A 144,179-nucleotide genomic window follows, 5' to 3' on the forward strand; every position below is an offset into this window, starting at 1 on the left:
GCAGGGACAGCTCATCTCTCCCCCAGCTTCCTCCAGCTGCCGCTGGAAACCAGCTGGCTCCAGGCTGGAGAGAAGTTTGAGACATTCTGGCGTTAGGCTGAAGTCTTTTCTGGAGGTCTGCACTTTAACAAAGTTAAGAGAATTGTGTAAGGGGCTGAGAGGAATATTGACTGAGACTCTTGGGACAAAAGGATTGTTTAAAGGGTGGGAAGCACTAAAAATTAGTGATAAAGAGTGAACAAAAGACCTGATTCTTCTACTGCACCTTGAAAAATAAGGACAGAGCCTGCTGAAATACAGAGGCTCCTCCTGGCAGGAAGGATGGACCCTGTGCTGGGGGGATTCCCTCTTGCCCTGGGCTGGACTCCTGGTTTGGCTCCAGGCTTGCCCATAGGGATTACACCACTAGAAGGCATGCTGTGAGGATGGCTGTAGTGGTGAGGGCTTTATAAGAAAACCAAGAAGATATATTTTTTTTCCTTGGCAATTCCTCCTAGCAACAGGGAAACAAACGTCCAGGCTGGTGTTGTGCTGCAGCTGCCCTGGGGTGTATAAGCTGATGCTGAGTGCCTTGGCTGTCCTGGAAGGCAGGAGATAATCTGTGTGTGAGGGAAGTGCACAGAAATTGCTCTTTTAAGAGTTTCCCATAAGTAAAAGTAAACACTGAACAAAGAAGGGGCCTCTTCTCTTCCCCCTTTTCAAGGATATTTGCTGTTTGTTAGATGGGATGTGATCCTGACCTTGTCCACCTTGCACTGCTGCAGCTGATGGATGCTCAGCTCTTTGACCAGAGCCTTTACTGGGAGATCACAAATTTAGGATTTACCACAGAAGTTCTGGAGTGACCCTTTTCAGCCAAATGATTTTGTGTTGCTCCCAGGAAGCCAATTTCCTTGATGAAGCTTTTGGCAGGGCAGAGGGGCTGCAGCTTTTGAAGGACTAATCTTGAGGTATTTATTCCTGGTGTCTTCGTTGCAGCTCAATCATTTATTTTTTCTTCTCCTCGAGCTGGGTTTTAGGTCATCCTCTGAGAGCCCTGGGGTCATAGAAACAGCCCCAAATCCGCCTGCAGGTGTCCCTGTGAGCTCCCAGGGAGGTTTGTTGGAGGTGGCAGCAGCGGGCACTGCCCTGTGCTGCACCCAGAGCTGCCTCGGGTGCCTTTCTCGCTGCTGGTGTCGTTGTGACAACTGTTGCTGTCGGGGGGGAAGTGCAGTGCAGAGAGATGGAGACGCTGATCTGATTAGAGTGACATGCTATGAAAATAAACTTTTCACTAAGAGCAGGGCTTTGACACTTCTTTAGTGCGTTCTCAGAGCGTGGATATTGTGCTTTATTTTCTTACTCTTCAAAACAAAGGGTTACGTGCATCAGGCACACATAGATATGCAAAGTTAAGTGCATTAATAAAACAATAAATAATTCTGAGCCAGATGTATAAAAAGAAAGGAACAATTACTAATTGCTTATGCAATCAGTTCTGCTGCTGAGGCACTGATGAGCTTTCTACAGAACCGTCCATGGAGATCTCTTTGTCTTTTTTAGGAAACAGAAAACACTTGGAGAATACTTTTGGGGGGGAAAAAGGTCATGATGTTTTTGAGAGGCAAAAAAGTAAAGCACCGTACAGTGATTTTTATGTTTAGCTTTTCCCCACCCCGTCCTGCCAGGAAACACACAGAGCCATCGGCTTGGACAGCCACAAAACTCTACTGAGGTGTCAGGTGTGCTAAACTGCACCTTGATTTATGGAGATTATCTCTGGAGGTAACAGAAAATAAAGAACATTGATTTGTATTCATATTTCATAATGAACCATAAACTGCATCAAATCAAACATGAGTTCCCTGTCGAACAGTGTAAAATCCGTGGTGACTTATAAATATTTTATTTCTTTCTTTGTGTGCTGCTTGAGATGGAGAGCAAAGGAAATTTGTGTGTTACTGCACCACGTGGCTAAATAGCATTTGCACTAACGAGCAGCCAATGGATGCTTTAAAAACTGTGCATGTTTATTCAAATGTGGGCATAAAATAGGTCTGTTTGCCTCAGTCCTTCCTGTTAGCATGGATGGTTTAAATGCCAGACACACTTTTGTCAGTCAGAATTGTATTTTTATAGTGATGGTGCCATGGGGGGATTGGTTGGATTATCCCAAGGTGTTACTTGCACCCCCTACTTTGAAGTATCCAGGATGTGCTGAAGGAATGGGATTTTCCTACAGGTTTCTGTGGCTTTGGGTCATCCTCTGGCCCTGTTCTCTCATGATTTGTTCTGCCCTGACTTTTGCTGCCTTCAGCAAGCTTCTGGGATTTGGGAAAAGAGGCTGTCTCAAAGCAATGTATTTGCAGGCTCAGACCTGCACTGCCAGTGGATTTGGGGCTGAGAGGAGTGAAAATGGGCTCTGCCAATTTGGGGGCTGGGAGGTGGTGCTTGTTTGCACAAGGTGTGTGGCTTTGAAGGGATGGTCCCCTCCCAGCCACCCACTCTTTTAAGGGACTTGGTGGAGCTCAGGAGCCACGACATTTCCGAGGCTGATTGCTCTGTTTGACCTGGAGCGCTCCCAGGCGAGGCAAAACCTGAGGGATGGGATTTACAGTCAGGAAGGGAAGTATTAGAGCTTATATTAAGCCGTAGAGAGTTAAGGTATAATATACTTTATCATATTTTAAGCCTGTAACATCAACAGTGATGGGTTGTTCTTATCTGAGTGCCTCCAAACAAGATTTTGATCACACCTACCAGGCTGCTGTTCCAGCTGAGGGCGTAGGAAATCAAAGATTAAGTGCTGAGATGAAATGACCTTCCCCCCCCCTAGATGATTTACATTTAAGCCCAGATGCAAACCTAGATTTCACAGCTGGCTTTTTAGTGTAGACTAAACCAAAATCTTGGATCCAAAGCTTGGCACTGTTCAAAGCACATTAAATTATATCATAGTTTATTCTCCTTTCTGGCATAAATGAGGTAGAGGGAAGTTTTCAGGCAGAGATCAGTTTACAGGGAAGAAATCTCCATAGAAATACTGCTGTTCACTGGAATATATATTTATTTATTCAATTTCTAGCTGAAAGACAGAGAAGACAGGATGATTGTCCTAATGAAATTGGCAACCACAATTGTGATTAAAACAAAACCGTTTAGGTCTGAAGCAAAATCATTTAGAGTTTGACCACAGCTTGGTGTTGTTAGTTCTCATCCCTTTTTACACTGCAGATGTATTTCTGCAAACACATGATGTGTTTAGCATTGACTGGCATTAAAAAGACATTAAGGCTGTAGGAAGATAAGAAATTACATTAATGAGCTCCCTGCAGCTCTTGTGGAAGTGCTGGTGTGGAATGTCCTCAAACCAGATCCGTGCCATCTCCAGTGGTAGAAGAGCTGTTCTTGCAAAACTCAGGAGAAGTCAGAAATGCTGCCTGGCCCAAGGCAGAAATGTGGATATTTTCCATGGAAAACCTTTGGCTGTAGATTTTATTTCCTCTGCTGTTGTTGAGGGTGCCCAATAAATCTTCCCCAGTTATTTTCCCTGGAGGCAATGATGCACCAGAGCGATGTGTTACAGCTTACCCTGGTGCAACAAATATCTTCAATTCACTTCTTTACAAGCCTACTAATTTTTATGGATTTGCAGAACTGTTTATGAACTGAGGAGCAGCTGTATGATGGAAAGGGATATAAAACCCCCCGAGCACAGTAGCTGAAAAATATCTGCAGTGAACAAGCAAACAGAACAATGCATTTATGCCTCAGAAGTGAGGGACATGCTTCCCAGCTGATCCTTCATTGGCTGCCACTGGGTCAGCTCCAGGAGCAAAGCTGTACCTCACACATTCCCAAAATTCTCTAGACACTGTAGGTGACCAAGAGTTCCCTGGGTGGCACTTCTTGTCCTCTAGTCCAGATCTGAGATTTTTGCTCCAAGACCTTTGAGCAAAAAGGAGATGAAATATAGTTTCTTTTTGCTGAAAGAGGCTCAAAGGTCTTGGAGGAAAATCAATTTACTTGACAGATTTGGCAAGGAGAGCTCTCAGCTGGTGGCTGGCCTCGCTCCAAGCCCTCTCCCAAGCAGGGACAGGCAGGATAATTGAGCAGATATTGTTACAGGAGAGAGGGATAACATATTCGTGGATGTCCAAGTGACTGAAGGGCTTAATGCGTAAGCACTTGGGAGCCAAAACCTGTTTGGTGCTTGCTTTTCCCTCCTGGTGGGAAAAGGAGTGTGTTTGACCCTGTTCTGAGACAGGGATCAGTTCAAAGTCACCTTGAAAAGGGGCAAGCATCAGAATGGTCCACAAATGTTCAGACACGATGATTTCCCCCAGAAGTGCCCAGGAGTTCCCCTCCGTCCCTGGATATGCCCTGACTGATTTGTTTAATCAACAGCCAGTTGGATTTTCCATTTTTCCTCAGCTTTTTTTCTTGCCGCTGTAACTTTTTAACCTTCTTATCACCTCTGGCTGAGCGTGTTTTGGGTGATCTTAAGTGAAATTTCAACACCACTCTTTCTCAAGAAAAAGCAGTGCTGTTCCTTTGGCAGCCTTGAAGACATACAGTTATTACTGCTGTGACACAGCAGTGGAAAAATATGACTTTACTTGAACCCTTCTCTCTGTTTGCTTTTACTATCACTGTAAGTCTTGTAGGATCCTGAAGCATTTGTAGGATGGAGGCTGGTTTAAGTTCCTTAACCTTTCATTAAGTGCATTCCATGGGGTTTTCATTCACTGCTGCCTTTAATCTGCGAGGGACCGAAATAAATGAGAACCCTGGAATATCAAAAGAAGGTTAACACAAGGATTAAGCCTTTTCCTTCTGAAGCAGAGATGTGATAAAGTCACTCTGAGAATATGGAAAGAAAATTACAGAAAGCAAATTGTCAGCCCTAAATGTTCATCCCAGTTTCCAATCTGCCTTTAGAGGAACCTTGTGGTTGCTTTGAAGTCTCAGACACCTGAAAATTACTGCAGTGAGGGGATTCCCTGCTGTCCAGCCCAGCTCTGCACAGTGTGGGACAGTTATCCGTGGGGATCAGGCCCTGGAATCACCCACTTCAGCTCTGCTGTTTGGCTTTTCAGAACACTTGAGGCCAACAAAGTCAGGGTGGGTTTAGCAGAGCTGATTCTGCCTTGAGGAAGAGAAGGGGTAGCTGACCTGGTAGGATCTCTTCCTGCTCTCTTTTCTGTGATACTGTTCCTGTTCTGATCCTCTGGGACCCAGAACTGTGCAGTGTTTTGCATCTCAAAGTCAGCCTGAGAGGAGGTCACTGAATGCAAAGCAGGTTCAGCCCAGAGGATGAGAGATGGGTTTGCACAAGTTGGTGAAGTATTTTATTTGGCATCATAAAACTTGTGCTTTTAATTGTAAGAAATGTACCTAAAAAATTCGTCGTGTCCTTCTCTTCCCTGGTACAAAATGGCATCAGGACATAAGAAAAGTAACTGAAACCCTTTGCTCCCCATCTCTCTGTAAGAGATTAACAACATGACATGTTTTTAGAGCCCCCCTTCCCTTCACACTGGCAGCCACGTGTCCCCCTGTCCCTGTATTACATGGAGGGGGCAGCCCTGAGCTGCCACCTCTCCACTTCCAGCACAGCCATGCCAATTAAATAGGCTGCTCTGTATTTATTGGGGAAGGTACTTCCACCAGTGACACTTGTGCTGACCGTGGGGAAAATCCTCCCTGCTTTAGAGTCAGCAGCTTCACCTCAGAGTGACAAACAAAGCTGGAACGGGAGAAAATGGCTCCTGAAGTGTCGAATGGGAAATTGGTTAGTGGTAAATAATGGGATCTGCACAGTTACACTGGGAAAAGGGGCTAAAAGGAGAAATCAGATTTAAGGTACTCTGAGTTTTTGCAGGTAGAGGAATTGATAAGGCAGAGTTAGTGAGAAGGTAAGAAAACTCAAGGGAGACAAATACCAGCACATATATTTCAGGAACAAAAAAGGCAAAAGGGTTCAGAAAACTGTTTTTTCTTTTACTTTGCAGTTGTTCTGCTTATTGTTTGTTGTTGTTTTGGGGTTTGTTATTTTTACGAAACAATGCATTTCCTTTATCTGCTCTTCTTTCTTCCTTTTCATCTTCTTTCTTAAATGTCTCATTAGTTCCTGCTATGGAATTGTGCAGGATCAAATGCTGTCAGCCTGTTCTGATGAATAACCACCTTACATAATCCATCCCAGCCCCAAATCAGGTTAGGAAGAGGAGCAGAAATAGAGCTTTACACCTTTGAAATGCCAGTTATGCAGCAAAAAAGCAGCCTCTGGCATCATGTACCGTGCCAGGGCTTGGCCACACAGTCAGGGGGTCAGTGCACCAAGGTTGGGGGCACAGACGGGGCAAAACTTGTGCCTAAATGTGTCATTGCAGCCGCCTTATCCTGTAGCATTTGAAAGTCCTACACCAGCTTATTAGCTCTGAATTGGGGGCACTTTTTTCAGGGTGACAAAGGTGGAAAATGTTGGGGGGGGCTTAGGCCTGGGTTTTTTGGGGCTTTTTCTCCAGCTGAAATTCCTTAGAATAAAGCAGTGAGTAAGCTTTGCAAGGAGAGTGTGGTGTTTGTGGGCAGGCTCCTGCCCCTGCTCCAGCCACGCTCTTGGAAAAAGGGACTGGCTCTGTCGTGGCCTTTGTAGTGGAATATATAATATGTAATAATATGCCTTATAATGGAGTGTGAACTGGGCAGTTTAATTTTGGAGTTTCAAAGACCGTACCCAAGGATGAGTGTAATTTTTCTAGCTCTCCACTCAATCTGTTGTTTTTCCATGGGACACAGCAGGGAGACTGGTCACAGGTGTGGAATTCCGTGGTTGCAGGGGGCTGGATTGGCAGCTGCAGCCAGCAGGTACAGTGGGGTTGGGGCACACAGAATCACAGAATATCCTGAGCTGGGAGGAACCCACAGGGATCATCGGATTCCAGCTCCTAGGATGGACAGGTTGCATTTCCAACAGTTTAGGGTGCAGTTTAGGCTGACTCCAAGAGATGCTGATCCTGTATGCTCCATGCTAGGGTGTATCCAAAGCAGCCCAGTGAATGGGGACTCACCACCATTCAGCTCTTTAAATAATTCATGTTCTACTGATAATTGCTATTTGGGGATTTCTGTCTCCTGTATTTTACAGGAAGGGCTGACAGAGCTGCAGCTTGATTTTTCCTGGTTAGTCAGGGAAACATTTTCTGGTTGTACAGCCTTCTTAGGGAATCCCTCAAAACCAGACAGGGGTGCTCATTATTTTCCACTGGCCACAACCACTGCTCTGTGTTAGCACAATTTATTATTGCCATGTTTGCTGCCAGAGAAGAGTTTGTTTTGTCTTATTTTAAACCTCCTTGAAGCCTGTGCATAAACATTCACCTGTTGCTCCGTGGTAGGTAAACAGGAATTGAGCCTTTTGTATGCTGTGGGAATAAGATGGAAATGCTGCACTGAGGATGCAAGCAAAGAAAAATAGGATTACTGATTGATCTCTTGAAAAATGTATGTGCATATCTGCTGGACCTGCTGTGAAATGAGGAAACCTGAGCAAATGCACATACCTGCCTCTCTCTCCCCCTTGCTAATTTGATAATTTGGCTCCTGGTGGCAGGGCAGCAGCAGCAAAATGGATCTGAAAGCAGAAGTGCAAGTGAGGGCTGCAGTGAATGAAAGGCTCTTGGAGGTGATGGAATCTGCAGAGAGGAATGTGCCAGAGTCAATGGGCATCTCTCAAAGTGGGAGTCCAGCTGCAGTTAGAGGGGAAAATAAGACAAGTGTTTCACACAGGAGTGATCCAGGGAAATCACAGCTACAAATTTCCTGCAGACCAAGCACTAATTTAGTCACAGGAGATGGAATTGGTGCTCTTTCACTGCAGGACGTGGAAAGATGGCTCATTTATTTCGGGGTGTATGTGTGTGGGTCACACTGGATTTTCCAGGTGCTTCCTACAAGCAGGATGTTTGGACCTGCTGCATGGTGGAGGCCTGAGGTGGTTCAGGAAAAGGGCCATTCCCAGTTTGGAACCGAGGGAGGCTTTGGGGGCTGCTTTGGGGAAGGCCCAGATTTCCAAATATTTCAGTTCTCCTTTCTGTGCTACAAAGCAAAGGGACCTGCTTTTCTCTTTGCCATTTCCATGTATTTGAGACCTTTGCCTCTCACGGGAGTCACTGGGAATTGTTAGGTAACAAATACATATAAATATATGTGAACACACATAGAGAGATATATTCTCATTAAATGAAGGAGGACTAAGTAATTGCACTCTTTTGAGTGTGGGTGATTCCTCAGTGCTGGTCTTCCTTAGGAGGTGTAAATGAGTTAAATTCAGCCACTTTAAAAGGAAGTTTCAAACAGAAGGATTCCTAATGGCTGAGGAAAGGAAGGGAGAACTGGCAGAGCAACCCCCCAGTCCACGCTCCAAGTCAAGGGGATTATCAGTTCCACACCACACATGGTGTGGCACCCGCTGGAATAAGCAGGGAACTCTTTCCCTCCTTCCATCTTGTTACTGAGAGCTTGGGTTGGTTTGTCACAGGTGTCAGCAAACACTGGGTTTGAGGTGGGTAAGGGACAGACTGCCACGAACACTGGGGTGAGGAGGGCACACAGCAGGAAACACCTGTGAGAAAAATGGGCATGGGAGTCTGAAATATCCACCGGGGATTTAGCAGAGGAGGTGGGAGGAGCAAACTTGAAGGCAGCGCTGCTGCTGCCCTGGGCATCCACCCCTGGGGGCCAGGAGAACCTTTCCAGGGGTGGAAGGAGCCGAGGTGGCTCCAGGGCTCCTGGTCTCTTCCTTGAGGGTTCGTCTCTCTCAGCACTGCACTGCTGTAGTTGACTTCTCAACACAGTAACTACCAGTTTTGTGAATTTTGATATCTCTCCTTATGACTCAAATGCCTGTCTCCCAAAGACTGTGTCAAAATCTAATTAAGAATAATTACCCTCTCAGATGTCTGCTTCATTCACTCCTGTAATTGGGTTTGCAGGGCTCAAAGATTTCTGCTGGAAAAAGTGTAAAATGATGTAGGTTTTTGAAATTTGCCTTCAGAATGTCGGCTGGGATGTTTAGAGGACGGGATGTCTGCAGTCACTCGCTGTCCTGGCCTCTGAGCAGTGGTACCTCAGTACCGCTGCCAGCGTTACAGAACATTACATGCCTTGCCTGTGGGGCCTTTGGTGGGGGGGCACATAAATGAACCTGGACAGGAGCTGGATGGAGCCCGTGGCACCGGCAGCTCACACGGGGCAGAGCTTCCAGGTCTGGGCAAGACAGGCAGGGAGTGCAAAGCCCCCGGCAAAGTGGAGCCTCCTTTGCTCCTTATCCCCATTTTTGTTTGAATTCCAGCCGAGCCCCCGGGTCTTCTTGCTTGAGCGCCTCCGGGTCAGGCTCTGCCCTCGGCTGGATGCCGGTTCAGGTTTTGCTCCAGGCGGGTTTTCCTGAGAACAGCTGAGGAAAGGCAGTGGCCCCGGGAAGCTGCTGGAAGTAGGAACATTTACAGAGCTGTGGGTCGTGGAAGCGCGGGGGGCAGGAAGGACGGTCAGCTCGAGAGCAACTCTTCCCTGCCTGGCCGAAACAAACATCTCTGCTAGCTGTTCTTCGAGGACAAAGCCATTACTTTTTATATGGCAAATGGGACCGGTTTGTTGTTTTAATGGGTTTACAAATGGAGTTTGTTATTAGCAGTGACTCCGGCGTTGTGATGTTAAATGGCAGGGCACCTCTTTTTTTTAACAAGTACCTTTCCCCTCCTCTTCTAAGAGGCCGGGTTTTGAAAAGCCCTGAACAAGGGCATCGTAGAGAATCTTGATTCAGTTCCGTTTAAAAGCTAAATTGGAGCAATTGATCATTTCATTCTGCTGCTCAGGGACTCCCAGCGGAAAATTCTGAAACATCTGTAAGAACCAGACCTGCAGAATAACGAGAAGTGATTCAGAGCTGTTTGGAAACTGATTTTTCAGCTCACTGGCAGTTCTGAATGCCATAATAATAATTGCAAACCTTTTCAGCAATACCTGCAAGTCAAACTAAAATGGGAGGTCTCGCTTTGATTGCGAGAACATTCCTTTAAAAAACAAAAGAAAGGAGGTATTTTCTGAAAGCTGGAGAGGGCATGGAATGATAGGAAAGGGGGAATGGCTTTAAGGAAACAGTTTCATTTGTGAAGGGAGGGATGCTCTGCACAGGCTGGAACAGACTGTGGAGAAATCAGGGCAAACTTCAGCGAAACATCAGCAGGACAGCTGGAAAACAACAACAGAAATAGTTATGAAATCTTCCAGAATGGATTCCTCTGGAATTGTGACTAATACATCGTCCTGGTGCTCTGTGTTGAGTTTTCCTTTGCACATGTGGTTTTCATAGGTGCTGGAATGAAAACATGGAGACAAGCCGATAAACCCCTCTGTATTTCAAGTTAATCACATGGAAATCTCAGTAGGGCCGGTTTGCCAAGGAAACACCTAATCTCATTCTGCTCATCTTTACTTTTTGTCCTCTTTTTTGGTGTTGCTTTTGCTTTTTTGAGCAGTTATTGTCTTAAGGCAGTTCCCAGTAAATAACCCCAGAAGTGCCCGTGATTTGAGCTGGCACTGCCATCGACAGTCTGGGGCTCCACAGCAGGAGGACAGGAATAAAGTCTTGACTCTGAGCTGGCATTTTTCACAGGGAGAGAAATAACAAGTCTTCCTGTTGAAAACAAATGGATAACATGGCCCGAACAACTGAACCCGGAGGACAAAGGAGCCGTGGTGTGTATTTATCTTAGTCACCTCTCCTCTAAACAAAACTGTTTTACCTCTCTCGTGCTCCTCGTGGGTTTAAAATGTTCAAACTTGGACAAATCCAAGCAAAGTTTACAAGGAGGAAGAGCAGAAGTCTCACAAATGACTGTGTTGATAGAAATTTGCTGGAACCAAGCAGATGGAAGTGAGTAATCCACTCAAAGTCCAACCCAAACAAATACAAGACTCCAGCAAAGATTTTTACTAGACACCAAAAAAATTCGGTTTTTTGGCAAATTTCTTCAAGGTAACCTGGGGAAAAGACTGCACCGATATCTCTGTCAGTCTACCACAAGATACAAAGCCATTTGAAACAAAATTTTATTGGTTCTTGGGAAAGTCTGATCCTAAAAAAGTGTATTGCTGTTTTGCAAGTCTTGGGGTTTTTTTCTTTTACTTTTTTTTTTTTTTTTTTTTTTTTTTTTAAGTAGATCACTGTTTAATCTCTGAGAATTGTGAATGTTTAGGTTGGAATGTTTTCTGATTAAAACCCCCAGATCATTTCAATCTACCAAGGTTTCCATCCAACTACTGCTGCAATTAGGATGAATTTCCCAGCTGAAATGGCCTCTGTGTCAGGCAGGGCTTTCACACCATGGGACATCCATCTCAGTTTGGAGTGAAAAATATTTACTGAGGAGAAGGGAAATTACAACTCTTTGCTGAGGCAGAGGAACTGTATGTAAATAAAGATCCCCTCTGCTTCCAGAGCCCAATTATAACATTGGTAGGCCTGATCTGAAAATGATATGCTCTGACAATAGTCCACAGATACAGACACTCATCTGACTGGCTCTCCTGGATTCCAGGCACGTGCAGGATAATTGTGTGCTCCAACATGGATCTTAATTTGAATTATTCCAGGAGAAAGCCTTTATTCCTGTAAAGCAGTTTCCATCCCAGGGCACTAAATGAACAAAGCCTGGGAGGGACAGAGAGCAGCAGCTCCAGGGGGTGAAAATAGACCTGCAGGAAGACCAGGACCTGTTTTGGTACCTCAAATCACAACCCAAAAGTGCTGGACTGTTTCCTCATCAGGTGGGGGGCAGGTCTTTGCACTGCAGAAACCACTTGCTGTGAATAAGATTTGGGGGCAAATGGTCTCTATTTTTAAATTGCCACTCTGTGTTTGGGGTAAGGTTTTGTTTCTGGAAATATGCACCAAATACCACTTATTTGTTAATTTTTTTTTAATTGGAAAGCAGAAACTGTTGCAAACATCCCCAAACAAACTGTCCTAGCAAACATTCATATAAATAACAACATTTCTGGCCTCCAGTGCATTTCTGACAGTCAGAGCACTCCTCACACACAGGGTACCCCCCGGCCTCTCCTTCCTTGCTTGTCTCTGCTGCTCTCATTGGTGTGACACCCCCACCTTGCTGAGGCTGCAGAGTTTTCTTTAAATGAAAGAATAAGAAAAGCAGGTTGTGCTCCTGCTGTCAGACACCACAGCAAAGCTGAGAAAGTGTCTCCTGTGGGATTATTTTGTTGTTGTGGTAGCTCTGCAGGCAGTTGATAGGAGCATAAGGGTGGCCGGGACCATCCATTTCCTGACTGTGGCAAAGAAAACCTGGAGAATTAAATGGGTGTTGCCAAACGGCACCTTGTGGTGAACAGGCTGAAAGTTCAGTGCATGTCCTGAGTCTTCCTAAAGCTCTGTTAGAGCATCTCCTTGTTCCCCAGCAGGGCCTGGCTGTGAAGGTGCTGTAGGACAAATCTGGGAATGACTCATGGGCCGTTTGCTGTCCTGCATACATTGGATATTCATTACCCTCTCCAGACAAGCCCTGTCCCCATCCAGGTGGGAGTCAAGCTGGTGTTTGGAAAGGAGGGAGTTTTGTAGGGAGAATGAGTGTGGTGGTGGAACCACGTCCTGACAAAAGGCTGGTTCTTCCCCCGGCTCAGGGAAGAAGGTGCTGCAGAATAAGTTGCCACTGTTTGAACTCAGGAGGAAAAAAGCAAGGCAAGAACTAATAAGAATATTCAGTTCCCTGCTTTTAAGACAGCCCTGACTCAGTGTGGATGTTCAAGCCTTGAAAGTGCAGGTGGAGCTCAGCTATTTGGAGGATCAATTGTGATTCAAATGAGAAGAATAATTTGAATAAATAACTCTGAAGTTGATCAGGCACTAGGGCAGCACTTACAACTGCCTGAATCTGTGTGGGATGTGTCTTCCCATCTCCTCTGGGCATTGTGCTGCCTTGCCATGAGAAAAACCATTTCACACAAACGTCACCGTGGCAGAGAGCATCGGTTTGCTCTGTGCTAAAGCAAGGCCAGGTGGGACCTTATGGAAGGAGGGAGAAGCTCCTTCCCTTGAGACCCGTGGGACTTGCTCAGGAAGGAGCAAGGAACTGGGAGATTTCTGAGAGGTGCAGGGCTGGGTTTGTAAGGGGTGGGTGACATTTCTGAGAGGTGCAGGGCTGGGTTTGTCAGGGATGGGTGACATTTCTGAGAGGTGCAGGGCTGGGTTTGTCAGGGATGGGTGACATTTCTGAGAGGTGCAGGGCTGGGTTTGTAAGGGATGGGTGACATTTCTGAGAGGTGCAGGGTTGGGTTTGTCAGGGATGGGTGACATTTCCCCCCATGGGTGGGAATTGTGCATTGTTCAGGCTGGGGGGGTGGCTGGGAAGGACAAGCTGCCTGCACAGGGAAGGAGCTCAAAGTTACTGGGCCTGTGCCCTTTACTGTGTCACCTTGTCTTGGAACAGGACTGATAATTCCCCACTTAGTGTTTCCCAGGAATAGTGTACTGTGATCAAGGTTGGGCTCAAACATTGTTTGAACTCCATCCTCTCTGAGCTCTGTGACCTCTAATGAAAGCTGGGGAAGTTTAGAGAGGAAAAGAGCTTATCTTTTCCTTCTCCTTGCTGGATGGATGCCCTTATTTTGTCTCAGATCATTCAGCTTTATTTTTTTGCCAGGGAAGGGTTATTTATTCAGCTTTCAAATGTTTGGTCAGCTTATTAATTTCTCTTTGAAATGCCATAACTAACCTCCTTTTTTTTTTTTTTCACTGGGCAATGTACTTGGCTCTCCAGTTGTGACCTTGCCCCTGAAGTGCCCTGCTGGTTTTGTTTCCCACTGTTGCTTTATCCTCTGCTGTAGCTTTACCAGACACAGGCATTTTGCTCTTGGAGTTCATTTCAGCATCACCCAAGGTGGAGTTTTGGGTTTGCTTCTTGTATATAATATTTTTTCTTGCTCTACTTCAGGCTTGCTTCTGTTGTTTTTTTTTTTTTTCCTGTATGAATAATGTAGAAAAAGCACCAGCATGGTCTTGCTGTCCTTGCTTTCCACCAGATTGCATCATGTCCCTTCCTTACAAACCTTTTTGGCTGATTGACCCTTTCCAGCTTCTCTCACCTTCATTTAATGTTACTGTTAGAGAAAGACTAATTAAGGATTAATATTATTTCACAACACCCTCCACCACACTGCTCTTTTCTGAGTTCCATGCCCTCCTTGTGGAGCTCAGACCTGGCTGCAGCTCCAGCTGCCTCCTGCAGTGACTGAATGAAGGTTCTCTCTCCTGATGCGCTCCCAATCCCCGTTTCCTTCCCTCCCACCCCCTGCTCCCCCAGGCAATTCATTCCACACGTCTCCCTGAGTGGCAGCTGGAGCTGCCCTGGGGATCAGCTCTTATTTATTGACTCCTGGCCTGTTCCCCTTTGGACAGACGTGTCTGGGTGTTGGTCACACCCACCCCAGGGATTGTCTGTTCCCTCTGCGTGGTGTGTTCTACCTCATCCCTCTCTGGCTGCTGGGGGGCTGCAGGTGTGTGGGAAGCTCTCATGGAAGGAGCTGGGATACTGGTGGCTCCTGTTAAGGCAGCAGAATATCAAGGGCATCTCTGCTCAAGAACAAGATGACTAATAAGCTTTTGAAAAGTGCCGTGTGACTTCGTGTACCAGCTCCTGTCTGTGCTCTGAAGTGTTTGGAGGCAAGGCCCCTGACTTGGAGCTGTTTATATCATTCATGTGCTTTTGTTGCTTGTACTTGGTTATTCTTAAAAACTAGACAAGACTAGAGGCTCGTGATCCACGTTCGGAGGAGCCTGGAAACGGTCCCTGATTTCACCAGTAGCACTTGTTCACATTTTCAGCACAGAAACTGAGGAATTGGAGGCAAAGCTGCAGCTCCAAACACCTGAGCAGATGGAGCAGAGGGACTCCCAGCTGGGCAGCTTTATTGTGACACGTTGCAACAGCCCTAAAAAGAAACCCCTTGATGCTTTGGGGTATTTTGTCCGGGTTTTTTCAGTGCAGGTTCCTGAACTCTGTGGAGCAGGGGGTGTCTCCCTGTGCATGGTGCAGGGTGTGCAAACACCCTCCTCACCCTGCAGAAACGTGCCTTTGTCTCTGAGTCAGAATTTCTGCTTAATACCTCTAAACTCTGGCAATCTCCCAGTGAATTTAATACCATCCCACCCCAGCAGAAATTGTGTATGCAGACACAGCCTTTGCAGGCAGATAATTGGTACCTGCTGCTCCACTTTCCAAACACTGCAGTCAAACACATCCTCCTGGAAACAGAAACGGGTGAAGCTTTAGTAGGAGAGGCTGAGACCATCAACAGACTTTTAATGAGCATCAGGCTGCATTTCTTCTCTTGTAGGGCTGCTGAAACATGGGCTTGCCCAGGGGGAGCTCGGGATCCAACACCTCCAGTCAGGAAAATGGGTTTGTGGTACCAGGGACTGGAGCAAAGTAGGGAGGAAAGGAAAAACTGGTGCCTAAAGCCCCTGCTGCTGTGACAGAAGGGCTCCATTATTCCCACATGGCATTTAACTGTGCATGGACGAAGATGTGGACAGCAATATTCGATCTGTATTGATTCAAAGTATTTAGCCTGTTTTTAAGGTCTTGGGTGCTATGGCAGCATAGGCCAATCCAGTCCAACAGCAGCCTGACAACACTTGTGGCCCAGCTCAGTATTTACAACACTTCCCTAGTGAAATGTTTCATCTCCTAGAAGAGTGGCCTTTAAAATGTGGAAAGTCATGGATGACATGAACTTGACCCCGTGGCTTTAAGGCCCTATCTTTAATTTTAGTTTTTCTAATAATTTGAAGTAGCTCTGGCGTGATATTTAATCTCACTGTTCTGTGCTGTTTTGTGGGGCTTTCTGGTGGTGTTCAATCCTTAGGTATGTTCAGAACAAAGGGAAGCAAAAATTCCCCAGCACAGCAGTGTTTTGGCTGCATTTTGAGGTTCTCTCTCTCTCCTGACCACTGTACACACTTGACCTTCAGGTGAAGCCAACATGCCTTGGATCTCAGGAAATTACACCATCAATCAAAGGAAAGAATCCTGAATATTTTTGCTGCTCTTTTATGAATTCAAATGTCATTCCTATTTCAGTTCCCATATTCCCAGCCAACGTTTAATTAAGGCAGGTATTCTGGGGATGCTGGTTTTAATTTTCCTCTCACTGTGCTTCCATTTCTGCAGTTGCCTCACTACTGGTTTTACCTTCCCAATTGATTGGAAAGGTTTATTTCCCTTTAACGTTGGTCTTTAAATACTTGCTCCCAACAGGGGCTCTCAAACGTGTATTATACTATAATATTATAATTAGATTCAGGGTAACATTGTTCACTTCTCATAATGTGGCAGATTTTCCATTTTATCCTCCTCAGGATCACATGTACCTTAATGTGTAGTCAATACCCCAAACAAAGGTGAAGGAGCAGCTGAAACTCATTAAGATATTTTTATTTTTCTATCAGATCACTTGGTTTAATAACATATATTTAACAGTTTAGAGCCAAGATTGCCCCAATCCTTAAAAAACATGTTCCCAAACCTGCCCTGCAGCAGAATCCTGGCTCGTGGCCTCTTGCTGTTTGATGGTGATGTCTGTAAAGCTGCTGGGCTGTCTGGACAGGGACCCAGGAAGATGGTTTTGGAGCTGGACTGACCAGGGCCATGCAGGGTGGGAGATGTGGGACTGAGGAATATTTGTGAATACTTGGGAGAGTGCTCCTCTGAGTCTGGGTCACCTCAGGGCTGAGGCTTTGCTTAACACCAGAGAGACTCAGGGATTTAACCACTACCAGGAATGAACCAAGTGGGTGCAAAATTCCTGTCCCAGTTCCCCGATTTGTTGACAAAACCCATGGAACCATCCAGTGCCAGCAGACCTTGGGGTGTCCCCAGGCCCCAGGGAGGTTTGGTACTTGTGCCACACTGACAGACATCTGTCTGACCTGTTAAAGACACCCAAAGGCCTTACAGCTCTGCCTCTGACTCACTGTTCCTACAATTAGAAAGGGTTATTCCTCCCTGTATCCCTCTGGCAGGATGGAGGAGCTGCCTCTTCCCATTCTGGAAGTGTTTCCTTTGTCTAAAGCCTGTGATAAAGGCAGTGAGCACTCTGAGTCACAGTGAAACGCTTTAAAAGTGGATGAGGCACCCAGGGAAAGGGAACTGATTAAAGCAAGATAAGCTGTTGTTCAAACGATCCCAGGAAAATCCTTGGTTTCCCTAAAGAGGAAAGGAAGGTCCAGCCCAGTTAACTAAAGGGCTGGTGAGCACTGGGGGGGAGCAGCACTGCTGTCAGTGTTACAGCTCCTAGCATCATGAGCTGGGCTGTGCCTTTCATCCCTGCACGGCCACTCCAGCTTATCACACATTACACGGTCACATTTGCTCCTCTGTTGGTCATTAGGTAGATCCTGCAGTTCTGTAAATGCAGAGCCTCAATAATTCATCAGAGCACAGACAGACTCCAGCTGGGGGTGCCACAGCCAGGTAAGGACCTGATTCCGGAGCCTTCTCTTCCTTGAGGAACACAAGGGATGTGCCACAAGTGCCCCAGTCTGTGGCACCTTGCTGGAGGCTACTGGGAATTCCAGGGTCAGTCTGGCAGTGAGGCAACAATGAAATGGGCACAGACAAAATCAAAGGGAATTTTCCCCTTGGCATCACCTGGAAAGCGCACTTTGAGGTGCTTAATTAGCATCAAACCAGGCAGAAATTGTATGGGAAAAATTACTGGCACTATATCTAAGAATAGGAAGGGTTTGCCTCTCCAGGAGCAAGTTTGCAAACAGATTTGACAGTGTAATTGTTTACTGACAGAAAGCACATGGAAAGAGAAAGAGGAGAGGAAATGCAGAGACAATCTCACAATCTGCTGCTGCGTTGCAACCAAAATATGAAATCTACCATTTTGCAGCAGGAGGTGATTATTTTTGTTCCGGCCTTTAGAAGCCACATTTATTCTCTCCTTTAATGTAGACCCAGAGTAGAGTGAGTGAGTGAAGGTCAGATCACCTGTAATTCAGCATTCAACAGTGTGCTTGGCATCAGGGAAAATAGTCTGCCACAGCCTTTCCCACAGCACAGGCTGACCCCCTGTGCATTAGTCTGAGTCTGAAACCCGGGCAGGGCTTTGAGTTTGGAATGGGAGCCCAGCTCTGGAGTGCTGGAAGTGATGCCCATTTTTATTCTGACTGCAGTGGAATCAGGACTCACAGCAACCATGCATATGCTTGGAAAATTCCCTCTCCTTGTCTGCCCTACTTTTCTGTTTCATCATCATTTAAAAGCCTCAGCATCAGGCTGATTTTGGAGGCACTGAGCAGCCAAGGAGTGGTGTTTGATAGGAAAAAAAGCTGGGGAGAGACAAAACTGACTCTTGCTCTTGAAATTCCATCCTGAGTTGTGGTTTCTGTTAGAATTAGTCTGAAATGAAGTGAAAAAAATGGTTCCAAATCATCTTTTGCCCCATAACGGGGCAAAGGGGCCAGTGTGGGTCAGCAGAATCTCTTTAAGCAGACAGAGGACTGGAAATGGTTTGGTTTTTTGTGGTTCCCATTCATTTGAAGTGTCACTCCCATCACCCCAGAGATGTCAAATGAATGACAGGCAGAAGATGAAAAGGAAAAAAATAAAGGCAGACTAGGAGTAGGTGTTAATTAAAACAGGATTTGGAATAATCAGCAAGTTCCCTTTTCATATCTGCTGCACATAAACCTTCCTGTAAGACCCCTTTGGATTTGATTAACGTGGCTCTTTGCAATGGTTTGTGGTGGCTGTTCCGCTGTGATGAAGTGTCTGAAACGTGTTCTGTGCAGGATCAGACTTGGTGCTGCTGCCCCTCTGAACTCACACACTTGGCATTGACATCTGTGTGCTGAAAATGAGGGCTTCTGTGCCTTGGAAACCCGTGTGTCCTACAGCACCTGTCTGCTGCAATCCTGGCAGTGGAGCTGCAGTTCTTTCCCTTTGAATTAGCCAGCAGGTTCCAGGAGTGGGTGACAGCCTTAACTTCCCTAAAAGGGAAAAGAAACCACATTCATATTTACAGTATTGCTCAGGGGAAAAATATCTAATTGGCTGTCGAGTGGAATTTGATCCCAAATTGATGAACCTTTGAGGTTTGTGTGTGTACAAACCCAAATACACAGGTTTGTGTGCCTTCACAGGTATGTAGGGATAGATCTACAGAGATTCTGGAGTGATGGGAATATATAGATACCTACATGTGTGTGTTTGTGTGCACCACACCTCCAAGATAAATCCTGTTTGTCATCTAAATCTGTAACAGAAAAGCTTGTGCAGTTCCACGTCAGTCTGGGAGCCTCCTTTGATCTGAGAGGGTTGTTGGGAGTTATTCTGGAAGCTCTGTGAGCTTTGCATATCAAGTGCTGAGAACTCAGGCTTGTTTTTCTATCATTAAAATGTTTGAGCCCTCGAGTTCTGTGAGGCTGGTGGTTTTGGTTTGGGTTCCCCAAATTAAATCCCCCTTGGAATAGCTAATTTAGCCACTGAGGTGGATCCTGGTTCAGAGCAGTAGGACCAGAAGTGGTAGGAGCAAACAATAATGTTCCAATTCAGTCACCAGTTTCCTTTAGGATTTATTTTACAGCATCTGCAGGAGCTCAGCTCACTCCACACAAGGACCAGACTTCATTCCATGCTGGCACCTGCCTGGGGAAGACAAGGAATATCCTCATCCCCAGCGACTCTGCAGTTCAAGGGACTGGCTGGAGCCTCCCAGCGAGTGGCTTCTGGTGAGAATAATCCCCCTCCTCCATTCTGGGCTTCAAATTGAGACCCAAGCCCAAATTACAGCGACTGTAAAGTGTTTCCTGCAGCTCAGGCTCAGTTGTACCACTCTGCTGTGGTTTAAATTGGGAGCTGGAATGTAAATATTGGCTTTTCCTCCCTGGAACACATGCACTTTGATAGAGCAATTGATTTTTACGGGATAAGAGTTCAACATATTCTCTTAAAAAGGAGTGCAGTGGTTGAATGATTCCCTTTCTCCCATGTGGGAAGGTCTCACAGTAGCAATCCTGGGCTGAGCAGTGTGCTCCAGGGAGCAGAATCCCACCAGGGGCTTTTCCCCAGGGATGAGTGACAGGAAGGCCAATGGAACCGATCCCAACTATCAGCTGCCTGGTGTTCCTGCAGCACAAGTTGCAAATGGTGTCCTCTGTCTCAAACTAATTGTAAAAATCCTCCTTTGGCTTCTCCCTTGGAAAGCCCTGGGTGGAATTTTGAATTTGGGCTGTTTCCCACTCCCTTTCCTGTATCCTCCTTCTAAACGATGCCTCTTCAACTGCTCAAGGTCCTTCACTGTCCTGACATTTCATCGTGGGTTTGTCTCTTCAAAGCATCTCAGTTTTCCTTCTATTGCAAAACTTGGCAGCCAATTTTTGCAGCTTTTCAGTGCAGTAAATTGGCTGTACAAAACGCAGGTGGAATTCCAGCCGTGGAGGAAGCTCCACACAAATAGTTTGGCTATTTAGGGGCCTGATTATCCAGACTGCACTCCCAGAATAGTTGCTACGTACAAATCGGCCCAAATGCTTCCTAAATAGCTGCTTCTGCTCCTCCTAACCTGTTTCACTGTGGAGCCACAGGGAGAAACACCCCCAGGGATGAAAGTGTGCTGGGAACTGAGAGGCAGCACACAGGCCTCTGAATAACAAAAAGACCCTCCCCCCAAAAAAGCATGGAAGGCATGGAACACATTTCTTTAAGACTTAATTGCAACTTACACAAGTACACTAAAACTCTCAAAAAATCAAGACTGTTTGCAAACTTACACCACAATGCCTCTTGGAAAGCTCCACACAAAGATAATAATCCAAATTCTGTTATAGGACACAATTAAAATATACATTTATTTAAATGGCTTGTTTTCATCAAGCAGCTCACCCCAAAAAAGGGTTATTTTATGTCCCCTGGGCATGGATGGAGCCAGTGCTTCACTCAGGGGTTTTAATGGCAAAAAGAGGAAAACTCTTCAGGGCTTTGGGATACTAAGTGATTGTGGGTTTTGTCAGTCTTGGTAGCTGGGGGAAGAAGGGCTGGAAGTGGCTTTGAGGGAAAAACAAAACAAAGAAGATATTAAAAGATATATATATAAAAAAAGGGTTAAAAGGTTTCTTATAAGGCTCTTCTAGGAAAAGACTGGTCCCAAGTTAAATGACAGCCCAGCTTGTGCGTTTAGATCATCCCCAGAAAAACTGAGTGTGCAAGAGGAAATGTTGGAGCAGTGGGAATATGTTTCTTGGGGGTTTACCTCCAAATATACAGAGAAATGGTGGTAAAGAAGTTGGAATTGCCCCAGCTGTGCAGCTGGCTCTGTCCCTGTGTGTGCTGGGAGTGTAAGCCTTGGGGACAAAGTCATCAAAGTGCCACAAACACGAGGGGAGACCCTTCCTGGGACACCCAGCAGGGAAACCAGAGGCTTTAGTGCCTGGAAGTACATTTTCAATAGAGCTATTTTTCAATGTTTATTTTCTGTGGGCCTTATTGTGACAGTCAGCGATGTGAAGGAGCTGATTCCTCCAGCCACATTTATCAGCAGAACAGTCATTAGGGCTCCTGATGGCCAGAGAAGTGTTAAAACCTGCAGAGAACGACTAAATGATCCATTATGTTTTGGCAACTGCAGCCTCATTTCCTACCTGCTGTTCCTTTTGTGGTCACTCTGAAGCAATTATTTCAGATAAAGTGGGAAACAGCCCATTTGTGAGAGTCCATCAAGAAATCATTATCCCACCAGAAGCAATGGACAGCGTGTCAAACAGGATTGGAAGGTATGAATTCAGAAGTGTTTTCCTTGTTTTCTTTAGCCTCTTTTTTTGGGGGAGGGGGAGGAAGGGGCTTGAGGGATGTCACCACATTCTGCAGAGTTTATAAAACACACCCACTGCCTTGGACAGAGCAGGAATTTGCTGTTCCTGCAGTGTCCTGGGAGAGGAAAGAAAAGAGATGTGTCCTGGGGTGATGGTGAAGGGAGACCTTGGGATTTAACTGGGACTGAACACCTTGTGCTTTTGGAAACAGGGACTCCTGGGAGGCCCTTGGAAACAGGATTCTTGTATTTATTCTGCTGACTCAGAAAGTACAAACCTTTGTACCTGCAATAGGGCTTTCTCATACTTGTAGTAAATCTGCTCTTTTAACAGAAGGGAAGACAATGAACCTACATGATCTCTTTGCTTTTATCAAAGGTGTCCTCTAAATTGCTTTACATTGGATACTTGGAGCTGTGCCTTGTTATCAGGTACTGGAAAAGTTTGAAAAGTTTTTTATTTGTGATTTTAAATATGAAGAAACTTAGCCTTTTTTTTTAACATGTCCTCCCTTGCCTTTTAATAATTTTTGTCTTTAATTCAATAAAATGAATGTGTAGTGCCTTCCCATTTCAGTTTTCTCCAAGGAAACTTCCTTTTCCTATGGATATGAGTTAGGTGTGCTCGTAGAAAAGCTGGTTTAAAGGCTGTGATTACTGCTGAGGAAATCCTAAGATTCTAAGCAATGGCTCTGTGCTAATTGACAGACAGTATTTCGGGAGAAAATCCCCTTGTGAGGCTGTTGGGGGACACCAGCATCCCTTGGCTGCAGAGCTCAGTGCAGGCCCTTGTTCAGTCAGGGCTGTTCAGCAATTGCTGATTTAGTGTCTCTGTATTTCAGGAGGAACGTCCCTCGTACGTCACCTCCCTCATAAAGGACTCGGGAAAAACACAATATTATCTCAGGCAAACAAAGGGGTTTTCTCTGCAACTCTGTCACTCCTAAAGGAGCAGGCTGACAGCCCCATCGGTGTACATCCCATAACTCAGCCAGGGGATTCAGGATTGGCTCAGATGGAGTAAAACCCTTCTCCTCCCACCAGTGTCCTTTCCAATTTATGGCTGGGGAGAGGCAGGGAGGGTGTTTGTGTGTGCTGCAAGAAACTACTGCTGGTTATCAGCCCTGTGCTTTTCCCTTTGTTTATCTCAGATGAGCAGTGTTGGGTGTCTGATCCAGACAGATCCAGACAGAGTTGCTGGAATGCTGCACAAAACAGGGCTGTGTTGATAAATACCTATTTTTTTTTTTTTTCCTTCTTGGCGAGTCAGTGTGGTCCAAAGATGGGAGATGGGAAGGATAAACACATGTAGCAGGGTTTAGGGAGCAGGTGGATGGATAATTCCCAGCACAGCCTGTAAGCCCTGTGCCATTTGAACGTGTCATTACAGTAATGGGAGATTGATGGCAGCAATTCTGGCTGAGGTTCTTGCCAAAACCACCCATTGCCTAAATCCAGACTATTGATGCCTCCTCCCCTCCTCGAAGGTGCATTGGGGACGCTGCAAGGAGAAGGGTGTGCAGAGGGGCAGGGGGTGCTGTTAGTGAGGGGTGTAGGGTATTACATGGAAAAGGCCGTGCATTGTAGCACAAAACTTGTGTCTCTGCATGAAAATAAACTCCTTTCATTCCAATTGCACTCTGCAGGTTGGGGCTGGAGTCACTCAGCACTGCTGACACCATTCCCAGCCCTGTGGGAAGGGTCTTTAACTGCCCCCAGCGACCACCAGCAGGATAGAAGGACATGTCCAAGGAGAAAGGCCAGAAGAAGGGAGGTGCAGATGGACAGATAGATGCCCTCAAACGGAGCACAAACAGGGATCTGCTGCTGCTGGTCAGGGAGAGCACCAGGGAAAGGTGAGTTTCACCCATGATAAATAGATGTATTTGATATATAATGGGTATAGAAATGTAAGGATGGATGGGAGTGAGGAGAGACAGACCTAGGAAGGGATGGGTAGAAGAACAGATGGATGGAAAGGACAACATATGGAAGGACAAAAGGATGCATGGGAGGCATCAGTGGAGGGAAGGAAGGTGAGAAAGATACAAAGTGGATGGTATGGAAAGAAGGACAGAAGGGAAGAATGAGTGACAGATGGAAGGAAAGAAGGATGGGCAGAAAGAAGGATAGATAGAAAGATGTATGGTAGGAAATATGGAAGGAAGGAGGGAAGGCTGGAGGAACCAGATGGAAGGACAGAAGGATGGAAATAAGAGTGGCAGAACAGAGGGATGGAAGCACAGCCAACAGGAGGAAGAAAGAGGAGTAGAAGGAGAGGAGGGCAGAATGAAGAATGGAGGAATGGAAAATAGGATGGAAGGGTAGAAAGTGGAATGTATGTACAGACAAAGATGGAAGGCAGAATAGATGGAAGGGCATGGAAGAACAAAAAAAGGGAGGGAGGTCAAATGGTAGCATTGGCAGAAAGAAGGACAGAGATGGAAGAAAGAATGAAGGAAGGATGGAGTGTAGGAAGAAAGGATGGAAGGATAAAAACTGATGTAAGGGCAGATGGAAGATGGGGGTAGAACAGAAGGAACGACAGCAGGACAGAAGCTGTTGGAAGCAGGGAATGGAGGATGGAAAAATAGGAATAGCAAACTGAAAGAAAGGCAGACAATCACCTGTTGTTCCCAGGATTGTCAGCCCTGTGGGTCCTGCCCCTCTCCAGTCTGGTGACAGCAGGGGACACACTTGTTCTTGATGTGATGCTGTGAGGTGACCTGCTGTGGGTGGGCAGGACCAGTAACTGGAACCTTTCTGCACTTCATTTGCAAATGTTCTCCCGCAGTAACAAAGCCACGGCGTTAATGGGAGGTGGTGCAAGTGTTTCAGCACCGTCTGTGTGGTGAGAGAGGCTCTTCCTCCTGCCCACTCCTACACGGAATGGGGTGAGGAGAGAATGAGCCAGAGAAACTCTGCTGTCCTTGGCAGTGCTTACAACCCCTCAAGCGCCCCTGAGAGCTCTCTAGGGCAAGAGAGGACACGTTTGCAAAGGAAAATTTGACTCCTGGATTAAAAAACTTGAATGTGCTTTCTAAATGTTACATTGCAATTCGGCCCGTGCATGGTCTAGTGAGATGGTCTGGTGAGAGCAAGTCTGACCTATTTGCTTCAGCATGAACCTGGCTCTGGAGAGCTGGGCTTAGTTCACAGCTCAGCCACAGGCTAAAAGATTGGACATGACGTGTGCCCTCTTTTCCCTTCTGTAATGAGAAATTATTACCTCAGTTCCTCATCCTGGTGAGAAGAGAGAATTCATTAATTTCCATGTGTTCTCAGACACTCTGATCACAAAGGTCACACATAAATTACAGTATAAAAGTAACTGGCTATTTGAGTGGGTTAGTCTAAGAGTTAACACACCATGAAATATTCATAGGAAAATGAGCAGCTGCCATTAGGTCTGGATTAGTGCCTTGGAGAAGCTAAAGAAATACCCCACAAGCTCCTGCATTTACTGCTTGTGGTTGGTTTATCAGATGCTCTGATGTCAATCCTGATCACAGTTCTCTGTAGTCACAGTAAATCCTCTTTTTCAGCACAGCACATCCAACCCCTGCAGAGATTTTGGTCCATCCAGGAAACCCCTCCAGCAACAGCGTTGTGGGAGTTGCCTCCACACAGGTGTTCAGGCAGATCCATCCCCTGGCAAACAGCACCAACAACTCAGACTGAAGTCAGGACCAAAAGGTAAATCTACTTTGCTCCTTGCTGTCTCTGCTTTATTTACATTTTATACTTCAGCAATTTCTGTGACTGGGTCAAATCAAAATGTGAAGCAGCATGAAATGTGTCCAAACATGGAGCAGAATTATCTCCATTTCCATTTCAGGTACCACAGAGAGGAAAGTGCCTCATTAAAGAATGTATTTTAAACTTTTTTTTATCCCAACAATGTTTTATATAGGAGTCACTGTATATTTTGTTGGGGTGTTTTTTCTTTTTTTTTTTGCTCCCACTTAAAGCCAGTTAAGTCTGTAACTTGACTTCATTGTCATTCTTTGTGATTTTTAACATCTTGCAATTTTATTTCCTCTCATGGGATTGCAGAGCAATTCCATTTTTATTAAAAAGAAAATCTTTGAAGATATCATGCAAAGATTGAAATGATGGATGGGAAAAGCTAAACAACCCAACACTTTCCATTTTTAAAGCCTCGTGAGCTTTTGATGCTTCAGTCACGATGATTTAATGCTTGGAAGCAGAGGGGCTGATGAAAACATCAGCCCAGAGCCCAGTCCCAGGGATTGCTGTATCCCAAACACCAAAACAAAGTACTTTTCTACCTACTTTTTAAATTGCTTTTGGTCTATTTTGGGGTAGGGAGGTATTTTTAACCAAAGCTCTTCTGCTGTAACTATTCAAATGACACAATTTAACAACCATCCCAGTTCCCAAGGGAGGAGACAGTGACTGCACAGGAAACAGGAATTCTCTCCCTCCAAAGCATTCCAGTCTCCAGTAAGTACCTGCTCCCACTTACAAGTAAAATTCTCAGGGATACACAGACCACACACTAGAAGTTGCCAAGGAAACCAGATTCACTTCTGATGCTACATGTTGATTATTGCAATCTCCTTATTTTTCTCCACCCACATACACCTTAAAATCAGTATTGTCCTTCTTGGTCTGATGACCACGATGGCATTGCCACTGAGGACATGACACTGGCCTTGCTCTCTGAATCTGGGCTGGAGCCTCTCAATTTTAAAGCAAGGCACCAAAATTATTTTGGCAGTAGGTTACTTCAAATTGCCTTTTGCCCACACTGGTAGTCAAAATATTCCATGACAGATCCAGCTGAAGTGCACAAATACATTTCCTGATTGGGCTTGTGCTGTGAAACTGGAATCAGGCAAGGAAAAAAACTTAAAGTGATTAATTCCCTTTTGTTGTTTTCTTGATTCCTGAGTCTCAGCATATCCAGCAGTGGCCTTGAAATTCAGTGGGGGTGATTATTGACCTCAGGAAAGCTGGGATAAAAACTGCATTTTGGGGAGGTCCCCAACTCCCTGGTTAAAGTCAGCTGGAGCTGGATTGTATTGTCCCAGAGCAGTCAGTCTGCAGTAGCTGGAATGGCAGCTCATGGCTTTGGGTAGGCCTCCAGGCTGCCCAAATTACAACCACTCCATTGTTTATATATGGACAGCTATGGGGTTTGGAGAGTATTTTAAAAAGAGTTCCAGATTTTGATCTTACTCCTGATTTCCCCTCTACTTTGGTCACAGTTGTGTGCAGCATTTGCAGAGATGCTCAAAGCCATGACCTTGGAGCGAGAGCCAAATGAGCCAGCACAGCTCAGAGTGATTATTTTCCCATCAGTGTCACTGTCAGAGTAGTTTTGTTGATCTCTGGCTGTGTTTCTGTTTCTCCACCGGTTTTCCAAATGCTACAAGAGATGTAGCACGTGGCAGGATGGTGGAGGAAATGAAATTAATAGCAAATGAAAATCACGAGCCCTTTTACCCCCCTGCATTTATCTGAACTGCAGTTTTGAGAGGGTTTTACCAGACCAAGCCACAGACTAGGTTCTTCCCAAGCCATGGGATGGCTGAGATGGATCATGGCCTCTGTAGGGATCATCTCCAGCCTGGGGCTGCTCTTAATGAAGAACAATTAACCAGGGTCTGGCAAAACCCCAAGGCCAACCCTCTTTCCCTGAGAGAGCCGGAGTGTGTGTAACCAGCTCCAAACCCCGCAGAGGCTCAGGAATGCTCCCAGGAATGCTCCCAGGAATGCTCCCCAGCCTGTCCCAGTTGTCCCTTTCCCTGGTTGTGCACACAGTCAGGAGCAGCAGCAGGGCTGGGCAGGTCGTTTGGCTGCTGAAGGGTCCTGGCAGCTGCAGAGCTCCACGAGGACCGGGAAAGGGGAAAGGCAGCGTGGACTCAAGTGGAGGGTTCTGTGGAACGGAGCGGTTTGATGGGATTGGAAGTGGTTTAAAGATTGGATATTGGCAGGGGTTCGTTACACACTCACAGGTCAATTAACCAGCTGGACAGACACGGGGGGCAGGACAGAAATTATGCTGTGTTTTTCCTGCTGCTGTTTAATTCCAGCTGCAGTGATTGGAGCTGACTAATTCCAACCTGCAAAAGTAACATTTTTTTAAACTGGTTTTGTACAGCCACTTACATCAAATTTCTTGCTTCCATACACACTGATGACCCTCACAAGAGACTGATTAGCATGGGAAGAAAAATAAGCAGTGACAAAATTAAATCCTTCTTTCAGGGACTTTCCCCTCCTGAAGTTCCCTGGTCCCCTTTAGGAATTCAGGAGTTTCATCCCAAGCAAAGAACCTGCACAAAAAGCTTTATTTAAACTCCTAGGAAAATTAATCCATAACCTCCATCTGTCACCTCTCCAACAGCCTTCCAGAAAATGTTGGAAAGCATATCTACACATTTCCTTCAAAACTGAAACCTAATGGTCGAGTAAAAAAAGGAAAAGAGGAGATTTTGCAAACAAAGAACATCTTTGTTGGTTGACAGCACTAAATGTAACTTGTCACCAGAGCTGAAATGTTGCATTAATAGCTCTTTTGTGAAAACACTGAGCTGAGTGTTATAAATATTGATGGGAGACCCTGGGCTTTGGAAGTGTGTGACAGATGGAAACTTTTCAGGGGAACACAAAATGGTCTTCGATGTTTCTCCCCCTTGAAATTCAAATATCCACGTTAAATTCAAAGCCATTATTAGATGTATCAGCAGATAAATGATGATGCAGCAGGTAGAGCAGGGGAAAACATCCTTACCTAGGTGTGAGAGCCACTGCTGTCAGCATCCCTAAGGAACAGATCCCAGGGAGAGACCTCCAAAGGAGCCAGAGTGTTAATGGCTGTTGTAGTGAATTTGGGCTATTTTATTTTTTGGAATGCAAAGCCTTGCTGCTCCCAGGGCCAGCCTGGTTGCCATGGTTACTTGTGACTCCCTCCCTCGACCTGAGGAGCCAGACTATGCTTTTTCCTCTGCACTGGATGTGTCCACATGGACATTCCCAGGAAAAACAGGAGCTGCGGGGCTGAATCAGCCCGCAACACACAGTAGGTGTTTTCAGGGAAAAGGAGGAAACAGAATTCCTGATACTCCATAGAAACACAGAACTCTATCACTTCACCCTCTCCAGCCTTTCAAAGTTGCTCAAAATCTCCTTCTACTCAGCACAATTGAATTCTTTTGAGGGAGGTGAGGCTGGACAGGCTTGCCTTGATGTCAGCACTGAAACCTCCCTCACTGCCCTGCTCGGGCACCTGGAATTGGCCCATTCCAGCTCTGGAGCAACAGGGAAATAGGGTTGTTGGAAAGCCAGGCATGTGCCACAGGAGGAGGCAATTCAGTCCAGGACAGAGGGAGCTAAAAAGGGAACACAGACCCCCAAACAGCACCAGCTGCTGCCCCGAAGGGGAAAAATGAAAATAAATCAATAAAATGAGCTTTAGATACTCTGTGAAGCACTGGGGGATTTCAACACCCCAACGTGCAGGGGCTGCACTAAGACACAGGGAGGGATGTCCTTCGTGGAACTAAGAAAGGAAAAGCCAACTAACCCAGGGAAGCAAATGTGAGACTTAAATTGACAGGAAATCCTCCAAAACCAATGAGCAGTTTGGAGCTGCCCCCCTGCACTGAGTCTGAAGGTCACAAGCAATTTTAGACTGTGATTTTAATCTTTTAGACCGTGCTTTTAGTAAGCTCTAGCCTATAATTTGGCAAAGGTTGCACACACTGTTTTGAAAAGGTATAAAGCACAATGATGGAAAATTCAGGTGCCATTTCACATCTTGAGGGAAATGTTTTTCAAGTACTGGGAGGCAAAATCCAACCCCAGTACAGAAAGGGAAAATTTGGGGTTTTATCTTCTCTATGGGACTTATGAAATGTTTATTGTCTAGATTGTGTGAGTTTGTCTAAGAATCTGCTATTAGACACATGTCAAAAAACCCAGCATTTAAAGAACAGCAGCTGTAAAGAACAAGACACTCCAGGTCCAGAAAAACATGAGTGTTCTGAAGTTTATCTTCAGGCAAAGCTGTTGAAATACAAATTCAGGCCTTAACACCCAGACCCTGTTCTCCAAGACAAAAGATCTGAATTTTTAGTTGACATGTACTTTAAAGAAGAATTTGACTGCAAAGATATAACAGATACAGAGGGGAAAATGCCAGAAAACAAACTCCTTGACCTACTTCCATAACAGAGAACACAGTATGCAGTATTTAAAAATCACAGGAATACTCCAAGGAGGATTTTTACCTGCAACAGTTCCCAATCCAGGTATTGAGCTGGGTGCCTTAATCTTGGAGGTGTTGGATTGTACATTTCTGTGGGATTCGCATAAAAAAAGATCAATATATTTTATTTGGATAAAAGCCATGTCACTGTAGGACTGTTCAAGTCCTCCCACAGTTCAAAAATTAACCCTGAAACACTCCTACAAGGGTGTAAAAAGTGGGGCTGAGAGCCCCATTCAGGAACCTGCTGGAGCCTCCTCAGCTCCGACATTTCTGGCTCCAGACCCCACAGATCCTCGTGGATCCTGCAAACTTCTCCTTCAGCTCTGATTTATAGGCTGAGGAAATCCATGCAAAACGGAGCAGTAAAAGAAATTTGTGGGCTAATTTACTGCCTCAGTTTAGGTTAAGGTTTTAATAGTTATTTGCCTTTCTATTTTAGATAAAGATTTGTGAGGAGCCAATTACCCGAGGCAGCTCGAGTGGCTGTGACAGCTGAATTCAAGGCATGAGCTCCCCTTAGGAAGCACTGCCTGATTTTCTGATAGCAAGTGCTGCAGTTAAATACAGAGGCCAGAGCCTACATCTTAAAATGACGAAGATAATTCACATGGAACACGGCTTTTGAGGATAAAAGCTTCCCAACAGAAGATAGAGAGAGAGAGAGAGATCATTACTGTATATTTATATAAGGCAGAGGTTTTTTGTGGGCTCTGTTGAAGCTGAGCCAATTTACACCAGCTGAAAACCCATCTCTAAAGAGTTCATTAAACCTCTGTCTCCCTGGCCCATTGCTCCAGGATTGGAACATTTGTTCCTCTGAAAGATTTATTATTCCCCTAACTCAAAATGGTACCTGGGATTTTAAGGCTGGGTGTGAAATGTTGATGGTTCCTCTAGTTTCCCCCACATCATATAGCCTGGGAAATTAAATATCAAATGTTTGTGTAGCTGGAATGTGGGTAGGAAAAAAGGGACCTGAAACTCAAACTGGAGGGTTTTAACTCCCCAGCCCCGTTTGGGGTTTGGGCTCTGGGCTCCGCTGCCCCTCAGAGCAAAGGGCCTTTTATTGCTGCCAGCTTGGGGTTTTGGGCTAAACTCAGGAAAGTCAGATGAATAATTTACACTGAGTTTTGATTGATTTTGTGTCTCTTTTGGTTTGCCAGGGAGCAAGGAACCAATTGCAGTCCCTCATTAGAAATCACTTCTACTTAATTCCTGCAACTGCTTTGGGAGCAACTCCAATTCCGGAGGCTGGATCTCCACCTAAGCCCTGTCATCAGATGCTCCAGTCACGGGATGCACTTCCAGCTGGGTGAGCATAACTCTGCTTTTTCCTTGGGGCTGCTGCTCCAGCAGTTATGGACCAGGAGGAGATTGTCTAAATAATCTGCAACACTCAAACATCTGTTGCTTTTAGGGCACTGATGGAAACGGGTTTAGTGTTGCAATGTAAGAGCCTTCCCACAGCACCCAGAAAAGGGACAAGAGCCCTGAAAAGGGACAGGAATGTCCTCATTTTTAGTCACTGCCTTTCTCCAGCCCCACCTTGCCCAGTGCCCTACACTGTCCTGTGTGTGTCCTGCCAGCTGCAGGAGCTCCAGGAAACAAAAGCTTTAAAATAATGGAGAATTAAAGCATCAGGCACTTTACACGCTCACAGATATTAAAATTAGACCTCCAGCATATGTGGCTGATGGCATGGAAATTCCCAGGAGATCCACTGAAATCAGCCCCAATTATTGTGCGTGTCATGGTGTAACAAAGTGTGTTTGCTGAGCAGACAGTCACGGATCGTCAGGAACAGTCTGGCACCTCCAGCCCACACCCCGCTCCCGAGCCACAGCCACACCCACACTGCAGGATGTCACAGCCAGGGAGATGGTAATGACAGATCCACACCCACAGCCTGCCTTTCCATCCTGGAGGAATCCAAGGGAATTGCTCCATTTTGATTTGGCACACGGGCCAAATCCAGAAATAACTTTGGGATAAAGTTCAGGAGATCTGGGACACGGTAAAGGCACATCAAATATTAAGCCTGTGCTTACAAAACACGAGTAACAGAGAACTATTACACTAATCCTTGCTAGGCTTAAACTCTCCTGCTCCTTCCAAGAGATTAAAAACATATGTCAAATCAGAGGAATTAGAGGCTGAACATTCCTTGTCCTATTTCTTTCCCTCTTTCAGAGGAGGTTACCAGTCTGAGGAGTTGTTTTGTCCCACTCCTCGATCTCGGGGAGTGCTGCAGGAATTCTGCATCTCTGTGCATTTTGAAATGTGGGCTTACATCTTGTGGGGTCAGGAGGAAATTTCCTCCCAAACACTTGAATTTCCCTGGGAAAGTTCAAGCTGATACATTTGGTGTCTCTGTCAGTGAACTGGGAAAAGCTTCTTCTGATCACCTGATAGAGACATTAATTTATTAATTGTATTATACATGGTTAATTATATATTATCATATATATTATTAATTATATATTCCCATAACATATAATTATGTTATATTATTAATTCTCTCTCTATTATTTTTTAATTGGATACCCCTGTAGATGTCAGACACTTTCAAGTACTTATGACATATTACACCCAACACTGCCCAGTCCCAAGAATCAAAAATTTATTCTGCTGTAGGTTAAAAAGCTGCTGAATTCCACCTGGGGAACTAAAGAGAGGAAAAAGAAAACAATAAATCGTGCTTTCCAAACCACAAAGGTTTTGATAGCTATCCACCAGAAAGCTTTTAGTCTGCCACGTGTATTATGACTTGGTATTTTTTCTTGGCTGTTCTGTCATTATCTGCAATATATTTTTTAGGCAAAAAAAAAATATATTTAATTTCACAAGTGCAATGCAATAGTGAGTAGGTTGGAAATTCTTCTAATGGTGCCATCCCCAGTAACTCAGAGTGCCATAAATAATGCAGGGTTCAAGCCCTGTGCATTTTTTTAGGGAAACCCCAACGTGTTACAAAATAAGGAGAGAGAAGAGAAACACATTTCCCAGCATCCCTCCAACTCCTCTGAAGTACCTCATCAATAACATTTGGGATACCCCAGCCCAGCAAATGCTGGGTGGTGAATAATTCAGGGGGTCTGGGCACTTTGTGCTCCGGGACTGACCGGGAGCAGTTTGGATTTTCCCAGCACATTTTGCTCTGCAGAATCCCTGCTAAATAATTTGTATGAACAGTTATTGCTGTTCAGAGCATTTCTGAGCACTCCCCTGTGCCTGTGATTGCATTTTGAGCTCTTTCAGACAGTTTTAATTGGGGGCATCAATCAAATGGTATAATTTCCTTTTCTTGACATAACCCCACTAATGAAGTATCTTTTTCTCTGATTTGTAATCCAGTGTCTAATCCAGAGTGATGAGCCCTAATCTCTGTGATTTGGGAGGACATTTGGGGACATGTTCATCTCTAAACTGCTTAATTGCTTTCCTGAATAGAGGTAGGTTTAATATTAGCTTTAATGAGGCTCTGAATTAGCTTTTTTAGGTCATTAAAAAAATGTAAATTTAAAAAGTTACTGCCCCCACATGTCCACTTTCTTCACTCCATTTAAAAAACAAGGTGCAAACTGGCTCTGGGCCCTGGTTAATACCTCTGTGTGTCAGTGAAGCTCCAGTTTTATCAGTACAAGTAACACAAGATGTGAAAACATTCCCTTCACAATGGCAATTCAACTGGGGGAAGGCAGTCAAGGAAGATCCTTCAGGAAAGGAAAGAGCAAATCTTATATCACCAATAAAACCTGAAATTGCCTGAATATTCAGGAGCTGTGGCATTGAACATGTGAAGATGAGAATGGATTTGTAATAATGGCTTTTTAGAGGAGGATAAATATTTGATTATGTTGTCAATGCGTATTTCTCAGAAATATAAAAACATGCTGCACTCTCATGAATTCCAACTACAGCTGGTTCTAAAGCAGGGCAGGTTTTGTAGTGTCTCTGATCTCCCTTCCCCCAGAGCTGCCATTAATAAATCAGGACTATTTGGACTGTGTAGAGAATGATGGTAAAGGGAAAGGATGTCGGGTTTTTGTTTGACTTTGGGAATGTTGTGCTCTTTAATTCAGTAACTTCAGGAGCCAGCACTGAACACACAGAATTAGGAACTGAGCTAAACAGCAGCAGGATCCTGAGTTTTCCCCTTTTCTGGGAACAACACACGAGTTGTGTGATGTTCATGGTGTTAGAACACAGCAGCAACAGTGCAGAAAAGGAGTGTTTTGGGAGTGGCCCCTCCTGAAAATGTCCGTGAAATTTAAATTTTAAAGTCCTACTGGTAATAGAGGGTTATAGATGATTATTGCCCATTAGCAAGCCTAAGAAAATGACTCAGTAACAGGCTCTCAGTTTTAGTGGACGTGGGACAATTGTCTCATTGCTCGTCTCAGCTCACATTCCCATGGATTAGGACATGGAGTGGTTCTTATCTGTCACTGCTTGTTATTGTTGCCAATGATGTGTGAAATTGGAGCCTGACTGGAATTTTCTTCAGCAAACTTGCACTGTTGGAGGATCAAAATATTGACAGCCTGATTTGATAATTGTGACTCAATTTGTTTCATGCCTTAGGGCTGTCATTTAAATTTTACTTCAGGATGATGTTGTACCATTTATGGCTTTTCTTCAGCATTATGTTGATTGAAGTTGCTTTTGGACCCTGTTCACTACATCTGGCTGAAAATTTCACATTTAATGCTTTCCATCTTAATGTTTTTCACTGAAAAATGCCCCTGTCTTTAAATATAAACTTTCCCCAGATTTATGCATGTTTTGGATGGAGTCTAACTTCACACTCAAGTGGTTTAGGAAAAAAAAGTCCTGTTTTTGTCTTACAGGAATGAAAATTGAATGGTTCAATTATTCATTCCAAAGCAGCTCTTCCTTCTAAAGCTTGGAAATTCCATTTCAGTGGAGGAGAAGGAAAACATGGAATATATTTGTTGAACTAAGGCAACTGGAAGACATTAGGAGCCCAGGGAGGGGTTTGTTTGTTTGTTTTGTGCCCCTGTCGGAGCAGACACCATTTTTCAACGAGCTCTGCTGTTCTCACACCAGATGGCTTTATTTTTCCAATACTTTCTTTTCCTCACATACATTTTCCCTGCACATGGAAAGAGGATGTGCTTGCTTTTTATTAATCTGCCAGATATTCAACCCTACATTTACTCATCCTGGCATCTTATCCACGCTTGGTGATGCAGTGGGTATTCCTAGGATGTTTTGGAATAGCAGGAAGAGCCAGATTGTCCCTCTTCAGTAACTATCATAGCTCCTCAAAGATCTGTTTGCCACAGAAACACTTTCAAGGGTTCAAATAATAAATCAAAAATGGGTCCCAGCATCTTGTTGGATTCCTGGAGCTACTCCTTATTTCCAGGGCAGTTGATTTTCATCCTTGTAAGGATTCAGTGACCTTTGACAGAGCCTCTGAGCACTCTTTCAGCTCAAACTGAATTAAGACATTACTGGATACGGGCTTGGTTTCCTCCAGCCCTTCCAGCATTGCCACAGCATTTAAATATGGATCTGGGTGGTTCTGAAGGAGTCTCACATCTTGCTGCCTCAGCGTTCCTAACCCTCTTTGCCATAAACAAGGGAGAAACTGCCTTTAATGAGAACACTTCGTGCCAAAAATTTTTGCAAGTGCTAATGTTTAACTATCTGATTGCATTATTAAGAATTTATTCTATTTTGCAACCACTGTTTGACATTCTCAGAAGACAGATCACCCTCATTAAGAGGCTGAGAAAGGCAGAAACCGAGCTTGGGAATGAAATTTAATTTGTCACTGAAACGTTAATATAGTAGCAAACACTTCAATTGTGCCTTCTGCCTTCTTGCTCCAGGATTTGAGGAGCTGCAGCTCTTTTATCCACAGGAGCAGTGTTTTGCTTTAGCCTTCCCTCGGTCCATGGCACAGGAGTTTGTTGCTGCAGTAGCCAATGGATATTGGCAGAAACCAGCATTTTCTGTACAGTGAGGTAAGAGGAGAGCTGGGTTATAAAAAATAGCAAGCACAGGAGCACCATTGGCCTTGCAAATGCCTCTGTTGCTGCATTAGGAAGAGTGTTTGTGCTCTGAGCATTGGAAGCTTCACAGTGAACTAAATATGTCTCTGTCTCGAATGCTCAGTAAAGAGGCATCAATTCTGCTCTCATTTTAAGGTCTCTGGTTTCTAGTCCCTTGTTTTGAACAGATATCACCCAGGACTCCATCACAGGACAAAAACATGCCCAAAATCTCATTTGAATTTTGCAGCCCCTCTTTTTCCCTTGTTTCAGATGTTCCCATCCCACGGAACTCATTTCCCAGCCGGGGGTCTGCAATGAGGCTCAGCCTTCAAAGTGTCAAACACACTGAAAACAGAAAAAAGCCACGACAGAACCAGCTACAGGGACCTGAGAGGGTCTTCTGGTGGAACTTGAGCCAGCTCTGCAGCCCCACAGCAGGACAGCAATGCCAGGGGATGGGAATGACGGAGCCCACGGCACGGACACGGCGGACGGGGACACGTGTGCGGGTCGGTGACAGTCACACCGGGAGCAGCCCCAGCCTGCCAGGCTTGGCACCTGAACAAGGTAAGAGCCCCAGCTGTGAACATGAGGCTGTGTTTGGGACATGAGGATTTCCCTGCTGAGCTGTGAGTGGGTGCTGAGGGCAATAAACACCCTCTGGGAGAGCAGGAGGTGCTGAGGGGCTGCGGGGATGAAAGATTCTCCAGGTGGGATGAGCATGGAAGCGGCTCTGGAGGATGAGAACACTGAACACACCACAACACAGGCTGGTGTAAGAGAAACCCAGGAATTAATAGGATGTGATGTTCATTTGATTGATTGCAGTGCATATTGAGTGCACTGTTCACAGCTGATTTATCTTAATTTGATATTAATCACCAATACATTCAGCTGGACCAAAGAAGAATTATTTGCATTGCTCACCACAAAGGAGGAGTTTTTCCAAAGGAAAGGGAATTTTACATGTAATCCATCATTAGCAATTAGTGGTAGACTCTGAGGAGAGCCTCCTCTTACACCCTGGAGCATCAGGGATTTAAAGGCTGTGTGGATGTGGCACTTGGGGACACGGGTTAGTGGTGGCCTCAGCAGTGCTGGGTTATGGTTGGACTCTGATCTTAGAGGGCCTTTCCAACCTAAAGATCCCGTGGTTTTATGAAAAACTCCCTTGAAAGCCACTATCCCTTAGCACTGTGTAAAATATGCCCTGTTCCCTGCTGATGTTCCAGTGCTCAGTTAATGATCTGGATCAATGATTTATAAGAAGCTGAACTGTGCTAACATTTCCCTCTCTGTAATTGAAAAAGAAAAAAAAAGGAAATTGTGTGGATGAGGAGGAACAGCACGTGGGGGAAGTGCTAAAACTGCTCCAGGGAAAGAAAGGGACCCGACTGATGTCTAATTATGAAAAGAGAATTACAGAAGTGAAATGATTCACTTTTAACAATAAGTGAAACAAAAGACCACCCTAGACAGCAACAAAAAAGCGAATTCCACAGAGGAAGGGGGGAAAGGCTGAATGAGTCAATTATAGCAGTGTTAAGATGGCTCAGGGCAATTCCAGGTGCCTGTTGCTGCTGGAAGAGAAATGGGAAGAAAAAGCACCAATTTAATCCTACTGAGAATGCAGGGGATGCATTTGTGGCTTTGGCAGGGCCAGGATTTCATGGCATTTTTCCCATTAGAGAACAAGTGTGCTCCAAGCTCCATCATTTCCTGGGCACTCTGCTATTTCCAACACCACTTCTGGAAGCACTTCCAGCTGAGAGGACAAGAAAGCTGCCCCTATTGATGCCATGCCATGAACAGCAATGAGCTGCACTGGGGCCTCTTATTCCCCTGGAGAATAAAATGGGGATTTTTTTATTTCCCAGTAATGAAAATGAGGTACAGGGCATTTCTGCTGCCATTGCTTCCTGCAACAAGCAGACAGACAGTGTTTGATCCTCCATTAAGGAGCAAAACAAGAGACCAGAAAGCTTTTGGTGCTGTAGCACAAGAGGTTTTTAATGTTAAAAATCACTCTGTTTAATCTGCAGAGTGTCCCCCCCATAATTAACCAGGTGGTGATTATTGTTGTGCAGTGCCAGCAATGTGATGGGTAAAGATTCATCCTGTGCCATGAACATTTTAACTTGAAACATCATCTGTAGGTCAGGAGCACTGAACAAGTAACAACAGAGTGACAGGGAAAGCAATGGAATGTGTGGAGTGAAAAAGGGCTGAAAAATGCACTTAAAATACATTTTAACAAACTTAAAGAATCAAGTAATTTCTTTCAGGTCATATAATCACAACAAAGAAAAGAAAACAGAAAGAAGTTACTTTATATTTAATTATTATATATTATTATGTTTTATATTTTACTTTATATTAGTACTTTTAATATGTTCTATTATTGTATTACTTTTAATATTCATATTATTTTCTTAATTTTATTGTTTTATATTATTATAATTACTATTAGTGTTGTTCTTTTATATTATTATTTACTTTTATCATATTATATTATTATATTTATATTATATTCTTTAACTGTATGTGTGACATAAATACCATCACTGGCAATTTCCCAGTGACATTCCAGATGGGAGAGGCTGCAGAATTCTGGTATCTACATCAAATACAGATGACTAAATTAACCACTCAGCCTCCCCTGAGCGTGTCTCCATCTAAAACAACAGTTTCATTTGACTTTATTTTTAGTTTGCAGTTTTTCCTGGGATTTTTTTAATGCCAATTCCTTCCCCCACCGATGCATTTATGGTAAATTGCTGTAGAGTTTGGGGCTTCACAAAGTCAACAACAAGCACATTGAATAAATTTGGGTTCCCTTGTGCTTTGAAAGCACTCTGGAATAAAAACCCCAAACATTTGGGGCTCCTCTGTGGCAGGTGGGAATGTCCCACTGGCAAACAGAGCAGCTGTTTGGTCACAGATCTGAGGCTGAGGAACTGGCCAGTGGATTATTCTCTCCTGCCTGTTTTCACAGACACACACTGGGGAGGAGGTGCAGGCATTTGCTGAGGGAAAGTCTCTTTTTCTGGCCTCCAAAATGTATCCTGCTTACTGCTCAGAGACAGGGAATGTGCTCCCTATGGCATTCCTCAGCCACACATTTATTACAGTAACTAGATTATACAATTAGAACAATTATATTATAATCACAGAAGTGACTCATTTCGTTGGTGCAGTTCCATTAGGCCTCGAATGCCCTGCAAAGGCTGTTCCTGGCATTTTTGGAATATTTGTGTGACCTTTACCAAGAGAAGTCACCTAAGAATAGTTTCCTGTAGCTTCTCAAATTCTGGGCACAAAAAAACCCCTGCTCAGCATTTCTTGATGACAACCTCTATTCCTGTGCACTCTTTTTTTATTATTATTATTATTATTTTTATTTTACAGCAACACTTCTGGCAGCAGCACAAGGAATTCAGGCCCTTGCAAGAGGATTTTCAGGATGCACAGCACAACCTCTGTAAGTTGTCCAGCATAAAATACTGTTCTGCTTTGGGGTTTCAGCATTTGTAGGAAGGAAGGGAGTTTGAGCCTATTTAAGACTGAGGAAGGGAATTACTATTCAGGTGGAAAAAGAAATTGCTCAGAAAATCTGGACACTTTTATATCTTTCTTTCTCTCAACTGTATCTGCATTTAAGGGCCTTTAGCCTGTAATAAAAGCAATTAATTTCCTGACCAGCTCAGCAAAATGGATAAAGAAACACCCTCCAAGGGAGTGAGGATGTGAATCCACATATTTAACAAAACAGGGGGGAAATGCTGTGAGAGGTTGAACCTGAGTGAAACCTGTAAAATGTGAATTAACCTTTGTTGCCCATATAACAAACAAACATAACTCAAGAAAACATGAGATATGGAAGGCAAACCTACTTCTTGTACCTAGAAACTATAATATTAAATATGTTTCTCATTGCCCAAGTTGGGGAGCAAGCCCTGCCACAGATGTTTAACCCTCAGCAACACCAAATTCCTTTTTCTCCATACATGTTTTCCATTCCATCCTCAGTCAGGAATGCCTGGGTGATTTGGAGGGGCAAGTGTTGTGATTAGAAGGTAAAGGAGTCAATCCTAATTCACTTAGGTTTATTTTCTAAGTGGCTAAAAAGATGTAACATCAGCCTCCAACGAGGGAGGGCAGCTCCTGCGTGTGTGGGAATATTAATGAGGATTGGCTCAAGGTAACCAGCCAGCAGGATCTGTTTGCTAAAGCCAATTAGTTAGTAATCAGCAGCTTGCTCACTTTAAAATGTCTGATTATTTGGAAATGAAGGAAAAATACAGCCTGGAGAGCCATATCAAACCCAGCCGTGTGAGAAAATCGAAGTGTGTGGCACGGATTTTGTAACCTAATGGGGACAGTGAGGAGAATTGCATTAAAAACAGAACCTGCCCAAACTCGGGGGGAGTTTAAATCCACTCTGCAAACTGGACTTGCCTCTGTTCAGCACTTGAACTTAAACTGTGGGCTTGGATATGCTGCTATGGAATAAGAATGTTGCAGGTTACACTTTTCACATCAAAGGGCCAGGGCTGGATGGAAAACCCCTCTATCTTTGCCAAAATATGTTCTTTACTTCCTTGGTGTCTTTCTGAAGATCTCCAAGGGCTGAACACTTAATGGTGAGTAACCTTTCCTGGAAACTCTTGGTAGTTGATAGAAGTCACTGAGAGAGACAACCTGAACCACAGGACAAGGGACATCCTTCAGCTCCAGGCTCAGAGTTGGGAATGACCTTATTTCTACCTCCATGACGAGTCCCTGGGTTTGTTTAACTGCAGAGCAAATCCATTTAGCACCACTGTCCCCTACGAGCAAATCCTCTGCTGCTGCAGCCCCTGAGCCCTGCCTTTGGTCCCAAACCAACCACAGGCCAAGGCAAACCAAGATTTTCAGGCTATTTTGCATGTTTTAGCATTAAGTAATCCCCTGGTTGTAGTAATATCCATTCTCCTGCTCCCTCTCCAGCTGTTCCACAACATTGTCTCTTCAAACCCCATCACTTCCAGTTTTATCCAGGACAGAATCTTTCCTGCAAGGTTTTAGTTGGCTTAAACTCTCAGGTTTCCCAGGATAAGGAATCAATAACCATTTAATATTTAAGCAGCTTACAAGCCACAATTGAACTGTAGATGTGACATCAGTGTCCCAGCCACAGAGAATCCCTGGAAATCCAAATGCCAGTGGCAGCAAGGTATTAATCCATGGTGGGCTTATCTCTACTTGAGAACCAAGCACCTCACTTGGAATAAATACTGCTGATGATCCTCCCAGGGGTTACTTTTCTTCCCATTGAGTGCATCCCTTTGTCTGGGAAGGTAAATGGGATTTGGGGCAGATCATTGACAGTGTGGCTTTAATAGAAAGACATCCCAGAGCCAAGCAAAGCCCCAGTGGTCAGAGCTTCGATCTCTGCCCGTAAAGCAGCAGCTGGGATCAATGATTGCTCACCAGGTGATCCATATCTGCTCGTCCATCTGGCTGTGGGGCAGCCCCTGCACATATCTTTCCTGACTCTGCAGAACCAGAGCCCTCACAAAGAGTTCCTGTGCCCAGGGTGGAAGTGCAGCCACGTGGTCTGGACAGGCTGGGAGTTCAGCACTGAGAAACCACAAAATCATACTGCAAAAACCCATAATCTGTAAGTACAGAGAGACTTTTACAACACTCCTTCACACGCTGGTTTATCCTCTGCACTCAGAAAAGCCAGCTCAAAGTGCAGTTTAGGCACAAGAAAGGGCTCAAGCAAACAGCTCCACTGAGCCCAGATTAAGGGCCTTCCTCTGCATCTGCATGTGTGCATTGACACAAAATGGTAGGAACAGGCAGTTTCCAAATATATTTTCACCTCCAGTTAGTGGCTGAGAAGTGATCCCTGTAGGAACAGGCTAAATAAATATAAATGTATATATAATACCTGTCTGAAATCTGTAAAATGGTGGACAATAGGGATCTTTTCACATTACAGGCTTAAAAGCAAGATAATCCCTTCTCTTTTATAAGCAGTGTGAATACTTTCCCAGCAAACATTCTGAAGGTTTAAATGAATTCAATGGTATTTGTTCCAAGCCTTTAAGAAGAGGTAAGAAACCTGAAACAAGGGTTGTGTGGAGATAAGGAGCCTTAGGCCCTTGTAATCCTCAGCTTGCTTTTGTATCCTGAGAAAATGCAGGGCTTTGTTGCAGACAGTTGGCTGCTCCTTGGACATCACTAATCCCTTGGGCAGCAGTCTCTGCCTTTGCCAGCAAGGAAAGCCCTCCTCATGAACGAGTTTTGTCATCTCCCAGTGCAATGAAGAGATTCCTGCAACACAGTCAATTGGTAAGTCCTTTCCTGGGTGATAATTTGGTTTATTTTCCTGTAGAAACCTCATGGCAGGAAACAGTTGATTTGAGAATAAAGCAACAGGCAAGGCATGTCCCTCCAGTTTGCTTTTTTGCTGTAATTTCTCACTCCCTGCCTCCCTGGGGGTGAGCTCCAAGGGCATGCTCTGTGCAACACTCTGGTGTTTGCCTGTGAAAAAAAAACCTTAATTCTTATGAACTCTTGGCTTTTAAAATTGCTTTATGACTTCCAGCTTTGAGGAGCTCCAGCATAATTTATGAGTTTCTGAGGGTGTTCCCTACTGACTCTGCCACAGCGTGGATTTTAAGCCACAGGTTGCTAAGAGCAGCCTCAGGGACTCCTCTAGGGCTGGGAGGACACGGTGAGATTTTTCCAAGGCAGTTTTATTTAGGATTTACAGGAGCTGAATTAGAGGGAGGTATCAGCAGTCTTTTATATGAGCAAATACCCAGTGACAAATAATTCCTGGTGGTATCCAGCCCCTAGCACCCATTTTTCCAGGAAACCAAGCCTGACAGGTTGTCTTTAAGCTGGTATCAATCAATAGAACAGCTGATCACACACAGTACTGGGAACCAGCATCTGGACAGGCAGAGGGACCCAGGATTTCTGATGCTGGTCAGGAATTGGGAGTGTTCTGCTCCCAGACACTGAGTGTCCAGTGCCCTCAGTGCAGTGGGAATAACAAAGCTGTGAATGCCCCCCAGTGTCCCAGAAGGAAAGCCCAGTGTTGCAGCCCTTTGGAGTCACACACTCCAGTTCCCACCCATCCCACAGGTAGAAAACAGATCCACACCCAATTCTGTATTTCTTGCAGAGCAGCCAAAGTCACAGTAAAATCAGATTAGATGAGAACTATCAGTAAGAACTCGTTACCTGCTCTCCCTCAGGATTTCAGGGGTGTCTGTGTGTTCCATCTGACCCTGCAGTATAATTAGTGATGGATCCATTATGGTAAGGGTGGCTCAGTCTCGGGAATGATACATTTGAGATCACAGACTTACTAGCAGAGTTTTCCAAGAGAAAATATGTTCCTATCACATTTACTCCTCAATTACTGCTAATGAATACAAATAACTTGCTTACTTAAAGCAATTATAAACCTCGTGCTAAGAAACCAAAATTAGGTTAAGCAAGCACAACTCATTTATTCCCCATTTCTCCACTGGCAAAATAATTCAATTACATTTTGCAATTTTTAAGAATGCTCTGTATAAATCACTGATTTTATTCTAATACCATTATTGAAAAGGCTACAGGGTTTTTTAGGAGCTGCAAAAGCTTTCAGGAGTCCAGATTCTCCCCACACCTGGTGTAAAAGCGGATGAACATATGGGAATGGTTTGACTTAAATGTTCATTCTTCTCCCCACTTCTATAGAAGCATTTTGCAGATGTTTTCTTTTCCACAGATATTTGCCAGCTTTGCCAGGAACTAAATGACAGCAAGGAATCCAAACCTGCCTCATGGTGGGCAATTCTCTTTTGCTCTGACCACGACAGCTTTTCCAGAGGAACATAAAAGAGGAGCTTTTTAACTTTTTTGCAAGTTATTATTTTCCTGTTACCATTAAAAGAACCTGATGGCCAGACCTGTATCTTCTGAAATTCTATCCTTATTTCCTTTTATTTGATTTCTTTCAAATTTCTTTCTAAACTTTCCTCTTTGATGCCCACGTGGAACTTAAAATGCCTTTTTTTTTATGCTGTCTCTCTGCAGAAGTTTCTGGCTCCTTAGGAAGGCACAAAACTGTGCACACACAGGTTATATAAACTCCTCTTACCTTGGCTGCCCAATCTTCAACAGGTTTGGGTTTATTTAGTGCCAAAAGAATGATAGAGCTGCATAAGTTTAACCTCTTTATTTTTATTCTCCTCCAGTGATTTAGCTCCTGGCTCACCTAAATAATTAACTCCAGCCATGTCTTATAATCAAACTTTAAATCAGAGTCTGTGACCACTTGCCCTGGATTTATGCTGTTAGGATTTGTATTGTTGTCTTTAACTTTTCCAAAATAACAGTGCTGGTTTATGTTTTGACATAACACAGACACTGAGGTGTCTCTTTTCATCATCCCTCAAGTACTTCAACTAATCAGCGTTTCTGGTCCGTGGTTACAGTCTCCTGGCAACAAAACTTTATCTTAAACTGACCCTTGTTGTTTTGGAGACCCTGAGCCCAGAGCATGTTATAGCTCTACTTTTTACAAACACAGTACTTCTCCTTGGTTTTCCTATTGCTTGCCTGAAATAAAGCGTTGGGAATATGTGAGCATTTAGACACACACTTCAGATTCCTACTTCTGGTTGTGTTGTCATGAGAAACAAAAGCAAGTCTTGCACAGAAACAGTGACATCCCTGTTCCATGTTTCCTTGTGTAGGATCAGCCCAGATAACAGGTTTCTGGCAGTGGGGTCACAGGAACACACTGTGGATTTCTATGATCTCACCCAAGGCACAACCCTGAACCGAATCGGGTACTGCAAGGACATTGCCAGCTTTGTCATCCAGATGGACTTCTCTGCAGACAGCAGGTACATCCAGGTATGTCTGGGATGGCCCTGGAGGGTGGGACTGACTGTGCCAGCAGGACAGGAGGGAGGCACGAGGTGGGCGAGGGATCCCCTGGGCAAGGGAACGGGGACGACACTGGGAAAGGAGCTGGGGATCATAACCCTGGGGGATGGCTGGGACTGTGAGAGCTCACCTGACTGGGGAGGTTTCCTCAGAAATGGTTCTGATTTAGTAAAATTGGGTTGAGATAAGGCAGAGAGTGTGGAACAGAAAGGAATCTGTCAGCTCTGCCAGGAACCATCTTCCTGTAACACCAACGTCATGTTGCACGGGATGGATTTTACAGAACCAAGAGAAAGGAGAGATTTTATCCCAGATGTTTCATTCCTGGTCAAACTGGTTGCTGCTGGCAATCCTGCAGAGGATGCTGGATCTCTGGCAGAGGTCTCAGCTGTTTCCTTTCCCACTCCCAGGTCTCCACGGGCGCCTACAAGCGCCAGGTTCACGAGGTGCCCCTGGGGAAGCAAATCACAGACCCTGCAGCCATAGAGAAGATCACCTGGGCCACGTGGACCAGGTACAGCCAGGGACATCTCCCGTGGGCTCTGGCACACCCCTGGGGCTGTGCTGACCACACTCCAAGCACACACTGGTAACAGGCCCAGCACACACTAAGTACACGCCAAGCACGTGCACACACCAAGCTCGTGCCACACGCACACCGGGACATGCCAAGCATGTGCTAAGTACATACCATGCACACACCAAGCACATGCTAAACACTCACACATCACGCACATGCCAAGTACACACACATGCCAAACACACACTGCAGACATGCTAATCACACCCACGTGCCAAGAACAGGCTGTGCACAGGCACAGGCCATGCCACACACGCCACATGTGTGCAGACCCTGTGTGCCCCCTGCCCAGGAGGGGCAGTGCCATCAGCTGGTCCCTCTGGCAGCACGGAATGCTGTGGGAATTCCCTGGGGAGGTATTAAAGGCCAGGCAGAGCCCAGGGATGGGGTCAGTCCAGCTGGAGCAGGGGGTGGCTCAGCCCTCCTGGGCCGGAGTCGTAGCACCGTGTGTGGAAAGCAGGGGGTGGGAGGCAAGGCTGGAGCCCAGACTGCTGGAAAAGTATTCCAAGGCACTTCATGGAGAGAAATTTAGCCAAATGTATGTATTTAAAAGCAAAATGGACTTAAAACCGTGATCCTTTGCTCATCCAATTCCAGAAAGCTGCAGAGTGCCCCCCTCCTGCTCGGGAAAGGCTCCCAGCTTTCCTGGGGGCCCCCGGGTGGATTGGGCAGCGGGTGTGGTCAGAGCCTCCCCCTCCTGCCCAAACGGCCAGGCCTGGAATTTGGGAAGGGATTTTCTCAGTGTTTTCTCCCTTTGCAGCCCTGCTTTGAACAGCACAGGACTGGGCCAAAGCAGCTCCATCGAACACCCGGCGGGAGAGAGAGCAGGGAATGAACCTGGGGCACAGCCCAGGGACACGGGAGAGAGCGGGGATAAAGGCAGGGTGGGGGGGTGTGAAATAAAGACAATTTGGGGGAGTGAAATAAAAACATTTCGGGAGTGTGAAATAAAGAATTTTGGGGGGTGTGTGTGAAATGAAGACATTTTGGGGTGTGTGTGTGAAATGAAGACAATTTGGGGGGTGAAATAAAGACATTTTGGGGAGGGTGTGAAATAAAGAATTTTTGGGGGTGTGTGTGAAATAAAGACAATTTGGGGGAGTGAAATAAAGACATTTTGGGGGGTGTGTGTAATAGAGACTATTTGGGGAGGTGAAATAAAGACATTTGGCGGTGTGAAATGAAGACAATTTAGGGGGGGTGAAATGAAGACAATTTGGGGGGTGAAATAAAGACATTTTGGCGTGTGTGTGTGAAATAAAGACATTTTGGGGGTGTGTGTGTGAAATGAAGACAATTTAGGGGGGTGAAATAAAGACAATTTGAGGGGTGTGTGAAATAAAGACAATTTGGGGGTGTGTGAAATAAAGACAATTTGGGGATGTGTGTGTGTGTAACACACTTGTTGCCCCCCTGGAGTTGCGCCACGAGGTGACAACTGGACCCTGGAGCTCCTCCCCAGCAGCCGGCACTGGATCCTTCCCAGGAGAGAAGGAACCACTGTGGAGGTGATGAGGGTGTGTGGGGGTGTGTGTGTGTGTGTGTGTGTGTGTGTGTGTGTGTGTGTGTGTGTGTGTGTGTGTGTGTGTGTGTGTGTGTGTGTGTGTGTGTGTGTGTGTGTGTGTGTGTGTGTGTGTGTGTGTGTGTGTGTGTGTGTGTGTGTGTGTGTGTGTGTGTGTGTGTGTGTGTACAGGTGTGTGTACAGGTGTGTGTACAGGTGTGTGGGATATGTGTGTGGGATATGTGTGTGGGACGTGTGTGTGTGTGAGAGAGAGATGTGTTGGGGGATGTGTGTGGGGGGATGTGTGGGACGTGTCTGTGTGGGTTGTGTCTGCGTGTGACATGGGGGGGGAATGTGTGTGTGCGTGTGGAATGTGTGCGTGTGGGATGTGTCTGTGTGGGATGTGTGTGAGTGAGTGAGACGTGTTTTGTGACGTGTGTACGCGATGTGTGTGTGGGTTGTGTCTGTGTGACATGGGGGGGAAATGTGTGTGTGGGATGGTTTATGGGATGTGTGGGGGTGTGGCGTGTGTGTGGATATGACTTGTGTGGGACGTGTGTTTGCGGGATGTGTGTATGGGATGTGTGGGGAGGTGTTGTGGGGGATGGGTGTGGGGGGTGTACTTGTGACATGTGGGGGCATGGGATGTGTGTTTTGGGGTGTGTGTGGATATGACGTGTGAGACGTGTGTGATGTGTGTATGGGATGTGGGGGACGTGTTTTTGTGACGTGTGTATGGGATGTGTGTCTTTGTGGGACGTGTGTAGTGGGTGTGTGGGGTGTGGGGGACGTGTTTTTGTGACGTGTGTATGGGATGTGTGTGTCTGTGTGGGACGTGTGTTTGTGGGATGTGTGTGTCTGTGGGATGTTTGTGAGACGTGTTTTTGTGACGTGTAGGGGATGTGTGTGGTGTGTGTCTGTGGGACGTGTTTGTGCGATGTGTGGGTGGGTGAGTGACGTGTGTGGGATGTGTGTGTGTGTCGGTTGTGCCTGTGTGTGATGTGGGGGGGAAATGTGCGTGTGTGGGACGTGTGTATGGGATGTGTGGGATGTGTGTAGGTATGAGGTGTGTGGGACGTGTGTATGGGATGTGTGTTTGGGATGTGTGGGGATATGATGTGTGTGTGTGACGTGTGTATGGGATGTGTGTGTGGAATGTGTGTGTGTGATGTGTGGGGGGTGTGTGGGACGTGTGTGTGTGGGGGATGTGTGATGTGGGGGGATGGGATGTGTGTGGATATGACATGTATGTGTGATGTGTGTATGGGATGTGTGTGTGTGGGATATGCGTGGATATGATGTGTGTGAGACGTGTGTGTTTTGTGTATGGGATGTGTGTGTGACGTGTGTGTGTGGGATGTGTGTGCGCGGGTGTGTGTGACGTGTGTGGGATGTGTGTGTGTGGGACATGTGCGTGTGATGTGTGAGGCGTGTGATGTGTGTGTGGGCTGTGTGTGACGGGTGTATGGGATGTTGTAGTGTGGGTGTGTGAGGTGTGTGGGGGGGTGTGGGACGTGTTTGTACCGTGTGTGTGCCGTGTGTGTGTGGGATGCGTGTCTGGGCTGTGTGGGGTGTGTATGGGGGGCAATGGGTGTGGGGGATGTGCATGTCTGGGTGTGTGGGATGGGGATGTGAGGGATGTGGGGGGGGTGGGATGTGTCTGCGAGCACACACACGGTAACAGTACGCTGAGCACGCCCCGAGAACATGCTGAAACACACAAACACACTGAGAGCATGCTAAAACAGGGAAGCACATGCACACACCAGGAACATGATCAAAAACAGGCTAAAAATGAATGTTCCAGGGACACAAACATGCTACAATCATGCTAGCACCATGCTAAGAACATGTGAACTTTATGCTTAGAAAAAGTGAAACTAAGGTTTTCAGCATGCTGGGCTTGGCGTGATTTTAGCATGTTATTTAGAACATGCTAATGTCATGCTAAGAACAGGCAAAAATCATGCTAAGAACATTTGAAAATCATGCCAAAAATATTAATTTCCCTTTTCGTAAGCATGGTTTTTCACATGTTCTTAGCATGACATTAGCATGTTAAAAATAAAATACTAAGAACATGCTAACGTCATGCTAAGGACATGCTAAGAACACGCTAATATCATGCCAGGAACATGCTAATGTCATGCTAAGAACATACTAACATCATGTGAAGAACATGCTAACACCATGCCAAGAACATGTGAAAATCATGCCAAAAATAGTGAACACGCAACAACACACAACGACACGCTAAGAACACGTATCAAAATGCTAAGAACACCCAAAAACACACAACGACATGCTACAACACGCTAAGAACACGCTGAAACCATGCAACACGCTAAGAACATGCAACAACATGCTACAACATGCTAAGAACTTGCAACATGCTAAGACCACACAACAGGCTAAGAATATACTAAGAACACAGTAACGAGCTAAGAACACGCAACAACATGCTAAAAACACACATCATGCTAAGAACACGCAATTCTGGAAATTTCTGGAAAATTCAGGAAAGGAAATAAAGTCTCAGAAAAGTAAATAGCTGGAAAGTCCTGGAATTTTCCAAAAGGAAATAAAATTTCAGGAAAGGAAATATCTGAAAAGTTCCGGAAATTTCCGGAAAGTTCTAGAAATTTCTGGAATGTTCTGGAATATTCCAAAAGAAAATAAAATTTCGGAAAAGAAAATTTCTGGAAAGTTCTGGAAAGTTCTGGAAAGTTCTAGAAAGTTCTGGATTTTTCCGTAAGGAAATAAAATTTCAGGAAAGGAAATTTCCAGAAAGTTCCAGAAATTTCTGGAATATTCCAAAAGGAAATAAAATTTCAGAAAAGCAAATTTCTGGAAAGTTCCGGAAAGTTCCAGAAAGTTCTGGAATTTTCTGAAAGGAAATAAAATTTCAGAAAAGGAAATTTCTGGAAAGTTCTGGAAAGTTCTGGAAAGTTCCAGAAAACTCTGGAAGAATCTGGAATTTTCTGAAAGGAAATAAAATCTCAGGAAAGGGAATTTCTGGAAACTTCTGGAAAGTTCTGGAAAGTTCCGGAAAGTTCTGGAAACTTCTGAAAGGAAATAAAATTTCAGGAAAGGAAATTTCTGGAAATGTCTGGAAAGTTCTGGAAAGTTCCAGAATGTTCTGGAATTTTCCGAAAGGAAATAAAATTTTATGACAGGAAATTTCTGGAAAGTTCCAGAAAGTTCCGGAAAATTCCTGAAAGTTCCAGAATGTTCTGGAATTTTTACGAAAGGAAATAAATTTCAGGAAAGGAAATTTCTGGAAAGTTCTCGAACGCTCCGGAAAGTTCCAGAAATTTCTGGAATTTTCCGAAACAAAATTAAATATCAGGAAAGGAAATGTCTGGAAAATTCTGGAAAGTTCCAGAAATTTCTGGAACGTTCTGGAATTTTCCAAAAGGAAATAAAATTTCAGGAGAGGAAAGTTCTGGAAAGTTCCGGGAAGTTCTAGAACTTTCTGGAATTTTCCAGAAGGAAATAAAATTTCAGGAAAGGAAATTTCTGGAAAGTTTCGGAAAGTTCCAGAAATTTCTGGAATATTCCAAAAGGAAATAAAATTTCAGAAAAGCAAATTTCTGGAAAGTTCCAGAAAGTTCTGGAATTTTCCAAAAGGAAATAAAATTTCAGAAAAGGGAATTTCTGGAAACTTCTGGAAAGTTCTGGAAAGTTCCGGAATTTTCTGAAAGGAAGTAAAATTTCAGGAAAGGAAGTAAAATTTCAGGAAAGGATATTTCTGGAAATGTCTGGAAAGTTCCGGAAAGTTCTGGAATTTTCCAAAAAGAAATAACATTTCAGGAAAGGAAATTTCTGGAAAGTTCTCGAACGCTCCGGAAAGTTCCAGTAATTTCTGGAATTTTCCGAAACAAAATTAAATATCAGGAAAGGAAATTTCTGGAAATTTCTGGAATGTTCTGGAATGTTCCAAAAGGAAATAAAATTTCAGGAAAGGAAATTTCTGGAAACTTCCGGAAAGTTCCGGAAATTTCTGGAATGTTCTGAAATTTTTCTGAAAGGAAATAAAATTTTATGTTAGGAAATTTCTGGAAAGTTCTGGGGAGTTCCTGAAAGTTCCGGAATTTTCCAAAAGGAAATAAAATTTCAGGAAAGGAAATTTCTGGAAAGTTCCGGAAAGTTCTAGAAATTTCTGGAAATTGCTGGAATATTCCAAAAGAAAATAAAATTTCAGAAAAGAAAATTTCTGGAAAGTGCCGGAAAGTTCTGGAAAGTTCTAGAAAGTTCTGGATTTTTCCATAAGGAAATAAAATTTCAGGAAAGGAAATTTCTGGAAAGTTCTGGAAAGTTCTGGAATGTTCCGGAATTTTCTGAAAGGAAATAAAATTTCAGGAAAGGAAATTTCTGGAAAGTTCTCGAATGCTCCGGAAAGTTCTGGAATTTTCCGAAACAAAATTAAATATCAGGAAAGGAAATGTCTGGAAAATTCCGGAAAGTTCCAGAAATTTCTGGAACGTTCTGGAATTTTCCAAAAGGAAATAAAATTTCAGGAAAGGAAAGTTCTGGAAAGTTCCGGAAAGTTCCAGAAAGTTCTGGAATTTTCTGAAAGGAAATAAAATTTCAGAAAAGGAAATTTCTGGAAAGTTCTGGAAAGTTCCAGAAAACTCTGGAAAGATCTGGAATTTTCCAAAAAGAAATAAAATCTCAGGAAAGGGAATTTCTGGAAAGTTCTGGAAATTTCTGGAATGTTCCGGAATTTTCTGGAAACTTCTGAAAAGAAATAAAATTTCAGGAAAGGAAATTTCTGGAAATTTCTGGAAATGTCTGGAAAGTTCCGGAAAGTTCCGGAATGTTCTGGAATTTTCCGAAAGGAAATAAAATTTTATCACAGGGATTTTTCTGGATACTTCCAGAAAGTTCTGGAAAATTCCTGAAAGTTCCAGAATGTTCTGGAATTTTTACGAAAGGAAATAAATTTCAGGAAAGGAAATTTCTGGAAAGTTCTTGAACGCTCCGGAAAGTTCCAGAAATTTCTGGAATTTTCCGAAATAAAATTAAATATCAGGAAAGGAAATGTCTGGAAAATTCCGGAAAGTTCCAGAAATTTCTGGAATGTTCTGGAATTTTCCAAAAGCAAATAAAATTTCAGAAAAGAAAATTTCTGGAAAGTGCCGGAAAGTTCTGGAAAGTTCTAGAAAGTTCTGGATTTTTCCATAAGGAAATAAAATTTCAGGAAAGGAAATTTCTGGAAAGTTCCAGAAAGTTTCAGAAAGTTCCAGAAATTTCTGGAATATTTCAAAAGGAAATAAAATTTCAGAAAAGCAAATTTCTGGAAAGTTCTGGAAAGTTCCAGAAAGTTCTGGAATTTTCCGAAAGGAAATAAAATTTCAGAAAAGGAAATTTCTGGAAAGTTCTGGAAAGTTCTGGAAATTTCTGGAATGTTCCGGAATTTTCTGAAAGGAAATAAAATTTCAGGAAAGGAAATTTCTGGAAATGTCTGGAAAGTTCCGGAAAGTTCCGGAATGTTCTGGAATTTTTACAAAAGGAAATAAAATTTTATGACAGGAATTTTCTGGATACTTCCAGAAAGTTCTGGAAAAATTCCTGAAAGTTCCAGAATGTTCTGGAATTTTTATGAAAGGAAATAAATTTCAGGAAAGGAAATTTCTGGAAAGTTCCAGAAAGTTCAGGAAAGTTCTGGAATTTTCCAAAAAGAAATAACACTTCAGGAAAGGAAATTTCTGGAAAGTTCTTGAACGCTCCGGAAAGTTCCAGAAATTTCTGGAATTTTCCAAAACAAAATTAAATATCAGGAAAGGAAATGTCTGGAAAATTCCGGAAAGTTCCAGAAATTTCTGGAACGTTCTGGAATTTTCCAAAAGGAAATAAAATTTCAGGAAAGGAAAGTTCTGGAAAGTTCCGGAAAGTTCTAGAACTTTCTGGAATTCTCCAGAAGGAAATAAAATTTCAGGAAAGGAAATATCTGGAAACTTCCGGAAATTTCTGGGAAGGTTCTGAAATTTTTCTGAAAGGAAATAAAAATTTATGTTAGGAAATTTCTGGAAAGTTCTGGGGAGTTCCTGAAAGTTCCGGAATTTTCCAAAAGGAAATAAAATTCCAGGACTTCCCAGGTATTTACTTCTCTGAGATTCTATTTCCTTTCCTGTATTTTCCAGAAATTTCCAGAATTGTGTGTTCTTTGCTTGATCTGTGTTTTTAGCATGTTGTTGCATGTTCTTAGCATGTTGTTGCATGTACTTAGCATGTTGTTGCTTGTTCTTAGCGTGTTGTTGCATGTTCTTAGCTTGTTATTGTGTTTAGTGTGTTCCTAGCCTGTTGTGTGTTCTTAGTGTGTTGCACGGCACACACACATCACAAACACGTCCCACACCCCCCCCCCACCTCACACACCCACACTACAACATCCCATACACCCGTCACACACAGCCCACACACACATCACACGCCTCACACATCACACGCACATGTCCCACACACACACATCCCACACAAGTCACACACACCCGTGCACACACATCCCACACACACACGTCACACACACATCCCATACACAAAACACACACGTCACACACACATCATATCCACGCATATCCCACATACACACATCCCAGACACACATCACACATCCACGTCATATCCACACACATCCCATCCCCCCACATCACACATCCCACACACACACACGTCCCACACAACCCCCACACATCACACACACACATTCCACACACACATTCCATACACACGTCACACACACACATCATATCCCCACACATCCCATACACACGTCACACACACCTCATACCTACACACATCCCACACATCCCATACACACGTCCCACACACGCACATTTCCCCCCCACATCACACACAGACACAACCCACACACAGACACAACCCACACACACACACGTCCCACACACGTCACTAACCCACCCACACATCGCACAAACACGTCCCACAGACACACACCACACACACATCCCATACACACGTCACAAAAACACGTCTCACAAACATCCCACAGACACACACATTCCACCCCACACACACACATCCCACAAACACACGTCCCACAAAGACACACATCCCATACACACGTCACAAAAACACATCCCCCACATCCCATACACACATCACACACGTCTCACACGTCATATCCACACACACATCCCACAAACACACATCCCATGCCCCCACGTCACAAACACACATCACACACCCCACAAAAACACACCCGCCACACACATCCCCCACAACACCTCCCCACACATCCCATACACACATCCTGCAAACACACGTCCCACACAAGTCATATCCACACACACGCCACACCCCCACACATCCCATAAACCATCCCACACACACACATTTCCCCCCCATGTCCCACACAGACACAACCCACACACACACCCCACAGACATCACTCACCCCCACACACATCCCAGACATATCCCACACACACATCGCATACACACGTCACAAAACACGTCTCACTCACACACACACATCCCACACAGACACATCCTTCACACACACATTCCACACGCACACACACATTCCCCCCCCATGTCACACGCAGACACAACCCACACAGACACGTCCCACACATCCCCACACACACATCCCCCAACACATCTCTCTCACACACACACACGTCCCACACAGACACACATCCCCCCACACACATATCACACACACACACACACACACACACACACACACACACACACACACACACACACACACACACACACACACACACACACACACACACACACACACACACACACACACACACACACACACACACACACACACACACACACACACACACACACACACACACACACACACACACACACACACACACACACACACACACACACACACACACACACACACACACACACACACACACACACACACACACACACACACACACACACACACCCCCTCATCACCTCCACAGTGGTTCCTTCTCTCCTGGGAAGGATCCAGTGCCGGCTGCTGGGGAGGAGCTCCAGGGTCCAGTTGTCACCTCGTGGTGCAACTCCAGGGGGGCAACAAGTGTGTTACACACACACACATCCCCAAATTGTCTTTATTTCACACACCCCAATTGTCTTTATTTCACATCACCAAATTGTCTTTATTTCACACCACCAAATTGCCTTTATTTCACACCACCAAATTGCCTTTATATCACACACCCCTCAAATTGTCTTCATTTCACACCCCCCCCCCAAAATGTCTTTATTTCACACACACCCCCCAAAGTGTCTTTATTTCACCCCCCCTAAATTGTCATTTCACACCGCCAAATGTCTTTATTTCACCCCCCCAAATAGTCTCTATTTCACACACACCCCCCAAAATGTCTTTATTTCACTCCCCCAAATTGTCTTTATTTCACACACACCCCCCAAAATTCTTTATTTCACACCCCCCCAAAATGTCTTTATTTCACACCCCCCCACCCTGCCTTTATCCCCGCTCTCTCCCGTGTCCCTGGGCTGTGCTCCAGGTTCATTCCCTGCTCTCCCTCCCGCCGGGTGTTCGATGGAGCTGCTTTGGCCCAGTCCTGTGCTGTTCAAAGCAGGGCTGCAAAGGGAGAAAACACTGAGAAAATCCCTTCCCAAATTCCAGGCCTGGCCGTTTGGGCAGGAGGGGGAGGCTCTGACCACACCCGCTGCCCAATCCACCCGGGGGCCCCCAGGAAAGCTGGGAGCCTTTCCCGAGCAGGAGGGGGGCACTCTGCAGCTTTCTGGAATTGGATGAGCAAAGGATCACGGTTTTAAGTCCATTTTGCTTTTAAATACATACATTTGGCTAAATTTCTCTCCATGAAGTGCCTTGGAATACTTTTCCAGCAGTCTGGGCTCCAGCCTTGCCTCCCACCCCCTGCTTTCCACACACGGTGCTACGACTCCGGCCCAGGAGGGCTGAGCCACCCCCTGCTCCAGCTGGACTGACCCCATCCCTGGGCTCTGCCTGGCCTTTAATACCTCCCCAGGGAATTCCCACAGCATTCCATGCTGCCAGAGGGACCAGCTGATGGCACTGCCCCTCCTGGGCAGGGGGCACACAGGGTCTGCACACCCAGGCACACTCACCTCCACACCCACATGAGGCTCATTCCCGCAGAGCTCCTGCCCTCTGCTCTTCCTGGGAAAATCTGCTTTACAGGGAGCTACTTCCACAGGCAGTGGCCAGCCAGAACCTTGGGAAAAGCCCCTAAGGAGCCCTGTTTCCCATTCCAGAGGGGCTCCCTGGAATGTCCCTGGAGGGCCCTTGGGCTCCTCTCCCCATCCTGCTGCTCCTGCTCCCGGAGCCCCTCAGCCCAGCCCGGGCCCTGGGGCAGCTGAACTGAGCCCGGAGCTGCCCCGGGGGCACTGGGACCACAGACATTCCCAAAAGGAAAGGAAAGTCACTCTCCACTTGTTACAACCTTCTGCCAGAACCAAAACCCCCAGGGACGGTGGACTTGGAAAAAGCAAGTTCAGCTTTTTCCACAGAAACTGTTGAGAAAGGAACAGCAAACATGGGCAATGTCAAAACTGGCATTTAAGCCACTTAAAATTCCTGGTGTGGAACCACTACCAGATTTTTAAATTACCTTTCTTTGTTAATTAAAATAAATAAAGGCTAAAACAAACCATGTAGACTTACTTACATTTAGTCTTTGCAAAGCAATGCTAAACAGTGCTTTAGTCCCAGTTCAGGACAACAGGCTCTGAGCTCTGGAACCTTCCTGCCAGGCCACTCTGCTGCCACTGCATGGAAAAGTAGCGAAAACATCCCGTTAAAGGAGTGGATTCCTGCTTGTTTAACACACAAAGTGCTTCAGCAACCTCAAAAATCACCTTTTTTTACAGTTGAATTTATTAATGCCTTATATGACTGCCCAGCAGAGCAGTTGGGCACACACAGAGCAGTCCCTGTGCAGTCTGTTTTTAGGGAAACCTCTGGGATCCAATCCTGTTCTGTCACGTGGTGACATCAGTGAGCTCCTCTGCTGTGCTCTAATCAGTCATCTTTGCCTTCCTTCCACAGTGATTGTATCCCAAATAACTGCAGTTGTGTGGCAGAATTCATTAATTAATTAATCAAGTGATGTGAAAAGTACCTTAAAGCAATAGTGTGTGTCAGGAAAACACAGTCTCTGTGTCTCTGCTCTGGCTTCACGTATGAAGTGTTCCCAGGAACGCTGCATTAAACTGTAAACTAAAACATTAATGCATGACTTTATATTTTCAATGGTCAAGATGCCATTAAAGGAAAATCTCTGTCTCAAATAAATTTGGATACAAGTTTTCCATGTCCAGTTCTTAAAGCCAAATAGCAAGTTGATCTGGAAAGACTCCTGGGACTTGCTTTACAATTCCCTTGCAAGCAGAAAATGGCCCCAAACATTGTGTCAAAACCCAAAGAAACCAAGACCCCTCAGACTCACTGGGAGCTGGAGCTGCCCGAGCTGGTTCCAGTGCCAGGAGAGGAGGAGCAGGAGGAGCCGAGGGACACGCTGGCACCACCTGGAGCCACCCCAGCACCTCCCAGCAAACACAGAGGGTTAGAGCTGCCCCAGACACCAAATACCCAGGGCACGTTCTGTCTAGAAGCTTTATTGAGACTCGGGGTTCTGGGGTGGGTTTTTTGCGGTTTTGTTGGTTTTTACATTTCACAATGCATTCCACAGACTTAGTTCAGTACAGCTCAAACTGCAAGTGTAGAAATGTTCACTTCTCATTTCTTGCATAACAGGACAGGACTTAAAAGTTTCCAAACAACATTTGCAGCATTAGATACTCGGTCCACAGATTATCAGAGTCTGAGAGCTGGAGAATTATTTGCTCAAGATCAACTACTGTACATTTGTGCAACAAAGTGGACACTCAATCCCACATTTATCTACAAGTCTCTAGGGTTTCTTCCCTTAGAAATGAGGTAAACTCAGAGAACCTTAAAAACACTACAAGGCTTACCTGAAACACGTCTAAAAAAATGCATCAAGGGTTTTGAGGGCTCAACTGCACGTTTCCAAGTGCCTCACAAGGAGCATTCCTGTGTCCCAGCTGTCCCAGCTTTATGGGTCTGTGATACAGGTCTAAAAACCAAATTGAAATACATTTATATATTTATAAATTAAATTTTCAACTTCCTCATGTTGCAGCTTTAGGGGGATATCTGCCCCTTGCAATAAGGCAGAGCAGGCTACTCCATTCAATCATCTGTAGCCCTGATTGCCAGGGCTTCAGATCCTGTCAGTCCAGGCAAAAGCAGAGGATGGATTGGACTTGCCTCTCACTGTCCAAAGAATTTAACACACAGATTTGTCACCTGACTGAGGGGATGAGCATTATCTTCACCTGGATGCTACACCCTCCCTCACACACATATTTATGTTTATAGAGATTTCCTGAGCTCTGCTTCTTTAGACTCTCATGCAAAAAAAGAAAAAAAAAGGTGTTTTTTTGTATAAAAGCTACAGATAAAGTGAAAGACTTGTATGGTACCAGTAAAGTGGTTTAGGTAGTCATGACAACCATGTCAGTGCTTATAAAACTTCCCTTCTTCTTAATCTCTTTTGCAGTTCAGATAACACACATGTGAGCTGTAAAAATGAGGATCTGAGCTCCAGCCATGGAATGAGAAGCAGAATGTCCATAACACCAAAGCAGGGGGAGCTGAGACACTGGCAGTTCTCTGGGGTCAGGAATAACAAGTTTTCTCCAGTTCCCAGAGGGGCTCCCCAGTGTGTCCAGGCTTGAGAGAGACCAACAGCCTTGTCCCAGATTCCCCCAGGGAAGGAGGGAGAGGGTTAACCCTGATTTTAAGGGAAGAGGATCAGACACTAAACACACATATTATAAATGCAGTCAAATTCCCATGTGTTTATTATTTCCTTCATCATCTGATGCCACAAGGGCTTTGCTGCTCCAGTCCCACCACAAGGGATGACTCCTGCAGGATTTGTGGGTCCCCAAGAATCAACATCCACATTTTTCTTTCAATCTCCTCTGCTCATTGCTTTGTCACTTGGTTTCCAATGTGGAAATTTAAAACCCCTCTCAGCTTTAGCATTCAGAGGTGGAAACCGAAGCCCAGCAGAAATAAATACCCCTCTGCACCCAGGGAGAAGTGAAGGATTTGCTTCCAGCAAAAAGGGAGTGACTGCTGTCAGTGAGACAAACCAGCACCTCTCCAATCAAGTGATAAACTCACGAAAATTGCAAAGCTTTAAAGACTCAAACCTGTCAAGAGTCATGTGGAGCTTCAAAGGGAAAAACAAGGCTGGCATCTGGACTCTTTAATAACTGGATTTACTTCCATGTACCATTATTACTGTTAAGTAGAAGTTACTGACAAAAATATAACTCGGACTTGTCTTTTATAATGAAATAACTCTGGTCAGCAGGTGCATTTTTTCTCCTTTCTCTCAGCTGTGAAGAATAATTGTGCCATGTGTAAGAATGCCCATATTTTATATGATACTGAACTTACAAGGTCTCCATCAGCAGTGCTGGGGGAAGAGCTCCATCTTCTGGGAAACAGCCCTGCAGTGGCCAGGGAGGGACAGTCCCCTCGTGTCCCTTCTCCAGGAACACCCAGCAGATCCCAGGGGCTTCTCAGAGACGTTTCCCAGCACAGGACAGTTCCTCTCAGAAATCCATCCCTGCTTTGCAGGTGGCAAGGCTGTTAAAACAAAGAAAAGGGGCTGAGTAAACCAAGATTTCCCAGCTGATCCACTGCAATAAAAGCATCTCAAAACCACCAGTGGGCACAGCAAAAACCCCTGAATAACCCAAATCCATGGTCGAGCTGGTATAAAATACAAATATCCCTGGGACAGTCTTTGCCACAAGCAAGTTCCAGAGTTTACATGATGGGAATCAGGGATAAAATACAAAAATATTTACCAAGGTTAACACAGAACAGGAAATACCCGAGACATCTTCTCCAACAGGTAAAGACTGGAAGTTACCTACAGTTCTACAAAGTGGGAACAAATGTCCCCTGGTTTGGGATATCAGATTTAACAGTGTCTAAGTGGCAGTTTGGGATGGAAGCTTTACTTTTCTTTTGAACTTCAAAGCATCCATGTGGTGAATTTTCCTGTTCCCATCAATCCCAAGTGCATCTGTCCCTGCCCTGGTGATGCCAAGGAAGCCCCTTGGATAGGAATTAGTGACTTACAGCTGTGTCATTCCATCAGATTCTGCTTCAGCCATGGAAAGCTGACAAAGTCCAATAAGCAAAGAGCTGAATCACCTTCCTGTGAACATTAATGCCAATAGCTGAGAACTTTCTGTTAATTATGTACAAACCCATGACTTTATTCTTAGACATTCAGTCCTTTTTGTGCAGATTTGACAGCACTGCCATAACCACCTCCTTCTTTAGGTTCCTGGGACTTGCTCATTAACTACAGAAAGATCTGGAGTTATCTTCAAGGAGAACTGATCCTATTAAATGTCTCCACCTTCTTTTTGTTCTCGTGGAAATAATGAGCCTGAAATGAATCCAGTGCAGAGCAAGTCCCTTGGCTGGTCCCAGGGAGCTGTGCACCGTGTTCCTGCACTGACCTGGAGGGAGGGAACTCCTGCCAGGCAGCAGATGAGGACAAACAATCCTCAGAGGAAGGCATCTGACACCAGCTTTCCCACCTGAGGACTGCAGGTGATATCTCCTCCTTGTATTTTGGTTATGGGAAGTTCCAGATGACTATGGGAGCTGCTCCCTCTGTCCAGAGCTGGAGGACAAGGAGGCAAAAAGCCTGGAATACCTGCCAGACCCCTTGGAAATCGCAGTCCGGGGTTAAGCTCTCTCTGCAAAGGCAGGGAGAGGTCAGACCTGTCTGGCTTACCATCCAAAAATAACTTTTTGCCAAGCTTTAATCAATGAATATCAAAAGACTTGCTGATCCAGACTATAAAACACAGTTTCAGCTCCTCATCTGCAGGGCAGTCAGTTCTCTGGGACACGGATGCACAGGGAAACCCCCACTCCAGCTCCAACAGAATGTCCATAACTAGCAGACCCCTCTAACAGGGATTTCATCAGCACTCCATGGCAACGCTGAGGTGGCTTTGCTGTTCCTACAAGTCACAGATTCACAGGAGGAGGCAACAGTTGGCTTTGCCTGTTAATTATCCGGGAGGGCAAAGATAAAGAAACAAAAAGAAGAGAATTCCCAGCACTTTTAGAGCAGCTGCTTTACTGCCCTGAGACTCTGCTGCAGGATTTTCCTGCACCTTTTCCCAAAACAACCTCTTGGACAAATCATCCCCTGGATCCTGCATTTAATCCAGTATCATTTAATGGAATGCCTGGGATGGGGTTTCACAAAGAGTGATCAGGCACAGAGTTTTTAAAGTGACAACTCTCCCCATTCCCAGGGATTAAAGGAAGAATTCTCTTCCTCTCTCCAAGGCCAAACATTTCAATGACCTTTCTCTCCCTGCTGGTTCCCATGTTGTCCTTGGCTGGGGGTGTCCTGGTCGAGCACAGCCACACTTCCAACACCGTGTGCCAGGCCTCTCCCCTTCTCCAGAGGGAATTCCCACCTGGAGCTGTTCTCTGCCAAGGGAACTGCTCAGGGGCCTCTCAGGAAGCTTTGCTGCCTGTTTGCTCCGTGGTGTAAATGACGTGGAGCACACAAAGCACTCGGAGCCACAGGCTGGATGCCAGCAGGGAATAAGTGCCCGGCACATCAGGAGGGAATACCTGTGGAGAGCTGAGCCAACGCCCTGCCGAGAAGATCCAGCCGTGTTTTCTTCCCCTCAGCTCCTGCATCCATTCAGTACTCCACAGATGTTCGAGTCAGGTGGTCAACGATGAAGAATAAAAATTCCAATATTTACCTTACAGTTGCAAGTGCTGCAAGGCCTGAGCAGCTGATTGCAAAACAAGGAATTAATGCTAAGCCAGAGAGGCAGCTCCACGATGCTGCTGTGTCAGACACCCACCAAGTGCTGTGGGAAGCACAAGGTGTCCTGGAATTCCTTGGCACAAACCCCACGTGGGCAGGAAGGAGGCAGCCCCCTCTGGCTCCGAGGTGTCCCTGACATATGGTGCATTTTGCCTCGTCTGGGAGTAATTTTATTGCCTTTTTTTGCAGAGCTGTTCTTTTTTCAGCAGGACTTCAGAGGAGTGATAATTAATTTTAAAATAACCACGGGCTCCTTTTCAACTTTTCCACACTACCAGGAGAGGCCCCCACTGGAGCACATCCACAGCCAACTCTAATTAGGCACCAGCTCGCTTTCCCAACTTCCAAACAGGCCTTTCCTCAGAGGATGGAAAATTTAATCAACTCCAAGGTCCCACATAGGTCAGAATTTCTTTTAGATGCTGCCTCTGCATTCCACATCCCACAGGGACAGGATAAAGGTGCTCACACTTCCTTTTTATAAGGAAAACAGAAGTGCTGAAAGGGGAAACTGAGGCACAGAGAGGGGACTTGACCTGCCCAAAATGTAGAGACCGAACACACAAAATACAGACTATGAATCTGCTGGCCCAATGTTTGCTTCCTCTGAATCCCCAAGGATCTGAAGAGAGAATTACATGGTTTTCCACTTTTCTGAGGAAACAGTTGACTTCAAACCTCTGGGACACATATCCCACCAGGAAGGTTTGACCAAAATCAGGAAGCCTGACCAAAACCTCAAGTGCCTGAAATACAAGGCTTTGGAATAGAATTCTGAAAGCCTCAATGCTCTGGGTCTTACCCTGACCACTAAAAATCCTGGAAAATTCACACCTATGACATGTTCAAAACCACAACTATTATTGACAGCTTTGCAAAATCCGGGATCACAGAATGGGCAGGAATGCAACACACTGGTTAATTCATTCTTTTTAAAGACTCTTGGAAAATTAGCTCCCTCAGTCACTGCCCTCTAGTGCCAAGCATCTTTTTTAGACCTTCTACTGCTGGACAAGGGTTTCCCAGTGGGAATTAAATCCAGAGGTGAAAGTGCACTGCAGTTTGCAGCCCCAGCATCAGATGTTCACGTGGGAGAGAGACATGGAGCAGGGTCTGCCTCTGGAAGGGAAACCAGGTGGAAAAGGCACCACAGCAGGTCCAGGGAAATCTCAGCAGGGAAGAACAGTGCAGTATGATCCCATCCCCTGGCTTAACATTCCTACCTGCTCGTTGGACCAAACTGGAATTCCAGGTAGGGATGTTTTCCAGCAGTAATTTCAAATATGGGTTGTTTCACTCCCATCTCAATTCTGTGGGAAGTAAACAGATTAAAGGTTATTTTCACCCCCTACCTTCATTCTGGTGTATGTGAAGCAACTGCAGGGCCAAGGGCTGAGCCCCACTGCTCCTATTTAACATTTTAGGGGAGATCAGACTGTTCAAAGGTAACGTGGTTTGAGGGTCACTGCCCTCCCCCTGAAACCTTTATCTGCACACACGTTTCTCCAAGGCAGAACAAATAAAATCTCTGTGTCAAACAGCTCAGTGTCAAAAGCCCGGTGAGTCATATCCTATAAAGTACAGAGATTCCCAGGAGCTTTGGGGGACTGGAGCAGGAGCAGCATGCAAACAATAAAGCAGAAAAAACACCCAGGGAAATGCTAATTACAAGGGATCTTTTCTGGGACAGAATGTAGTTTACTTCCATATATGTGTAAGTAGTCTACATGAGCATCACAGACAAACCCACCTCAATAAACCCACAGGATGAAATGCAGTTTGTGTTATAAAAAAAGAAAAAAGAAGAAAAAAAGAATATTGTCCCCATCTGATGTTCTGTGTCGGTGCCACTTACCTTCTAAGAATAAATGGTGCTACGAAAAGCATTTTAAAAAGCTACAACTGGCAATTTAACAGCTAAACCCTGGCATTTTAAAAGCTAAATTGGCAGGATATGAAGTTTCTCCAGGCAGCCTGAAAGGCCCTTGTCTTGTGAGACTTTTGGTTGACTAACAAAAAGTTTCGGTAGAAGAACCACAGATTTTTCATGGAAGAAAACAGAGAAATGAACAGATGTGGATCCCACTGGAAATGGGAAGTTATCACTTGTTCCAGCTTTTCACAACTCCATGAAAACAACTCCCCAGGAACTCAGGCGACTTCTGCAACTACAAACTCAAAGTCAAATGCTAATTCATCTCTAAATAAAGCTGATTAAATACTATTAGGTCGATTTGCAAACCAGCTTCCAGGGTGCATAATGAGCGAGGTGGCTGTGCCACGTGTGTATTTTTAGCCCTCCTGTGTGTGACCTTTCCCACACCACAGCACACAGTCCTGTCACCTCAAAGCTCCTCTGCTTTTATCCTGCACTCCTGGGCACTGCAGAGGTGAACAAACATGGATCCACTGGACAGTTGAAGCTGGTCAGGACCTCAGCAGTAACCTAGTCCTGTCTCCTCCCCAAAAATCCCCCCACACCTTTACAGGCAAGGCCTGTGTTTGGGACAGAGACAACCATCCAGAAAAACCCTCTATAAAAACCAAGGTGCAGCAGTTCTCGTTCTGCAAACTCTCAGTGTAAATCCAGGCTGATTTTACTGACTTCAGTGAAATCCTTGTAAAATGTTACAGACACAGGTGAAAAGCCTGAGGATGGATGGGACACCAAAGTGCTGCAATGCTGGGTGGAAGAAAAGTCCAGCAACAGGAGTGGGTTTGTGTTTTTTTGTTTTTTTTTTTTTAAATCCTGATACAGAAAAGTACTTCAAAGAACAAACTCTATAAACACTTCAAGCATTCAAGTGATTATGTCTCATGAAAACCAGTGCAACTAAGGATATAAGACACGTGTTTTAAAGCACAAGAGTAAAGTTTTTTCCTAGAATTGGCCTTAATCCCTGTTATTTTTTTTCCCTATTACAGTTTTCCAGCTGTTGTCATTTTGGCCCCATCCCTTCCAAGGCTTGCCTTACACATTCTTAGGAGCATTTCTTTATACCAGCACATGGACATTTATTGTTCCATAAGTTTTCTTAGGTTTAAAAATTGCATTTTTTTGATTCTAAGGAAAGGCAGAAGTCCCTTGAAACCTCCCATATATGCTCCCCAAAGTGAGGGGGAAGGTGAAAAAAACCCCCCCTAGGAAATAAAGTGATGTTTGGTTAGGGATGGGAAGAGCTGAATCCTCCTCTCATGAGCTGAGCCTAAAGCTCTGCCCACAGTGACATTACACAGATGGCCAAGTCACCAATTACAGTCCAATTAATCTTCACTTATCCCAGTAGGAATTAAATGATTCCAGGTGTGCTTTACACAGGATTTCAGTAGCTCAGTGCTGATCTCACAACAGAAAAACTCCTAAATGGAGGTTATTCACCCAGTGTGGGAGACAGAGACACCCAAAACTGAGGAGGCTGCAGGGGGTGAAGATACACCCTTTGCCTGCAGACATCTGTAACTGAGGGATGGAGCCTTGACATCTTTACTGGGAATTATAATTCCCCACAGACACGGCAGTTTGATTTCCCCAACAGCTTTCTGTCCTCTCAGCCCAGCTGTGCAATCTCCTCTCCCTAAAAGCAGTTTGTGCTCGTGGAACTTTCCTCCAGTTCTTCACAGTCTTGACAGTAAAGTTTGTGACTAATAATTAAAGGCTAATGTTTGCCCTCTTCCCTAACTACTGAATTACAGCCATTCTCTGTTTCCATTCCTTTGAAGTCCATTAAACAACAAAAAAAAAGACTTAAAATCAGCAATATTCCCTATGTTCCACATGCTTTGGGATAAACAAGAGATAAGACAAGAAAAGTGCATTGATCTAATTTAAAAAATATATATATATACTTGCCAAGCAGTTGTGACTGCTACAGCTGTTCTAAGCCCAAATGCTACAGAGAGTCTCCAAGAATCAAACTAATTATTTCCTCCAGTTTAAGTGCATTTAAGGTCTGGCAGTTCCAAGGAATTAAGTCAAAGTAGGTCAGCTGAGCTATTGAGAAAGACACCAAACCACAGAGCTTCATGGAATGGCAGAGTGATCCTGTTCTCCTGCCACCTGAACACTCAGTGTCCCTCTGAACCCCCAGGTACTTACAAACCCCTCACATCTGTGAAAGGGTCACAGCCAGTACTGTTTCAGAGCTTGGATTGTGGGTTATCCCACAGAATTCCAACACTTCACCTGGCAGTGACTTGTTCTCCTGACATATCCCTGTGGTTTCCACGTCCTCCAGTTTATCCTGAACCATCTGCTGCTCACATGCTCCAACTAACCCAAATTTACTGTCCCAGTTCTCTTTGGAATCCATGGCTCTGCCCTTTTGTAGCTGCTCTGCTCAGCTCTAGAGCATTTCCTTGGCATGCAAATCCCCAGCCTGAATTCAGAGCCTTTGCTCTGATGTAAGGAAATGCCACAGCAGAGGCAGAGCAAAGAGAGGTGTTATCTTAAAACAGGGGCCAAATCCTGCTATCACATCTTCTGCCACCTCTGTGCCACGAGGAGGTTCTTCACCCAAACCACTGCATTGACCTGCAAACCTTTACTGGTTGCATTTAACAGAGCAGCTCTTTAAAGCCATCCATGAGGGTCTTAATACTCAATGTTTTTGAACTCAATGTTCATGCAGCATGAACTGAAAGCACCCAAGACATCAGCAACTGTCACAGCTCCTCGGCCAGATCCGTGGGTTTCTCCTGGAATTCATTCCCTTGCACTCAATCCTGATGTCCTCATTTCCATGCTGTCAGCAAACTGAACCTCAGGCCCTTCCAGGAATATTTACATCTTACATCCTGTTACATTCACTTCAAGTGATTCCAAACAGCACTTTGCAAAATGACACTTTATGGCATCATCTAAAACCACTCTGAAAGTAAATTAGAGCCCCAAAGTTTCCCAGCAAGGGTTTGTCTAAAGGCCATCCCTCACCAACATTCACCTCTTAAACCTGCACTCGAGCTCTGGCTCAGCTCAGGGAGAGCTTCAGGAAAGAAAACAAGAATCCAAACAAACCCAAACTGCTGAACATTCCTTAAGCAAGAACATCTCGCTGTTTCCTGAAGTGTCCCTGATATATTTTCCCCCAAAGTCTCCTTTATCACTCGTTGCTGCTTCATTTCCTGCTCTTGCTGCCCTGAAAGGTCTTTTCTTGGTGTAATTCAACAGTAAAAGACTAAACCCAAGCAGGTAAATCAAAGGCACGTGACATTCATTATAGTAATCTTTCCCTCATATCCTCCCATGTAACAAAAACCTTGGCAAAGTCTGGGAAAAAAAAATCCACTCTGCAGTTAATTTCCTTTTTTTTTTTGTTAATACTTGTGATATGTCTCAGTTAGAAAAAAACCCTTTAAATGCCAAAGTATCCTGATGGGGAATTTGGATTTTGGGCTTGAGACGAGTACGTGGGGATGGCAGAATGGTGTCAGAGTGTGATGCCAGGCTGGGATGAACCGGATACAGCAACTTAGAGATGCAGACTGTCACATTTCCAAAGGCTCCTTTGATCAAAGAGTTTTTCCAGCACAGCTTTTAATCCCTTCAAACCTGAATAAAGGTGAGAGCTGGTACCTCAGAAAGCAGCTTGTTACATCCTGGCACCCAGCCTGTCCTTTGGTGTTTTCAAGAGGCAGGATAATGTATCCTAAAAAGGGTTTAATTTCTGAAAAACAGATTAAAAAGAGCCCTTTCCCCTGCTATTTTTCAGACTCAGAAGGCCTGGTATCAAGTCTGGTGTAGCACGGAATTACTTCTGCTCTGAATGACCTTTGCCAGGGCTGTAAATTTGCTGCTTTTTCAGAAATTAAGCAGTTTCTAGGGCACATGGAAAAATCAGACAGGTCTTCAGTGCCAAACTCATGACAACCACCTCCTTCCTGATGCCCAGTGTTTGTGTTATCCCATGTAATGTCATCTGGGTTAAACCCATTCATCTGGAATTTCTCATGCATGTCTCTGCTTTGACTGAAGACATTTAAATCAGATTTGATATTTAGGCAAATTAATTGTTAAACAGCACTTGAAACATGTCGAGTTTTACAATTTTAATGCTGCTAAAAAAGCTCATTGCAGCAGCAGCTGGTGTCAGCCTCTCTAAATGTACTTTACAGGAGAGAGATGGGTTTATATAATTGACATTAAGCACCTTTGGACAGTTGGATCAGTTGCTAAGAAAACCCGTAGTGGATTCAAGCAAAGCTTATTAACTAATGTTAATCATATTAACTAATTGTGAGGGGGTGGAATGGGGGATCAACATCCACTCCCAGGCAGAGCTCAGGTGCTCCACTTCTTGCAACTCCCCAAATTAAAGTTCCCACAAATACAAAGTGAATGTCCATGGAAATAATTGTGTGAACACAGAGCAGGATTTTTAGCAGGTTGTTTAGAAATGGAAAATATGTGGCTGAACAACATGGCTTAGGGACCCTATTAAATGAGGTTTCCAGATCTCTCTCCTGCAGTGGCACAGTTTGGAACTTGGTCCCTCTGCAAGGGTATAATTAAATATTCCTTCTCCTTTGTGTTAATCTGACCATTTGGAAAAGAGTTATTTCCTAAAGTACAGAGCTGCCCCCTCTGCAGATCCTGCCTGTAAAGAGCTCTGAGAGCACCCAACCACAACTGCTTTAATTATTATTTTATATTATTACACTATGTTACTCCCCAGGCCCCACTGTAAGATGCACCAACCTTGTCATTCATCAAGTGATGCTGCACGAGCACAGACCTTACAGCAGAGCTGACTGCTCTGGTGGATCTCAGGAGGGAAAGGCCATGAGGAATTCAGAGGGATGTCTGGAAAAGCAAGGGAATTTTGGCCCTGGAGACAGAGCTGTCAGCAAGGTCACCCCCATGGAAGTGGCTCTGGGTGCCAGTGCCAGCAGGAAGGTGCTGCTGTTGCTGGAAAGGGTGGTTGGGTCTGTTTGAGCTCCATGGCCTCGACTGACTGTCAGGAGTGTTTGCCTCGTACCTGTGCAACAGGAAAAGAATCCAAAGAAACTTCCCCTGTCTCCAGAAATGGGGCTGTCTGAGCATCCAGCCTGGACTGTATCCAATTCAGCAGCCAAAGCTTTGGGAAGTTCAGGCAGTGCTGACTTGTGTAGTTCCATGTTCAGGCAGAAGGGAGAGAAAATGGTCTGGGGGTGAAAATTTCAGGTGAAGTTCAGTCAGTTTATTTAATCTTAAACTACTCAAACTCAAAGATCCATAAAATCCCCTCCTAAAACTTATTCTAATATTTGCATTGCTGTGTGGGGAGTAATTACCAGAGCACATTTATCTGAAGTTAATTGGTCATCTAGACCATGCCCTGCTGCATGTTAATTATCCTGCCTGCCTGGAATATGGTAAAAAATTAAACAATGAGAAAGGATTCACTTCTCCATGTTAATGCAACATGTCCTGCTCTATTCCAGGATATCAGGGGTCCCATTTATGTGCCTGAACAGGATGGAAGTGGATGCACAATGAATTGGCTGCATTAATGAAGTTGAATTAGGCTTTAAGCCTTACTTAGCACAAGGATATTAATCCATCATTACAGCAAAATGTTTTACATAGACCTCTCAGACCTCCTGAAAACAGACTTTTCACGTGTCAGGAAACATCTCTGGCCATAAAAAAATGAATCAAAGCCAACATGGCTCAAAAATTGCTCAGAAATAAGTATTTTCCAATGTTCCTATTTTTGGTATTTCTTGTTTAAAAAGCTTCAGCTTAGACTTAATACAGAACAGGTTAATAAGCAGTCATTGATGTAATGAGGACTTCCCCATCCAGAGAAAGAACTTCTCACCCAGAAAGTCCCATTGCCATTACCACACTGAATTTTCATTGAGAACCTGGTCTAAAGTCATCCAAAATTAATAACAACTTATGATAATGACAGGTCTTAAATTATCCTGAGCTTTGTGATCCAAGGGCAGGTCATTTGTAACCAGATAAATATTAACTCAGCAGCACCAGCACCTACAAGAACCTTCTTTCTTCAAGTGACTTTTAAATGCCTAAATTTTCACAATGGAAATTTTTTTTTCATTCACTTTTTTGTCCCTTTTCCCTTTAAATTGAGCCCCACTTTCCATTTAAAAGCACCTGTGGCAGAAAATGTCACAAAAAATAACATATTACAGCCACAGCCTCAGCCACTCTAAGTAAGAAGAGCCTCCAGAAGTCAAAAGTTATGTCTATTTATACCAACCCAGAAGGAAATTTTATTTTCTCCTCTGTGTTATTAAATCAGATAATCCAAAAGGATTTTGCTGGAGTGCAAAGCTCTTATTGTGCCTTTTGCACTCTGTTGGCTGCATAGGACATGTGGAAATGAAATTGGAAGCTATCTCCTGCAACATCTAAACCCTGCAGAAACCAAGTTTACTGTTGTTTTGTTTAAAGCCAATTTACACAAACACACATCCTCAACTGCTGGATAAGGTGCTAATTACAAAGTTCAGCTCCCTCCGTTAAATTCACCCATTTTTCTCAGCAGAATTATCTTCCAATATTGATTTTATTCGGTCAACCCACAAAAAGAATCACGGGCTCAGCAAATATATCATAACCTGTATATTGCTTAAGTAACCCCAAGTTTATGAGTGATGAGGGAAACCAGAATGGGGTTAAACTCAGCAGGACAAGGCACAAACTCAGGCTCAGGCAGCAGCAAAGTGTTCTGGTGTAACTGTGTCAAATGAACTCACTGAACACCCACCCAGGTGATCTCGGACTTAGTTCCCACACAGTGACAAAAAGGAGGAATTAAAGCTATGGGAATCATTTTCAACCTGCAAGCTGCTGGACAAGGGCTTAATTATTTCATTTGAGAGGCTGAGCAAAGGCTACCAGAGCTGTAACAGAGTCAGAAAGGCAAACTGGTTTGAAAAGGATTACCAGGGTAATTGGGGAACAGAAGGAAACCGGGAACTGAGACACTTTGGCTTGATTAGCCAAAATAAAAAAAGAACAGAATTACCACTCTAAGTGGGACGGAGGGAAGAGGAAGGAAAACAGCTCCACAAGCTCAAGTGGGAGAGCTACAAAACTTCCCAGGATTGAATGCCCTACAGAAGTCAGACTGGGAAGAACCCAAGCCAGCAAACCCAGCCTCCTGCCATGAACTGCTGGTACAAAGGGGATGGGTGCCCCTCCTGCAGCAGCAGGAAAGGGGCTGTGCCGATCCAGCCCCTCGGACTCGGATCAGCAGGGCAGGCAGCTCCCGGGAAGCAGCAGTGACACACGCCCAGAGCAGGGAGCAGCAGCAGACACAGTTCTGCACTGGCAAAATGCCTTCAGTGCCATCAATCCCAGTCTCCAGTTTTCCCCATGACCAGGTATTTGCAGAGCATTCCAGTCTCCCACTCTCAGTATTTCAGGATGACAGAGGCTGAGCTTGCAGCAGGAAACTACTGCACGGTTGATCAGTGCCCTGAGAAATGATTCCTGAGTCACACCTTCCCACTGCTCCTTGAAAACCCACCCTGCACATGGGTCATCAATTCCCAGGGATTCACTGGGAACAGGCTCTGCTTGGGCAGGATGAATAGAACAGTAAGAAGTCACAGAATCCCAGGATATGCTGAGTTGGAAGGGACCCACGAGGACCATCCAGTCCAGCCCTCAGCCCTGCACAGGCCCATCCCAGCAGTCACACCCTGAGAGGATCAGCCAAATGATCCCTGAGCTCTGGCAGCCTTGGAGTTGTAATTTTTAAGGACACTTAAAAAGCACCAGTAGAGGAGGCCCCATTTTATCCAGGCATTTGCAGGCACTCTGTGCCCACCTTAGTGGTTACCACCTTCACCATCCCCTTGCCTGTCTTTTTAAGGGTTGTGAGCGTTATTTTCCATGAAACTGTTCCCAAGGTCACTGCAGGCACTGCCCAGGTGAAGTGACTGGTTTGGCTGTCCTTGGCTTGGCCCTCAGGTGGCAGCTCATGAGAATTAAACACGGATCTTTGTTCTTGCTTTCTGAAGGAGCAGAATGGATTTTTCCCAGGAACAACCCTCTTTAATCAATTTTCCCCTGCTATGAACAAGTTTTCAGGCCCTATTAAACCAGCAAATGCAGCTTTGGGCACACCAGCCTTTCTTCTGGCTGAGCAGGCAATAGCAAACTTCAAGGAAAATGCAGGTTAGACACAGTTACCATCAACTAATGATGTCAACAAATTATACAACTGCCCCTGGAAAAATAAGAGAACAACAACAAACCCAGCTATAAATGACAATGGCAATCACAGGCTCCTTCCTGCTGTAATTCCTCTCCTCTCCAGGGATATGAGCAAAGTAAACCAAAAAGCACCTTTTCTTCCTCCTTTTCTGCCAGAAGACCTTCATCTCATTCCCAGCTAATTGAAAGGATGGGACCCATTGGCACTAAAATTACCATTATTAATTACCATAATAATGACTTGTAATTATCCTGACTCCAGTGACCACATTTTTCAGTCCTTTATAATGTAAATGTCTCACAATCCCATAGGATTGTGGGAAACCCAACCAAACTAGTAGTGTTGTGAATTACCTAGGAACAATTCCTGCAGCAAAATCAGTCCTTGAGGGAAATATGTAATTATTAATTACATTTATCAGGCACTTGGAATGCTCTGCAGTCACTCCCCACTCCCTGGTGTGCCAGGTTCTGCCAAGTGCCAAGGCATTCCATGCTCTGATGTAAATCCATATGGATGTGTAATAGCCACACTCACCCCTGCGTGGTTCATCCTGGAGGGAATTCCACTCGTTCCCCAAGTGGTTGGGAAGGTGCAGCACTCCCTGGCAGCTCGTGGTTGACATTTCCTTTGATCTCATGCAAGTCCAGGGATGTCTTTCATTCCCAACATCCAACTGAGCCCATTTGTTTGAACAGCTCAATGTCCAGGGCCTACAGGGACACCAGGATGAACACAATGACAAGTTTGCAGAACTCTCAGGCTATTTAAGAACTACTTTTTGAGTAAAAAAAAAAAAAAAAAGAAATCTTAAACTCATTAACAGGGTCTAGATTCTTTTTTCTTTTTTTTTCGTAAAAAAAATTCATTTTAAACATCCTGCAAACACCAGTGGCAAACACCAAACACCAGATTGGTGTGAAAAAACCAACACCGTGAAGATTTATTCAGCAAACTACACATGAAGCTTCATTTCTTTGCAGTTGTTTCAGAGTACATGATGTAACTGCCATAGATTAAGACACAACCCAGAGCACCTCCCTGAAGGATTTATTTGCAGCATTATCAGGCCAGGAAGTTAAACAGAAAGAACCAAGTTAAAGAGCTCTTTGACCTGGGGTCGGGCAAACCCCATCAATTTTCACTGTCCCATTTACAGGGAGCAACTACAATGGGCCAGAACATCTTGTTGTGTTTTGGAAGAACACGTGGCTGGAAAGGAACAGAGTCTAAACTGAACTAAGGAGGGATGCAAACAAGACAGGAATTGGGAAACCCCTCCTGGATCATCTGAGAAGCCTCAAGCATTTCTGATGTGTTTATACAAAAGTCTCTGCAGTTTTAGCTCCATTATTTTCACTGACATCCCTTAATGCAGCACCTTATTTTCTGCTCCCGTGTCGATAATTACACGTTGTCTGGTTAATGCTTATTAAAATAAGAATTTACTTCATAAATACTCAGTTATTTCGGCTACAAAACCAGAGGAAGGAAATAGAGAATGGGATGAAGGGGGGGACACCAAGCCAGCAATTCTGCTGTCAGCTCGTTTCTCTTTGCCAGCTTTTGTCAACATGAGAATTCTTTACCTGAGCTCCAGGTTAAGATTATTTTGAAGAGTAATGAAGAAACTAACAAAAAATTAGATTCAGAGCTTAGTTTATGAGCAGATTAAAACCGCTGCCTCCTCCTGGGAATCATAAGTTGCCTAAAACCCCAATTTTTTCACTGGAATTTGCCTGTATGGTGCCAAGCTCCCTGCAGGAGCACATGAGGGGCTCCTGAGCAATTAGAACTTTAAAAATTGGCTTAGACCCAAAGGCCTGAATGAAACCAGAGAGGAAAAAATGTAAACAGGAAAAAAAAAAAGAGATCTTTTAGATACATCTTTATGGAATTCAGGGAGAATTACCTGAGAGCTGGACTGGGAGATTGTTGAGCTGTTGCATTCTGGTTACTCCTCCTATGTTTGTCCATCTAATCCCATGGCTGATATTCCTGGCTGGAACTGCTTGGCTGAGCCAGGCAGGCAGGGTTTGGCTGCAGTCCTGGCTGTGGATCGGCTCAGGTTCAAGGAGAGGGGAATGATATAAAGGTTAAGGCAAGGATTTAACAGAGCTGCTTAAAAAGCAGAGCAAAATGGGAGAGAATGGAGCTAAGGATGCAACCTGAGAGAAGGAAACACTGAGAAAATGTAGGCTTTTCCCTACAAAGACAATACCAGGGAAGTGGATCCATTATTTCAGCACAATTACTCTCAAGTACCTGTTGGAGCTGGGATCTGACATTACACAGAGCTCAGGCTGTGCTGGTCAGGTGTGAACCTTCAAAGACAGAACCAGCCCCACGTTCTACCCGTGCTTGGGATGCCCGAGGAATATCTGAACATCTGCAGGGAAGTTTGTTTCCATGGATACTTCCACCTCTAACCCCGCTGTGTTCCAGTTAAAGTCCCTCTCGGGTTTGGCAGAGACTCAATATTTTGATGAAACTGAGTTATTTTGCAAAAAATACAAATGAGGAAAAAAATTCACTCGACGGGGCAAAGGGGAAAGAAGGAGAAGGATGCATTTAATTGGACTAAAATTTCATATCCAGGAAATTTTAAAGGAAGGAATCTGGCAAGACAATACCTGATCGACGTGGAGGAAAACACTGGAAATGTTTAACTGTAAAGGAAACAAAGGGTATAGACCTCAAGGGGAAAGAACAGATCCAGCAATGTTTGTTGTTATGTTGGCTGGTGCAATTTAATATCTTTATTAATGAACTGGAGGAAAAAATCCAGTTGGATATTGATGAAACATAGAGATGATCCCAAACTATAAAACATGGAAAAAAAATATCAGAAAGGGGATAATTTTGCTCAGACAAAGATGTGCATTAATTAGAACTGAGACTATAAATAAAAATTAGAGTTTTGATCATCTTTCTGTACGTAGGAGATTCCCAAGTGATTTCAATAATTAGATCTAAACTTTCAGGCAACATTTATTGCTAAAATCGAGATGTAAAGGAAACAAGGATTAGACACAGAGTGTGCTTTATAATATAGGCAATGAAATGAAGAAAAGAGGTTTTTCTGTGGTCAAGGCAGGCACAGAACTTGCAGAAATGGCTGTTAGACAAAAGAAATAAATAACTTTTACTGGCAGTAATTAGACAATAAAATAGCTGATGGAAATTCAGCAAAAAGATAGAAAAGCCAACCTTCAACAAAAGATTCTTCCATAAAGGAGGTGACTGTGTTTAGTCTTCTATTCAGGGGGCATTTCAAGCCTCCTATCAACCATTTAGAATTTTAATTTCACTGCCTGTCTAGTTCAAAGATGCCATTTTAGATTTTTTCTTCCTTTTTATTCTCATGCAATTGACCTTTTTACCATTAAGTGGAACAAACCTGCCAGAATCAGCTACAAGAGAAATCGGCTCTTCAGCCACTGCAAAAAGGGCAGAAACCACCTACAATTAATTTACCACCGAAGTTACTCACATCCCACCTCATTTGGGTTTAAAAAAGAGAAACAATCACCTGCCTTTGTTAAAAACCACTGAATTAGCTCTCCAAATGTTGAATATGCAAAACTGCATCGTTTTCAAAGTTGTCAAAATAGCAAATTGCTTTATGAGAGAGTCTGAACTGCAGCAAGACCTTCAAATCCTCATCCTGGCAGGTCCTCACTGAGGGGAAGCTGAAACACGTGAAAATACAGACAGGACGTGGCTCTGTGGCAGCTCTGCAGGTTCAAACTTAACTGGTCTCTCGTGGAAAGCCAAGAAGAGCAAATTTGCAATTTTACCTCATAAAGTATAATACCAAGTGCAGTTTTTATGATGGTCATGACTCAAAGGAAGCCAAGGCTTTTTATTTTTTTTAAATAATGCATAAAACTAAGTAACCAACCCCAAGAAATCTGCTTGGGGTATAGATCAAATCCAGGCCATCTGTGCTGCCAGTGGAAGTTCTGGGTGTTTGAAAACAGGGAAGTTTAACAGAAGCCATTTTGTGACTTTAACTATTGCTTCAAGGCATTGATTAACATACATCAGCCTTAAATTACTGCTGTATTAAAATACCCCACGGGGGGTAAAAATACAAGTATCAATACATTTCAAATCACTGTTGGCTACTTTACCTGCTCAGTTCCAGCCACACACGCTGGGGTCACGTCTGTGCCGTTGGAACCTGACCCACTGAATTCCCAGGTCACTTCTGAAAACCAGCCCCAAACCAACAAGCCACTATAAATTACAGGAAGAAAATACCAAATTTTTTTACCCAACGAATCTGAGTTTTCAAATATACAATTATATACAATCTGAACTGCACCATTAGGCTTTTAGAAATTGCTCTGTTCGTTTGAACAAATCCCTTGGGCTCCTTTTGCTTTGTTATTTTTCCATCTTTATTGCCTGAAATGTATTTATTTTGTTTCATTACGTTGTGCTTTTCGTTGCCATTTCTGAGACAAGCAAACATATGGATTCTGTGCTTTTCCAGGGAATTTAGTCAGAGGGAAGCCATCAGCTGGGAGCACAGTGAACAAAATTGCCAGTGGGATGATGGATATCTCCTGACAAGCTAAAAAGCAGATGGCTTTTGTTTCTATTCCAACCCAGACAGCAAAGAAAACTCAAACTGCAATATTTTAAACCACTAAGGTTATTCTAAATAAATGTGATTTCTATTTAGATGATCAGCCCAGAAAAATCAGGAACTTTTTAAAACTGGGTTCATCTACCTTTGAAAATAAAAATAGTGCAGCATTTTAACTGAAAGGAATCAATAGTATGTGTTACCCACTCCCCACTTTCTTCTCTTATTTTTTTTAAGCAACAACCTAATAAGGAATCCTTAACTAAGAGGTGACCTCTTACCTCTAAAATCCCATCTCTAAATAGGATTATGGGCTCAAACATTTTCTTCACAGTTTCCTTCTTTGAAGAAACCTCTAAAGTTTTCAAATAATAGGATAACCTTAAAGGGCTTTGAACAACAAATGACAACTTGCCATGAAAAATAGGGGGGGAAATTACTAAAGTGCCTATTTTGTATAAAAGGTCAGTGCTTCTGATGTTTGCAGAGCAAAAGACACTGTTTTAGCCAAACAAATCCCAAAATTAATGAGGATTTCAAGGTCAAGGAATGTCTGCTCTGTCCAGTCAGAGCAGCAGGGAGCTGTACTGTCCACATTGCACCTTTCTTGCAGCAGCTCCTGAGTTAGTTCAGTGGGCCACGAAAAGCTCTTGAAGAGGTAGTGGTGTCAGATATGGAAGGAATGTGGTGGAGCTGCCCATATATCCAACACTAACCAGCTCCACAAAAGCCTCTGGAGCAGACCAAGATTAGAACATTTATATCCTCAAAGACACCTTTAAGACCAGAGCAGTTTGTGCTGGTTTCTAAATAAAATGGCAAAGAGCTCATTCCTGCTGCCATAGGAACTCCCTCTCCCTACAACACCCAGTTTCTGGTGGACACAGTTTGGGTGCCACTTTGGGACAACCCCACTGAGGTCTCTCCTCTTCTATATTTATGTTTCCACACATGACTCTGCACATTATGGGATCTCAGGGCTGTTCCTGCTCTCTAGAGACAGAAGAAAAGTGGTGAGGAAAGATAAATGTGCCAATTTTTCAGCTGTTTTATGACTCAAACTCCTTTCTCTGTGTCCTGCAGCACAATATTATCGACCTGATCTCTGCCCACGGAGCAGGTTTGGATCAGATTGTCTGTTCTCTTATCAGTCTTTGCTCTAATTTGCCTGGTTATTTGGAGCCCTTGTACTCACAATTCAACACACTCCAACTCAACTTGGCATAAATGGATTATTTATCAATTTATGATAACTGCTGGCAGCCGGTAAATATCACTTGCTTATAAAATGCCTCCAAAACCCTGAGGAAAAAGTGGTTGGAGGGTGTTTCTGCATCCCTATGGAAAATAAGGGCTTTGTTCCTACATAGTTACAATTAGGGAAAGCTGGAAGTGCTTTGCACAGTTAGACCAAGCTCTGCAAGTGCCTTAATTCCCACACGACCAGGCAATAACCCAGCGCTCACCACCCTCTTCTCCAAGGGCAAACATCCTGCTTTCCTTGCCAGCCTCAGCACCAAAGCAGGACAGGATTTGTTTTCCTTCACACTCACAGAAAACTGGCTTTGCAAGCTGCAAATTTAAACTTGTACAACTTTGCATGATGTCATGCAAAGCAACCAGACTTCCAGTGCACATATTCTTCGGGGGATGCTTTCTAAAAAGAAGCTGATGTTTTTACTCCTAAACTCATCCATTCCCAGTTAACCAGAAGCATCTGAATCACTTCAAATGTGTAAATATCATTTAAATTATTATTGCCCCGTGTCCCTGTGCTCTGCTTGCTCTGCAGGAGCTCTGTGTTTAACCAGGTGAGCACTGACAACACTGGAAATTTGGGGGTTGACACGATGTGAACAAAGAAACTGGAGATTTAATATGACTGATTCATCTCTTATTGCCACTTGATGTACGAGGACTTCTCATACCAGAAACCCGCGTGCTTTAATTACAGTTGCACTGTGCACTGTAAGAACTCCCAGTTAAACCCTTCAGCTGCACAAATGAGTGGTTATCACACCTTTTCCACACTGAAATGAGAGGTAATTGCAGTTACATCACCCTGAGCACAAAAGGGTTGGTTTTTTTTTTCAGTAATTAATCGGCCATGCTGCCTAAATTACCCATTTCATGGACAGATGAAGACTAAGGAGTGTGTCAAAAATCTCTGCCAGGGGGAGTCATACAAATATGAACCCACACAGCACTATAGAAATGCTAAGTACTAAACACTTTCCTATGAATGGGGCTGATGCAGAACACACCAGACTGGCCTTTTGAATAATTTCACATATTTCTGATAATTTCTCAAACAGGAAATGAAATGAATAACAAGACCACTTCCTATACACTTCATACAATCTACATTCTGGCTCTTTGGTTTTTCTTAAGGAAGTTCCACACAAACGAGATAAATAACTTTCACATATTTGTTTCCCCCAAACAAGTTTTAATAAAGAAAATTCATTAGTTTCATTTAATCAAGAAATGAAATTAAACTGACTGCTTATGATCAGTGAATGTCCCTCAGAAAGTCACCTGGAGTAAATGGTAAGAACCATTCAATATGTGGCTAATTTTAATCCCCTTTAGAAGGTCAATAATGAAAAGAACAAGACCAATCAAGGACAGCAGTAATTGAGATATCCATGGGTAAATAACGGATCCATTTTTATCCCACATTCCCAAGGCTTGCCCTAACTGGAAAAGTACTACAGGCTCACAAGTCAGAATTTATGATCAGACACTATCTATGACATGTTGAGATAAATTCCACCCTGTAGTTCTGATTATTCCATATTTCCAGACTAGAGACAGAACTCAAATACCCTTTGAAGCTGTAAAATTCCTGCTCCTGGTGTTTTACTCCCAGGTTTACTGCTCATTCTGTTGAGACTGCAAGTCAGAGATTCCACATCACCCTGATTTTCAAACATGTTTCAGCTTTTGGTGAAAGTCACCCTTAATTTAAGTGCCGTGTCAGAAGTGGCTCCTCTTTGGGAAAATTCAGCAAACCCACCATTATTTTTGTTGAATTGCCTTCAGAAAAAGTAGAATATGACCCTTTGAGAGAAGCCTTGTGATGGCAGCATCAAGATGATCTTACCTCCCTTCTTCATAAGTGTGGAAAAATCAATGAGTTTGACTAAATTAATTTACTTCCACCTCAGCTCTTGTCAATACAAACAAATTATTCTACCTGGAGCTCTGTGCAGGGAGGTGCAGATACAGTCAATAACTCAGCAGGAAATGCTGCCTCACAACTGAAGCTTTTAGGTGTCTAAATCCCTGTCCCAAACTCTGGATGTTTGGTATGTAATGCACAGGTCACTTCTGGGTTGGTTTTCTAGAGTTGTGAACATCAACCCCCCTCCCCTCCTGCCATCTCAGTGCACACAAGGACACCCAGGCCAATTGTAGCTGTTCAGAACCCAGGATTGCTTCCCTCCTGGAAAAAGTACCTTTACCATTGGGATATGAAGTTATATTCCTGTATTCTTAGTGCAGCAATCCCACTGCTCCTCTTCACAGCAAGAGGTGATTTATGGGGCCTGTAAATGCCACTTCTGGACACACAAAAAGACAGAGGAACTCCAGCTCTCCCGCTTTCTCAAATGCATCTTAAGTCACTGTATAAAAGCAGCCAGTGCTGTTCTCTGCTTTAAGAGAGTTTGATCCAATTGCCCAGGACCAGAAAGACAACTGAGGAGTCAAGAAGCAATACAATAAATAGCTCTGGATTTTAATCCTCCAACACACCTAAGTCAAGCTGTAAGGTAAGTATTTCTCCCTGGGAGAGAGGTAAGACTTCATATACCCTCTTTCTGGTGCGTTCTCTTTTGGATGAGAGATTTAAATTTCTTTTAAAAGAAATTTAAGAACTGTTGAAATGAAAGAATTGTTGGTATTTCCATCACCCTGAATGCTTAAGACACCCCTCATGCCTTTGGATTCCGACATTAATCAGTCTCACAACCGAGTCTCTCAATTTAACGTCTCTCTAATGCAGAGTCTCGCTGCCACCAAAACCAACTCTGCCAAGGGAGAAACCTTCAGTGTGCAGAAGGCACCGTGACTGAGACACTTCTGGCTGAGGCAGTGGCACTGCTGATCCAGGAAGAAGTAGACTGCAGATCTTCCAGGACCTTGTGTGGTTCTTGGACAGCCCCAGGGCTGGGGCTGTGCTGTCAGCAGCTCATGGGACACAAAGAGAACTCAGCCTTGGGGCCCACGGGCTGCTCTGAGCAGCTTTTGGGGAAAATAAGCATCAAAGGGACAGGGGAAAATTCTGAAGTTTATCTTGTCCTTCAGGAAACTGCAGACCCACAGAAATCAATGAAACGAAGATCACTCACAGCTCCACAGGCTCAAACCTACTGCTTGCTGAGGGAATATTCCCAAACTTGCAGGATACCACAATCGATAAGAACTCCTCTCCCTCCCAATGGCTCAGGGGCAGAAAAATCTCCATCCCGAAGGAACCAGAGCTCAATTCTATTGCCTTCTGTGGAGTAATGATTTTGTCCGAGGTGTTTAAGCTCAGTCATGTCTGGAAGTGCCTCCCTGAGCCCTTCCATGCATCACTGATGCCTCAGGCCCTCAGCTCATGTCCTGCAAACAACCCAACCCGGTCACAACCACCTGGTGCTATTTCCTTCTTATCCAAGTGGCAGAAAAAACAACAGGTTTGTTTGGTTTGTTGCCATTTAATTATTAAAATGAGGGAGCTCTTTTCCCCCAGATCTCCATCAAGTTTAACATTTCAGGAATTGCTTTAATTTAATGGGATGTAAAACGCAAGCCTGGTAGCACAGACCAAACACAATCATTAAATTATGGAGTTTGGAAAATTACAATTTATTCCTTCTGTTCTGTCTGCCAAGAGCACAATGGAGGGTAGAGGGGAGAGGAGGAGAATGTGTATCCTTATATTTGCATCATCAGAAGAGAATGAAAGGACAGGGGTGGCACAGGGGGAGTCCTGTCCCCCTCTGCCCTGCAGCTGGGGGATGTGGGAAATCACTCCCACAGCACCTGAACACCTGCATTTTAGCCTGACCTAATACCAGAACAGAAATTATTGCTCCAACATGAGCCAGACTCAAGTGTCACTAAATGTCACTGTCAGATGTTATTTTTCCCTTGCCAGAAATGTGCCCAATTAACATAAAACCCAGACATCTAACATTCAGATGAATTAAATAATTAGGTAGCTAATGCAAATATCAGCTTGACACTATTAACCCTGCTTTGTACCACAAAACTTAGATCCCCTTCAGATTAGGACTTTCTGATGGTTTGTATGTAGAGTATCACAAATACTTGTTTCCAGACTGTCATGATTTGTTGGAAAATCCCTCCTTTTCCTGGGATCTCCAGTCCCCAGAGAATCCCTGAGTGAGCATCTCCCGAACCCTTTGCAGCTCTACAGCCTTGTAAATCACAGCTGCAAATTCCTGGCCCCACTGGAATCAGAGATTCGGGATGGCAGAGTTTGCAAAGCAGGAAGCAACAAATTTAGCTGGAAGTCCAGGAGAAGGGGAGGGATCTACCAAGAATAAACTCCTTTTGCACCAGAAAAATTGAATTAGACCTTATTCCAAGAGCAGATTCCTTTTTCCTGAGGAGAGAAACAGCTTCATTGCCTGGGCAGGAGGGCTCACATCCCATTAAAAGCTGTCCTGGACACCCTGCAGACACGTGGAATTGATGGTGTTCCAGCCTTGTTTACTGGGAACAAACCCCTGCAGATATCAATCCTAGGAAGTACCATGTCTGTGCTGGGGCTCCTGCTGGGGGATGTCGCTCTCTTAAATAATTAAAGATGAAGGATCGTTTTCCTGTTGGTAATTACCTTAAAAAAATGGGATATTTGGAAGTGTAGTCCTTGAAAGCATGTCCTCCTCATTACCCAAGAAAAGATGACACTGGACGGAGTTGGAAGGACTATAAAATACTCATTCTTGCTATAATGTCCTTAAAAAGGTGCTACCTGAGCATCTTCCAAGTTACCTGGGGACTGGAAAATGGAATGGGGGAAAACCTAGACTAGAATGGGTCCTGGACCTGGAATTGGAGAAAACTTTTGTTTCCATGACTGTTCCAACAAGCTGGACCTGGAATGTTTGGTCAGGACCCCTGGAATGCTTCTCTTTTAGGAGCACATTGTGTACAATGTATTGTGCAGCCCCCAGGGAAATAGGGGAGACAGGAAGGAATCACTTTGGTTATGACCTGACACATCCTGGATGTGCCATGAGAGTACAAACCAGGAGAAAATACGGCACAGCTTGGATTTTAATGCAGGATAAATATATATAATGAATAATAATTAAAGTAAATGCAGAGGAAAATATTTTAAGCACCTGAAAACCCCTCTTCTGAGCAACTTTAGATTGAAAGTGTCTGTATTTTCCAGCCCAAGGTGGCTTTCTTCCCACTCACACCCACGAGGGCACAGCAGAGGACAATCCCTTCCAGCAAAGCTCTAATTGCAGGTTCTGCCAGAGTGAGGGATCTCCTTCCAGGAGAGAGGGAAAGGCAAACCCTATGGCCCCGAGGTGTCAGGGCATTCATTGCCATGCAGAATGGCCCTCACTCCCAACAGCCCCTCATTAGCAGCACAAAGTGCCACGATAAAGAATTCCAATGCATCTGAGCCAACCACACCTCCCAATGGTTCCAGGCACAGTTTCTGATGTTAAATAATATATTTTCTCCCACACAGCAGCAGAACATCTCAGCGACTTTCAAGCCTTTGGAAAAATCCCAGTGTTTGAGCAATTCCCATCATATCAAAGAACATTTTTAATACCAGCTGGAGGAAAGGGGTCACTCATTGCTGGTAGTTTCCACCATCAAAGCGGGTATAATTTGACTTATGTAAACCACGCAGTGCAACTCTTCTGAGAGCACAGAGCCCCCAACATGACATAAAACACTCACCAGAATCCACAAAAACACTCAAGGAGTGTTTGGAAGTGAATCACTCGAAGCCATGTACAAACTGCTTTATCTCTAAACCCATTAGTTTACACACCCTTGTACTTTGAACACGCTCCTCAGATTGATACCCCTCAGCCAAATAATTGTTTTGATGCTCTTAACCAAGAAATTCCCTATACTGCCAAGTGTGCTCCTGGCTAAAGATGGCACAGAGGATATTTCAAGATTTCAGATTGTGGCTCCTCTTACTTGATGGGAAATGGGACAAAAATAAACATCAGTGGGATCCAAATGCCTCAACATGAACACAGAGAAACTGGGAATATGATTTACACCACAGAACACTGGACACAGTTTAATCAAGCAAAACATTCTCAGTCCTCATTGGGAAATATTTAACTGCTCTGGTTTGGGCATTTCAGGAATCCGACAGGGTTTTTATACTGCACCTGGAATTCTGTATTTGTCCCACATGTAACTGGGAAAACACTGGCAGGGTGCAGTCCTGAAACAGGACTGGCAGTTTTGGGAGTGCTTTGCAGGTCTTTAGAGAGTCCAGGGCTGTTCTTATTAACCACAGAACCTGCTTTGTTTGGGGGCTGTCTATCAAATCCCAAGGATAACTCAAAGTGGCACCATATTCCCATTTATAAAGGAAATTTGCACTGAATACACAATTCTTGCTCCTGGGATACTGAGTTCCTGTTAGAGCAGACTGCAATCTAGGACTAATATCTGGAGGATCCTGAAATTATTGCACGTGGAAAGAATTGTCATACATGGAAAACTAAAGGCTAGATCAGTCCACTGGGAAAGAGTAATTATTACTAGAAAATAAATCAGTCAAACAACTGAAAATCCAAGCTGATGACTCTAGACTTGTCTTTCCAAACTGCCATTGCATTTGGATCAAGCAGCTTTTGCAGCCAGGCCACAGAGCAGATATTCCCTGGAATTCCCAGAACAGCTGCCTCCAGCATCTTGGATGCAAAAATTTCCCTGGTGATTTATTCCTACCACCTGATAATAATTTCTGAGGGAAAGCAGAAATATTGGCCTTCCTGTCATGGGTTCAGAAAGAAAGATTATGGAGATCACTTGCTGCAAGTCCCTGTCTCCAATCACTGCTGTGATTGATGCTGGAGGGGCTCCTGCATCCCACACATAACATGGAAATGGCAATTTCAGGGAGCACAAAGGCTGATTTCAAGGAGCATATCTGGCTTTTAATCACTGCCTTGTTTTGGGCTGCAGGTAAAGGGTTTTAGTACAACCCTCTGGGCACAGAGGAGCTGCCCACAACCAACACAACGACAGCACCAGGATGGTTAAGATTCTTCCAACCTGGAAAAGAAAGTTAGTGAAGGTGATTAGTTTGGATCTAAAACAAGGTATAAAGTACCAATGAGGATAAAAGGCCAGAATTAATCTGTGAGAAAGAGCCTAAAGATGGCTAAACTTCACCTGCCAGACACAGTTAAAACAGAGCACCATCAACACCAGCTGGAAGCATCACATTTTACCTCCTGGAACACGGGAATATTCCTGGGCTCAAGTGCCAGTGGCTCTGGAATTGCTGAGGTGGGTGTTCATGAGCAGCATTTTCCATTGGGGGAAGCAAGTGAAGTCCTCAAACCTGGGGGGGGCAGTAGTGGGAATGAGGGGGAGCTGAGAACCAAGATTCCTTTTGGGAAATGCTGGGCTTGAGTTCCAGCAGAGTCAGGAGCATGGAAGAAAAGCCTTCAATCTCTTGTCCAAGTAAAGGGCAGCACCAGGTTCTGATCCAGTACAAACTCAAGGACTTTCACCTCAGTCCCAGAAAGTCACTGCTCAGACCTGCACAAGAAGTTCTTTTTTTTGGGAAAAATATGTCTCTATTGTCATCTCCACAGCCACAAATAACGTCCCTTTTATTTCTAAGGATATAATTGATGCCTGGGATTTATTGTGCACGTAAAGGCCACTATTATAATGACTTCACTAAAACTCATGAAATATTGTGGAAATGAAGAACTGCAGAGTCCTCTGGCACATTTGACTGTATTTGCAAGTAAAATCAGTGTAAGGTGTTATATAATTGGATGAATAATCAAAAAATGCTCATTAAAGCACCAAAGGATGCTGAGATAGCAAAATGCTACGACCTTCAGTGTTTTGCAGTGTCCATTTGGACTGTTCTTGCCTCCTGCCAAACAGAATAAATTCAGCTTTTGGAATTTTTTTTCCAGCAACCCCCCACTTCCAGCTATTTCCACCACCCACTAAAATGTTCTTTTATACTTCTTTAAGGTCCTTGTGAGTTCCCCGTTTCATTGCTAGAAAAGCTCATCAAAGTAAAAATCAGAGTATTTTCATAAGGTAGGAAAAAAAGGTTAGTAATCAATAGTTAGATACAGGGCAATTAATCTTAAAAGATTGTTGTTCCAAATATATTTTTTCCCAAGATATGAGACTAACACACACAGTTGACCAAAAAACTGAGTTTCTGTGGTCAAAGTTAAATGCATTTCTTACACTTGATTAGATGACAACCTAAATAAGTACAAGTAACATCTCTTATTCTGTTAGTTGTAATTTCACTCAGCAGGCATCAAACATCATTAGTTGAGATAGTTTTGGGATTTTGAGATTTTTTTTTTTAATGGAATAACACCATGAGGTGTATATTTGGAATTATGTATAAGCTTTTCCTCCAGGGAATAAAGAAAAAAAATCCCACAGATATTTATGGGAAGAAAAATGACAAAAAAGAAGCTCTACAATAATTCTCAATAGCAAAAAACTGAACCACAGATCTTGAACAAGCAAAAACTACCAGGAGTATATTTTAAGCCTGACCTTTGGGGATCTTTTCTAGCTTATTTTTTAAAACAGAAGTAGCTCAGATTTGTGGTTTCTGTAGCATAGCAGGAGGTTCAAATGCTCATGAAGAAAAATACTGTGGTAAGAGATTTTTTTTTAATAAAGAAACCCCAATTTATTATTAGAAACCCCCATTTTCCAGCTTAAATACTAAAGTTTAAAACTTATAAATGTTACCATGTACCTACTAATTTCCTTTTGTAGCATACTATTTTTGATGGCTTTTAATCAGAACCACATCAGCACTGGTTTCTGTAGCCAAGCTTTTTTAGCTGTTCTGACATGGATGCCCACAACCCATTAAACACATGTTCTGTTCACTCCAACAACCTCACAAAATACTGTTATTGATTTTCATAGTGAAATGATTTTCATACTAAAAATGAATGCAAAGAGAAGCCAGTAATGGACCATTTCAGAAGCGAGACGGGGAAGGAAAACACTAACAAGCTCTTGCACATATTTACTCACTATTTACAAACAACACATGATAAATGTCTTAGGAATATTTCATTTGGCAACAAAGGCATTAACACAATTCAAACCTTCCTCTAAGGGCCCATCCAGCACCATCACACCCCGCTTTGCTCTTTAACTGCTGCTGCCAAGTAGTTTTGCAAAGCAAATACAATAGGTGGATGCAAAGGGTTCAGTTTTATTTTCAACGGCAAGATAAACCACTTTGAATTCTGTCTATTGTTACCATGCAGGAAGAAACCTTTAAAAGACACCCAAGAACAGCTAAGTTTTGAGCCACAGTTCTTCCAAGACTCGCAAAATTAGGAGAGAAAGGCCTTTCCACCCAGTCCAGAGCCACCTCACAGTGCAAACACAGCTCTTCCCCTCAGACCGCCATTATTGACATTTGGGGAAAAACTCCAAAACCCCACAAACAAAGTCCCTCCTTATGTATTAAAGGACCACATTTCTCAGGGGTACTCCAGGAAAAAGCAAGTTTTCCACACAAGTTGTTCCCAATTTAAGCATTTCTGCAGATCAAACCATTAAAAACTCAATAGCAAAAAAACCACAAGAACCAACAACAACAACCCCTCCCCAAAAAAACCACAGCACATTGAAACACACAGAACATTCAATTAAACCTCATATCCAAATACACAGAACGTTAAATTAAACCTCATAAAGCAGAGACATAATAAAGCCAACACAAATGCCTCAAAATGTCTCATGTCCAAGTTAAAGCCCCGGCTCCCTTTTCCCACCCTCTCCCCAAAGCAGGTCCCTCATGAGGGCAGGCTCAGCCACAGGCTCTTACCTTGACAGAGGAACATCCTGATGCCACAAGGGATCCAAGAACACAAATATCCTGGAAACAGCGTGGGAGAACAGCCCTGCTTGGGTGCTGGAAGGGGAATGGAGCTGGGAAAAGGGATGGGGAGGAGGTCCAGCTGCAGGCGATGCACCCTCAGCAGTGCCCTCACACCACAGCTGAGGGGGATCATTGCATTGGAAAAGTCCCTCAGAAAACCATCAGGTTTTGTTCACCTGCCTTTGAACTGTGATTTTATAGTGTCTTTGTATCATCTCCATAAGTCTGTTGTTTCCTAGGATGTTTTTTCCTGTTTCATTTAGGCAAGAGAGGCCTTTCTGCCCAATCCAGAGCTACCTCACAGTGCAAACACAGCTCTTCCCCTCAGAGTGCCATTACTGACATCTGGGGAAAAAAACCCTGAAAAACCACAAATCATGTGCCCTCTTACGTATTAAAGGACCACGTTTCTCAGGGGTGCTCCAGGAAAAAGCAAGTTTTCCACACAAGTTGTTCCTAATTTAAGCATTTCTACAGATCAAACCAGTAAAAGCTCAATAGCAAAAAACCCACAAGAAATAGCAACAACCAAAAACCCCTCCAAAAAACCAGCATGTCGAAACACACAGAACATTCAATTAAACCTCATATCCAAATACACAGAACGTTAAACTAAACCTCATAAAGCAGAGACATAATAAAGCCAACACAAATGCCTCAAAATGTCTCATGTCCAAGTTAAAGCCCTGGCTCCCTTTTCCCACTCTCTCCCCAAAGCAGGTCCCTCATGAGGGCAGGCTCAGCCACAGGCTCTTACCTTGACAGAGGAACATCCTGATGCTCTTACCTTGACAGAGGAACATCCTGATGCCACGAGGGATCCAAGAACACAAATATCCTGGAAACAGTGCAGGAGAACAGCCCTGCTCGGGTGCTGGAAGGGGAATGCAGCCTGGGAAGGGGAAGGGGATGGAGAGAAGGTCCAGCTGCAGGTGATGCACCCTCAGCAGTGCCCTCACACCACAGCTGAGGGGGATCATTGCTTTGGAAACAGCCCTCAGAGAACAGCCCTTGGGTTTGTTCACCTGCCTTTGAACTGTGATTTTATAGTCTTTGTATCAACTCCATAAATTGTGTTTAATCCAGGGGATGTGGATATCAGTGTATGGATAATATTTCCCATCCTTATATCTAGATATCCCCACATCTATTTCCCAGTTTCTGAACATGGCACAATCCTTAGATCTCCATCCACACTCCCTAAATCAGGGGGATGTTTTTCAGTCCTTCAGGACAGCTCAGAAGAAATAAAGGTGTTTTCACTGAGCCACCTCAGACTGTTTTTCTCTGCCCTCACGTTTGTGGTAGCTGAATTCGCAGTGATTTCAGAGAATACCCACATGAATATATTGTTTAGTGAAAGCAAAAATGACACAAGGCTCTGGAAACACAGTGCCAAGTGTCATTACTGTAGTATTTTTTAATTCTATCTTGGGGAGTAAAGTCCATTAAGTGCCTTACCCATAAAGGGGGATGGTACTGGGAACAGAAAAAACTTCCATGCAAAGGCTGGAATACATCTGCTGCCACAGAACAAAAGGAAAATGAAAAATAGGCCTTAAAAGCCAAATGAGTAAAAAAATCGGTTTCCTGGGCCAGGGTTTGCTATGAATAGATCTTTTCAGCCCTAAGCAGTGCTAAGAAAGTCAATGCTTCTCCAAGCCAGGTTTCAGCTAAAAAAGAGGTGTTGCTTTATTCCTTCTTCTCCCTCATAAGCTCCGACTCCTTTCTGCTCATTCTGCCTCTTCTTCCTACACTGAGGAAAGTAAAAAAAGAGGAGTGGAGCTGGGCAAGTTTGACACTTGGCTCAATTCTTACCTTTGTAGAGTTTCTTTCTCTGAATGACATCTGAAAATCAGGAAAACAAACTGGAAATCTTAACAACAATAACCTTTGTGGTTTTATCTGGCAGATTGAAAAAGGCAGGAAAACAGGAACATCCTCACTGACAGCCCTTTCCCATGTGAATTCATGTGGGAAAAAAATCCTTACGCTAAATAAAGCTCAAACAATGTATTCTGAATGTCTTTTTCCTGTATTTAAACTAGATTTCTTTCTTGTGTCATGTTAAAGTGATGTCAAACATGGATTTGACTTGGATCATATCAGAGAGCTGAGGCCAGTTTCAAGGCTTGCTCTGCCAAACTGGATCTACCTGGGATCAGAAATTCCTGATGGTACAATCTGAGAAAACCTCTTTTCTTGGTGGCTGGAAAATCCACTCAGCAAATTCATATAAAAATAATAATAATAATAAATAAATAATAAAAAAATAACAATAAACAAGAACAGAATGGAAATAAGTTAGTCCTTCCCTAAAACACTGGGATCATTTTCTGATGATGATGATCGAGACTGAGATGGAAAATTTATCTCCTGCTTCCATCATTATTGATTGTTTGGGATGCTTCACTTCTTCAAACATCTGTCTGCACACTGTGTAGAACTTACGTAACCTATTAATCACTGTGTTGTTTCTTGTTAACAGAGAGACCAATTTTTGTCAATACACTACTAACCAATATGTCACAGAGTTTGACTGCAGCTGCAACAATCCCAAACATTCATTAATTCCACCAGAAGAAAGGCTGAGGATAAAAGCTGGAAATTCCACCCCAGCCTTACAGATTCCATCCAGTTTAGTTTTGTATGCATGGGCTTTATCGCAGAACTAAGGATTTACGCAGTGGCCACTTGCTTTGCATGGATTACCAACAAAAGCTCAACTCTGTTTAGAAAGTCAATGAAATTCAGAGCCACGAAACTGAAACCCTGCTCTGAAAGACTCAAAGTATTGCTTTTGTATCTCAGGCTTTATTGACAGGAACTCTTGAGCTACTGAAAGACAAAAATAGCATTTCAAACACTTTCTAGGACAACCCCAGAGGTCTCAGACAGGGGTCTGAGCATGTCTGGGTGAAAGTTCCAACCTGTGGAGCTGCAAAGCACCACCTTTTAATATTAAGGTGATTTTTCTCCATCCTTAGAGGCTGCAAAGATGCCTGAGTGCCTCCCTTCCTTCAGGGGATTCTCCCAGGGAATATGTTCTCGTGGGATTTAGAGACTTTACACGGTTCCTTGAACTTCTGAGTACAGCCACAAAAGTCATCCTAAAACAGGCTGCTTTTTATGGCATCAGAACTAGTGGGTCATTCTAATGCCAGTCATTCACTGCCAGGACAGAAATGATCTGGGCTGGGATTTGGAACTCATTTGAAATGCTTTGCCTACCTGATGGATTAACAACCTTAACACTGTTAACATGGGGAAATACCAGATGGGAGGAGGTAGACTGGAGGCAGCTGCTCACCATGGAAATGTTTCTGGTTCAGAAACATAAGGTGACCTCATAATTTAAAAACTGTCAAAATTTAAAATTTTAAATTCCCAGCTGTTACTTATCCTCCCTTCAATGCTTGCTCTGCCTCCCTCATCTTCCTTGGTTAGGCATTGACCACGAATGGACTATTTTTCCCTGGGAACTGAGAGCATCTAATACAGTCTGGCTTTGAACTCTGCTGGATTTCCCTAAAACATCATTCAATAGAGACAATTTCCTGGATAGGACTTTTTCATTGCAGTGTTTTCAACTCTACAGCCTTATATAGGCACAATTTGCTGTTTTTTCTCCGTACAGGAATCTTTGTGTTTCCAAGGAAAGGTGACAACACCCACCAAAGCCCTGCAGAAAGATCAGTGTCCATAGGACCATTTCACTGGAGACACTTAGGGATTCTTTGGGAGAAATGTTATAAAACTGAGTTCAGGTAATTGGGCAGAGCACAGGGAAGGGGTGAAAGGACTCCTCACAACTGTGATTTTAGTGCTAACTGTACCACCACTTAACTAACCTGTGTTTGGAATGATAAAAAGCCATTTAAAGGAGGCTGGGGAGAGTGAAGAGGAAGAAATAGATTAATAGATCTCCATGTTGAGCATAATTGATTTGGGGCATGTACTCCACAAACCCTTCACCAATGATTTATCTTCATTTGGTGGGCAGAACACCGAGTTCAGTCAGGTCCTCAGAGAGCCATCCATCAACTGCCTCATCAGCAGAAAGAAGTGGTGCCTCCTCTTGCTATTTTATCTTTCCTTTTGCTTCCATATGTGACTTAAACAAAACAGGGGATCATTTTCCTTTGAAAAATAAATAAATCACTGCTGGGTTTAAGGGAGACCCAGCACACACTGAGCTGTTACTGAGTCAGCTCCAAAGCTGATCCTGCATCTCCCACCTGCCGAATTCCAGCTCTGCTCATCCCCTGCACACGGACAAGGGAGAGGTAATGCCTTATTTAAACTGCTGGGGATAAACCTCAAACAATCTGTTCTGCTGTTTGGTGCAAGGAACATTTTCTTTGAGGATTTAACAGGGCTCAACACTCCGGTAATGAGCAAAATAGGAGAGACAGCTCCTGATAAAAGCAGTGTGTCCAAATACCTCCAGCACATTCCTTCTGCCTCCAAGTAAAATGCCACGGGAAGGGAGTCCTGGGCCAGGATATCTTCATTTTCCTCTAGAAAAATTGCTGAGGAGACTCTAAGGAGCAGTTTCTTCACACCCATTTTCCCTGGAATTGCCAGCAGAGCAAGGCACCACTCCAGGCTTTAATCTTGGTGCTGCAGCCTTCAAAATGTAAGCCCTGCTGACCACCCCCCTGCCACATACCACTGCAATAGGCTGGACCTACATTTTGCCTTTTGGAGCACTTTGCTTCTTGCTTACCACTGATTTTCTCAGGCAGAGGGAAGTTCGTATAACCCCTGGTTCTCTCAGCAAGAGGTTTCAACAGGGTTAGGAAAAGGTGGGGAGAAGGAATGTGTGCAACACACCAAAGAAAAGGAACTAGAGGGGATTCCTCAGTAAGCTGCAGCCAGGGTCAAACTGATCTCCAACATTAAATGAGGACAAAGGAGGATGGAATAAAAACACAACAGGCATGAAATTTGGAAAAACAAAAGCCATCCTATGTCCCAATCACCCCCTTTTTGAACGATCTATTTTCTCTGCATAATTGTCAATTCTGAGGAAGACTGATCCAATTCTTTGAAATGCCATTTAAGAACTGCCTGGGCAGCAGTATTTGCTTTTAGGTGTGTGAGCTCACTGAAACGGGCATCTCATTTATCATATCCAAACATTATTTTTTGGTGACATTTAAATAACACTGAAGTCCATCAGGGCAGACAGCTCATGGCAATTTTGGGAACATTTCCTCAACTGCTTACCTTGCTTTTCATCATTTTTGGCTGATCAGGAGCATGCAGATGATACATGTGATCAACTCACAGTCTGGACATTTGCAGCTCTGTACCTTCTTCCTGATGATAATTCATGGACAGCTAGAAAAGATGAGGTAGGAGGATCATTTAGACCAAGCACCACTGTCAGGACAGGTTGCTAAACACCCAAACCCCAACAATCCCTAACTGGAACTCCTTGAAAATCGATTTATTGCCTCTTGTCCTGCCAAGATTTTGCATTCAAAGCAACACAGGGTGGGAAATAAGAAATAATTTCCATTTCTTTTTTTTCAGGATGATTTCAGGAACCCTGAAACTGCGACTTCTGAAGTGCCACTGACAGTCTGTGTATTTACTCTACAGAACTGCAATAATATGTGATTAGTTAAAATGAAATACAGTCCCCAATTCATCTTTGCAAAAGGCTTGGAAAAGTTGATGAGGAGAAAGGCAATTTTCCTTCTATAAAGCAGCTCCCAGCACAAGGAATTTTTTTTTTTCTATTAAAAACTGACCTAAACTGAAAAGAAATATTCTTCAACAAGGGGAAACCTGATCCTGCATGAAAGTGGGAGTAGTATAGGAATTAAATCATATATTTTCAGCTTTAGGAACTGATCTGTAAGTCAGAAATGCTCCTGTTTGTGGTCATACAAACAGTTTGTGGATCCATGACTTCAGTGACCAAGTGTTTTGCCCTGAGATAATCCATGGGGAATAACTGCACTCAGCCTTTCATCTGCAGTTTTGTACAGACCAATACATTTAAGATGGACAGTTCCAAAAGGCCAAACTCCACTGTCAAACCCAGCAAACAACCAAACTTAAAAAAATACCAATCAGCTATTTCTCCATGAGCTGATCACTGTCCCTGCACTGAGCCCAAGGTACACAGTGCCCTGTTAGTGCTCTACAAAGAAGTAAAATATCAGTTTTATTCGCTATACAAAATCTTCTATTAAAAATGTTATGAATATTTAAAATCTGCAAGTGCATTTTTTTATGTTCTCCATCATGGCCTAGCACAACTCCTGTAGTGTTCAGTGTGATTTATCCCTGCTGAAACCAATAGCAGGTAATAGAAGAGGCCCCCCCAGCACTGTTAATTAGCCCAGGTGTTAATTGGGTGTTCCAGATGGGCAGACAAGCAGCAGTGGGACAGAGAGGCAGGGCTGAGAACCTCTCAGTGCCCTGAAGGATGGATGATGCATCTCCAGTTGTGTGACCTTCCTTGTCATAGGAGACACATCATGGTGAGAAATATCAATGCTGAGACAAGTCACAGACACTAAAATACAGTAAAATGCAAAAAATAGAGAAACAAGTGAATATCTTGTCAGCTCAAGTGCGCCCATTAATTGAAATAAATGAAACATCCCAGCCAAGGAAAGGAATGGAATCTGCAGTGAGTGACAAAATTCCTGTTTTGAAGGATGGCTGGGTGGCTTCCCACAGCTCCATCTCCCTTTGGATAATCATCTCCCAGCAGGAAGAACGATAACATGTCAAAGGTTTGTCATCCTTCTTCTTCACCCCCTCTAATTGCTATTTTATCTTTCAATAATTGGCAGACGCAGAGCTCAGTTGTGGCTTTTGTGTTAACCCACAATACTGGGGGAAGGGGGGATAAATTCCCAACCAAGGATTTTGCTTTGCACACTTGGGCTTGCAGGAATAAAATGAAACAGTTCAATGGAGTTCTAGAATATCACAAAAGTGCTGGGATATCAAGTATCTGCAGAGCTTTGAGCTGAGTTAAACAAATCCTTCTCAAAGAAGACTTTTTAAGTGAGAAAAGAGAAAAAAGAAAGAAAGGAAAGAGAAGAAAAAAAGGCACATATATGTAAATTAAAACAAAAAACCAACTTCATCTGATGGGATTGAATTTATGGCCAGGTGTGTGAGCAGTTCTCCCTGCCAAACCTTTATATGGGAATTCTTATTTGCTATGGAAATAAACTGGACTCCGTGCTCCTCCTTCCTGGAGATTCCAGCCAGCACATACCTACTCCAGGGATTTCCTGTGGCTTCCTACCTTGATTGTTGGATAAGGCAGCATCCCACTGGATAGAGCCCAAAGCAGAGTCATCTCCCACTCCAGCACAGTTCACCCACATCCTTATCCCTCCAAACACCGACACTTGGCAGGGCTAATATGGAACCAACAGCCAATCTTGGCAGTTATCTGTAAATAAATACTATTGTTCTCCCCAAACTTTCTCCACATCCTAACACAGACCAGCTTTCCCACGTTCCATCCGATGATTTGCTCCCAAGGATTCCAGTGCGACTGATTTCCAGTGGGCCAGAAAGCAGCTCATCAGCTGAAGGCTCTGCAGTGGCAACCTGTCAGCTTTAAAAACATTTTTCCTGTTACCTGCTAAAGTTATTTAGGTTTCCTTCAAGGTTTGTATGTGCCAACTTATTTAAATTATTTTCCAATAGACCCTGAAAATCACAGAGAACAGAAATAAATGGCTGAAGCACGGAGAGCAAGGATATGTTGCTCCAGATTATCTGTCTCTTTGGCTTCATCTCCACGTAAGCACAGAAACAATATGAGTCAAATGTAAAGAAACCAGAAAAACATCAGCTTAAGCATAACAAATTACTGTATTACTGAGGAACATGAAGAACAAACAACCCATGTGCAGCTCAGAGAGAAATCTGGATTTTTGTCATAAATCTTATATAAGGATGGGATCATTATGTCTTACAAAAACCTCACATTCATCTCTCTGCTTTCATTCTCTGAGTTTGGAGGGAAATCCCACATCCTGCCCAGCAAAGCAAGCTGAGGAAACTCCAAATGGAAATCTCCAGATGTTCCCTCAGAGCCATAAAACTTAGCACATGAATAGCTGCATGGATTTTGTACATTTAGTGTAGCAATCACAGGATCTCGAGGACAATAACTCCAATCCTCTGCACAACACATTTATGAGGCTCCAAATGGTAAAACCATCACACTGATTCCCATCACTGGAGCGAGAAATTCCTTGTTACGATGTTTTACTGAGAATATGGAGGGGGGGAGCACTGAAACACATAAAAATATCTAAAATTTGGGATATCTGAGTACAAAAACCAAAGCAGGAGTTTATGGTGATGTCAGTGTTTTCCTTTTCCTCCTTCTTTGGGGTCACAGGCTCTTCCTGGCCCTCTGGACAAGCCTGGCTACAGCAGCCAGGAAATCCCTCGGCGCAAAAACAACTGGGACTCAGCAGAATTCATCCCCTGCAAGTTTCTCAGTGCATTTCAGCTACTTTTAAATAATAATAACAACACCAGCAAAATCAAATCTCCTGGTGCTCGGGGTTGTTACCTTTCGGTGTTTCTAACACGCTCAGTTCTGCAGGAGCACAACTAATCTGGGCCTGTTGAAATGCTCTCCTGCCTCCTCCTCCCCCTCTCCTGTGGAATATCATTCAGAATTGAGGGGTTTGGCCCAAGATTTTCAGCTCCAGGGAGCCCAAACTGCAGTTCAGGCTCCACCATGGGCCAAAAACAGAATTAGAGGAAAGAAATCCCCTCACCTTTCACTCTGTACTTCCCTTCCCCAAGGCTGCCCACAGGAGAAGGATGAAGGAAGAGCTCATTATTCCCTAATGGTGCATTATTCCTACCACTGAGGGTCAGGGGTTTGTGTGTGCCAGTGCTGTGGGACTGGCACTGAAACAGCACCAGACAAGGTGCATTAACCTGCTCAGTATGAGTGAGGAAAGAATCAAAAAATTAATTTAAAATTTACTTAAAAATTAAATTGAAAATTAATTTTAAAATACCCTCGACTACTTGATCCTCAACTCCCTCATAAATCAGGAGCCCAGAGACTCAGAAATCCCCAGTATTCCTTCTCTGGCAGGCACTGACCAGCCCCGGGACACCCCTCAGTCCCTCTGCCAGGGCAGCAGTTACATGCACTGATAAAAGAGGTGGGAAAAGTCCTTACAATGAGTCATCCCACAAAAGCCTATTGTCTTTTTTTCTGGCCTAGGAATGGATTGAAAGCAGCCTCCCCTGTTTCCATGGCACCCAGAGCGGCAGCCGATGGCCTTGTTATCACAAGAACTCTCCTAAATTTCAACACATTGCTGGGAGTTGCTATTTTGTGGGTTTGTAGGGTTTTTTTCCCTATATTCAGGTGATCCTCCATTCCTGGAACCATCAAAATGGTCCCAAAGTCTCTGGTGGAGTTCAACTCTTCATAGCGGTGATAGTTTTTAAACAAGAAATAAAACAGAACACGAATCCCTCGGAAAGAGAGAATGAAAAAAAAAACCCAAAACCCCTTATTTTTTTCTTAGTTATCTTGGGCTTGGCAGAGCTCTAAATAGGTTTGTCTGGTGGATCCTACCTGGGCAGCATCTGCTCACACCCACTGAAGAACAACCAAGGATGGCCCTGGAGACAGAATTCCTTCCCCTTCAGCTGGGCTCCCAAAAAGCTGCTGTGCTGCCCTGGGGAGTGTTGAAAAGAAACTAATGAACGTGGGCATTTTACACTCAGAGACACTTTTCATCACTCAGATTCATCTCTGTAAAGCCTCATGAATATGTAGCAGTGTCTTTTACTTCTTTTCAGGATCTCCCAGGCTCGGGGATTTTTAGATTTCTTTGGTTTCGAAGGTATTGATTCCGTGGCTTCCACTTTGATTTTCTGTACAATTATAAGTGATTGAACATTGAGCAGCATCTAGGAACTGGAAAAGAATTGGTCTGTCATGGTTTCAAAGGTAACTGAAAAAACCCTGTACATTATCCCCTGTGTTTTGTTAATTATCCTGGTTTTTTACGCTGGCCTGGCACAGATGTGCCTTGTGACCCAAACTCACCAAAGAACTGCTCTTTCCCCAAAGAATCTGTGATTCACTTATTGAATGATAAAAAATAATAGGTCCTGTAGAGCTTTAGAACTACTTATTCCTACAAATGGGGCTTCTTGGTACAGTGTGAAAAATAAAACTGAAAAGCCTCGCCTGAATTTCAAAAAGTGCTTTTCCCCACATTTAGATATTAATGTTTCTACGTGTAAAAATCTTGTTAAAAGTGACTGTCCTACAGACAATTACACAGAAAAATATACAGAAATAAAATCACATGAGCTTAACCCAACTTCACCTCACAGGAAATGGACTTTTCTTTGGGAGCCAAAGGAAGGAAAATGTGGATAGGGAATAAAGTTCTTTAGCAACAGTAACTTAATCACTCCAGTTACTGACAGATCATTTTACTATGAGAAATAACATACAATAAAACTAGAGAAGATTTTCTCAGTGTTTTGGGAGATGCTGCTGTAAAACATCTGAATTATCACTGAGAGGTTAAAAAAGCACTTTGGCATTCCAGGCTCTACCAGATGGTTTGTATCCTCATTCCTTGAGGAGCTGCAGAGGCACAGGGAGTATATTCCAAGAAAATACAGCCCCAGCAAACCTCCATTTCATCCACAGAGGCCTTAACAAAACGACTGAAACAACTCCAGTTTAGCACATCATTATAAATCACTTTACAGCCCTAATATCCTCAGGTTCAGACATTAAAAGGACAATAAAACTGCTTAGGAGGTGCTCTCTCCAGCTAAGAAGCACCATGGAATTCACCAAACTGACTCCAGTTTCTGGGGAATGGCCTGGAATGTTAAAGAACTAAAGTAGTTGAGGAGTCTATTAATTTTGGAGGGGGTGTATATATATATATATATATATATACATACACACTATATATACACATTGAATCTTTCAAAATGCACCACTCTAGCAAAGTGAATTAAATGCCATTGAGGGAATATTAAGCAACTCCAGAAGAAACTATCACTCTCCCTAATTTCTTTCTTCATGTCTCAGGCAGGTAAATTATGAGGAATTTGCTATCAGGGAGGAAAACATTTCAATCTTGCCCAGATAGCAGTAATGAGATGTGACAACAGCCCCAATCTGTGCATTAGGAGGGCTCAGAAGGCTGTTTGAGGCTGTGCTGGGGGCTCATCTGCAAAGGCAGAGGGTGACACTGTAAACCTGCTCTGCCTGTGCTCCTCTCCTTTTCCCAGCCTTGGCAGGGCAAACCAATCCCTGCACCTCCAACAGAAACCAGGGTAAGTGACTGAGAGAGACAGAATTAATTCCTCGTGTTTGATGTGTTCTGCTTCTCCCCACTATGCAATTTAATCCAATAGTGCTGCTCCACACAACTGGTGGGATTTATCGGACTCTCCTGCAGTTCATGTTTTTATTTGGAAATTGTTATCTTATTGATTAGATTTTTCATATACTTCCCATTAACTTGCTTCTATCTCCTCCAAAACACTTTCCACACTTCATTTTGTCCACAGTGCAGCTCTACTTACTCAAATATTATATCACATAATTTTATATAACTACAGTATACAACATAAAATGAATGCAAGGTTCAGGGTCAATTTGAAAGATTAAAAGTAAGATTTAAATTCTCCTGGGTGAAAGCGACTTCTGAAAAAGTTAATTATTCCTCTTTAGCTCAGATTTACCCCTTCAAGCTTTCTGCTCACCAGAGCTCTGAAAGGATTTCACTTTTCACTCCTGGCCACAGAATGGCCCAGCAGAATATTAAAAGCTGAAATAATGTGTGAGACCTGAAGAGTTATTGCTGCTATTTACGAAGTACCAGGAACAGGTCCTGCTTTCAGTTATTTCTGAAGTTACTCCACTGAGTCTGCTGCCCTATTGCCCTGCATAATATGTACATCTAAATGTACCCAGCGTGGGCTCGAAAGCACTCCTGGCCCGCTCGGGGCACATTTCAGCTCCATGTGACGCTGATAAACAGCCACGAGAGAGACACTTGTTCCTAAAAGAGATGCTTTAGGCTAACAGGAAATATTATCAATAAACCTTCTGTGCATTTGAGGAGGGGAAAATAAGCTGTATTTCTAATGTGCCCTGTCAAGGCACCTGGTTACAGCTTTTATTGGGTTTAATGGGATGTGTTTGGTTTCTGTTGAAAATGGAGTGGAAATGGAACGTAGGTTTCACAGAATAGATTAACATCTCTTATCTGAGGCATTATTATCTCTTAAAATATAATTTTTAGCCCTAGAAAACCACAGGAACACACAGTCTGTGGCTCAAAGAGGTTACACACAGTTGCAGTGCCTGTGCCCACTGAGAGGTGGCAGAGGAGGAGGAGAAAGAAAAGGACCAGGGATTCAGGAACCTGCTGCCCCCGGGCCTTTGGCTCCCAGGAGGTGTGAGGAGAAGGATGGATCCCAAGAGCCATTCCCTGGGTGGGAAGTGCTGGAGCAGGGTGACCATCACCATGCTGTGGGGGTCAGAAGGGAGGAAGGGTCTGTGCTGGCTGAGGGTCACCCCCAGGACTCTGGAGAGTGCCAGCACCGGGAATTGCCCGCAGGGTGCTCTGAGGAGAGTCTGGGGTGCCCACAGCTGGTTCCAATGGGTTCCATCCAGCTCCAAGGGCCTTGAGAGCCTTCTGGATGCCGGAGCTGTGGGACTCCTCCTGCAGCCCATCGGGTGGTGTCCTTACAGGTGCTGTGAACTCAAAGGCAGGAAGAATATCCCACATTCCCATGCAGCAGGGAGGGGAGAGTTCTGTGGGATGTGTTGAGAGAATATCTGCTACTCTTGCATGCAGTAAAAAAATACAGGGTTGAACTGGGGTTTTAGAAGGTTCTTCTAAGACAACTTTGAAGGAGGAGGTTTGTGGCAGCTCCGCAGTGTGACCTTTGGAGCAGCCGAGGGGCTGATTTGCTCACCAGCCCATCAAAGACTCACCACTGTCACTGCCTCTCCCCCATCCTTCCCCCAGGGCTCTGCTGCTTTACTGCCACTGAGTTTGGCAGGAACTCGTGGCTTCCCAGGAGTCATCTGGGGTGACCAGATCCAGAATCCCTTCACTTCCCTCCTCTTGTTCCCCGCAGGCCCCCAGAGCCTCCCACATCCCTCACCGTGAACCTCCTCGCTCCTGAGCCTGAGGTGAGGTCACCCAGCACTGCCTGGACAGCTGGGATGGATAACTGGGCACCTTCCAGCCTCCTGGAGCAGAGGCAGAGCCACAAAGCCTCCTGGCAGGAGAAGTGCTCTCATCAGTCCTCTCCATGCCCCAAAACCCGCAGCAGAACAAGGGTTCCAGCACATTGCACAGCACTAGGGAATACGAGAACATTCCCACCAGGATGGAATGTTTTCCTGTTATCTGATTAGGTGGGGCTTAATAAAGAAGCTGGAGCAGCACAGGATGTTCCAATGCAATGGTGCTGCATTAACAAGCAGTAACTGATGATTTTTGTCAGCCCTACAGGAAGAGAGGCAGCACTGAAAGGAAGTTGCATTCCCAGATTGCCTGTTCCTCCCTCATCCTGCAGAACAACCACAGAGACACCTTCTGCCAGGGAAATGCAGTCACATAACTCCAGACATCCAGGTGCTAACTAGTGGAGATTATTGTCCTAGAAATAAGACCACAGATTCCCCAAAATCCTGTCATGGGATGGGATACCAGTGACATAGCACTGAAATTGCAAATACTACACATGGGGGAAGTGTGTTCAACGGGGTGTTCAAGGGGTTCATTTGGCCTCTGTTATTTTTCCATGAGCTGATCTGAACAAATTCTACTTATTTGATCCCTAATTCGTGCAAAGACATTTCTATCTATAGAGCACTTGCAAATCATGCCCTGCTACTGCTGTCTCACAGGGTGAACAATCACACAAATTAGGTATTCTCAACTCTACTCCTGATCAGAGACTCGCTGAAAACGAAGGGCACAACAAGTGTCACATCACTTGTGACAGAGCTCCTGACCACCAGGAGCTGTGAGAATCCTCACCTCAGTGCAGTTTGCCTTGTATATTCCCAATTTTCTACCAGTACAGCAGCAGAGCTGGAGAAGGACACACCCTGCTTTAGGATGGGGATGGTTTCAGACTGGAAGAAGATGGTTTTAGGCTGACGACCTTGTTGGAAGTGGGGGGCACTGGCACCTCAGAGCAGTGTTCCCTGTGTTCTGCCAAGGGGTGGCTGGAAAAACTCCAATTAACTTCAAGAACCACGAGTTTTCGGAGCAGCACTTTCAATTAATATTAAAATTGTGAATTTAGTGTGAAGTCTGTGACTACAGAATAAATTTTACTGCATTAAAATAATAAACAAAACTGACAGGGTATTAAACTGAGTTTCCATGAGAACAACTCCCTGTGGTCTCCAGGGCAGATTCCTCAGCTCAGAGCTCGAACAGCCATCGAGAGCAACCAAGAGCTCAGAGCTCACCCTGGAGTCCAACCCACTTTCATCCCAAAATGAGTTTGGTTTGCTCTGGGTTTGTTTGGGTTGGGTTTTTTTCCAGCACAGAACTGCCAGAGAGGTTTTAGCCTATGAGAGAGAGGCAGGAAAGATTAAACCACTAAAAAGCCACAAAATCAAACACCAAAGGCTAAGTCCAACCCAAAAAGGACTGAACCAGTCAAGCAGCTGGCCCTGTGTGGACGATAAACCATCATCACTTCAAAGCTGATCTCTGCCATTCATCACATCCTGTCCCACAGAGCTCTTGCAGTCCCAAGGAATGTTCAGGCCCTAAGCCCAGCTTTTGGAGATAAGACAGAAGCCAGTAACACAGTCACATTTACACTGGTTCCCAGGCAATCATCCCCAGCCTCCACAGCCTCACGTGCACAATTCAAGCAGATGATTAAGGTGACTGTGGATTATTTTTCATATCAATATCTTTTTATTTATTTCTCATGGAAGTGTGGCCAGGATCCCTTCAGACACGCCCAAGAATTAAATCAATTAGAAAGTCTGTTAATAAATTCTGTAAGGATCTGATACAGAACACATATCAAATGCTCCAACAATCTTCAAAATTCCTTAAGGGGGTACGAACAACAAACCCAAGACTTGCTGGTTTAGGCAGCAGAGAGAGACAGTGATGGAGAATTCCACCAACAGGACATACTAAAACTAAGAATTAAACCCAAAGAACACTAAAACTCTACTGAGGGAAGCACAAAGTTAGCAGGATTTACTGTTCAAGAATAAGCATGTAAAAATAAATGTTCTGTCTGTGACTAATGATGGAACAACTCCCATTAACTTCCTGAAGGGCGAGTTTTTGGAGCACCACTTTCAGATAATATCACAATTGCAAATCCCATGTCAAGTTTGTGACTCCAGACTAAATTCTGCTCCATTAAAGTAATAAACAATGGTGGTGTTTACACCACTAATGACGGTGAATAGGAGACATTTCCCTCTTGTAGAACTTTTAAACCATAGAAAGTGCAATTTCACCATAAGAATTTTTAAACTATCCCAGATTCAGGCAAGAGCAGCACATTTGCTAAAGCATTTACTCTGCAAAGACAAAGTAATTTGTTTTGAGGAGTGTAAACGTCTGCTCCGAGTTCTGACCTGGAAGCATTCTTGGATCTCCAGGAAAAGCCAGAAGAGGACAGGGATTTGTCAAAGGAAAGCTCTGATTTCATCATCCCAATTCCAATAAAAGTAGCAATTCACTTGAATATTCCAAAGGTGTAACAGTGACCCAGAGCAACCCCTGCAAAATTCTGAGAGCATTTGCAAGATCCTCATTATTCAGCATTTCTGAGCTGCTAAACCTGGGAACAGCTGTGGACTGCAGGATTAGGCTGAGCTTTGCTAAGAACTGACTGCAGCATCCCAGGAAACACTGAAAGTCATTCTATAAATAGCAAAGGATTCTGCTACAAAATGTCTTACATCTATTAAATCAAGATCCATAATTAAAGTAACCATTTCAGAGGGATGTACAATAAAAAAAAGTCATAATAATCTCTGGGAAGAGAACCTGATTGAGTCAAAAGTGTTTTGCAACTGAAGAAAAACAGTTCTATTCTCATTGGTTTGAAATAAATTACTGTAGTGCAAATGATAAGGAATATTATTGGTAATATACCCTGTCCTAGGTCTTCTAAGGCTTTACCGAGTGTATCACAGTGTTTTCATAATTACAATCAGCTAAACAGCTCGTTAAGTGAGTGATACACTTTAAATTACAAAATTAAAGTGTTTCAACTGTTTTCCTGCAGATTTGGGATGGCTCCTTAAAGCAGCTGAAGAGGCAGTGGAGTGCCAGGACTCTGTACAGTCAGGGACTGTTTGCAATCAGCCTCCAGTTTGTCACACTGCTTCCACTAAAATATTCATGTAATCAGATGAAACCACGTCCCTCCCAGCCCCACGTGTGCTTTGGAGTCACTGTTGTGTTTGCTGTTGTTCTAAGTGGGTTTGTGGCGCTCCAAGGAAGCAGGAGACGGTGAGAGATCAAAAGGGGACAATTTAAAAGTGATATTTAAGTGGCACTTTTAAATACTACATCAAAACATCAAAAATCTATAAAGAAATGAAGTTACTTTAACAACAGAGCGGCACAATTAGTCACAATTAGTGGAGCTCTAGATTGTCAGCGATTAAAAATGAGTTTTAGATAAAAAGAGTGAATTTGACTAAAAATGTTTCCGTCAGAAAGATTTGACCTTCTTACCCATTAAATCTGAACATTAATCAGGAATTGACAATCAAGTTACAATTTCAATTTTGGGTTGCCAGTCGGCTCAGGTTTCAGACCTAACGCAGTTATTTTGTGGCCTCAGGCACCTCATCTGAAGTCCTTTCCAGCTGTGAATGAAGATGGTCCTTCCCTGGTGTTGTGAGGAGCTTGGGAAGCGTGACTGGGTTGTTATTATTGATGAGCACGGCCCTGAGAGCACAACTCCCCAGGCCGGCCGTGTTTGCACAGCCCACGGATGGGCAACTCAATATTTACTCTCTGTGCACCCAAATAAATTGTGCTGGAAATATCCCACCGGATGAGTTAATAACACTTGGCTCGCTTGTTTTTCAAAGAGAATCCTAAATAAAGCTCTGGGTCCTACCAAAATGTATGTGCTTGAGTTTCTTCACGGAAATCAATCCATGGAAATCCATGGGAATGGTCATGTGGCTCAGTTCAGGATTAAGTGCAGCTGCTCGGTCACAACTTCAGGGAGCACAAAATATCAAACCAGCCCTTTTTAATCCATGCAAAGTCAACACATCCTTCAGCAGCCCCACCTCGATGCCTTTTCCTCACCTCCCTGGGCTTGTCCTGCTCCCACTGAAATCCCTGAATCCATGTCCCATTCACTTCACTGACAGATAACATCACTTCTTCATTCATTACACGTTCTGAGCATCCCCTAAAGAGTTGTCCCATCTCCCCTCTGGGTTTTTAAAGTGTTCAACTTCATAAATAAGCAAAGGAATTAAGTGTTGACTGATGGCAAGGTTTGACAGATACAAGGTAGTAGTGGTGACATCAGTGAATATATTGTTTGAGGAAAAAAAGAAAAATAAAGGAAAAAAAAGCAAGAAAGATTGGAAATATATGTGCAGGGAAGAATTATCTCCCTTCTAGCCTCTACCCCGACATGTTATTCAGTTCACTCCCCCTCGAGCCCTGTCTGCCAGGGCCAGCCCTGCTCTAATTGCTGTCTGTGAGTGAGGAAAGGTGATGGAATTCAGCAGTGGAGCGCAGGGCAAAGGAGCACAGCCAGTGTCTCCTCAGCAGTGGGACAGCACAGCCACTGGGACCCAGAACACTTGTGGAGCTGCAGGAATGCCCTGAGAGGCCTCCTGGTGAGGAACACGAGTCACTCCTGCATTTCCTCTCTGTGAACAGCAGCTTTGGCAATCGAAGGGATGAACTGTGCCAAGCTGGAAAAGTCTCTTCCTTTTGAATCTTCTGCTTGCACAGTCCAGGCTCTGCTTCCCCCTCCAACTGCAGCCATGGATCACACACACAATAACCACCCTGAGAGCCCTGCTGGATAAAGTGACCCAGCAAGTGTCAGAGGCAGAGTTCTGAAGGGTGCTAATGGGGTAAAGCTGCAAATTGAGGAAGAGGAATTTTCCACGTGTATCAAGCACCTGACTCCCACCAAATCCACAGTTCAGAAACCCCTGGATTTGTCAGTCTCTACCTGCCTGAAGTTGGTACAATCTAAGGGATGAGTCTTGTGCATTACCCGTTTTCCCCCTTGGGAAAGATTTTCCTCTGAAAACAGGGGTGAGGAGATGTACCTGCCACACATCCTGCGTCACCACTGCGGGATGGGACACAAGGACTGGCACACAAACACCAGCCATCTCAGAGTGACATCCTTCCCACAGCTCTGCCTCCTGACAAAGTGATGGAATAGCCCCTCCTCTAAAGAATAGCCCCTCCTTTCTTATTCTTAAACTTTCTAGGTTGTGTTTCTTCCCAGCTCAGGAGTCTTTGGAAGTCTAAGGAAAGCCAATCTGTTCCTGAAGGTCACCAGGAGCAGCTGCATTTCTGCATTGCAGCTGAAACCAAGATCGTGGTTCAGGTTTCCTCTGCCAGTCCCCAGGGAGATCTTTGCTTACAGAGATGCCAAATTAAAAGCTCAATGGAATTTTTGTTCATCAGGTCCGAAGGCCACAAACTGCACTTGCACACAATGAATAGAAATGTTTTGATTCAACAATGACTCTGCTGGTACCAAGAGTAACTTTAAAGCTTTCAAAGGTTATTTGCAAGATTTCTTTTTTTTGCTCTGAGCAAAAGGCAACGTAGAGCAAGTCAGCAACTGGCTGTTGTATGTCTACAAGTCAATGCTTTGGGGTTTTTACTGTGTATTTTTATACCTGTCTGTGTGGCAATGCATGAGGAAATACATGGTCTTACTTCAGAAATAGTCCACTTTTTCATAGCCATGGCAGAAGGTTCTGTATGGCAACTGTTCAGCTTTTGACTTGGCTTATCTGGAATTTATAGCAAGATATTTAACACAGTATTCAAAGTTCAGTAACTGGGGACACATTCTGCAGCTAAAGAAAGTGATGCAAACTTTGCTTTTTTTCTGGCGGTGTTTGCTCATCAGGAAACATCACGAGAAAAGGTCGGGAAAGTGGGCTCAGAATGAGGCTGTTTTCTTTTTCACAGGAAAATACATCACCAAATATTCAGCTCCCATCATTTGGTACTAAAAGCTCATCCGTTTTCCTCTGGAGAGTCGTTTAATCGCAGAAGAACTCCCCAGGGATCATCAACTGTCCAGATGACTCATGTGGTCACACAGAAGAACAGCTGAGAGGTGAAGTGATAACTACATGGACTGGTGTGGATGGAGCCCCATTGTGACATGGTGCCTGGGCATAACCCCTGTGCTCCCAGTTGCCAACAGATTCCAGCTACTCTGCTGCAAAAAGTAAGAAAATATCCCACTTGTCCAAAAATGAGGAGCTCTCCAACTTTGTTTCTCTTCTCACTAACATGAGTGTTAGTGCTTCCTTATAACTAACCTCAAGTGTCCCACTCCATCCCTAAAATGGAGGAAGGTGGGAACATTCAAGAACCAAAAAAAAGGTAAAAGAAGACAGATACCTGCAAATTGTCAATAAACCCCCAAACAAACCAACCTAAGGCTGGCTGGTGGCACATAAAAAAAAACTTTCTAAGGTTTATAGTATAGTAGAGGAGATTTCTGGAATACTTCAAGAAGTAACAACGTTATCTGAGATGAATAAACGTGAAACATTGTGGTGTTGTCTCCAAAATCTCCCAGTTTAAGTCCTGGTGCATTTTGCCCTCAAAGAAATCCATAATCCCCTCCATCCCCACCTACGTCTGTGCAGGGCAGCAAAGGAACGGTGGTTCATGTTGGAAAGGCTTGGATAGAAACACAGGAGTGGAGTTAAGGAAAAGAAGTTGCACAGTTGTGCTTTAAAACCTCCCAGCATCCATGTTCAGCTTGGAAGCAAAGGAAGTTGGAAAGAAAAAGGCAAACTCAGATTGCATGAGATGCTTTATGTTCCACCAGCATTAGAATTCCCGGGAATACCAGAACGGGGCCATACCTTTAGCTACAAAGACATGCTGGATACTTTATTAGCCGTGAGGTCAGAGCCCCTCAGCTGTGCCAGCCCCAGAAACACATCCTGAAGTGCACTGAAGTTACCATTTATCACGTCCTCATCTTGCTCCAAAATCACTCCAAAAGAAGCAGCAAACAGTGGTGAATGGAAAGACACCACATTTCTATAAAGCGATTTTAGGACAAGGGTTCATATTCTCTGCTGTTAAGGAGATGCAGTGTTGAGGATGTGATTTCCATGGGGATTTCCAGGATTATGAACAGGGGGAAGGAAGGCAAAGAGCTCATGCAGACTCAGAAATTGTTATATTTCACCAGGTATCTGTCTGGCCAAAAATGGAATAAACCAAACCAAAGCAAAGCACTAAAATAACCAAGAGAGGCAACTCCTCAATGCAGTCCCAGTGTTCTCCCAGCAGAACAAAGCTGACCCTGTTTCCCAGCCCTGCTGCCCACAGCTATTCCACTGCACACAGTAACAATCCACCCAGCTGCTCCCAGCTGGGAAAGCACTTTTTCCAGCATATTCTTTGTCAATTTTTGCCCTTAATACATATTTGACCTGACAGACTCCAAACTGACCCAGACTCTCCAGGATGAGGGAAAGCAGAGAGAAATCAAGGGCTCCACTTGCTCCCACTGAGTGCTTATTGAAGGAATGACAATGTGTCTACAAGGATCTTTTTCCAAGAAATAACTGTCTGCTCACTGTGCTCAAACAAACATCCTTTCCTGCCTGTGTGCAACTACTGGTTTTGCAGAAAATGAGGGAGATAAAAGATTAATTACAGCATCCCTGGCATTCACTTTGGAAACAGTAAACTTCCCCAAATAAACCCAAATACTGTGGATTTCATTCCCTGCTCCCTTCCACTTGCTCCTGTGTTTCCAGAGGGCCAAGCAGAGCTGTGCTGTGCTCAGGACTTCCTGGTTTCCATCCCCATCTCAGCTGTTTGCACACTGTGTATGGAACCACAAACTATGGGAATACTGATAATTCCCAGGCTGGATTTTTAGGCACAAGAGGTTTAGCAAAACCACCAGCATTTTGCACTGCACAGAACTAAAGGGCTAAAATTTGAGCAGCTCTGTCCAAGTAGAATTGAATAGGATTGGACATTGCAAAATAATTTCTCTTTGCCAACGTATAAATTGAGTTTTTCTGTGTTTGATTCCACTGAAAAAGGCAGTCATATAATCTTCCTAACAGGGCTTTATGGAATGACATGTTCCCCAACACCCCAGTGCTGTTAAACTCTGTTCCCCTGAATGCAAATTGTCATGAAATTCAGTGTGACCAGGGTTTCACATTTGGCTCGTTTTTCATCCTGAAAGAATTGAGAGCTTTATCAACAAACTCCTGATTTTACTCCTCTCCATCTTTCCAGAGCCAGTTCATTTTATGTCTATGGTGAACTGATCAAAGGCAGGTCATTAATTGCTTTTTTACAAAGCAATGCAAAGCCCATTAATTTTGAAGCTGAGCCAACAATATGAATGTTCTCGTGGTTTGCACGGAAGATTGATCTGGTATCTATTTATTAGTGCAGTTCTATGGACTTTAACTAATGGCTCTTTAGGCCTTCACACTGATGGGTCTTTTCACATGTTTTTGTGGAGAAGTTTTTGCCACTAAATTCAGAGAAAATTAGGTTCATGAAATAAATGTTTATCACGCTCAAAGAGAAAAATCAATGAGAAGAAAACAACTACATAATTTAAAGGGCCCCACTAATATGGAAATGTTTTATACAAATAGGGAAATGGATATTGTTTCAGAAAAAAACCCTGGATTTCTAATATTTCTGTCCGTTTTAAAGATAGAAATCTATTAAATGTTTTGTGCCACGCCCCATTTCTCTTTTAGTTTTTACTTCCAATTATTTATTCACAATGAGAACCAGCAAAGACCCTGTATGTAAAGTACCATAAAGGTAACTCTTCCAGGGTTCTGCAGCTCCCACCTCTGCCCTGGCCAGGCTGGATGGGGCTTGGAGCAACCTGGGCTAGTGGAAGGTGTCCCTGCTGGGCTTCAAGGTGCCTTCCAACCCAAACCATTCTGGAATTTTGTGATTCCACTGCTGGCTGTTCAACAAGCTTTGGTGGTAGTAGCAACAAATGCAGCCAAGAAACCTCCTCTGGTACTTCCTGCAGTAAGTTAAATACACATAAATAAATATCCTTTATGAATTATGCCTTGGAAAGGTGAGTACCAGCATTTAAAACCAGTTCCTCTACTTGACCACAACACAATGGCCCTGCAGACTGGAATATCCTTGCCCACAGAAACTACTAGAAATGGTTTGTGTGAGGGTTTCAGAGCCCAGGCAAACACTCAACACGTGCTTTTGCTCTGTTGCTTCATTTATCATTCAAGTGTGGCCTCTTCCTTGGCTGCACTGAGGTTGGTGCCAAGACAACAGTTGGACTTCTCCAAGTGTCTCTAAATATCTGAAGATCTCTGCCTGTCTTTTGACATGGGCTGTTGTACGACAGCAGTGAGAAGGGTTAATATTCATTGTCAGGAAAAAGTAATTTAAGCAGAATAATTATTTTAAAAAAACACCTTTTATCAGAGCAGAATCATCTGTGTGTCCTGCTTGTCGAGACTATTCACCTTAGAGGTCATTTCTTATTAATAAAAGATGGACATAATTGATACTAAACGGGAATTCTGACAAAGCATCATCTATACAATTACATGTAAAATGGGAAACAGAATTGTCCTTGCAAGAATTCCACAGAACAATTACTCTTATTGCACCCAGGGGAAGTACAAGGGGAGTTCCTGCTTCCAATTTCTTATGACTTGTGTTCTTCACACTGGGGCTCTGAATTTCTGCACTTGAGAAAGCAGCAGATGGAGAAAGGAAAAGGTCTGAGGCTTCTGGGGTGAATTTTATGCCCAAACCATTGGAGCAGCTTTCTGCCTCCCCATTTTACTGCATTTCCTATAACTTTTCCTATTTATGATTTGCTCAACAGGCAATATCGAGAGAATGGGAAAAAACCACCAAAAGCAAAACATCAAAATTCATTGTCCCATTTCCCAAAACATCTGCAAACATCCCAAACATGTTGTCATCTGACTACAAAGTTGAATGACATCCTGAAGCCAGCTGTCTCCAGAGAAATAAGAGGATGAAGGCTCAGCAGAACATCTGGGGGTCTCTACAAGGCTCAGGCCCCATGAAAGGGGTGTTAGAGATGTTTAAACACCACTAAGAGTCAGGAGGGAGCAGAGGATTTGATGCTGCAAATGTGAGCAAATGAACTAAGACTTTCAAAGGAATCAAAATAAATTTGTGACTCATTAAGAAGATAAATCTTCAAAACTTTTTTTTAAGTGCCCCTCAGTGTAAATTTACCCTTTTTCTGTCTTGGTCTGACTAAGGAAAGACATTCTGACTTTCTTCCAGGGGTCCTTTGGCTTTCAGTGGAAAGAAGTGGAATGAGAAGGATCACAAAAAGCAGGAATCCTGGGCTTGGCACACCAAGGCAGCACCTGCCAGCCAGGGCTGATCCGTGTGCCAGCCCATGTCCTGGCTCCTGCTCCTGCCCCTGGGGATAAATCTCCTCATCCACAGTTTTCCAGCCATCTGTTCCCGGGCCAGCGACACCAGCCCGTGTTCCCAGGAAAGGCCCCACCTGGGGGCGTGAGGCCAAAGGATAATTGAGATCCTTCCCAAAGACACCCCCAAAACAAGCTGGGGCTGAGAAGGGGGAGCCCTCCCCAGGCCAGTTCCCACAAACAGCACTAATGATCTCCTGAATAATGAATCAGGGAAGAGCAGCAGCTGCTGCAGAACCAGGAGTGAGTGGGAATACACTGAGTTTGGCTGCCAAATTAAACCCAACAAAAACAAATCAACCAGGACCTTGAAAGGGGATGTTCTGCTTAAATGGCCACGCTGGGAGATCTTCAAAAGCCTGTTTCAGTTGTATCTAATGATCTCCTTGTGTAAGATAAATAGTTCTCTTTTATTTTTCACTTTTTAATGACTGAAATATAGCTATAAAGATCCCAAAATTTGAAAAAAAAGCAATTAGTGTTGGCTTTTGTGAAGTTCTTGTTGCCTGTGGCAAACAACTGATCACATCACACTAAGAAGGTGATTAAACACCCAGTCCAGGCTTCTTTCAAGTCTTGTAGAATGGATAAGGCAAATATAGACATGGATAAATCCACCAGGAGAAGGGGGGGACAACAGCAGCAACAACCTCACCACATCCCACCAATTCTCCTGCTGGAGAACTGGATCTGTGGAGGAGCAGGAGGGCAGAAGAAAAGCAACCAAGACCTGGGAACTCAAATAGTCCTAGCAACAACAAAATGAAAATGAAAACCTCCTTCTAGAACCCAAGAGATTAAACTGGGTGTTCCTCCCCAGTGGCCTCCCAGCAGGCCCAGTGTTAGAGACAGGCTCCTCACACAGACCAGGGCCCTCACAAACCCCAGAGTCTGCTTTTGTAATCAAAATGCGAGAGCAAGGGTTAGAAAAGCTCTGCACTTCACTGCTCTGATCCCATGGAGATCCAGCCCTGGTGTCTCTGCTGCCCAGCAGACTGGCAGGTGCAGAATTCCAGCCCTCAAGGCCTGGCCCGAAAATACTCAAAATGACAAACAAATCTTTGGAGCCATAACATTTCTTATAATACCAGAAACTCAAGGAATGAAATTCAAGAGGCAAAAATGTCTCCCGAGTCCCTGGCCAAGCGTCTGTGTCTGTGTTTGTGTTCCTATTACAGAGCAAACACACTCTTGCATGACTCAGTTAATGTACAAACGTGACCAATCTCCTGGAAACAAAACAATTGTGCTTTGCCTTTCCTCTATTATGTTATGTGCCAGAGAGATGGCAATTTTGGATGAAAAGCTTTATTAAGCAAAGAGGAGGTGGTTGCCTTCCTCGCAGTCATTAACATCTCGTGTCTGCAGCTGCTGAGCACCCAGCACTGCAGCTCTGATGGGCTGCATTCTCCTCAGATTTGACAATTCCTCAGCCTTTTGTTTGTGCTCTTTCCCCAAGAATGCTGTACATTCGTTTCTGAAGTCATAAAGATACGTAACCGTACACAAGTGTTCCCAACAGAGAAATCCTCCAGTTTCTTTCTCCAAATGAGGTGTATTCAAAGGGCAGGTTTTGGAGGCAGCTCAGGAGTCCAGGTACAAGAGCTCCAGTACCAACTGCAGCACCGTCCAACTCACACACCCTGCAGTGGAAATTCCTACTTCCACACCAGATACACATTTTTCTCCTAAAAAGAACACATTTTCTTCTCCAAAATTGCACTCTCAGTCTCTGCCTTAAAACTTTACCAACTGTGCACAAATGAATAATTTTTTAAACTTTGCTCAAGGAACTGGAGCAAGCTCCAGAATGATGAGTTGACTTGAACTTCTCAGAAAAATTATCCTCCAAAAAAAAAAAAAGCCACAACAACTGAGGAACATTCAATTCACCAAGTGCAGTCAAAGAGCCCAGGGGGGAAGAACCAGTATACTGGATAAAACCATCAAACAACCACATGACAGCCCCTGTTTCCTCCCTCCAAAATATTTCACAAAATACTATTATTCCTTCTAAAAGTACAGTTCAAAGCCATCTAGGGCTGTTCTCAAATAATCCCATTTATATCTAGCACTTGCTTATGTATAAACCTTCAATTAATCTCTGTCCATACAGTTGGGAGGGGTTGTTCCAGCCCCTGTGTTTTAGGGACCTATCCAGGATTCCACGGCCCATTCAACATGGAACAAAACCTGCCAGGAATCACAGACACTCCACACTCATGATTTTTCCTTCTGAGTGAATTAAGAATTTCTCCTGGACTCAAACACTGTAATGCAGAGTTGAAAGGAATCTCCTGGGCTCGTGGGCTCAGATTATCCCACCACATCATTTTTCTCCTGAGGGCATCACATTAAAAATTACAAGAAACATCTGCAAATGCTAAAATGTATTCTGAATATTAAATCCTCTTTAATATAATTTAAATTAAATACTTTTAAATATAATTTAAATTGTTTCTGAGATCACTATAAATATATGATTTTTTAAACCAACCTGTTATTATCTGAGTGTTAAAGGCCAGGACTTTGCAAACAATTTAAGCTCTTAAATAACTGGAAAGAATCCCCTATGAAACGTTGAAAATATTAAAAACCCCTTCCAAAGTATAAAATTACAGATGTTGTGAATTAGGACGGTGGAAGCAACACCCTCTTTTTCCAAATTATCCTATTTCCCTTGTTCAGATTGTGTCATTTATTCTGGAGTGAATAATTCATGAGTGCTGTGAGACCTTGGCCAGCCCAGCACAAAATCAGCTTGTGAACAACACCCTGGTTGAACTTCAGGCCCCTTTGCTGTGGTTGAGTTCACTGTCCCAGCACCTCTATTTTACTGCTCTTCTCAAAGCCCAAATGACCAAACTTTGCACAAGAACCTGCCTCCACACTTATCCAGCAAAATTAGAATATATCACACTAAAAACTACGAATAACAAGAATATATGACACTAAAATCTATGAATGTACCACCCACTCTGAACTTTCTAAAGGAATTACAGCTATTTTTTCAAATATCTTGAGAGCACAATCATCATATCAGTGGAAATCAGTGAGAAATAGACATTCATTTAGAGGTTTTGTGCCTTTTTTCCCCCTCCCCAAAGTGCCTTAATTCCCAGAAATATATTAAATACTAAAAAAAAAAAAAAAGCCCTCAAACCCTAATCTTCATACCCTGGTTTCAGGAATTCACACAACCCCAATTTTAACTGCTTAGGAGATAACAGGCAATCAAAGATACTGAATTCCCTGTAGCTCCAAATTCCATGTAGTCCAGGAGGGAGAGAGGGAAAGGGCAAAAAGGTGTGGAAGAATTGAGTATATGAGTCAGAACGGCAGCAACACCACGAGTTGTGCCCTGAGTGCAGAAAACTCTCCAACCTCCCCACGCTCCTGGTTCCTGACTGGGTGAGACAAGTTGGATGTTGAGGGAGGAACCAAAGGCTTGTGCCTGGAGGAACAGACTCCTTGCACCAGGGAGCTGCTCCACCCATCCATCGCTGCCTGCTTCTCCTGCTAACATCTAACAGGGAGTTTGGGAGTCATTCTTCTCTTTCTCACACTCTAAACCTCACCAGTGGAAAGCTGTAGCCATGGCAACCCTGATGCTGTTATTAGGGAGAACTGTGCATCCACTCAGGGAAAAGAAAAGCAGGTTTCCAATGAAACTAAAAAAAGTGGGTTTGAAATGAAAGCTCAGCACTGAAGTGACAAGGGCAGGGCCAAGGTGTTTGTTATTGTGGTGTAAAAGCAAATCAGCCCAAGGACCAATTCAGCCCCAGGTGCCATGAAATGAGCAGGTTGTGACCTGTGCTGCTGCTGCTGCTGCCTTCTATTTGGCTTTTCTTTTTCTTTTTTTTTTTTTTTTTAATAATTCAGGCAGTTATGTCAGAGGCCAAAAGGCAAAGGACATCCTAATCCCACGGGTGCAATGGTCCACCTCACTGTGATTTTGGGAGGGACAGGATTTATATCCTTGGAGAGCTTCTGAGCAGGACAAAGTCTCCAACACACTGAAAAAAGTTACCTACAGCAGTGCAAACCTCCCCTCCCTCCATCCTCAATGTAGGACAGGCATCCATGCCACAGCTAGAACCCTAAAGGTGACAACATCCTAAATTTGGTGTACAGGACCTTTTAAAAACTGGTGGTAAGAGCAGCAGGTTATAACTTTTATAATTCTGGTTCTTTCTTAAACTCTGGAAAGATCTGAGTTGGCAGCAACAGCAACACCATGTCTGAGCATTCCCACTGGGAAAGGAAGCTCCAACCAGCAACAGGCAGAGGCACAGAGTCATTCTGCACCTTCTCCAGTGGCACCAGTGACCTCACAAGGGTGGCTTTGGGAGATCATCCATGCCTAGAATACCCCAAACACAGTCTGAACCCTGTTTTTGGCACCCCTGCACAGATGGAGCTGCTCCCATCCGAACTTCATTTAGTTTTTAATTCAATTTTTAATCAGCAACCCCAAAATCAAGTAGCAGAGCCCCTCGGGGACACCTGCAGTGATGCCTAGTGCAGCACTGGCTTTTCCCTGCCTTTATTTAAGAGTTCCTGAGAATACACCCTGATTTGTTTTAAAGCATTTCTTTTGCATATTCCCTGCTGGAGCAAACGATAGCACTATAAATGCCTCAAAAAGCATTTAATTTAGATTTAATAGGGCAGTAAAAAAATCTATGGGTTCTAAAAGAACACTTAGATCAGTTTAATGAGTACATGGGATAAATCTGGGCAAGAAATACTCCACCAAGACAACACAGTGCCAGGTTTGGAGTTCATTACCTGGGAGATGTACTTGCTTACTTTACATTTGTGATTAAATTTGCAATAAAAGCTGAAACCCAATTGAATCTCAAACCCCCTTGTTTCCATGTGAATAAGCAAATGGAAATCTGGAAAACCTACCAGCACTTCATCAGCTTGGGGACATTCCCTGAAAATCAGCCCCTGAAGCTGCTGCACTTGGAAGAGCCAGGATAGTCTCACTTGCCAAGTTCATTTATAGGAGTTGCCCCGTTGAGGATGAGCTTTAATCAGCAATCCAACCATGCAAAACCACCCTGCCTCTACATCTCCCTCTCCACCTCTCTTTTTCGATTCCTGACTTTTGCTCCTGCTTTGGGCTCTCTTCAAGCCCACATTTTGATCCTGGGCCTAATCCTGCAGCTGCCCTGCATTCAGGGCTGCAGCAAAACCCACCCTCTTCTCTGCCAAGGAACTGAGCAAACGAGGGCAGGGACAAAACTCCTCCTGGTTGGTGCAGCCAACACTGAGTTTGAGGTGCCCAAGGCCTTGACCCCTCAGGGCAGAGTCCCTGGGCAGCAGCTTGAGCAGCCACCAGCAGGACAGACCACAACACACTGCTGGGAACAAGCTCCCTCCTGTCCCAGCCCTTCCAACAGGGCACCCTTGGGCCCTTTCTTAAGGCTGCACTGGAAAATTCTGGTTTTAAACTGCACTTGCTGACACAGCCAATAAAGGCATTAAGGGACTTATTAGGGCAGATGGGTTCGGAGCACATACCTTTGCCAGTTGGTTGCTCTGCCTGTGAAGTTCAATTAGCAGGAACTTCTTCAGAGATAGTATGGAAGGTGCATTTATAATTAATGTATGTCCTGCATTTTAAGGTACTCACAGCAGAGGCATCCTAGGGCACAGCATTACCATTACTACCATGTTTCTGCATTGGCTTGGAAATATCTGCCCTGTTTCTCTTTACTTTTCCTTCATTTTCAAGGAAATTACCATGTTTTGGAAATAAAAAATGCTAATTGTATCAAACCTCAGGAAAGAAAATGCTCAACCAACCTTGGAAATTAGATTTTCTTTTATGATTGAGCATGTTTATTGCGGGCAATAGCACATGTAAACCAGGAGAAAAATATATAGGATGTCTACCACGTAATGGTTCCTTGCAGGAGAAGGAACAATAAATATTTAATAGAAATGCAAATACAAAGCCATCTGAGGAGCAACTTTGACCATAATTTCACAGGGAGAGACTGAGTGGAGCTGGGTGAACACCCTGAACCTCCTCCAGGGACTGGACCTCCAGCAATTCATTCCCCTTCACCAGAAAGGATTGAGCTGAATTATTTCTGTTTTGGAAACCTTTGGCAGATGAAAGGACCTAAAGACCATGGGATGTTCTTTTCTTACCTCTTGGCTGTCTTTCAATACACAGGATCCAAATGAATGGGTTCTCTGCAATAATTAAACACTGAAACCTGTTCAGCTGATGGTATCATGGAGCAGCCAACAGGAAGATAAATCATTTTACTCTCTGCTTTCTTAGGATAACAAAACCTTTTTGTTTTAGACCTGCTGTTTAGATTGGTAGGGAAACTTTACTTAGAGGAACCTCACATGAAGCACCAGTTCTGATCTGTACTGGGCTGCCCCATCTTCCTGTGCTGCAGCAGCAGCTTTTCTTTTAGAAATGAAGATTAATAGAGTGTAATTTGGGAGGAAAAGCTGGGGCCATTAAGCCCGTGGTCATTTGCTCACAAATGCAGGTTTAAAATGGAAAGAAGGACTTTAACACACCTGGCTGGGAGCACTGGAGGACTGCTCAGTGGAACCAGTGCTTTGAGGAACAAAGGTGTGCAGGGTTCATCTTTGGGAACAAAATTACTAGAGGGTGCACTCAGCATGTTACTTATTTTTTCTCCCCAGGAATGACTGAAAAAAAAAATCAGGGATGAAGTTAAAACTCCAAAAATCTGTGGCAACACATCTCCCCCAAAGCACTGCACCTCAGAGGAGCCTGTGGGAGCCCAACACGTTTACCCAAGTTAAACATCTACCAAAACTCCTTCAGAAGTACTGGAAATAATGCAGCCTCAAAGCAAAACAAACTTGTATTGGGACCTGATGTTGCTCTCCCTATTTGCCCCCTGTTCCTCCCCATGCCACAGAAACAGGATGTGCCCGAACTTGTAAGTGGGGTGATCTCGCTGGACAAAGGTGACACCCCAGCTGGTGTCACCTGGTGCCATTTCACAGCAGGAACACAACTCACCCCAGTTTTCACCACTGACAGCAGGGATTCTGCAGTACAACTTCTTTCCTCTGCAAAGTAACACAAATGACAGAAGCATTTTTCTATCTGGTCTCAGAAAGAAAAGGTGACTCCTCCGAGCAGCAGCTCTGCAAACTCTGTGTGACCCTGATGGCAAAGGGGGATATTTCTGGCTCTCTGACAGCCCCACAAACACAGCTCCTGGCACTCTGCTGGACAAAGAGCCACAGGGCACAGCTCGGTGCCCTTGGACATCCTCTACCACACCAGTGTGCCTGCCTGTCTGCAGAGGGAGAAGGGCTTTCCCAAGGAGGAATTCAGGCTCTGTCATGTCCCTTGCCCTTGGTATTATCTCCCATGCTGTGTTTGAGCCCTGTCCCACAGGCAGCTTCCTCATGGGCATTCCAGTTCACTGCTGTCCTCCTCATGCTCAGGACCCAGTGAAGGGTTCAATATACACAACACTGCTTCCTTAGCATTATCCTATTTTAAAGAATCCCTGCTCAGTTTTGCTCCTGAGATGTGGTGCAGGCCCACAGCACACCTTGCCCACACATCATGTTTTCCCTTAGAGCACATTCCTGATGGAGGCCAGGATAGAAATTTCCCTCTTCACAAGGGCTCTGAGCAGCAGCAAAGGACCAACCCCTCTACATTCAGTTCAAAACACGTTTGAGCCCTTCTGTAGCTGGTGGGATTCTTGTTTGCCTGACACAAAAAGAGCTGGGGAAACTCAGGATACAAGGCAAAAATTACATCTTTGCACTTTCCTGCCTCTCTCCTCCGCTGGAGCAGTCCTAGGGAATAGCTTTGCTCTGTTTATAAGCAGGAAGAAAGCTGAAGCTGATCCATCATCAGCTATGAATTTTTGCAGTGCCAAGGCACTTTGAGCCCACTGTTTTCTTTCCTGGACATGCCATAGCCTGGACACAGTGGTGGGACAGCAGCCAACAGAGCAATGCCAGGCATTCCTGCCAGGAGCAGTTCACTCACACCTCTGAAACACTGCAAGGAAACAAGTGCCACCAGAGGTGTGTTTGCATTCAGCCTCCCCTGCTCTGACAGCACAACTGCATCTTAATGCTCTGCCACCAAAGGGCTGCATTTTACTCTCTTTTGTTCACTGCTCAATATGTAATATTTTGTTTTCATTTACTTAAATATTCTATCCAAAGTGTGTTCCAAACGCTTGTAGCTGTGAGTAGTTTCCCTGTAGGCCAAACTCCTCTTCTGAGAAGGATTTGGGAACAAGTGGAGCGGCCTGGCTAATTCCCAAACAATTATTTATTCAGGGAAACTTCTGCTGCTTGTGAGCAGACTGCAGAGTCCTCAGGCCTGTCTCAAACTCAGAATTATTCATGGCTTTTCTCAGTGACAGAGAGTTGGGCTGCAAAAATGTGCATTTCACAACTTTTCACCCAGAGAAAGCTCAGTCACTCAGGGATCTGGGAACGTGACAATCCACACAACAAATGCAATGCTGTGCTGCCTTTGGGGTGCTGACACAATGCAATCCATGGTCCTGCAGGAATATCCAAAGATGCTCAGATTCTGGGGAAAATGTTGGGTGATTTTTTTTTTAGATTTGATCTGGACAGCTTGGTCCTGTGTTCCTGTAAGGGGAACCCAGCAGGACTGTTCCAAGACCTACAGTCTTTACATGTAGATAGTTAATCCCAATATCCAAAATAGAAGATATCCAATATGTAGTTTTGGCTCTGGAGGGTGATCAATTATAAACAGGAAAACTGAATTTCTTCTCCCAAGGCAAACAAGACTTGTTGCTTTCTTCAGACGTCACTCATTAACCACCAACATGCATTACACACTGTTCTTTTCCCTAAAAATGTACTGCAAGATCCCTCTTCCAGGGAAGCCCACTGGGAACCTGCCCTACACTCCATCCAGGGACTGGGATTTCCTTGTTCAGTATCACAGGAGGACCACGAGCAACGTCACCCTTGCTGTGGTACCTCCTGCACAGACTCACCCTGCCTGTGTTTAATCCTCGGCAACAACCCCCTCGGAGCGTTTGTTTTCCCAAGCTGCTCTTTTACCGAGCTGTAGATTTACAGTGATTTGCCAGTCCCTTTGTTTGCTGACAGCACCCAATTATCCCCTGAACTCCTCCAGAGAGCACTTCATCTCTCTCTGAGGCCATTCCTGCCAGCCCTGATGTCCAGGCTCTCCCTAATCACTGAGCGCTTGTCTTCCTCCCCTGGCTTCTGCTGCATCTCCATCTTTCCTAACTCAAGGATTTTCATTGCTCTCTACTAATATTTTGTCCCCCAGGGAAGATCTGATTCAGTTGTATGTATTGCTGCCTGGTGCCCTCTGCAAACCTGTACATTTTCCTTCCTACAAATTACAGGCTATGGTAACATAAACCTCGTAACCCTGTGTTAAAATTCAGACTATTTTTATTCTGCACTGCCTTGGAATTGCTCCTGCTTCAGCACCAGGGGAGGAGGGACAAAGAGGCTGATTTTGCAATTAGAGATGCCCAGCTCTGCTCCTCCTCAGCAGAGGATTTCAGCTGCCGCAGGAGCAGGTCAGTGCTGAATATTTTGAAAACCTACATGAATATTTTGAAAACCTCAACTCTAACTGGATACAGAATGATTTCCAAACACCTTGAAAAAACAAGAGATAGTCATCAATATTTTAAGGAAAACAAATAAAAATAAAAATAACTACCTGGGCTAAAATAGGGAAAATTTCATTTATTTGAGGCACCAATGGGTTTTGAAGCTGTCCTTAATAAATAGCTTCATATATAAGTACTGATCCACTTTTTAAAATAGACCTCGAGTGTGTTCAGTGTGTTTTGAACCCTCCCAGCAGACACACCTGCTTCACCCCGGCTGGGATGATGTAAAGCAAGATCTGTATCTTAAATGCGAGGGTGTCCTCTAGTGGTGGCAGGGCTGGATCTTCTCCCTGGGACACGAGCAGTCCCCGAGGAAAGGATCCAGGAGGCTGGTCCCTGGATACTCAATGCCATCCCAAACCACAGGTCAGCAAAGCATCCCTGGGGTCTCAGGTACACAGAAAATACCACGCCCAAACTCCTGATCAGCATGCAAAAAATGCCCGAGCCTTCCCAAAAATATTTTCCTACAGCAGGTGGCAGGAGGTTGTTCCCCTCATTAATTTTGGTTGGTAATTAAATTATTATTTTTAATATAATTAATTAAGCCTCGGTAGCGCGAGTTTGGTTCTGCTCTCAGACGATTTGTCTTGTGCCAGCCCTGCTCAGTGAAGATCTGTGCCCCTGTTTGTGTCTGCACAGGAATATAAAAGGGCTGTCAGCTGCTATTTTTGTGCTCTGCCATCCTGTGGCTTTGTTGGCGTTTAATCAAAAGGAAGAGATTTCGTTCTATGTGTTGCTACAAAATAGCAAGAGGTGATACACAGTAATCACAGACAGGGCTGAAGGGAGCAAAGGGAAGGAGAAATCCATCTCTGTTCTTCTCCTTGTTCTGCTTTTTCCTTCCAGGGAGAGAGCGGAAGGAAAATTTGACACTGTTTCTTTGGGGCAGTAAAGACCAAAACACTGCTCACAAATCAAGATGCAAATGTGCTTGTCAGTGCTGCTGCTTCACTTTCTCTTACTCAAAACTGATAGAAAATACAAAGATGGTTTCAGCAGGCGCAGGAATTAATGGACACACCTCATCCAGGGAAAGCTGGGGAAATGTGGGAACAAGAAACAAGCCTGAATGACGTGTTTGGGTGTCAGCCCCCAGCAAAGGGCCAAGTCCAGTGGTACATGGGATTCCTTTCACTTCTGCCAGTTTGGGGGACACCAAGTTCAGAGGTTACCTGCTGGTTTGGATACTGGAATAGCTTCCAGTGGAAAATCAGACATTAATGACATTAGTGTTTTAACCTGATTTAAATCTTGCACCTCTGCTAAGGAAGCATCTGCTGATGTCAGTAAGTGCAGCTTGTCATTGACCTCAGTCGTGCTGAATAACCTCAGCAGGTCATTCCAGGGGGATGGCTCCTGCCCCACACTCCTGCTCCCAAGGAATCTGCCAGGGCTCTGCCCACCGGCACTGTCTGATCCCTCCTGCCTTTCCAACATCTGCAGATTTCCATCTGTGACAAACCTTGTGGGCACAATGATGTCCCCATGCCAGCGTATTTAGTTCAATCTATGGGTTCATCCTTCCTTTCTGATCATTTCCAGGATCAGTGGATATGGTGTTAATCCTCAAAGCATATTGTTCTTTCTAGTTTTTTCGGTGCTACGCAGATGTCCTTAAAACACAGGGTCTTCAGAAAGAGGAGAAACACAGTTTAAATATCTGTATTCTTCTATTTCAGGGCTTTTCCAGAAAACCTCTCATTGCCAGTCTCTCATGACAACGTGCAGTGAGCAAAATGCAGAACACTTTGAAAATATAACTACTGGAACTTGAGAATGTATTTGATAATAACCATTACAACCAATACAACTATTTCAATGGTAACTCCTTATTGTAGGATTTAGTATGTTTAAAAAAAATAAAGTTACCTCAGTTATGTGACTTCTCAGGTAAAGTCATACTATTAATACTTTTGACAGCCATGTTTTAGAGTGCAAGCCAAGAAAATGCTATACATAAACAGAGATATGGAGATTATTTCTTACTGTCACTGGGCAATGCTACATTAACCTTTCTGCATTCTTTGTACCACCTAAGAACAGGCACAATTCTCCTCTGCCTCATACCAAGTGATCTCACACGGTAGAAATGCTGAATTATGAGCCTCAACAGGCATCAATCACTGTGGAATTCCACAACTCATTAGCTTAAAGGTGGGTAAAATGTTCTGTTAAAAAAAAAAAAGTGACAAATGGGATGTTACATAATTAATGTCAAAATTGTCAATACGTATCTTGTTATAGCTCAACATCAGCAAGACTGGGAGAACCATCCTCTTAAATAATAATAAAAAAGATGATGTTTATACACAATAATTCTTATTCATTAATTCTAAGTAGTTTGAAACTGTTCCCAGTACCCAGCACAGCGTTGTTGGCAAAGCAGCTTCCAATGCTGTGAAAATGTTCTATTTCTGTAATGCAACTTAATGGGTATTAATTCACTTCTTGTTCACTGAAAAGCACTAATCACCACAAAGACCTTTGGTATTTATAGAGGAGCAATTTGTAATTCCATCACAAACGCACTCCAGCATCCAGGATTGGATAGCTAAAGGCTTCCAAAGATTTGGGCCATTACATGCCAACATGTGTCTTCCAGAGCTTTCTGACTAATCCATACATACCTGGTTTAAGGCAAAGCTTAAGGAAATACTATTTTTATTACTAAAAAAGCAAAAGCTCTATTTTTCTGTATAATACCATCCACCAATATAGTTATTTCTCTCTTGTTAAGGGAAACGTTCAACTTCATTAAGGCAATTCTCAGGGAAGATCTGATTTCTGTCAGCCAGTGGCAGGCACAGGCTCAAGGAAAATAGCTGCTCTTTAACAAAAATTAGGGCATTTTGCAAACATTAGGCTGTGGCTTTATGCTTCATTTTGCTCTAGCAATCCCATTTGGTAAAAAAAAAAAAAAAAGCAAGTAGGGATGTATCCAGGCAATAAGTGGAGGCACAAACTGAACTTGGATCAGAACAGAGCAGCATGGAATATTTTCTTGTCTCAAAGCAATTCCTCAAAGGGTTCCTTCCATGTGCCAGTATTTTCTTTTTTTAGGAAGGCTCCTAAAGTTTTCAGCTAAAAACCTACTGAGCTTCAGCCTTAAGCAAGGTCTTCATCAGTCACATACAAAAAATGTCTGTTCCTGACAACCAACCCAATTTGGGTCTCACTTTACTGAGGGAAGAGAATGTCTCTGCAGGAAGAGCAGAATTAACAACTAATCTTCATTAAATCTCTTCACCAAGAAACACAGAGGAAAACTTGCATCTGAACCTATAATTGGCATTGCTAATTTCCACCCCCCCCAAGAAAACCTTTTGGTTTTCATTAATAGCAAAGTTGCCCTTGTTTCCATGCCATATCCTATTTTCAGCTCTCACCTGGGCACCAGCACCCCCTAAAAAAGCAGCAGAAAAATTTTGCACCGTGCCAGGACGGCTCTGAGATGATCCATGTGACGCCCAGGCCCCCGGGAAGGGGTTCTGTGAACCATCCCACACAGGAAGACCCAAGGAAGTGTCGGCAATGCTGTCACTATTGCACCATTCACACCCTCCTTGGGGCTGGGCAGAGCTGTCTCCTCTCCCACACTGGGACAGCTGGGTCTGTCAAAGCCTCCCTCACGCCTTTTTTTTTCTTTCCCCTTTTCGTAACTAAGCATTTCTTTCAAAACACAGCCACCAGCACCTCCCTTTTTATGTGACAGCTCTGTGATAAATCTGCCATGAAGACATGAAAGATTTTTGCAACTCCCTACCCAGCCTAAGAGGTTTCAACTGTATTTTTCACCTCTAAGGAAGATGCCTGGATGGCATCTGTGTGAGGAAAGGGGGAGACTCAGAGCTGAGAAATCCAATCCACGCTGTAAAAACAAAACAAGCCATCCCCAAAATCTCTGAGGAGCAGAGCACATGTGTGTAAGAGCTGCTAACCCAGTGCTTAGGACACTCTCCTGGGAGGGGGATTGATGTGTCTTTAATAGAAAGCCGTGGGTGGATAAAATAAACTTGTCCCTGGAGATGGCACTGAGAAGTCAATGTCTGCTGCCAGATGGCACAGCACACACAGGGCCTGGGGCAGCTTCCCAGCTTCCAGCAGCCATTCACTCCCCAGGGATGCCCAAAATACCAGGGAAGAGCATGAGGGCACAGCAGGGACTTCTGTGTTGGACAGCCCTGGACTGATCACCAAACAGCCTCTGCCTTCATCACAAACATTTCCTGCTGCCAGAACAACTGCTCCACGCACCCCACTGCCCTCAGAAAGACAGGGATCTGAGCCTGGCTTTATTTTTTCCAGGCCAGCACAAGCTGAAGTGTGAGGAGGCTGCTAAATGCAAAGAGCAGGGTGCCATGGTTACCAGTGCCACCGGATCCCTGGCTGAGCCAAGGGCTGCGGGACTGCCTGCTGGATAAAGGCAGTCACTCCCCGGTGTGGCTGGGTGTCTGTAGGATGTGACACAGCTGCATTTCACAGACGCAGGAGGTGCTTGGTGTGTAGATCCTTCAATAAACAACATTTTGTTCTGCTCAGTGGTCACGCTCCTTTCACACCAACTGCACCAGCTTTGCCCTGACTGTCGAGACACAGATTGAACTGAGCTGCCTACAAGTGTGACTTGGCTCTCAAATCCTCTCCCACAGTGCTCCAGCCAAATAAAATGTGCCAAAAAGAGTTTAATTTTTCCCTCTCTAATGCAAAAATATATCTTTACCTTGCACGATAGAGCAGAGACCAGACAAAGAACTGGAATTCTGGAAACCTGAGCTGTTCCTGTCTCTGGAATTACAAGCATGGCATGATAATGGTTGCAGTTTATCTGGTCTAACCCTGAGCCAAAAGGAGAGCAGGTTGCTGAGGGCTGGTCCAGCCAAGCTTTGAATGTATCCAAGGATGGAGATTTGGCCCCTGTTCAGGGTTTTCCCAAGCTCACTGGAGCATTTTTCCACGGACTAGGTTTGTAAGAGGGAACAAGCCCAACCCTCTTGCTATGCCTCTATTTTCACAACACACACACACACACACACCCCCCCAGGGAATATCTGAGGCTCCACTTCCTCGGTGTCCACAGGAAATGTGGGACACAGCACTACCTTGGGGACGAGCAGGAGGTGCATTTGGCAGGTTTGTTTGGTTTGTAGCACAAACAAATTGATACATCACACCCAACCAGCAGCACTCTGTGTGCTCTATTGACTGCACTGGCATTGTAGTGACACGGATTTTACACTCATAAAATAAATTACTAAATTGGCCTTAATTCCTTCTTCATGCCAGCACAGCATCACCAATTAAAGGAGCTACATCCATCAAGGGCTGCCTGACAGCACAGTCAAGTGGAACATTTCTACCAGTCTCCAAGACAGCGACAAAGACAGTGTTTAAATACAGGATTAAAACCCCAAATCTTTCAATGTAATTGGAAGAGTTTTTTCTTCTGAGATTCTGCCTTAGCAAAGTAACTCTTGATGGTGTCAGACTGATCCCAGTGGAGGCCAATCCAAATAGAGCTGATAAGTATCATTTGGCAGGTTTTACAACTAGTACTCTTTCGTATCTCACTTCACATCTCTTTATGATCCTTATCCCTTAAAAGCTTTTGATTGATGCTCTGAAAGAAAACCTCTGGAATCCCCATCTTCTCCTGGCTACTTTCTGCCCCTTACTGGCAGATATCCACTGCCAATGACACCCTCTCAGGCTCCAGGTGCTGGTCCCAAATTCTGGAAGCAGCCACTTTTCAGTATTTTACACATAATTTCACTGTTCCCTTGGTACCTATAAACATAACCTCTGCTTATTCCTTCCTTGCCCCACAGTCACAGCAAACAGCTTCTGCATCCCCTTGTCCTGGGACTGCTGGATACAGAGAATAGCAGATCTATGGGATGGTTTTTTTGAGAAAACAATTATTTGTCATGTTTTTGACATTTTCTTTTTGTCTCTTCGTTGCTGAGCTAAATGTGGTGGTGTAGGAAAGAGGGTAAGTTAAACAGCTCACAAGGAATTACAAGGAAGGCATGAATTAAGAGTCTGATATTCTTTCAGGGAGTTGTATCTATTTAATCCCAATTTAATGCCCATGGAGTGGATGTCAGGGAAGCAGAGCAGGGCAAAGCAGGGATTACAGGAGTGCAGGGGGTCCAACTTGCACCATCTCACACAGCACTGCCAAACATGAAATCAGAGGCACTGAGCTCTGAACCAAAATGGTTCATGGCCCATTTGCAATACTCAGGTGAGACAATTATTCCATTCATGCTTTCATGTCCTTTTATAAGCCATTCCCACTGCCTCAAAGAGTCAATTAAGGAGAAGGGATTAAAGACAGAAAAATAATAAAGGATGAAAAAAGGCAAAACATGAAAGGATAACATGACATAAATACTCTAATTTCACCTCCCAGTAATGACTTTCATTTTTAATCCTTCACTGGCTGAGAAAGGACTATGGGGATTGAAGAAAATGATTATCTACAATTTGTGACTATACTAAACAAACTTAAAAACCAGCAGTGAGGAACTGCTACCAAAGTGATACTGAATGTTCAAATAAAACCAAGAAAACTCAAAGTCTTACTGTGTACACTTCATTGCCTGGTTCTTCATCTGAATGGAAAAACCTGCAATGAATCCCTGATTTATTTCTCTTTTCCATTCTGTACCTACCAATGGCAGGTACCTGTTGAGTTTTACTGCCATACATCCCCTCTTGTACAAAGTGCTCCTACCCACAAGTTCCTCAGGGAGTACAACGCTTTCCTTTCACAAGTTCTTCCCTGTGCTGCTTCCCCCAGTCCCAGCAAAGGTGGGCTCAGATGTGCTGCTCAGGATCTGTGCAAACATCCCTCTCACAGCCTCTGAAAGACCACCACCACTTGGGATAAATCTTATGGAATATGGGGCTGACCTGAGTATAAACTGTGTAGAGTGCTGTGGGATGGGAATCCCTCCTGAGTTCCTGATAAATGGTACCAGCCATCAAAACACACCACAATAACAGGCAGGAAGGGCTGGAACACAAGGCATGTGCCCACCCTGCAACCCCAAAATCAGGGTTGAGCTTTCAGGAGGTGTCCTTGGTCACCCCCACAAGGGCTTTCTGAAGCAAACCATAATGCAAGGAGCTGCCAAACACTCGGCATATCCCTGGTAAGTCAGGAGGGTGCAAGGAAAGGCCCACGAGGATGAGTCTGTGGAAAAATTCTCTGATGGAGGAGGCAGCCCATCACTGGGATCAGCACTGATCACACTGACTTTGGGTGTCCCAGGCAAAGCAAAACTATCTTTTTTAGCAAGAACACTTGAATTTTTAGCAGGCATCTTCTGATTGAAGTGGGCCAAGGACCAATTACCCTGGACACACACCAAGACATGCAAATGGAAATGTATTTGGAAAAGCACACAACATTTTACCTTCTGAAGGATGAAACAGAATGTGTGTGTACACAAATTCATCCACATTTACACCCCTCTTGCTTTATCCCCATGCAGGGAGTGGGAGAGATGTCACTTTATCTCTCACTCAGCATGTGGAGATCATGCCTTTCTCTCAATACCTTTTATTTCAAACAAATATCCCCTGTGCTAGCACGAGCCTCCTGGAAAACAGCCATTGCAGCCACCACGTTTCAGATGTCCTCCTCTCATGACAAGAGCAGGAACATCAGGATTGGAGGTGTCAGGATCCCAGAGAATGTCTTGGCAGAACACCAGGAGGGAGGTGTAGGAAACCACACTAAGTCTGGCCATGATGTTAAGAGATTTTAAACAGTGAATTTTCGGTGAGTGCAAGTAAATGTGCTTTATCAAAGCAGCAATTGTGTCATGTCTTTTCACCTCTGCTTATTTTGGGTGCTTCTAATGCACTCACACAGCTGGACTGAAGTGCTGGACAATAATGACATACAGGATTGAGTGTGAAGACCAAGGTTTTCACAACCACTTCCAATGCATCTACAAGCTGCATATTAAAAAAGGTGGCAACATAAGTGATTAAAGACTCTTATACAGATTGAGAGAGAAAAGGGAAAAAAATCAGGGATGCTGTGAGACAGAGAACCTGATTTTCAGCTTTAAACTGAAATCCTTCCTAAAGAAAGACTAATTTTCATCAGGAAGAACCAGGACCCTCATGGAAAATGCAGTAGAAGTTTTACACTGTTTAAATTTCTATATAATTTTTCCCATTAAAAAAAAAAAAAATCTATGTTTTGCAACATTTTTGGCTCCTCAGTATATTTTCTTCTGAAGTTTTCACCAGGAAAAGCCCAAACTAATTACTTGACGATCTCAAAGCCTCAAGATCACATTTCCTTGCACATGCACATGAAAAATATTGAATAGAGCCTTTAAAAAACCTTTCATTGCTGGGTACTTAGCAAAATTGATTGAAATTCAGATCTGCTGCCCCGTGGCAAATTTTGATAATTCAGTATCTATTTGCATTCCAAATCAAGAGGAAAAACTGAAATATTCATAGATCCTGTAGAACAAAATGCACTTAACAATTTTGCCATAAAGAGAATTGAGTTTTCAAAGTGATTTAAATGTTGTTTTTCCTGCCATGGATATACCTTCTCCTGGAAGTTACAGTGGGGATTTCAGTCCTTATTTTCCCCTCTGAGATATTATATCCATGAGGGTTCCTCCCCCAGCAGTTCATATGCTATTTTTATCAAAAGAAAAAGCAGCAGTTACTTAAATCCAGAGCTTTTTCTACCAGCATATTGCTACTTTTTGAAATCAAGCTTTTAGGTATTCAATGGAATTTCAAGATGAAAAGATTTAAACTCTAAAATAGCCAAGTGACCATTAATCATTTAAGTCAAGATCATCTCAAACCTAGATTTAAATTGTTACATTAGAGAATTGAAGATAAACCTTTCCTCTCTCATCACAACCTTAAACCTCTCTCTTCCTTTAGTTTTTTTTCCCCTAGGAAAAAATCCAAAATAAACACAATTTTTGACCTAAAGCAAAACAGGAATGAACACAAGTCTGGTGGAATGGGAAAACCCTTTTTAAAATTATTTTTTAAAATATAGTTTTAAGCCAAGTGCATTGGGACAAACTGCAAGCTCCAGTAAATCTCCAAGTGCCTTCACAGTCCTGTATTTCCCCCCTGCAGCTCATGCACTGCACACAGATTTGTGTGATTGAAATGCCACTTTTAATAGGCAAAAACTAAAAAAAAAAAAAGTATTTAAGGCTTTTTAAAGAGGATTTTTTTTTTCCTAAGGGACCATCGGAGCTCCAGAGCCTCCAGGTGCACACCCTTAGCCAAGCAGAATGAAATACTGTAATTACTGTAATTAACAGAGCTGGGGGCAGCACTGAGGCAGGTATTTATATACCTGAGCTCGGGGCTCTCCCCCTCAGAAAACAGGAGTTAGCTGTGATAACCACACAGTAATGGCAGGTTGTTTTGTATTAACAGCAAGTTACGATTCTCACAGTGGGGCCACTTTGTAAACTATCTGAAAGCACATTATGATTAAAAGTGCATTAACAGATCCAGTAGGAGTGACTGAGGACAAGCCTGGTACAAACAAAATGGAAATCACTCCAAATTGGTTCCCATCATCTCTAGTCTCTCTCGGGAGCCAGAATTCCCTATATTTATCCCATTTGCATCGTACATGTCAGTTAGTGTATAAATAGAGCTGAGTGTACAGTATCTCGTGTCAAACCACAGCAGTGAGTCACCGAGGAAGGGGGAGAATCGTTTTTGTCTTGCCTGAACAGACAAGGTAGTATTTATTAGCAAGTTCAGTGCAAGATTGGGGCACAGAAAATTCCGATTAGAGGAAGAAAGGTCTTTCACCACAAAGCTCAGAGACAGGGGCCCAGAGAAGCCACGGGATCCCCTGACATTCTGCTGGCCAAGGCCCTGAGCAACGTGACTGACCTGAAAGCTGGCCCTGATTTCAGCACAAGGTTGGAATGGAGGCCTCTAGAAATCTATCATTGAAAGCATTCTGTGATTCCAAGAGACAAAACAGAGAAGCACTTCTGCAGTGTCTGAGACTCTACCTGGAACTGTGCTCAGAGTCTCTTTGCTTTCTTTGAGACCAAGCAGTCTTTGTTTTCTTGCTGGGAGACAGTTTTTACATTGCTCTGAGTGATAAAAGTACACAACTATAAATGTCTTTCTGACTTCAGGAAAGTTGGATTGTACAGAGACTGCAGGATATTGCACCAGAAACCTTGCAGGGGGTTTAGGGAATAGAGGGGTTATGGAAAGAGAAAAATGCATCACACTTGTAGCAACATCATTTAAATCCAATCCTGATGCTCGCACTTGTCTCCACAGTTTTCTATCATAATTCAGGTACTATTTCCCTTCTGCACAACAATAAAACACAACAATCAGCAGCAACATCTGGGCCCTGCTCTTCTCAGTAAGACTTTCATGCAGTTATAAGGTAAAGCACAAGAACTCAAATTGGAAATAAACCAGAAGTTCTGACTTGACACCTGGAACTTCAGTACAGCTGCACAATTTTAGCTCATTTTAACTGCTGCTGTCAGGTTATATTTTACAGTAACACCTTGTTCCCCCAAAGACATTTTCTTAACCATCATCCCCTGTGTTTTAGAAGGTTTAAACTTATTTTCCCTTTTTTTTTTTCCTCTCCCTTTGGGAACTAACTCATTTGGAGTGAAGATTTCCCTGTATGCAGTGAGTACCCTCAATCCCTGTTCACAAGTATAATTCTGCCCCAATGCCAACTTTGTTTCCCAGTCCTTGGGAAAGCCATAAAGCAGAAGACACTGCTCAGAAGATGCTTGACCTGACCTGTAACTCAACTGCAAAAGCAGCTGTGAATTCATGGTAGTGCTTTAAGTGCTTCTTGTAGAGGAAATTCTTTCTTTACACATCAGTTTATACCATTTGTACCTCTGGGAACATCGAACCTCTTATTTTCTTTAGCTCAACATAGCATCGATCCACAAATACCTCTGGGATTGTTCCCTCTTCTTATTACATTAACAATTTTTAATTTATTTTTCCTGGAGAGAGGGGAGGGTTCATTCTCACAGACAAACAGCATGTGGAAAGAAACCTTCTTTTGTGTCGCCTGGTAGCACCTTGAAACTTTTGTGTTACAGTGGCAACAATAACACAACTCACAGTAATTCAGGAAGCTGATTAATTAGTATAAATATATGCAATATTCACTTCCCACATGTCTGAGATTAGTCAAATGTTTCCATCCAGTCTCCTATTTTCCTATTGCTTGTTCTGCCTGATTAACACAAGATGCATTTTCTTTTCTAGCTTGAGGTTACGTGTTTTAAACTTTTCCAGAGGGACTTACAAACAATTCACATTGCTTGATTTCACATTCATTGTTTCACTAGGAAGAAAAACAAAAATCCAAATGTTTACTAAGCCTCAGGTTTTTTACTTCCCGTGAAATCAAATAATCACCAACACTGGCTGATCCCAAAATCTCATTTACTTCCACGGGTTTGAAAAAATTATTTAATAAATTTGGGTCAAACACTGTTTTAAGATTAATAAGCGATTTACTGTCGACCTTGTGTAACCAGAATTCTATTTTGTATCTCCACCAGTTTAGCAACTTTGAAACCATCCCCTTGTGCCCTACACCAGCTAATTAGGCTTCTTTACTATCACTACTTAAGAGTAACTATAAAGTGGACAAATGTCCCTTTAGCTTGATTTACATAACTTCATAGTAGAACTGCACATCTGACAAGCACATTGGGAAATCACTGCGAGGGGAAGATGTTGGAAAATTACAGAGGTTATTTTCAGTAATTGCTGAGTTCAACCAAACAGTTACAGAAGATTAGGGGCTTCAGGCTGAAAGGACGGATTTCAGCATGAGGTTTCTGACTTGGTAAATTACTAAATTAAAACTATGGGAAACATAAAAAGCCGCCTGGAGTGCACTTCAAAAACATAATTTGGAGAAATGATTTGTAGCAGGGAAATAAAACCAGAAAGGGACCAAAGGAACAGGAGGAACTCCCTGTGTGCTACCAATGGCTGGGCCATTTCATGACACAACTGGGCACCTTCACAGCACCAAGCCCTACATCAGGAATTGGTTCCATGTAATGCTGCGTATGGATGAAGATTGACAACATTTAGCACTTTATCAGGTAGGTTTGGCATGCCCACATATGCACTGTACAGACGTGGGCTCCTAAATACCCACGGATGGAAATTCCGGGAGGAATTGGGCCGCTGTGCTCAGAGCCAAGCAGGAGCGCCCACATGACCACACTTGGACCTCAACCCTGGAGGTGAACTGTGCCCAAAAGGTTGTCCATGTGTGACTTATTTGCAAAGGGCTTTTAGTGAAAGGAGGTTAAGTGGTTTATCAGAGCTTGTCTCAGTGTGACACATGTGGAGCAGACACTAAATAAAGAGCTGCAGTTGTATGGCTGGAGGGAAAGGGGAGAGAGAAAGGGAAAGAGGGAGGGAGGGAACAAAGATCTGCAGATGAATCACACCAACCATCCCACCTTTTTTCTTTTTAAGGGAATCTTTGGATGTGGAAAAACAGTTTGACTGTCATTAAATGCCAGCCTGTGCCAATAACTACTACACAGAGCAAGTGAGCAACTTTCAGTAATTTCTTAGGACAGTACCTCATACATCTCCCTCACCTGATTTTTTGGTACTTCCTTTTACACCCCACTCCCACAAAATAATAAGAAAAAAGAAATCTAACTATCTTTACAAAAAGAGTAACAAGGCATCCCTGCCTTATTTTACTGACTGATCCCAAACCTACAGCTACTAATTTTCTGTCCCAGTCCATTATGACACTCCTTGAAGAGCACACACAGGTGGGAAGCCACTGTGACACTTAATTCAGGGTGGAATCACACCACTTTAGAACCAATGAGGATGATAAATACGACACTAATTAAAGGAGAGGGGAGGGTATAGGGGAAAGAGCACACAAAAACTCCACAAAACCCCAATGATTTCTATGAATAAGTACCCAAAACTCAAATTCCACATCTGGCAATTTCAGAAAATCTCCTCTGACTCCCTACAGACTTTCTTTCAGCAGGAAGTTTAATTAAGGTGGGTTGTTTTTGTTTCTTTTTCCCTTTCCAGACAGGAAATTCCCTCTGCATCTGACACAGAGTGATTCTTTCATTTTCAGGAACAGGAACTCAAAGGAATACCTGAAGCATAGCAGAGCTAGGCTTGTGCGAAGTATCGACCATACTTATCTTTTAAAAGGTTTTATTTACCCTATTTAAAACATGAACGAGAATCCAAGGCTTGCCACCATTTTGCCCCTGCATTGGTAAGACAACTGAAGAAGATAATGGGATACATAAAATACTGCAATAAACCAAAGTTTGCCTCATGGCACTTCAAGTTCCCTTTCTAAATTAGTTCAGGGAAACAGCAATTGGGTCACTCTCATTTTAGATCCCCCAACAGCAAAAAGGCTGATGTCACCAATTTTGAGAAAGAAGCCTAAATTGTTTGTTAATTAACAAAGCCATTTAACTTTCAAAAATGAATCACGTCCCAGAAAGTGAATGTCAAGGTTACCTTGAGTCAAGAGCATTGTAAAGGGATAAAACAAGGTTTTATCAATATCACTGTGCCACACAGTATTGTGAAAATAAAACACAGAAAACAAATAATCCAGTGCTCTACCCAGAACATGTATGAAAGAAAGAACTTCAATGGGTAAGATTAAAAACAGTAGCGGCGATAATAAATAACAAGGGAAGAAAGCACTGACACACAGAGACACACATTAGCTTTTCTATACAATACTTCTAGATTTGCTGAAGAGAAATTTCTCTGAAGTCATTCCATATTTACCAGTGCTTTTCTAAATATGCAAGTCACACCTATGCTGGTTTGGGTTTTGTTTGTTTGTTTTGTTTTGTTTTTTACACAAACCCCCTCATCAACCCACTAAAGTGTGTTCAGGGGGTTAAAAATAAATATTTACATTTTAACTACCATGAAAACAGAAACTAACACATGTTCTCAAACACCGATGTCCCAGAACAGCCCGAACTCGCCTGAGGCAGCCCGGCCACCATTGACCACCCTCACCCGAACATTCCCAGTGCACCTTTCCTCACAACTCTGAGGGGAAAAATTACAGCCCAGCTGCCAAGGCCCTTGGCAAGTCGTGGAAAAAGCCTCCTGGTCCAAGGACCAGGCTCAATTCCCCAAATATTTGCAGTGCAAACTGCCCTAAGTGCTTTGGGAAGCAGACGGGGGCTTTGGGCGCTGTGAGGGGAGGTGGGTGTGGCACACGCAGGTCCCTCAGCCTCATCTGAGGAGCAAAATGGTCCCCTGACCTGAGGAAAATATCCGAAACAGCAAACTCTTAGTGTTTTACACGGGGAAAATACTTCCCAGGGATTTGGCGGCAAAACCTACCTGGTGCATTTGCTTTGGGATGGTGAGATTGTCACTCTCATGGTAGTGGGGACTCAAACCCCCTCACCCCCAAGTCCATCCTTCCAAAATAAGGCAACGTGACTCAGGACGGCAGTTTAGAAAATGGCGGCGCCAAAATTCAGCACCCACAAAATCCATATATACGTGGAATTTTAAACAAATAACCTCTGTGTGTGCATGAGGAAAAACCTCAGGCCCCTTAACTACCATACTGACAAGCTCTCTTTGTTCTCTCGTGTTCCCCAGGTCTCATCTTCAGAATTCAGGATCTCATTTTCAGTGTGCATTGTTTATCCCTTCCGATATATCACACATAGAGCTCAGCTGTCTCGTAGTGCAGAAGCAATCCAAGCACAGCAGTTTCAATACAAAAATTCATCAGAAAACAGCCTCTCTGGTCTCAAGCAAAACGGGCCATTTTTTTCTTCCTTTTATAGCTTTCAGAAATAACCTTATGCAAAAAGTGATTACAGTTGTAATGATAAAAAATGAGGGGAAAATGACAATAAATAATGTAATGCCTTTTCTAAGCACATCAAGGGTTTCAAAGCTTCAACATATGAAGGGTCTTTTTTACCTCAGTGAGCTGGGTAATATAAGGTGTCTAAATGCAGAGAAAAAGAAAATATCATCTGTCACTGCCGTAACAGCAAGAAGATAAAATTGTTTCTATAGGCTGAAAACAGAAGTGCTCCTGAAAGAAATCATCACTGGAGGATTATTTTTGGATGAACAGTATTCATCAAGAGTTTAAGGAAGGAAAAGAAAAAAGTGTGTGTCGAGGAAAAGAAATGTAACGACTGAAATTAAATATTTCATCTGCCTATGGAAATATAATTCCAAATTGAATAAAAAGTTTCCTTTTATTTGGTGGACAGACCCCAAGGTCTCTGCAGAAATCCATAGCAGCAGTTTTTAATCTCTTAGTTCTTTATCTCTTTAGTTCTGTTTCCTATACTTGTCACCAAAACACCTAAATTGCCATGTAAGAGGGGACACCCCCCTTCACCTTCTTCAGTCCATCTCTTTAATGTGTGTTTAGGATGGACTTGGGAAGCCTGGGTACTACACTGGCTTAAGCTCAGAACCACAGAACCTCTTGTGAACCTGCTGGGGATGGCCTGACATATCCCATATGGCACAAACACCTACATTTGGATGGAACAGAATAGTAAATCCTTTTTTAGCAGGTCAGTGAAGCCCTGATTCTACAAACAGAATGTTAAAGAGGCAGTCTCACCACAAACCAAAAGAAGAGCACAAGAAGCCATTTTAGGAAATTTTACACAATTAAACTGCTGTATATTCCTCCCCTTTTTTTTGTTGGGTGGGTGGCACATAAAACAAAGAATGCACTAAGATAGAGCTGTTCTACAAATTGATATCGATTCTTGTTTTTTCTTTTAATGCCACATAAATCAAGACTTGAAATCCACTTAGGGCCAAAAGACTTCATAACATGAGCTGTAGCAGTTCTTGCCAAGCAATGCAGGCAGACTGGCCTGGATTCTGCCCCTTCTGAGAAGAGCAGCAAAGCTGCTGCTTTGCCCCTTTTGCACCACTGTGGCTGCAGCTTTCTTCCTCTACAGCTCAGGACTGTGATTTTGGGCAATGTGAGAATCAGATCAAAGCATTCAGCAGAGCTGCAAGGTGCCTGTATGAAATCTGAAAGTGTATGAGGAATGGTGTGGAGAACTGCATTCAGCTTTCTGAATGTAATCAAGGGCTCTCTCCTCTGACCAGAGTTCTTTTTTCAGGTTTAAAAACTGACACTGTGTTGTCTGATTAAGCTTCAAATTATTAATCTGTTCGCTACAAATTATTATATATATTATAAAGGACAACTATTCAGAAAGCCTTATCTTAAAAGTTACTTTTCTTTAAATTCAGGCTTGATAATTTTCATTTGAAACCCCCAACCTTCCCTTCTAAAACACTGTTGGTCTAAAGAAACCTGATCAACAATAGGTGGTCTCCATTTTTCAGCAGCTGAAAAGTCTTTCTCTTGCTTTAAATCCTTTCACTGCAAAAAGGACTAAAGTAGTTTTGCTTTATGTCCCTGAGAATATTCCATCAGGTTGAAGTCAAATAGGAGAGATTTCAGCCCCAACAATGAACGTTCAGTGTGCAAATCATACATTAATCATTAGTGACTTTTAATCAGTTCTGCCTTGACAAAAATGTACCTTCCAGTGCCAGGCACTCAGAGCAGCCTCTTCTCTGCCAGTGCTCCACACTGGGGTGTGGGAAATAGCATCCCATGGTCTCAAAGAGAAGGAGAAACAGTGGATATATGGAATGTCAACGTGATCAAAGGGATCAGCTCAAATACTCATTGTATGTTCTTTCCACTTAAATACTTTGCCTCAGGAGGCAACATGTAACTCTCAGACAGGATTTCATCTCCACTTGCAGGGAGCATTTCTATTTATCTGGCTTGTTACTGCAGATATCATTATAAGACATGCAGTAATACCTTGTCGTCATCCTGACAAATCCCAAGGGAATGCAAATGCTTTGCAGACAGAATCCTTTCAGATTAAATCCAAGGCAGGTCACTAAAGGAATCTGGTTGGAGACTCAAGCTCATGCCATCACCTAAACTTGCAGCAGCCACGTGATGACAGGCAGCCAACACCCCATGATAAATGTACAAGACCCTGGACTTAGCCTGACGAGTCCTCTATTCCACGAATGCTGCCAAAGGAAGGCAAGTCAAAGAGGAAAACAACCAAAAAAAACCCCAGGACATCCAACCCTGATCCAACAAAACACATGTACTTCATAACCAGTTCTGTATAATTTCTATCTTAAACCAAGCTGTGTTTGCAATAACAGCCCGAGTGTAAAACACAAAGGAGGATTGCAAAGATCCAAGATCAGCAATGACTCTCCCAAAATACAAGACTTTGGTGCATTTTCCTGAAGCAGGCTCTAAGAAAAGCTCTACCACCAGCATCAGTTACTTCCCTCCTGCAACAGAAAGTAGATAGACAAATAAACAGAAATAATAATAGACAGATACTCTCACTGGGTTCCTCCTTCTGCAGGAATTCCTTTTGTCTTTCCTTGCACCTGCTTTTGAGTAGTGAACAGCATCATGACTGAACCAAACTGTTCTGTGTTTCCTCAGCTACAGAAGGTTCAAGGAATTTAAAAATAAAACTGTCGTCTCATCGATACAAAGGATTTTCCTTCAGTGAAAAGCAGTTTTACAAGCACCAGCAAAGCACCACATTTCACAGCAGCAGAGATGAAAACTGGCAAGAGCAGGGTTGTACAGCACCTGCTTAAAGAAGATTGACACGAGAGAGCAGAAAGGCTCTTGGTTGCTAAACCTCCACAGATGGTTTCATTCACGCCAAGACTCCTTTCAGCACAGGATCACTCAAATCCTTCTCTCCTGATAACCTTTACTGATCAGAGTACCCTGCATTTCCCATCTGCCCTGATCTCATGCAGTAGGCTGGGCTTTGAGATGTGTACAAGACAAGCTGCTATTCGTAGGCATTATTTTGCCTTATCTGCCCTTTATTCTGCCTGCTCCCTTCCCACGTGGGTTTCCTTATTTTTAACAATCAACCCATACCCCTTCAAGATTTCTGTCATCCCTTTAAATCTGCAGCACCTGGAATTGCCATCTCGAAGCTGAAACATGACTTCAAGCAAGGAATTGTCATTGATTTTCACCTCATCTCCAGGAGGAGTTCACACATTCTGTGACAATCCTGAGTTTAAGAAGAATTAGTAATATGCTCCTAAAACAACTCAAAGAGGAAAGTGAGAAAACCAGCAACATAGTGATTTATTCTTTTTTTTTCTATGCTGCCAATCTTATTTTCTTGGATTTGAGATCTGGGCTGTCCACACCCTTGGCATGGTGGATTTTAGAAAGGGACAAAGATCAGCCCCACATTTGAACCATCTGGAAAGGGGAGTTCATGCTGGACATGCCACATCTCCAGGCTGGAGGGGCACCAGTAAGTGCTGCTGTTGGCAGGGTTGTATGCAGGGGTGTAAAATCAATTTTCCCCTGAGACAAAGGCCAAGACATTGAGCTCTAGAAATGAATCTCATGATACAAAACCATCACCACTTCCAGAGGAGCCTCACTCAGTTAAAGCCTGGAGTATCAGCTCCAAGTGAAGAGATCAGACAGAGGTCCCCAAGCAATTACACGAAACAAAGTCACCCTCCCAGCACTGCTCTAACAAAACCAGGGCTCTAGTTCACATTATTTCATTCTCAGGAGGTACTTCCTAACTAGGTTTCAAAAGGAATTCAACTTTTGCAATTCACAAGCCCAGATGAAGAAATCCAGTGCATAGGTCAAAGACACAATTATCTCCAGCCCACATCAATCTCCTTCCCTCACAGAAAACTTGGATGCCCTTTTTTCCAAGACCAAGGGAAAAGAATTTAAGCTCCTTCAACTCTTCTACCCCCCCGCCACTTCCATTCAACAAAGCTTATATTTTTATATATATATATATTGCTATCAGTCACACCTACTTCACTGCAAACTCCTTGCACTGGCAAAGGGTATTCCCCTGAATCCCATCAAACTTATTTAACTGAAGTGTGAATATTTTCTCATTGTCTGGGACTCCTAATTCACCTGAAGCTTCAGTTTTCTGCAAATAATTATTGTCACTTACTAAACAAAAGGATCAGTGAAGTAGTAATTTGTATATAGTTTGATGAAAGTTTTGGGTCCCAAATGGTTGCTTTGAAAAAATATTTGCTAAAACCATTTTGAAAACCCCATTTTTTTTCTAGTTTTCCAATCAGAGGAGAAGCAGCAGTCACATCTTGTGTGACTACTCAAGATTGCAGCTCAGTATTCCTTTCATATCAATAGACCAATATTTGCTTGATTTTCTTTGTCACCAAAGTGCCAGAATATTTATTACAACAGTCACAAAAGGAAAACTGCAGGGTCTGAAGAAAAAAACCCTGAGCTATTTGGAAGATCTGCACAATTATTCTGTTTTACTTACACTTTCAAGCTATGCCCGGAGTGTTTCTTCCCTTCTAGGAAACTGTTCTACATCAGAAACTTTTCCTGCAGTTAACATGAGGTTATGGAATTATTTTATTTTAATACATGACACATTAAAAGATTACCTCAGATATGACTCAGGTAATGTTCAGAGATGTAGGCATGGAACTAATAGAGGTTTTCCAAATGCTTTGGGAAGAGTTCCTACAACTAGTGCTCAAAAATCAGAAATTCCTCCCTGGATTTTTTCCTCTGTCAGCCTGTTCAGTGACGTTTCCTACTTTCTACAGTGGTTTAATATAAAGTTTCCTTTTCAACCACAACTAAAAGGAATAAAGAAGACAAGTTCCTCATCCAACTTTATTACTGAAGTACTGGTAAACCTCCAGTTCTTGGAGAGGGATCCAGAAAATCCAAAGGATACAATTGCTAAGTGTCCAAACCAATTTCTTCCTTTAACAATAATGCAATGGCAGGGCCTTTCTGCAGCCTTTCACACACAGTTCACAGCAAACTCACAGCCAGTGACCATGATACTAATGCAGAAAAATCTACCGAGCAGGTTCAAAGCAAAGGCAACATTTCAGCCAGAAATCAAAACCCTGGGGAGAGACAAGGTGTAAAAACATCATCTTTATGTCCTGTGTCTGACATATGGACCTAAACAGCTACAACTGAGCCCCTGAAGCACTAATGTGCTAAATAATACAGCGAGGAATAAAGGCCCTCACAATCCACCACTGCATTTGAAGAATGTGTTTAAGAGCTATGGGTAAAGTAGCAAAAAATAGAGGAATATCAAGAAGAGTCTGACTCAGTCCTGAAGCTTCTTTTCAAAGTGACTGTGATATCAACACAGGAAAATCTACCAAGCAGATTCAAAGGAAATGCAACTTTTCATCCAGAAATCAAAACCTTGGGATGAGCTCAAACACCCACAAGGCAAGGCTGAAAACTGATCTACACATACCAGGGGCAAACATCACTCCTGAAGGAAAAGCAACTTGAGACTATCTGCTGTTTCATAGGCACTGGGTGCCCAACGTGGTTAAAGAACATAAGGCACGTAAGTGACCCTTTTCTGGGGAAAACACAGGGAAAATGAACTTGTAGGAGTTCGTGCTGGCATTTCAATCAGCACTGCTGCTCTTGGCAGGGATCAGCAACAGCTTCATCAAGGCACATGTCACCAAAAGCATCAGTGTCGCCCCAGTGCTCTGGCAAGAGCTTGGCCCCAGTGCTCTGTGCTGCTGAGGATTTGCCTCTGCTACTGTGGATTCTTGGCAGCATCAGCTGGACCTTCTCCTCTGACAACCCCCCAGGGAAAGTCAGGAACTGTTTAGCAACAAGTCTGAGCTCTTAAAAGTAACACTCTCCAATCTTCCTGCAGTGTTAAGTTTTGAGGTCAAACTCCAAGGAATTGTTTCTTCTGTGTGCTAATGATGAAGAAAGAGAGGAGTGTGCTCCTCTGCAGATCTGATCAATCCACTTCAAACCTCTCTGGATGTGAAAAGCAGGTGCTGTCTGTCTGTATCCTGCACATAACCTTCCCACACCTGTAAAAACCCAACTGCTGAGCAGCAAATTGCATCTCAGGTGGTATTTCTGGCCACAACAGCAACAATTCAGACCCCTGACTGCAAGCAAAACTTCACTGTAGGTAAGACACGTGTGCTGCTGTCAAGGGGAACAGGACAGAACCCAGGAGCATCCTGTCCTCCCAGCCCAGCCCTGGAACAGTGTGGATGTGCCCATGGAGCCCTCCAGGTCACTCAGAACTTCGAGTCTTATAGAAAGATAAATGCTAAATGATTATAGACCAAAACACTTTAGCTTAAAAAAAAGTTGGAAATGTTAATGTTGTCAGGTTAGGTAATAACATGTCACACTGACAGATCATGAAAATATTTACTGTTATTTTTTTGAGCAGCTCAATTCATTAATTAATGACACATCTAAACCAAAATAACCGACAGAAGCCTCCTGACTCATCCCAGTGCTACGTGCCCCTTATCTACAGATGTACCACTTCCACTTACAGGGAGCACAGAAAACATGGGAAGAGGGAGGCCACAACTGCTCCCCCAATGCCATATTCAGCCCTAAATAAGGCAGGAGGTTGTGCATATCTAACCAGGAGAGGCTGGCATTTGAACCCAGCCCTTGCAGTAAGACAGGAGTGGTCTGACAGTGGGAGTGCTGGACTGGAACACATGGCACACAAGTGCTACACAACAAGCCTACTGTGTTACAGGAAACACTGAGATGGGCACACACAGTTAGGGGTGTTTAAGCACATATTGTGGTGGATGGATAAAACACTCATTCTAATTCCTTCTGTTCAACTAACCAGTACTTGCTGTGCTACAATAATGAATAATGCCCACATCAGACAGGAATGCTGCCCACCACAGCACCTTCCCTCAGCTCCTCCCACCTATCTCCAGGGGGCCTCTGTTTAGCTCAGGAATTTCCCTAAATTCTGCCTTTGCTTTAAAATGCAAAGGGAAAAGTGAATCCCTTTTAACACAGCAGAGCTGCCAGGGCTGTTCTGCTGGGCAGAAGCACAGCTCTTACTGAGGGTTCTGAGTTAAGGAACACCAGGTGAAGCTGCTCTGGGTTAAATCCACATTCCTCACCAAGCTCCGAGGGCCACTTGAGCATAAGCAGGGCCACAGTTTGGGTTTTTTAAATAAAGCTGATCTTAGGTCATTAAAGGAATATTTTCCAAGCATTTGGCATCAAAAGTGGGGATAGAGAAGCAGAGTGTGCATTGCCAAAGCAGCCAAATCCACATGGGGAATGCCATCCTTACACATTTAGTGCTAGAACAGGCATTTAGTAGAATTATGAGTATCTGGGATGCATTCAGTTTGTCCCTGATGTGATTTGCTTCAACTGTAGGGCTTTTATGGATACCATCCCTATTAATCTGCCTCCTAATAGAAATAACTCTGAAGTAATTCTTTACTTGGAGTTACAGAGAGTTCAACTGTCTTAATAAAATTAACATGTAAAAATCACTTCCACAGCAGCCTTTGCTGGCCCTCAATCACAAGTATCTCTTCTCTGCTGCTGCACTGCCTGTTTCACCCACCCAGGGAGCATCAGTTTGACCAATTTAATGGAACTTAAAAACCAGAAAACAAAAGACATTTGTAAAGCCATTTAAAAAGCTGCCATTGACACATTACAATTTGGCTTCTGACTGTTCAGCAGAGATTGATTGCCTAAATAAATGAGTTTATTTTAAAGGCTCTGCACATACCTCTGTATAAAATGAAGTGTGATACCACTTACCCATTACCAACACCTCTGGTACATGCAGTTGGAATTATTCCT

General features: G+C 43.7%; 1 protein-coding gene and 3 long non-coding RNA genes across 4 annotated transcripts; 3 read left to right on the forward strand and 1 right to left on the reverse strand.

The window, feature by feature from the left end:
• Window positions 1-23,631: 23,631 nt before the first annotated feature.
• Window positions 23,632-31,372, forward strand: LOC127473371 (uncharacterized). The gene is made up of 3 exons (XR_007905399.1): window positions 23,632-23,729; window positions 25,419-25,569; window positions 31,279-31,372. It is a non-coding gene; the product is annotated as an uncharacterized LOC127473371 (long non-coding RNA).
• Window positions 31,373-35,973: 4,601 nt separating this feature from the next.
• On the forward strand, window positions 35,974-42,310 carry LOC127473370 (uncharacterized). The gene is made up of 4 exons (XR_007905398.1): window positions 35,974-36,111; window positions 36,412-36,708; window positions 39,550-39,622; window positions 41,685-42,310. It is a non-coding gene; the product is annotated as an uncharacterized LOC127473370 (long non-coding RNA).
• Window positions 42,311-44,823: 2,513 nt separating this feature from the next.
• On the forward strand, window positions 44,824-45,940 carry LOC127473361 (echinoderm microtubule-associated protein-like 6). Its single transcript, XM_051792897.1, has 2 exons — window positions 44,824-45,051; window positions 45,495-45,940. Exons 1-2 carry the CDS (start codon window positions 44,824-44,826, stop codon window positions 45,675-45,677), a joined length of 411 nt encoding a protein of 136 aa, XP_051648857.1. The 3' UTR covers window positions 45,678-45,940.
• Window positions 45,941-59,580: 13,640 nt separating this feature from the next.
• LOC127473369 (uncharacterized) lies at window positions 59,581-97,699 on the reverse strand. The gene is made up of 7 exons (XR_007905397.1): window positions 97,596-97,699; window positions 93,224-93,337; window positions 76,394-76,470; window positions 72,795-72,970; window positions 63,309-63,395; window positions 60,351-60,429; window positions 59,581-59,849 (listed from the first exon to the last, which is right to left on the reverse strand). It is a non-coding gene; the product is annotated as an uncharacterized LOC127473369 (long non-coding RNA).
• Window positions 97,700-144,179: the final 46,480 nt, after the last annotated feature.

The sequence above is a fragment of the Manacus candei genome, unplaced genomic scaffold (genome assembly GCF_025592945.1).
Source record: "Manacus candei isolate 608988 ecotype Guabito, Panama unplaced genomic scaffold, ASM2559294v1 h1tg000035l, whole genome shotgun sequence".
Lineage (NCBI taxonomy): Eukaryota > Metazoa > Chordata > Aves > Passeriformes > Pipridae > Manacus > Manacus candei.

Excerpts from the sequence above, each read along its gene's own strand:
- LOC127473361 (XM_051792897.1), top strand. The coding sequence starts at position 44,824 with ATGAGAAACAAAAGCAAGTCTTGCACAGAAACAGTGACATCCCTGTTC. Across the intron at positions 45,052-45,494 it reads CAGACAGCAGGTACATCCAG|GTCTCCACGGGCGCCTACAA; the intron begins GTATGTCTGGGA and ends TCCCACTCCCAG.